The sequence below is a fragment of the Helicoverpa zea genome, chromosome 9, assembly GCF_022581195.2.
Source record: "Helicoverpa zea isolate HzStark_Cry1AcR chromosome 9, ilHelZeax1.1, whole genome shotgun sequence".
NCBI classification, from domain to species: domain Eukaryota; kingdom Metazoa; phylum Arthropoda; class Insecta; order Lepidoptera; family Noctuidae; genus Helicoverpa; species Helicoverpa zea.
Window position 1 is genome coordinate 5,585,494 of NC_061460.1, and position 144,179 is coordinate 5,729,672.

At 35.5% G+C, this 144,179-nt stretch overlaps 4 protein-coding genes across 11 annotated transcripts; 3 read left to right on the forward strand and 1 right to left on the reverse strand.

Annotated features, from left to right (window-relative positions):
• The first annotated feature begins 17,105 nt into the window (after window positions 1-17,105).
• On the forward strand, window positions 17,106-18,042 carry LOC124633577 (actinidain-like). The gene is given in 4 exon segments (XM_047168862.1): window positions 17,106-17,147; window positions 17,287-17,358; window positions 17,360-17,715; window positions 17,919-18,042. Coding segments are annotated over 4 exon segments (555 nt in total). The 3' UTR covers window positions 18,004-18,042.
• Window positions 18,043-27,711: 9,669 nt separating this feature from the next.
• LOC124632915 lies at window positions 27,712-28,473 on the forward strand. The gene is made up of 2 exons (XM_047167926.1): window positions 27,712-28,003; window positions 28,184-28,473. The coding sequence occupies exons 1-2, from the start codon at window positions 27,712-27,714 to the stop codon at window positions 28,471-28,473; spliced, it is 582 nt and encodes a 193-aa protein (XP_047023882.1).
• A 17,422-nt stretch (window positions 28,474-45,895) lies between these two features.
• Window positions 45,896-91,284, forward strand: LOC124633557. Its single transcript, XM_047168834.1, has 6 exons — window positions 45,896-46,208; window positions 75,579-75,745; window positions 79,907-80,090; window positions 83,530-83,669; window positions 89,080-89,302; window positions 90,368-91,284. Exons 1-6 carry the CDS (start codon window positions 46,154-46,156, stop codon window positions 90,451-90,453), a joined length of 855 nt encoding a protein of 284 aa, XP_047024790.1. The 5' UTR covers window positions 45,896-46,153; the 3' UTR covers window positions 90,454-91,284.
• Window positions 91,285-134,697: 43,413 nt separating this feature from the next.
• On the reverse strand, window positions 134,698-139,916 carry LOC124633320. 8 transcript variants are annotated; one of them, XR_006984732.1, is made up of 4 exons: window positions 138,525-139,916; window positions 137,415-137,551; window positions 136,492-136,607; window positions 134,698-135,065 (listed from the first exon to the last, which is right to left on the reverse strand). XR_006984732.1 is itself a non-coding variant. In XM_047168502.1 (4 exons), exons 2-4 carry the CDS (start codon window positions 137,540-137,542, stop codon window positions 134,727-134,729), a joined length of 696 nt encoding a protein of 231 aa, XP_047024458.1. In that variant the 5' UTR covers window positions 137,543-137,551; window positions 138,525-139,916; the 3' UTR covers window positions 134,698-134,726. The 8 variants fall into 8 exon arrangements, 3 of the variants coding, with proteins under 3 accessions (XP_047024458.1, XP_047024460.1, XP_047024461.1); XM_047168502.1 differs by having other exon boundaries at window positions 136,379-136,607; XR_006984731.1 differs by lacking the exon at window positions 136,492-136,607 and having other exon boundaries at window positions 134,698-135,276.
• Window positions 139,917-144,179: the final 4,263 nt, after the last annotated feature.

Here is a 144,179-nt window from a genome sequence, read left to right on the forward strand (position 1 = left end):
ACCGTCTCTGTTACCTCCGCTCGGAACTACTCGTCAATCTTCGGCCGTTTCCGTGAAGTACGTAATGGGTTTACGAAGCATTATTGATGTAAATAGAAGATGCTGCGAACTTAAATTGTGTTTAAAAAAGATGTTTATTTGGTGCTACATACTCCTTATATTTTATATCGGGTGTGTTGTACCTAATCACATTAAATTAAATACGTTAATATACTGACAAATATATGTCGATTAACACAAACAAAAACATAAAATATGTAAAAATAAAAAAAAATGTATTTTTCAAACAAATTAAATAGAATAAAAATGTGTGAAAATTAGAACACCATATAAGAGTCAGTCATTACCAACAACTGAAATTCTCCCTTTAAAACTGACAGCTGTCAACCGGTCGAAAGATTCAATATCTCTGCTTTACACATGATGTTGTAAATTATATAAACGAAAAATGACTCCTGTGGCTAAACCACTGAATGGATTAGGTTATTTTTTTTACAATTCGCCGTAGAATATCATAAAGTATATGTGGTAGGATTTAATGTGATTAGGTACGACACACCCGATTTAGGAAATTGTTTTGCGACTTTAAAATTGCTTTTAGGTATTTCAATAGCAACATCGTTTTTTGTAGTTAAAATCTTAAATGTAATTTAAAGGTATAACAGATTTATAAAGTCACTGACCGCGGCAAACTTAACCTAGATCCATCTAACCATGCGTCTATAACTTACCTAGACAGCTTTTAAAAATAAATAAAAACACTAATTCCAAAAGCACATTAATCAAATTAAAAGAACATTTAAGCCGCATTTCAAGCCACATTATTTCACTCATTGCAATATTACAAGTTGCGTGAGAAGATGAAACGTCGAAGTTGTACGAACACGCAGTAGTATGTTGGTTAAAGTTGCGCTCCGTCTCTTGAAGTGCTCGTCTCATGCTCTGTTTACTTCGAGAAGGATTAAGGCGATACATATGTATGTTTATGACTTGCGGTGAAACAGATAAGTTTTGCAACTTACTACCTACTATGTTCAAATTTGAGACTTGAGCTTTGAATGGTTGGTTTCCTTGTGATTTAATTTGTAGTAGCTATAGTTATGAAGACGTGTACATGAGCCTTGCTTTATTCAGACGTAAGTAAGAGTTTTTTTTTTATAATTAATCCATAAATGGTTTTAAAGTTTTGTTAGTTGTGCCTACTTCAAAACGAGACAATTTTGAAGTACAATTTAATAAGAAACCGATCAAGCTAATTGATCTTGCAACCTTTAATTTAAACTCAAGGAAAATTATATAATATTTCCCTATCATAAGATCATTTGTAAAACTATTGAATAAAATAAATGTACACTTTTGACAAATAGGAAAATTATTATTAATTAATACACGACATGAAATAAAAAAACTAATAAGCATTCATTTAGAGAAAATTAATACATAAAACGCAAACAAAGCGATTCTACAAACAGCAAGCTAGTCACAAGTTTACAGTTTTGTTACGTAACAATAACAAAGTTTGGCAAGTATAGTTTTTCAGTAACAACTGAACGAAGTAAAGCAATCAGAGCAACACAAAACAAACTTACATTTTTAAAATTGCCATTCATATTATATTTGAGGCTACTTCCGAAGTACTGAAGTGCAGTTTTGGTAAAACTGTTGAAACGTGTTTTTGATGTTACGATGTATGTACTTTTAGAGCATACGACTTTTAGTCGGTCGATGTTTTGATCGGGCACTTGATATGTTTTAAAATGAATGGTAGTACATACATACCCTGGACCCTTCCCCACTAGGGGGAGGTATGAGGGGCCTGCCGTAAGGCGGGCAATCGCCGGTGGGGGACTGGATGCCATGGATTCCCAGACCCCCTCCACTCAGGCGAGGTCGGAGTGCCGCTGGGCCTTTTTAGTGGGTATACCGGGAACGTCTTTACCGGGGAGTCCCACATACCCCTCTCCCGTCCCCCGATGGGAAGGGGATGCGTAATAGCATTTTTAGCCCAGCGACAACAAAAAAAAAAAAAAAGTACATACATACCTAAGGTAAGGTATTTAGCTGGTGTCAGACCGTCTGAAAACTTTGATTGAACACAAGATATTCTTAAAAAAAAAATTGCTTACCATCAGGTCAACTGTCGGCCGTCTGTTTATTCTGTAGTGTAAGTACTCTTAATGAAAGCTCTCAGAGAGAGTTAGGGGAGTTTTTTTTTCATGTATTTTCGTCTTCGTTACTGGGTATCATCTTATAAGCAAACTGTATGTCACCTCTAAAATAATAATAATTCTTCCAAACCAAAATTATTTAAGGTCGCTTTATTTTTCATCCATAAAAATACGGTCACTTAGCCGCATTTGCTGAGGTACTCGAAACTTGATATTTAGTTCAAACCCTCGTCTTAGATTTAGTTAGAGCATGAATAAGGATTTTACTTACTTGCCTGTCTCGAAATTCTAGGTAGGTAGAGGAATTTGAGAACCCTATTAAGGTGTTCTCAGGACTGTACATGATGGTGGAAAATTACAAGCAACGACCCTAGATTTTCTTGGAAACATTTACCGTTTTCTGGGAAGATTGTGCACAAACCATTACATGATGCAAGTCTTAAATTCTGTAAATTGAGGTGTAATTGTCTTAACTATGTTTTAGCGATTTAGAATAGTATAAAACCGATAAATAGATATAGATATTGGATAGAGTAGGATATCTAAAAGCGATAGTCGTACATTCATCAATCCAATTTGTAAACACCGAAACAGCAATTACACTACCGAACTTTATTTTAAAAACTTTTGTATTTAAAAAGTTGGACATCCACTAAAAAGACAATGGCCAGCCGGATTAAAAAGCCGGTACATCCCGGAGGACGAGAAGTAGTTTCGAATAAAACCGGACATAAATTTCGGTTGACTTTGATTAATAAAATAAGCGAGCCGGGGTTAGCTCGGCACCTAAGCTTCGGTAAATTTATTACAAGCATCGTGTGACTGTAACATTCGTGTGGATGTTTAAGATAGTTTCGTAGGTGCTTTATAAGTATTTATGTCTAACTGCATTGTAATCAGTATATAGTGAAGAATAGGGCATAGGTTTCTCCTGAAGTTTGTATTTTGCCAACTTACCTTTAGAAACATGTGCAGGGAGTCTTTATACGTGTAGTGCATGTATCTACTACTAGTTATACTTTACGTAGTTATATAATACTTGTTCTAGCTATCTGTCATATCCCCACATAAATGAACCATGAATGGAACATGAAATTTTCTTGGAAACACGTACATATAAATGAAAGAGTGTTCCGTTGGGACTCCGCATTGCCAATAAATAATGAAAAATACAAGCAGACGTATTTGCGATGCAATTATTTAATTACCCTAGAAGCCATTTTCTTTATGAAGAGACGAGGAATATTACGGCGAAGTTTTGTAAAAAAGGTTTTAAACAATAATTACTACTGAACAGCCGCGGGCTAACTTAGGACTTCTTGTTATTTTTTTAATTTATTAATAACAGTGTCACTTTCAACGTCTGCTTTTGATATTTTATTTTCTATATTTTTGAAGTAACTGCATAGTTCGTTAAATGAATGAGTTTATTTTATAAGTAGTTTTCATTTATCATGGTCAAGGTTTCTAATAATTGGCAATTAATTCCATTCAACGTATTTGATGTTTGTTTCCGACATTGCATTTATTTTACCAGGTGTGAACTCCTTCCTTCAATATTGCACCACATGTTCACATAAGCCATTCAGCCATTCAACTTACAAAACATTCAAAATCACCGTAGACCCACACTAGAAACGCATAGCGAATATTCCCAATACTGTAGGCAGTCTTGAAATAGCATTACAATATTAAAAGCGAGAGGAAACCATCTCCCGATGTAGTGTTTGCGCAAAGCGTAAACGGAGCGATCTAATTGCACTCGAGACCAAAGTCTACCATAAATAGATCTGCAAAAGCATAGGTACGATAGTTTGGTCGCACGAAACAACCAACAAAAGGTTTTGAACGAACCGTTTGCCTTGTAAATAAACTTTTTTCAGTTTATTGGTGACCCTTATTCAATGTAGCTGAGTGTATGTCAATATTGGTGTTCCGCTTTGTATGGGTATGCACTGTTTTGGTTCTTTTCAATGCTACGTATTGACGGATTATTAACGCTTTATGATATTTTAAGCATCGGGTTTTGTTTTGATTGGTGATATTACGTTATTAGAGCATCTTGAGCTCTATTCTACTGACAGTTAAAGTTAAACGACTTGTTAAGAAAAGATCTTGAAATTCGATTATCTTGAAACGGGTTAACTTTTGCCCAGTGTGTCCCATGGTCAAATTTGTCCGTATTGACCTATACTATCACCTCATGAAAGGATGCGGTCTACTTACAAGTAACCCTATATAATCATGATGATGATGATTATATACATCTACCATGCGAGAGAAACAGCTGACAAAAACTAGTCTAGAGCCAAACCATGTAGAAATCTCATACGCTTTTAAAAGAAGCAATATTTCAAATCATATAGCCCTCCTAGAAATATGGCCGGAACATGTTTCAGTTTACCAATTTCGTGTCCATATTCTAGGCTCTGAATTCTTCATACAAAGGGGCACAGTCCCGGCTTGGGCCATTAAAAATGGATGTTCGACTTTTGATGCTTCTTCTTGAGATTTATAATTCAGTGTACCGCAGAATGCCTGATTGACAGCCCGAAGAGTATGGCTTGCACAATACTAGTAATTGTGTCGATATTTCCTGGTTTTTGTCCTTTAATAGGTATAATACTATAATTATTTTTCGCCAGTTGTTTTCTCTCAAATAATTAAGCATCTCAATCTACAAACCGACTAGATTAAAAAAAAATATATATAAAAATGAAGGTTTTATTCAATTCATTCGTCATAAGTGTGAAAATGCACGAGGGTGAGTACGGAACGCGTTTCAAAAACGTCAGGATTGCCGCGTATAGTTATTAAATTTCAATTTTAAGCTTTATGCTCCTGCCCGATAAGAGGATTTTGATTCCCGCGTGCCGTTTTTACGAATAAATGCAGGGCTGTTACTCCGTAATGGACTTTTTTTTACCTTTTATTTAAATAAACGAAGTAAGACTTTAAAGTGATACGGCAGTTGTAAATGGAAGTGTACGTATAGAAGGGCGGTGTTTTATGTACGAAATATTGCGATGCACTTCAGAAATTGAAATATTTAAATTTGTAATAAGAAGTGAAAATTGATTATTTATTTTCTTTTAACATCAAATCATTTTTTGTTCCCGTAATTTAACTAGATAACGTGTTTAAATTAGGAACAACATTACCTATCATTTTGAAATACCTACTGGATTTAAAATAACACCGAATCCTTTACTCAAAGCAAGATAAACAATCGCCAGCTATCAGCTGAAATAGTCTCCATATAGTTTCATAATATAGTGGATATCTACTGATTATCTCATTGGTGGTGCTCAGGGGGATAAATTTAAAGCACAATATTGTACACTACCTGGACATCAATTTAAGTTTGAGTACAAAGACCGTAAAAAATATCCGAAAGTAAAAGACTGCTTTTGCTTCGTAGCAAGCTAAAGTTACCACAGTTTATACAAAAGTAATAGTAGTACATTAAACTGATTATGATAAATAACACAAGAAATTCTAGACCCAAACATAAATCAGCTTAAAAACAAAAGGCGAAACACCAAAACCAAAAACACGAACAGCCTAAAAACATTACAAAAAAAAGTGTTAAACACATTACACATAATTTAGCACGTTTTCCGTATTTGTAAACTCCGGAACTTAGTGAGGCACATGTCGTCGTAATATTATAAATTGGTGTCGTAATTTTGAGGCAGCCCTGCGCCGCAGCTGTTCGGCAAAGCGTAAAAACGTTCGTCCTACACCCGGTACGGATTACTGTGTCAATGTAAACAAGATCAGTAGAAATATTTTTCATACGAGCGACGTAAATGGCAGTCGTTCCATCATTTCGCTTCATCTCGTACGATCCTAACATTTATTTTATATCATTGTTTTACTGGTTTGAGTTTCTTTATTTCTGAGTTCTTTGTTTTAAGTCTCTTCAGATTCTCTTGAAGAAACTTTTAAGTTTCGGTGCACTGTGCACACTATAGTTCGATTCACTCAATTAACTTTAACAGCATGTATTCCAAGATTTATGTTACATATTTTTTTCAGTTTTCAGTTATATCGGCACGCTTTTATTATTTATTTTGGATGAGTATTAAAAACAAACAAGTATAAGCCAAAATATTTATTTTTAGGTATGAAAAAAAATACCGAAGTAAGCTCATTAATTGAAACAACAGACGATTGCTTAACGATTAAATCAATCAGTAGCATTTTATTCAATCCCCTACGGAAAGCGTTTGAGCGAACGTTTTAAAAAGGTAATTACTGTTGCCAATTACTGAGCTAATTTTAATTGTGCTGAAGAGGCACTTAATTGATTATTACGAAGCGCCGTTAATTAACATGTCGTCTCCACGTTCAGATTGGCTTGTTTTTAATTACATCACCTTTTTTCGATATTCAGCGTGAACAGCAAAAAATTATGACCTAGTCTGTTTTGTTTCAAAACTGGTGGGAAAATGTGCTTGCTTTGTTGTAGGTATACTTCATAATGAAATGTAATTACTTGCTACTTTTTCTAAGAAATTACATTGTAGTTTTCTTTTCTCGCAACTTTGTACGAGTTTACTATTAAGTATTTTTATTAAATTGAAAGGCATTGGTTTCATTTTTTTCGATTGAATATAAATCTCCAAAATAATAGTAAAAAAATAATATTAATATGTCCCTTAACTAACCTCTTATTATGGTATCAGAACTTATGCTAGTCAAGGGCTGTTATAGAGCGATAACTGTGTTATATCGCCGATACCCAGTAACCAAAACCGCATGGGTCACGTGACCTACATAAGTAGATCTAATTCGGCTTAATGTACTTAGTTGTAAAGTAGCCAAATGCAATTTAGATTAAAGTGGTCAATTTACTTTGTGATACAATGACCGACCATATTAAAATGGTTAAGTATGTACGTCTATCAATCTAGGTATACTCACAACAAGACAATATAGAAGCGTACAATGAGGGGAAAAAAACTAATGTAGAATTGTAATCCATTTAGCGCCTTCTAATCTTTTAATGAACACACGTTGAAATGATGAATAAATACAAAATTCGAAATTCAAATGCAGTAAAGCATAGAACACAGATACCTACACGTGACATTTTTAAAGAGATAGCCATTCAGGTATGAATAACGTTGAGTTTTTATACCTATCTATCTATCTCTTTATCCATTGATTTGCGATTAAGGATTGAATTTTGACATAGATACAGGATAGAGAAAACCTTAGATAATGATGTACCTACGTGAAGATACCGAATTACAGTGTACCTATTTTAAAATTAGATACTGAGTCATGGTGAAGAATTTTAAGCTTAATACTAGCACTATTTTAAGCTACTACTATTACTTCATTATTTCAAATACTATTCATCTTAACCTCATAGGTAAATATGTACTATTATCAATGCTATTTTTCGATTACAACGTTTTGTTGTGAGACATTAACATTTCATACATTTTATTTAAATATACTGATTCATATTTCATGTATTCTTCAATGTTTTATGAAGGCTTAGATATGCTACACGTGTATTATTATCAATACAAATACCATTGCTATCTAAAATTCCCTTTACGTAAGTAGAGATTTTTTTGTTTCAATGGCGGTCCGTAATTAACCTATAAATCAAAATATTTAAAGATCAAGAGAGTGAAACATAAATAAAGAAAAATATATATAAATAAACTGGAATTTTATGTAACCAACGATATCAGGTACTTCTACTAACTTCATGATAAAAAGCGAATAAAAATTCCTAGTTGATAATTTAAATGTGCAAAAACACCACCGCTACTTCAACTTTAATATTACATTTCATAACCATTTCTCATTTTCCAGGACCATAACGAAATATTTTCGCGTCAAAAAATTCTTTAATAAATTAAACCTTTGGTCAGGCTTTGGCCTTACTTTACGGACATCGACAAATTAGATCAACAGTCGGCTTGGTCTCGGGGGTGCAAAAACAACGCGTTCCATCAACCCTGTTACGAGTATTTTCCTTTTTTTTTGCTTACTGTACTGACTCCACAATTTTGCTATGAATACGGCAAGCATTATCTGGGTAACATATGTACATATTCATAGTCTAGATTTTCTTGTAGCCTTTTGAGTATTTCTGACTACATAGGGACCGAGATTTCGGTTTCAATTTAAGGATCACGCTATTTTTATTGGTTCGAAAATGTTCAATCTAGATTCTCAGTATCAGCCCGAAATCTAGATTGGACATTGGACAAATTGATGGCATTGAACCCGCCCACTTTTATGGGCCTCTAACATTTGTAACGAGTGATTTGTCCGTACCATATGTGATTCCCTTTACGTAACTATTGAGTGATATTTTTATATCCTTTTCGATTACAGCCTTTTGTTGTGTGACTGCAATATTCTCGTCAACTTTTGTTCATTAAAGATTAACTTCACCAAGGCTATGGTTTTATGCGCACTACCCGCCTCTGACCTCTTCAACCCTTAGGGAAACCAATTACCACTTTTGTTAGAGCAGAAAGTAGACTTTGTTTAACTTTCCAACGTAATAATATAATGCTGTTATTTTTCTTCACTATTTTCTCTGATCCAATAATTTCATAAGAAGTTATCCTCTTCAGTTTTCAGTACAGCAATTATTTCTGGCCTATCTACAATATTTTCTTGAGACATTTTCAAATTAGTATGGAGATTAATAGCATTTGAAATGGAGCGCGTGTCAAGAGTTTTAAAACAAATTAGATGGCTTCTCATTTTAAGATTTCCTGTGGGAGTGTTATCTCATTATATAACACATTTGTAAATTATGTCTGGAACGTTCAGTTTGAACATTTTTATTCTGTTTATTTGTTACGGTGTGCGTGTATTTGTTTACATGAATTGTGCTTTCCAGCCTTTTTTGTAAAGCCTTTGTACGTTTGTTACAGTTCGCAAAGTAGAACTATCTATCTACTACTACGCTTTTGTGATATGTGTGTACATATACTGTATACATGTACATGTACTGTATACTTATAAGAATAATATTAAAACTAAACTTGAAATCCATGTGCCTCACACGTAACTTGTATTATTATATTATTATCATTATTTTTTGTCTAGTCCGCGAGTAAGTAATACTACTGGGGAAACTCCCTCATGCACAAAACAAATTATGTTGCTCCAACCAAAAATACTTTTAAAGAATATATGAGAAAACTCTACCACAGTCCGTTTATCAAGTTGTCTTCAGACAGAATTTAAGGTGAGGCAAATGAAGAAGTAGCAAACGTACGTGGCTCAAACAATCTCACCTATTTAAAATGTTTATTCAGCGGCAAAACATACCGCCGGTAACACGCCGGGAAAAATAACATCGTTAAAAATGCTACATATTACCATTTTTATTAGAAAATATACTTACGGGGTATATACGAGATAGGATACCGCGAATAAATTGCGCGACTTTCACGACGGCATTTGTCACCCTTAGACCCTTGGCACTTGTGAAATTGTGCTCATATTGTAAGGGCTAATCCTCGACGAGAATTCATCAGCTTCTAACGTTGGCCCTTATCGGGCGGTCCCTCGCTTTCAACATCCATCCACATTATTTTTTGTCACACTATAAGTTTATAACAAAGTTAACGTGTCTCCGGAAAACTGTGTAATAAAATTTCCCTCCTTTGACTATAACTTTTCCTTAAAATATAGACTCGAGCTTTGTGTGCCTTGTTTGTGAATAAAGTCTATGGTGTTTTTGTACTTTGTTTAAGCAGATATTGCGTTGATTATATAAAATAAACTCTTGGAAATGAAGCAGTTTAGTACTGTATTACTATAATCCTAATACATTTGTGTAACGTTTGTCTATATAACAAGACCTCCTCCTATATATATTCCTCAAGATATATTGATGTTTATTCCAAAATTAATAACAAGACTATTGCGCAGGACTAGTCGACTTTAATTTAATTTGATATACATCCAATGTTTGCTGAGGAAATATTGTTTCAAGGTGAGAGCAATTATTGCGCACATTTATATACAAATGTTGGTAAGAAATTGGAGCATTTTCATGGAAATTTTATTTTAGTCTGAGATTTTTAGCTCTGTTTACGGAAAGATAGTGGATAAACTATGAAGAAAATGTATTTCTTTTATTGACAAATAATAAAATTATGCACCTCGACATTATTATCTAGCCTTACTTTTTTCTTTCAAGTTCTTGGTAAGTGTCAAAGTAAATGCAAAGTTTAGGATAAATGACACGCATGTATTTTACTCACGACTACTTAGAAAAGTTGTATTTAAATCACTATAGCCAGAAGCACTTGTAACAAAAATTAAGGAAAATAAATCCCAAGGGTCTAATAATGTAGCATTCATTATCGTATCAGAACATTCTGAAAGCAAGACTAAAATAAAGTGTAGGTACCTAATAGTCGACCTACATTATCAACTGGCCATTCCACGTTTTTAATCAACTCCAAGAATCCGAATCCAAGTTTCTAAATCCTCGTTAATATGCTATCCATTACTTGGTAGCGACTAAAGTTTGCATTAGCATTATCGCGGCTGTGGCCTCGTAAAAAGCAAAGTTATCAAAGGCGAATGCTCTCACTTGGAACTTAATGAGTCGACAGAGCTGTAATGTCAGAACGTAGGCATTTATTTTCATAGAACCTTTTTGTACTTACTTGAGTTTTTGTGTGGCTTGACTCTGTTTTTGGGGTAAAAAGAATTTTGGGTTGGCAACACAATTTAGTAATTAAAACTGTGTAATGTCTAGATTTTGAAATTATGTTTTTGTTGAAAATCTGACAGAATTGTGAGTTACTATTTTTTAGAATGTTGCCATTGTCCTACAATCCTTTACTTAATTCATTTGGGGTAGGTCAGTGCATGAGGTTTTATACACTTCTATTAATCAGCCTATATTCCATTATTTACTCGTTCTCATTTTACTAAAACCATTCATCACTTCTTCGAACCTTCTAGTTCTGAAACCATTCACAATAATACTCAGAACCTTTCTTTCTTGTTCATGAAAACATACAAAAAGCTTTCTGAATACAACACTCCGCTTTCTCTTGCAACCGGCTCGTTATATTTTTATGTAAAGCAGTTCGAACCCAGCCCCACATAATTCCAAAGAACACAGACTGACAATACATTCCATTTCCATAGAATATAGACATATTTATGATGCACTTACAACCGCCGTAAAAACATTCTCACAATTTCCCCGCCATTTTTAACGTAAAAAGATTTCTTTTATGCAAATAAGAAAGGCTAGTTACCCAAGAACGTGTGTAATGTCGTTGTGGTGCTTTATATTATTATTTTCTAAGATGGCGGACATAAAAATGGGCGCGAATAAAGATAAGCTCCGTTAACTGTGTACATTACACGTCTATTAAAATTTAAGTGAGTGTACTCGAATAAAATTATGCTGTATACGGAAATTACTACGCAATGATGTTTGCGTAAGAATAGGAATGGCGCAATTTATTTTGTACGAGAAATTCTTGTCAAAACCTTTTCGGCATTTTTGTTAACGTATTCAACACTCTTTACGTTGTGTGAGACGAATATCTGGCAGAATAGAAAAAATATAGAATAAAGACTAAAACACACGTTAGTTAAAAAATATAAATAAGAAGCAAAAATAACGATGCAAGGCTGGCCGTAAGTAAAAGCATAATAAACTCTATTTTTAGACAACCTTGCTAAAAACTAAAAGCTACGCGTTGGAACTAATAACAACTTGTAAACTGACGTGCTAAAGAAAAACACTGGCCTTTCACACCTAGTTTGGTAGAAAACTGTATGCAGTAGTACCAACCTAACGAGATACGACGCAGCTTTTAGAGATACTTCCAGAGGTTGTAGCGGACTTAAGAAAAGACGTCATTATTTACGTAGATTGCCTTGGTTGTAAAGCGCATTGTCTACAAAGGAAAGCGAAATAAGGTGCAAGTGAATAAAAATGTACTAATATTTTTGCTGTTGCCGTTTTTCTGCTTCGTGTTTTTTGTTCTTTTTTTAAACGGGCAGCTTTGATTCCTGCCGCTTGTTACATCGAGGTTTGAGTTCAAATAATACTCGTTGTTAAAAGGTTCTTTATGTAAGAACAACCTTACCTCAGTTAACCGAATATATTTATTGGCTCGTACAGGTGGCATTAAATCTAGCTTATTTGTTGACTCCTACTAACTTTAAAATTGGTAAGTTTAAGTAGATACTTTAACTTCAAGTAGAAAATGTCTCACAGCCGATCCAATTCTAATCACACCTGCACTTTTTTACAAAACAAACAAATCGTCTCAAGAATTTGATAAACGATTACAACAAAACATTATGTACATGAGCACACCTACCGAAACAAAAGCAAGTCGTTTGTAAGACAGTTCCTAAAATAATTGCATGCTTAGGTACCTAAAACTTCCCGCCACGATTCTTCGAGTACGATTCCCGACAACTTGCGTTGAACAGATGTTTTGCTTTGAATTTATAGCGCAACAGTACGTAATACTAATGTTTATTTTTATAAGTATAGAGGGTACATGCAATTAGGTAATCCGTTACTGTGGTGATTAATAATTAGCTGAAGAACAATTTTAATTTCTGAAGTTTAGTTTACAAATTGTGAGTGTATTACAAAATGATGGTGCTTTTATGATGGAAATAATTTATGAAAGGTAAGTAATTACTTATTCATTTTATTAATTGAATATTTAAAATACATTTATATACAAACTTACTATTCTACTTCTAATACTATATTTATAAACTAAATTATTACGTACAATCAAGAATAAAAATAAAAAAGGGACTACCTAGAAAATAACAAAACAAAACCAAAAACCAGCTGAGGGTTAGGCGTCGAAGTACTCCTCCGCATCGCCGTCCCCCGGAAACGTGCCCAGAAGACTGGCTGCATTGCCACGTTGAATGGCAATGCTAATTCTTTGTCCAAGCAACAAGCCAGCCCTCTGGTCACGCGAAGCGTCGACAAGCCTTTTCGCTATGTCCTTGAGCAGCACCCGAGAACTCGGGCCCCATGGTCCGAGCGTTTCGACCCCAAACGGCTCAAAAGTATAGTTCCCAGTAAGGTTACTATACTTGCGCCGCTTGGTGGTCTCTGCAGAAGCAGCAGCCGCACCAGCATGACCTGCCGAGGTAAGTAATTGTATATATTTTCATGAATAAAAACTTATTTTATTTACTAGGATTTTTCGCAATAATGTTTCAATTCATAATAACTTGTAATACCAATCCAAACATACAAAATACATTCAGAGAAACATCATAAATCAATATGCGAAGTATAAACTTTGATGCGGATGAATATTTTGATACTTAGTTTTAATCCCCCCCCCTTTTATTTTTGTAAATATGTAGGTAAATGTAAATATAATTATAAAATACTAGTTCTTTTTATTGGTACATAAGTGATATTTACAACGTTTAGTTAGTAGGTAAACGTATACCAAGAAGCTTCTACAGACAAAACTTATTTGCTTTCCAGAATTAATCTGAACAATGTATGAACTTCATTTTACATACGAGTAACATCTTGTTGACAGACTTCGATAAATTGTATGCTATTGCGAATTGTAGCTCTTGCAAATTGTGAAAAGCAAATGCACAAATTTTAATATTTTTTGTACGACAAAAACACTTATACTGAAACATGTCGATGTTTTTATTTTTGAGTAACCGTTCCGTGGGAACTACTGCCCGTACCGGGATCGAATATAGCCTATGGTACCCGGGACGAGTGTAGCTCCTTAAGTAAAATAATTTTTGACTAGGTTCAGTAGTTTCGAAGTCTTTCGTTTAGGGTACAAACAAACAAAATAATGTTTCCATTTTATTTTATTAGTGTTGATGAATTAATTCAGTTTAATACTAAACGGGGATATTGTTCTATTCATTCGGCAAACGTGGTCACATACATTATGTTACGGGGGAACAACTTTAAAGTGATCACTCATAATAAAGAGAAATGGATTAATGGATGGATGTTGTCATAATACGTTTCTTTCGCAAAACAACGCAGGTCGTATGTAACGTTCGGTTTTATATTTAGATCGAATTCGGTTAAATGAAATTGAGTCATAATGCAACTGAATACGATAAATGTTAGCGCTTTGTAATGAAAAAAATACCATTATTATTTAAATTTATTTCAATAATATTTTTTAAAATAATAATGTAATATTGTAATATTGTGCGTGTATTTAAAAAAAAATATCCACATAAATGTCTACATAAGTTATGTTTTAATTACACAACGTCATAAAAGGTACATTAAAATAAAATTTATTAAACTAAAATAAAAAGTTCTTCCTCACAGTTAACTAATAACACGAAACATTCTATACGAATCAAAAGATACGAGTAGGTAAGAATCCAATACAAAGTTTCGGAGCCATACCTTCCCGCATCTTTCATGTTCTCGACAAGATAGCAGCTATCGACATCGACGTATCGATAGATTGCGCTCCTTCACCTCTATTGATTTTCGAAACGTACTGATATTTGGCGATCTGGACTTTCAACTGTGTTGGATTGACCAAGTAGCTGTTTGGTAGGTAACTATAGTGAATTTTCTGTTCGAAGTATTTCACTTTCGTCTTTTGTTTTTTGATATCATCGGTATAGACACCACCAGGATGAATCTACTCAAATGTGAATATGACAAATACCAATCGAACCTTTCAGTGTTGTGATAAGTTTGAAAACCTATTGCAGTACAAATTGAGATACGTTGAAATATTTAGATACATGGCAAGTTGTGAATTGTTAAACCAAATTCAAGAATAGCTTCGCGCTAGCGTCTTTATTATGAAAACAGTTTTCCACGTCAGACATATCTCTCATTTTCTTTATTGCAATTTGCTTAATTAAACTACAAAGACTCGTCTTCAAGACACATTCCACGTTTTCTTACACCTATGTTGATGCTTTATTTCTTGCCTTATGAACTCTTGAATTATAAAGGAAAAATATCCTGAAACATTATATTATATGACTTAATTATGCCTTATTTTCCCAAGGCAAAGTTTTCTTAAGAATAATGGTATCGGTTTTCGTTTCGGCCACTGATTTTAATCTCGGCGAAGACCGATCCCTTGAACCTTAGGTAAGACATGTAAGTCGCTTCCCGGGTTACTCCTTAGATAACGAGCGAAGTTCTACCTAAAGATCGTGTAAATGTCCCTTCGCCGCAGCCAGAATTCGTAATTCAACTTCTATTTTGCAAGGACCCATAAAAATAACGTCTTGTACAAGACGGTGATAAGAGTCGACCCCCGCTAAGTTGTTTATTGCTATCAAATTTCGGATTTATTTCAGGTTTCTACTTAGCGTAATTAGAAAATTCAATCTGGTAGATTTTACGGAGTTTTTATTTTTCTGAATGTTGGCTAATGCTTTTATTTTACTAAATTTGGAAAAAAAAATCTGCTAATTTCTTGAACAAAGTACCCGTAGAACCCACCCAGTGTTAAAAACTGAGTGAGCAAGAAACAAATTGCGTCAACGTTCTAGGTAAAGCTACTTTGTATTTTAATTTTAATAAAAGCAGTTCAGCTTCAGAAGTTAATGCATCGATAGCTCTCATTTACCTATAGCGCAAACATTTCAAGCGAACCGTGAATGCAGCCTTCATTAGAATTCAAACAATCTTCCACCTTAACATTCATGTTACATACATTTAAACACGTAGAAGCACAGTCTCCGTATATTTAGTAAAGTCAACAGTTCCTAGCGCTCTGTTAAAAGAGGAGACGTGAGCCAACGTAACGAGGAGTTGAACAGAAAACCGAAAGCTAGGTGTCTCTCTCTCAGGTACAAGAAAAGGGAGGTACACACAGCCCATTAAGTGGTCACCACTCACACTGACCCGCCAAAACTGCACTTACAGAGCTGTTTCAGCGTCTCGTAAAACGTAATGTCTTTCAAACGGTATTTGGCTCCGTATTTTTGGCGATATGCGAATTTGATTGGAACTTTGTTAGAAGGACTTTGGTTGGAAGAATTGTTATTAGGACGATTTTCCGAACATTGCGGCTATTTCAGTAAGATAAGCAGACTTTATGTCGTTAAAATATGTAAAGGATGTCGTTGACAACAACATTGGTGGCATGACCCCAATATAGTAATCTAAAGATGAGAGCAATGCAGATCTATTATAAGTTTTTTCGTGAAAGAATGAAGTTATGAATAAAATTCTTGAAATTCCTAATAACAATGCTATAAATCGTGCGGTTTGAATTTCATATTACACTATTTTCGAGGGCATATTCCGGTCACAGTCGAGTAACTTCAGTCTCTTTACGACGATACATTTATATCCATTTATTTGGCGAATATCCCTCGCTGTGAGCCACCAACGACGGAACAAACGGATGGGTACGTTTCTATTGCCTTTGAGATATTTCATTGACTTTTACAAATGCGAATGCCTGAGTGTCATTGGGATCGAATCTTGGTGTGGAATAAATTGCGTCCATAACATTGAATTCGTCCTTTGTAGGGATATGTTATAGCAATAGAAGTAATGTGCTTGACTGTTCACGACCTCCGCTGTAAAGACATATATGTTTATTTCAGTGTATTTTGTATGAGATTTTTCAACTCCTAACAAGGTTATAAGTATGTAAGTGATTGTATACAAGTGTTTTATAACATTTCATTTTTATAGAAATTTTAAGATCAATGAACTCATTCATGAATGAACACAGATTCATCGCAGAAGTTACAGTATTATTAATCCAAGACAAGGGAAATCGTTCATTTTTTTTTCAAAGCAGCAACGTCATGATCTCAGTAAATGATGAACTAATCTAACATCGACATGAGCCCTTTGAATCTCTATAAATATATTAAAATGCCAAGTAATTCCGGGTTTTTGTGGGCGGGTCCAGGTCGCTGGTCGACCAGCGGCCCCATGACATGGAAAGGGTCGACCTACGAAGCCGAAGGCGTGTTATCATGGTAATTATGACATCCCAAAAGAAACTCCCCACATTCAGCTATAGTTTTTACGACTATCCTAACTCTTTATGATGACATTTGCAGATAAGACCAGTAAATTGAGTTTTTATTGAAATGTCACGCTTACGCTTTGTTTCAGATAACCAATACAGTTTTGATGTAAAAATCAGTGAAGACGGACAAACTATTATTGCTAATGAAGATATTTATTAAGTGCAATGGAGATATATTTTATTCTGGGGCTAGTCATAATTAATTTTAAGCCTATTCATACAGGAACCAACTTTGTATTCCAATTGAAGGATGCGCCCGAACTTTACAAAGATTTCATAAAGAGATATCACAGAACGTTTGACAGTGAATACGATTACAACCAGAGATATATGAACTTTGTGCAAACTCTGAGATATATAAATAGTATAAACGCGCAATCATTTACGCAACAGAAGGTTTTACCAAATCAATATGCTGATTTTTCGGACGAAGAAAGAAGAGCGTATTTAAGGAAAACTGAGAAAAAAATTGATCCCGAACTTAAAATAATATTGAGAATGAAGGATGAGCCCAAGTACGTTACATTTTATTTATATATTTTTTTGCTAAACTAGTTACTTGACTTGTGAAAGATCGTGGTTGAACTATCTATACTTATATATTACAATTATGAAAATGGTTATCCACTATTACCTATGATGTACAAAAAGATGAGATATAATAACCAACTCGTTGTATAACAATTTCACTTAGTAAATTATAATCACAATTTTTCAGACGTCATCGCAAGCCGCTGCGTTCGAAGACTTCAAAAAAGAAACCAACGGGATATGGTATAAGAGACTATGGTCGAAAACGCTAATTTACTGTAACTTATTAAAATTAAAAGGGCGCCAAGCAAGTAATTTTAGTCTGTGTCAACTCCTGGTAGCACTATCCTAAGTTTGAGTATATTAACAAAACTTTGTGTGATCTTAACTGAATTCAATTGTTTTTGATACGCAGTATTTTTGATGTGATTGAATATGTAATCGTGTAAAGTAAACCAAACATGGTCAAGCTACAGCTTCCATCTTTACTCTAAGTTTTTAACATAATTTTCGTATTTCCTAGAACTTCACCATAATGCAAGAAACAGTAGGACTTGAAGCAGCCGAATTATTATATTAGTTACTGGAACTCAGGATGAAACAGAACTGTTCAATTCCTACCAAATTGTTCGGATTTCCGGCTAGATGAGAGTTCTCCCAAAGGGTTAAGCTAGTTTTGAACTTTATGTTTGTATTCAAGCGGGGAAGTTGTCATAAATATTGGAGCCTCTGCTTGTCTAACTGGGGTGAACTACATCAAACTGCTTTGTTGACGCAAAAGTTGGGCAGCTCAATATCCTGCTCCTCGTAAAGTGAGCGATTATGAGCACCAAGTAATTGTTTACGATAATAGCACGTTATTCCTTACCCACCATAACCAACTCCTGATAAATTCATTTCGATCAAAAGAAAAGTCTTTTCATAGATTTTCTTTTGTTTTCTTAAAATATAGTTCATAAACGTCCATCTACGCTATCGGTATCGGAAAGCAAGCAAAGCAAAAATAGATTAAAAATCAAACACGTGATCATAATTTTACGATTCATTCCAATATAAACTTTTGTGAAATCAAAAAGACAATAAATTCGCAGTGTAGGTAGAACATGAGAATTTAATAAAAATATCATTTTCACTATGACGAATGTTCGAATTGATATAATATTGGAAATTGGAAATATCCGAAAGGCGTCAAAACTTCTAAAGCATTCTTTTGTTCTATTGGAAATGGAGAAACATAATCCGCGTACGATGGTTTGTCTGTGGAATGTCTTTGAGAATGGTCACGCCACAGATTTAGCCGACCTAAAGCTGCCCTTCTATACACATAACGTGGAACCTAATACCTATATACTTTTTTATTTCGTCTATTTGTTTATAGGCACATACGTGAGGGTGATATGCCGAAAGCAAATTGTAAACATTGAAAAGTGTCAATTGCTTGTGAATTTTCATTTCTGCATGAGATATTTTTGGCTTCAGCAAGTTGTGTTGAAAAGCCGTGTAAGCGTTCGCGAACAAAGTTACGTTGCATGATACATAGTGTTCGAAATTGTGCACCTACTTTCAAGGAAACCGAGCAATTTGGCGAACACAAAGTATCGAATTCGTGATGCTATGTAACGGTACAGTTAAGTATAGTTATGATGAGTTGTTTCCATTAATGCTATAAGAGTCCGATGCTATCCAAATTCAGAATTATGAAAGATTTTTTAATAACATAAAGCAAGCTATGTAAAATTTTCAAAGTTACACGATCGCCTGATACCTGATTATGGTAGCTAATATGAGTTACGTTAATATTCAAATCTTGAACGTTCCAGTTTTCCAAAGTCTACGTGCCGCAGCTACTCGATAACCGTTCGGTAACCATCACTGTCTATAGAACGTGACTTTTTCCGTACGAAGACAAAAGCAGCCCCCGATGCATTTTTCACCCGAATAGATTTTACGCGAGGAAAAATTGCAAATTTCTGCAGCGCACCGACACGCGGTGGGTACCGGTGACTTGAGAAATATTCCATAGTTGATTGCTTCGCTCATTTTATGGCATGTGAGATTGCGATCGCTTATTGCATTGCTTAAGATTTATATGCAAATATCTGGCTTTTGGTAAATATTTTACATACAGAATATAGATCTCTTGACTGATATGTAGTGAATGTTCAATACGTGTTTCTTTAGGGCACAGGCCTGTAATACGTTGCTTTGAAATCGGCCGGCAATTTCCATACACCGTTTTAACAAAATACTGAAGAAAGTAACTCGCAACATAAATAAGAGAATACTCGGATTTCAAGACGAACAATTTATTGGTAAAACAAGATTATAAAAAAAAATGCTTTAACAGCCGAAAACCGATTACCGAACGACCTACGTTTCTTCGAAGCTCTCGAATATTCTAAGCCTTGACCCAAATGGAAATAAACGCTAAATAAAATTGGTCTAGAATTATCAGGTGATTTTTCCCGCTTGTTTCCCCGGGAACGTGCCAAAGCCAAGATGTTTCTTACAATGTAGACTAATTCAGAGTTCGTACTAAACATGAAGCTACGATATGGATGAAGGGTAAGTAAAATACATTGTATGAATCCAGACAGTCTTCAAATTATAATACGTGAAGTGCATGGCATAATTAATTGTAAGGTAGCTCATGAAATCTTGGTCCGTAGACTGAAGTAGGTACATAGATGGATGGATAGGTACATAGATTGACTTCAAACGTCTATCAGGGTCATAGAGTACTAAAGCTTCATTTAGTACCTAGATGATGTTTCAGTGTGTATTAAGTTAATTCTGTTTGATCAGTTATTGATATGTAATCATTGAACCGTGCATAATATTGCTACCAATTGGTATTTGCTTGCGTGTCGCTATGGATGCGGTTCACCACTGTTAATCAATGTTTATCAAAGTACGTTTATAAGTTTAAATACGAGTGTCATATTCATTTATTTTATTTGTTGTTGGTTACTTTACATTTAAATTAACAGTGGTGTTTTATTTGCTTTTTCATGTGGATATTGCGTAATACCTAGAATATTTTATTTATTAACGAGAACGGTTATTACTGAGATACACTAGTGCTTCTCCGTGCCTTTATTTCCAATGGGAAATTCGTTATATTTTGAGCAATGGACCTAGCCTGTTGCGGGAAAGTAAAACCAATTCATTTGAAAAAGAAACTCGGACGAAAATACCTAATAAATAATTAATTTAATAAATAATTTAGGGCGAATTATATTAGAGGAAAATTTTATTACAAAACGGTTTGGCAGCCCATTGAAGTACTTTAAACAATCAATTAACACGCCATAACACAGCACAGTGCCACAACGACAGCATATCGTTCACGCGATAATTATAATTGAAATTAAATTAATTCCACGGAAACATTTTCCGATAATCTCGCGTTGAACCATAAAACGATTTTAAAGCGCAATTTCAACTCAATTCATTTGCAACGAGTGTTCAGTAAAGTTCAATGTTGTATGAATGAATACGGCATAGTGTATGGTGGTTCACAAAGAGGTATTTCTCTCGTCCACATTAGCGGCGGTTTCCTGGCGCATCGAATAAATGTGGGCAATTTGCGAGAACGTTTATCACCTAAAGAAAAGTTCTGGCGACGTCTGTAACTGCTGTAATTCTGCGCCGAAATTCGAGGGTTAATCACGTTGGCCATACATCAACGCTTTATTTAATACGTGCAACTTTGTTTGGGACTTAGTTCTCACCCGTCCGCCGGCTATTGTGTGATGTTTTTATAGCTGCCAGATATTATTTTGAGATCGCCATTGTTTGGAATAAATTATGGCCACTAGACACACATAAATTTGGTATTTGGAGCGGTCTGTTAATATATTTTGTATTGGATATCGCTCTGTAGTGCATATTTTGATGCATCGCCCAAATAATTATTCCAGGAATGCTCGACTACTGATACTGTCATTATGTGACAATGAACACAGTTTCCGGAATTCTTTAAATAAATTATGAATGTATTAAATTTATGCCAGGGAAAGCTATTACCTACTGTTACAAATATAAGAGAGAATATTGTGTATTGTTTGATGCCAACTTCCAAAAGGACCACAATTTATCAATAACACATGTAAAACATTTACCAAGTAACACTAACCAGTTCCACACCATCTTGACGAACTCTAAATTCAGCTTTGAATTCAAGAGACAAAGCACTTAAGTTGCTTAGTCTCCCGTACTATGTTGCGGCTGGTTGGGTTAAGTATCCTAGGGTTAACTTGGGTTACAAGTTTGAAAGGTGATTAAACAAGAAGCATCAACATGTTTGCTTGGAAACTGTGTACATCTGTCGTTTTTATTACGTAGCGAACGGAGTCGAGCGGTCAAAGTGCTGCCATCTACAGCTTGGCCGAACACTGCTCTTGTTTATGTTAGGGTTCGACTTTTGAGATAGTGGACATTCATGGAGTTACAAACCGCAGGATACGAGAAGTCCGAAAGATGTATAAAGTTCAAATCGTTAAATTTTGAGGGTCGTCTGAATTTATAGCTTTGGTCATCATTCTTTCATTCTGTCAGTGTTAAACTTCGATTCTTCGTCGAGCTACATTGATAACACACATAACATGATTTAGGCCGCTGCCTCGAATTTTGCGGGCAGCGGGGCGGCAGCGGCGGCGGCGCGTTCGGTCACCGTTTTGAATGGAGCTCACCGCTCGTTGCCCGCTCCCGCGCCGCTGTATTCGAGGGCCGGTCCATTTGATTATACGCGTAAGATCCTGCCGCTCCCGCGCCGCCGCCGCTGCCCGCAAAATTCGAGGCAGCGGCCTTATAGTTACTTGGGTCTTTCGATCCAAGTAGGATATGTAGATTCAATTACCTATATGAGAAATGTCTGGTAATGTAACTCTTTCGGTACGATTTAGTCAATTTTTGAAGAAATAGGTAATACCTATACTTCATTCCATCACACTCTAATCCTAATAAATCGCGTTCTTAGTAAATTTTACTCGGCTTATGTACCTCTATAATAGATGGTTATTACGTATTAATAATGTTATAGAACTTCCTTTGTAATTTGTAGTGTTGCCCAAATTCAGTCTTGGTCTTGCAGTCTTGGTCTTGTTCTTGCGTTTTTGCAAGACCAAGACCAAGAACAAGACCGCGTATTTTTAGCAAGACCAAGACCAAGACTGACCGTGCAAGACTTGAGCAAGAACAAGACATAGCCTGCAAGACTCTTGCGTCTTGCAGCTAGGACTTAGCGCTATTTCACTGAGTAGTTAGGTGTAACAGTTCGGTGTATAGGTAGGTACGCTTAGGAATTCTATGAGACGCAAAAAACTGTATCAAAGAATATGAAAAACGACCTATGCGCATTACGACTAATACCATAAACATAGCGAATAAAAAAATATCTATTAAAATCAAACTGAGTGCATGCATAGTTATGTTTTAACCATCGGCACTTTGATAATGCGGCATCAAAGGTTTTGTACTTACTTCTCAAAGAAATTTGCCGCTTTTCGGAAGTACATGGTTATGATACACGCGCCGGCGGCTTCTTTTGAAATCTACAACAATCGTTGCCGCCACGCCGAAATCATAACATTTGACACTATTTGATTGCCGCCATAGGGCGTAGGTATACTCATGCAAAATAATTTCCTAGTAGAGTACCTACATACAGGTGTTCCAAAGAATAAATAATCTTCAGTTATTTATTAATCTGCTTGATCTTTACTATGGCTATGTTAATTCAAGCTCACAATGTTCCAATTCTAATACGTTTTTCTAAGATTTAAAGTAAACTTTAATAAATAGTAATAGACTAATAGGTAATTGCAAGACTTGCAAGACTCTTGCTGCAAGACCAAGACCAAGACCAAGACTGGGAGCGCAAGACCAAGACCAAGACCAAGACCAAGACTGGGAGCGCAAGACCAAGACCAAGACCAAGACCAGGTGTATTGGCGCAAGACCAAGACTGGCTAAGTCTCGTCTTGTTCTTGCATTTGGGCAACACTAGTAATTTGGGGAGGCAAACACTCATGTCTGTTAATGAATTTGTTGCGATACCGTTTCGTGTATTCAGTAACTTGATCTATTGTTCCTGATAATATCCTTATTAGTAAGAAGTTTGAGGCATAACTGAGAATATTCTTTTAGGAGCCTTTTTCCCATCCATGTTGGGGTCGGCTTCCAGTCTAACCGGATTCAGCTGAGTACCAGTGCTTTCAAGGAGCGACTGCCTATCTGACCTCCTCAACCCAGTTACCCGAGCAACCCGATACCCCTTGGTTAGACTGTTAGGAGACAGAGACGCATATAAGAAAATTATTTTATACAAACGCGTATTAGCTATATAACTGACTTAGGATGTCTACTTTTTTTTTTTTGGTCTGTAACTGATGATGACTGCCTTAGGTTTTGAACACTAAAATCTTAGAATGATAAGTTTTAGTATTTCTTACAGCATGCAAGTGTTTTTGACAATAGGTAGGTGAGTTAATGATAGTTAAACATTTAGGTAGAGTGTAGATAAACAAAATTTTAACATTCCTACAAGGCCTTAAAGAGCTTATCCAATTAGTAAGTAAAACCCTTTTTAAAATAAATATCAAGCTATACCCGTAAGTCGTGAGTGAGTCGTAAGTCGTGGTGGTCTAGTGGGCAAAGAACCAACCTCTCAAGTATGAGGGCGTGGGTTCGATTCCAGGTCAGGCAAGTACCAATGCAACTTTTCTAAGTTTGTATAATCTTTCTAAATATATCTTAGACACCAATGACTGTGTTTCGGATGGCACGTTAAACTGTAGGTCCCGGCTGTAATTGAACATCCTTGGTAGTCGTTACGGGTCGTCAGAAGCCAGTAAGTCTGACACCAGTCTAACCAAGCGATATTGGGTTGCCCGGGTAACTGGGTTGAGGAGGTCAGGCAGGGCAGTCGCTTTTTGTAAAGCACTGGTACTCAGCTACATCCGGTTAGACTGGAAGCCGACCCCAACATAGTTGGGAAAAAGGCTCGGAGAATGATCAAGCTATAGGTACCCGTAAATCTTATTCGATATATAAAAGAGCTAAAAATAGGGGTTCACTTATAAAGCTGAGCGACGGCTTTGTGGATAATATCCTAATTAATTGAAACATATTTTCGTAGCCAGTACCAGGTTTTGAACACTTAAATAGGTACTGAAAGTAGTCAGTTTTAACTTTGGTTAGCCATCAATATCCATGGTTTAAACTAAATTTTAATACCGATGGTGAGAGACAAGAGGACGCGATGAGATCAAATGCGAGGTTTTTTGTGTGAAACTTTATACTATCATCGAAATAAAAAGGATTCATGCCATGATGCCAGAAGTAGGTCAGTTATTTATTCTTTGATATTTAACGTCCCGCTGCCGAGCTTAAATCGAGAGGAGAAGTATTTATTACCGAGTCACAAAGTACCTATCCTACCTATACCGTGACGTTTCGCTGACACTGCGTTCATCTTGGCGCAGCTAGAAAATTTACAATATTTCCTCTGGAAAATCAATTTTCGCCGATAGAGTGTTAGCCGTGAGCTCCAGTCTTCTCATCTGTGAAAAAAGTCACGTATTATGTACGTTGAACGGCTTCTAAAAGAATAATAGCATCATAAGATAGGTGATCCCGATCACGTCATGATATTATGTACGCCTTAACGTAAACACGCCATGTTAACGACAGGTAAGAACATACCTATCCAATCGTTATTCCAATCGTTTTCATCCTTCTGTTAATTTGCAGAGATCAAAAATTTTTGATTACCAAACGGATTCTGATTACGGTTGGACATTCGCAATTATAGGCCCAGTTTTGTTAAGCTCAATAATTATGATGACGTCATCCGTTGCGCGATCCCTTTACGAGCTTATTCGATAGCGGTTTCTCATTTGCGTTATAAAATACAGAGATTTATGAGGTGCTATTATTTGGCAATACATTTTTAGGCGTCATATCGTTTTGCGGCGGATACGTGCATCGATATTTCAACAATAAATCATCTATGGTTTGAGTTTGATGGTATTTGGAAAGGGACGTAAACATAACATCTGTCGTATACAAGTTCGGTCGGATGAAAAAATGGAGTCAATACGGGCGTGGACATAACATTGAGCGAAAATATTGATACAAACTTCGGTTGCGATGAACAAGTTTTGTTATCTGATTAGTTGACTATTAGTTGTGACATCGCCTACATTGTCATGTTTGTCCGACAAGTTTTCGACTTGTTTTATTGACAGTTATCTACTGTAATTCAGCTTTTTATTGTTAGTGTGATAAAGTAAATTTTAATGCTGTTTACATCATCTTCACCTACATTAGAAACGTTTATTGTATCGGAAAAGGTATTTGAGTAATATGTTCCATTCAGGTAGATTTATACCGTCGTATATTTCATTGGATACCTCTACCTGTGTTCATGTTTTCAACATGATCGATGTATCGAATGTCGCGTAGGTAATATATTTATTTATTATCTGAATCTATACGATCCATAACTTTACTTTTTTATGAATTGTTCAATTCTGTGGATATAAATTGATGGACTTGAGCGTTTTATTACGTCATTCCTTTAAGTACGTTCGTTAGTTGACGTACAAATTAACGTTACTAAAAGCACCATTAATTTATCAAATTCCATCAACTACGCGGGCCTAACGATGGGAAAATTTTAATCGCAAGGACACGAAGAGATTACCGTTGGGTCTAACGCATTTAAAGTTCGACCCCTGAATATTATATTAGATCAAAGGGCCTAAATTAAATTCGTGCCCTTACTATTGATAGCATAGGTCTTCCTTATGAATATTATGTATGCATAAATTCGATTACACCGGCTTTGATGTCCGTATGCACAATATTGTAACGTGTACCGTTTGGAATTCAGAAGTTTGTTCTTTGATCATTCTATCTACTTCTGTAACTTTGTTTCGAAAATGTGAGAGCTTGGAAGGTAGATAAGTGACGCGTTCTTGTTTCTGGATGAGTAACAGTTGTGCTTATTGATCAAACTCTATAAATTCAACCTTGACGGTTGTCAGTAACAGTATGCTTAGACATTAAGACTACCTATACATTAGGGAACGTCGGTTGTCGTACAATTCTAGTATATACAAAGGTGTAGTCCGGAGTTTGGGAGGTCAGATATCTGTCGGACTGAAATATTGATATTCAACAGCATCTGGCCAGACTGGAGCTAACAGTTACATTTAGATTATGTTCACACTAGAATTCATGCGATTGTACTTTGAATAGAAAGTTCATATTGTTATAAGAGCGTTGCCCTTTTCCAAACATATTTTATACAAAAAGCCGATGCTTCATTGATTTCAGCTCATTGTTTGCGTTTATAATATTATTAAGGTTTGACAGACGAAAAATTCTGATGCTACCAAGAATTCTATTTGTTGTTTATACATAGTTTCCAATGAAATCTTTTTCCAGGAAGGTCGGTGGATCTGTGAAGTCAGTGATAAATAAAGCTGCTGTACCAAATGTTCAATAGGCCCTCTAAGGCCATATTATTTTGCGCCAGCTTCACTGAACCATGATACGATCCCAACGGTTGTAATTTCATGTCTGGGATGTTCCTTTTCTCGTTTTGTTTGTAATGTAAATTTTCCTCATTCTGTTGAGAACTCTCGGAATCTCCTTTTGTATCAATACAATGTCAGATAACAAGAGATTTAATAAAGCCGACTGTTTGCCACTTATAACCGAGTAGAATTTCAATTCGTCTGTGACACGCCTAATTAAATAGCACACACTGAGTTCTGAGCATTGAACATTATTGATTTTTCGGTTAATGAAACGGTTTTTTGTTTTTACAATCAGTTTTAGCTAATATTGTATTGTAAATATTTACACCATTGTTTATCTAATTAGACTAATCGTTTGTTTTGTTAAATTCTAAAGGCTGAATGTAGTTCACTTTAAAATAAATTCGGGAAAGAGTGGATTTCAATAATATGATAGTTTTTATTATAACTGCGTTAATTAAAATAACGCTATTAATAAAGCTTGTGAAATTAGAGGATGACCCCACAGTATTTTTTAATAGATTCAAAAATAATTTTCACCGTGTGTATTTTAATCCCTATAGTGAACAGAAAGGGTATGCCAATTTCCTTAAGAATATGAATGAAGTTAAAAAACTGAATGAGGAACATCCAGGTAGAGTTATTGCTTATCAATTGAACCGGTATGCAGATCTGGATCCAGCTGATATCAAAGAGCATTTTGGGATAGATATTTCACCTTGTAAGTGCTTTTTGATTTGTATTTTTGGCTATTTTTACTATGGATTCCTGGTTCAATTTGATTTCTTTTGATCACATTATGAAATATGCCCTTTTTATAATTTTCTTGAAAGTGTCGTTTATGTGTTAAAGTAATACCATGATAAAATATGTTATTTGAATACATCATTTTCAATTGTAGATGATCACGTAGAGGATGAGAAAGAAGCGATAGCACGAAGAGAAAAGCAACACAAGTTTTTGGAAGAAATGCACCTCTACGACTTGAACGAAGTGGAAGATTTGTACGAAGAGTGGGTCAAAAGATTCGGAAAAGCTAATTTTACCAAAAAGTTGGAACAAACGATCCATTATTATAGGTTTGTGAAAACTGTTGTTGAAACCAATAAGAAGAATTTTGCGGGACAAAATGTAAAACTTGGTGCAGACGCTGATGTTCTTAAGGAACCTGATCAATATTTCTATGGATAACATTTTATTGAATAAAAATTATTAATCGTTTTTATTTTATACCTATCCCACCGTACGATTTAATTCGCTTAAATGCGAATAAACAGACGAGAAGAACGTTAGATTAGTTAAATCTCTCTTCGTGAAACAATCGCGGTAAATACGAAGATGTACGAAGAAGACGATCATTGAAATCTAATAATAGTGGCTTTATTCGCCTTCCACACAATAGTAATCTATTTAGAAGTTAGTATAAACAATCATAAACAATATGATACGTATGAAAGTTTAAATCGTGCCCCAGAATAAAGCATAACAGCACGTTTCACTTTAACCTGTCTCGAATAGAAACAAGGCAGTAACGTACGATATGTCTGCCCCTATTTTCTCAGTCCAAGGATTTAAAGGAGTATGCGAGTGAACACGGGTAGCGTTCTACGGACTTTTTAGAGAAACGACGCCGCGTAAACAAAGATTATATTGTACTGTTTTACTTGCAATTTGTTACTTTAAGTGTTAGTGGTAAGACTAATGTTTTGTGGGTGAAATGTTGTGACGGTTTTATGTTATAGGTCTGATGTTGTGCATGTAATGCTGAGGTATTTGTTGGGAGGGTCGCAGAATTTTACAATGTTTTTGCTTCAAGGGGAATAATATAATGCGCCTCAAATAGAATTTTGAACAACTTACTTATACAAAAATAAGAATTATTATTTATAACACATTCGAAATCAGTGCTTAGCTTTAAAACTATTTAATACACAAAACATAATCTTAGGCTGTTTCCTCACTTTAATACAGAGTCCGATTACCTTATAATTATGCATAAGTAAGTGTATGCTTCTAATTCATACAAGAAATATAAAGATAGGGATAATAATATATAAACTTTTACATTCTCAGCCTTATGAAAACACAAAGGAATGTTCGCATATTACACTAAACTACAGACTACACAACTTTATTATGAAAATTAAGCATAGTTCAGTCAATGCTTAGTAATTTAGCCTGGGAGCGGTAAATCAGAAATCATGCGTGCACAATGTAATAGTGAACTGTGTGTTTCGGTTCATAAAGTCAAACAGGATGAATTACATGCATATTTGGAAGGGCGCTTAGTAGTTTGCAGAGCTCAAGAAGTGGGTTTTGATGGGTAGTGGCGTTATTAGATAAAGTGAGATTCTAAAGTGTTACGCAGTACTCATAGGAAAAGTACTGTTTTAAGTTTAATCTTACTGGTTGTATATAAAATAAAAGTATCTGAAGTTTATATTTTATTAGCTGTCTCCCTCTTTAACACCTGCTTCCCAAAATGTACCGCACGCACTTCGCACCCGAATAAAATGTGGCGTAAGTACCTACGTCTTTTCTCAGACTCTAGAATATGTGAGTACTGCATTCAATTAGGTTCAATATTTTTGACGTGAATCTGTAACAAACAGCCAGCCTGAGTTACTTTGGTATTTATTACATTAATGTGAATTGTTTTTTGGGAGAACTTGTCTTTCTTTTCAAAGAACTCTTTATCTACATAATTTAAGTGAGTTGAGTGAAACTTAGGATCACACAAACTGTTTTTTGGTAAAAGCATCATATAAAAAAGAACACTCACCAACTAAAGCAACAAACTAAAATTTTATAAAAACTAAAAATTGTTGCACTTCTTGTGGACCTTTCGTATTTCACTGTATCGACAAATAAACAAGGCGTGAATTTGAATCGTGAAGCGACGTGAACATTTAAAAACAAAAAATATGAACCACTCGCTACAGCCACGGTTGCGTATTCAGTGTTTCGCATGATAGGAATGGTGATATTATACGGCAGAAGGAGCAATTGACGATAAAAATCTAGGAATATTTCCGGAAAATATTTTCTTCGGCATAATGAAGCGAAAATATGAGAAGCCGCTTACGTGTTTTGCAGTCGCATCGATGCAATCTGAAATTTATCAACAGTTACGATCGTTCCCAATATTATTTTATGAATAATATTTCATCGATCAACGGCTGATAAAAGGTGAAGGAAAACATCTCGAGGAAACCTGGACTATATAGTCTGAAAACACCAACCTGCATTGAGCAAGCGTGGTGATTAACGCTCAATCCTTCTCCGTGTTAGAGGGGCCTGTGCCCAGCAGTGGTACCGTTTCATTTCGATCGTTTGGTAGCCTCCAAACAAGTAATGTCAAATGCTTATTTCTGACAAAATTCAATCTCAAGTATGCAAATCAACAGATATACGTATAAAATATTGGGAATAACTGTTCGAGAAAATATATTATGTAATTTCGTCCCTATTATCTTCTGACGTTTAGTACTGTCAAAATGATAATACTGTCTGCCTAATTTATTTTAAAAATTAGGACTTTTAATGGCCCAGTAAACAAAATGACGAACGTTCCAGATTTACATACAAGAGAACTTAGAAAAGCATATACAGACAGGAGTTATGTTTGATCCCATTCAAGTGGGCTAGGATTGAAAGCTTTACACTGAGCGTTATTCTGCCACTACGGAATTTCTCTTGGGATGAATCTATGTCGAAATAGATGGCTTGAACAACGTACAAACGTCGTTACGATTGCAAGTGTTTTGTTCAGTTCGAAGAAATATGTAGCATTCGTGTTACAGATTCTTATACATGCTGAGTTTTATATGCAGATTTTAAGGGTGATAGGTACTCATAATCTAGCGAGTGTGGGTCGTCATTGATTATGCAAATTATTGTTTGTCAGTCCTGGTTTACATTAACTGATTTTCGTAATGTATGTACACCCAACAAACAAGCTACTCTTATAAAATTATATGTTTAAGGTCTTATTTCTTATAGTTGCTTAAAAATCGCTTTCATTATGTCAATGTTCCTTATTATGGCACAATATAAGAAGATTTGGCTAATATTACCTTTACTCTTATAATTTGGTTGGGTTAACCATAACAAGTCCAAATTACATGATTATAATAAGGATTGAAAATGTGTTATTCTCATAAGCGCATTTACAATGCTTTTAAGCCTTATAATATTCAAAACCCTATAAAAGCTTTTCATTTGGCTAACTGTTCTTATAATAGTAATGCATAAGCTAACTATGATACCTACTTTTAAACTCATAGGAGCATTTCATAAGATGTCTACCCAACAAACAATATTCTGCATTTTATATGGTCTTTACAAGAATGAACGCAATCCATAATCACTTACATAGTCAATAAAATACTTATACTTATATTCATAAACCCGATACCAACAAATCACTCGAGGGTTCCGTCAATGATTTTATGGAAGATGACAATGAAGTACAGGAAATCAGTCAAGAAGAATATAACGGTGGTGGTAGTGAAGAAGACATAAATTTTCAACTAAATTTGAGTTGAATAAGATGGATATCGGTGGTGATGTCAAAAACTGGGCAGTAAAAAATAATATTTCACAATGGCTTTGAGTGATCTATTAAAAATATTACAATCTATTTATTTACACTTTTTTTTTTAATTAGCCTATGCTGTCCCACTGCGTACACTTACCTATTAATAATTATTTTTCATTGCTAGGTATTGAAATTTTTTATTACTATTAAGAAATGTGTAATAAAATTATGGATTACAATATTCACATTCATCTTCAATAAAGATCATAAATCAAATACTCTTTACAATTTTGACAAAACAAGAAAGTGAATAGTAGCAAAACTTCTATTTTTAAACGGTTTTATTTAGCTCACCCCGTTTGTTTTATTCATTCTTGGGTCAAATTTAGTAATTCAAATTTCACCCTCTTCCTGTCAACCGATTAATCTGAAATTTTGTATACACCTTTAATTCCAATGACAATACAATATAGTAATATCAATAACATTGTAAATCCAATATGGCCGCCGGCACAAAATGGCGGATAACGTAGATTTTATCAATCCCATCAATATGGGTATCAAATGAAAGGGCTCAACAAGCAGAATACAATGTACTATAAAAAATTGAAATCCAAGATGGCGGCCGCTACAAAATGGCGGACAACGTAGGTTTTATCAATCCCATCAATATGGGTATCAAATGAAAGTTCTCAACCAGTAGAATACAATGTACTATATAAAATTAAAATCCAAGATGGCGGCCTCTACAAAATGGCGGACAACTTAGGTTTTATAAATCCCATCAACATGGGTATTAAATGAAAGGTCTCAACAAGTAGAATACAATTTACTATGCAAAATTGAAATCTAAGATGGCCGCTGCTACCAAATGCCTGATAACAATTTTTTATCAATCCCACCAATATGGGTATCAAATGAAAGGGCTTCACAAGTAGAAAACTGTCAGTAACTCCAGCGGGCCCAACAGGGCCAAGGCCTGCCTGGGCTGCGAGATTGTTCGAAAGAGTTACCGCGGCCCTGGTACATAAAAGGCCTACGACGGAACAAAACGATTTTTAGTCAAGAGTCTGGCACTCCCTCACCGCTGCTGACCCACAGCAGGAGAGGTCATGTGATGATTTTTGGGGTTGTTACAAAAAAAAGTATCTGGAAGGGCTATGTATTGAGGAATTGGATTGTAATAAATTTTCAGGTAAGAGACCGTGTAATAATGATGCACTAAATGAATTAGATAGAATGAGGAATATTCGGTAGGCATTTTCATTAAATACTAAAAACTAGAAAATAAAAAATCGGTAAAAAAAACTTTTAAGTTAAACGGTTTTATCTTATGTGTACTGAAAACTAGAAAATAAAAAAATAGTTACTTACCTGTCAACCTACGTAGGTGGTCCCGGTCATATTAAACTAAAATAAAAACGTGGGGCCCCTGTGAAATCCTACCTATGGCAAAGCATATCTTTATACTTTGGTAGATCGTGAGCTCGGCGTTCGCTGGTGAAGCCGCTACGGCTGATTATTGATTGTCAAAATCTCCAGTTACGATTATAGTAAGTCGATGCAATCCACACCTATTATACCTCTAGAAGAAAGTACTACAGCAATAGTTAATGGGCCCCACGTTTTTATTTTAGTTTAATATGACCGGGACCACCTACGTAGGTTGACAGGTAAGTAACTATTTTTTTATTTTCTAGTTTTCAGTACACATAAGATAAAACCGTTTAACTTAAAAGTTTTTTTTACCGATTTTTTATTTACGACCAATCACAAAGTGTGAAGGTATGTTTGACAAAGTCTGATATTTGCAATGAAAACATTTTCTTCGTACGATAAAATGTGTCAAATTCCATGGCCATCTCTTGTTTTGGACAGTGAGATCTCCGAAAATACGACCATTGTGCTAATACCTAAAATGTAATATAGCTAATATTAATACAGCTACGGAATGATGAAAGGAACCCTAGCAGTAGATAAAATGGCGATAGCAGATGGAATAAATGTTGCTATTACAGAGCTTATAATCTTATAGATTTCTAATAGACGTTGTGAGAATGCTATTACCCTTGTAAAAGCGTTATAAAAAACATGCCTTAATAATTATTCACATTTTTACGTCAAAACTACTCAAATTCAAGGGCGTGTTGATATAATTACACTTTTTGTACCACATTTTATCATACGTTTGAATTCCCACACAGTTTTCTCAATAAACAAACACAATATACTCTCGGATTCAGGTACACTAAAAAAAAATGAAATTAATAATGGTTCTTGTTTTCTTTAAAATACTCGTTGACGCTGCCAAACTGAAAAATCACTCAACAAAACACTTGTTGCAGAATCTCAAACACTGATTTTAAGGCGAATAGCTTTAAAATAGAATTTGTCTTGCCGCTATAAGTTTTACTCCCTTGTTGCTCGCCATTATAAAACATTTATAAGGTTGGTTGGCTTTTTAAGAGCAAATCCTTTTGCTTTTATTAGTTTGACTCCCTTATCGCTTGCTATAATAAAGTACATATAAGAAAAAGAAGCTGACAATAAAGCAAATATAAGGGGGGTTTGAGGTTATTCTTCTTGTAATTTGTGCCCAAACGCACCCTTATTAGCGTTAATACGGCTCTTATAAGAAATTTATTTTTGGCATTTTTAGCCACTATGAGAGGATTTTTTGTTTGTTGGGCAGTTAGACCTTGTTCAAGTTACTATGTCGGCATAGTAACTTGAACAAGGTCTAACTGTGAAATAACTGGAAATACAATTTATATAAATTCGATCAGCAGCTCGATTTTTTTTTCAAGTATATTTCGCAAGGTTTTCATTATTGAGAGAAATAATTAAGAAACACTTGAAGCGTAAATGTAACTTGATTTCAAAGTATAATAGCATAAATTAATAATGGAAAAAACAAATACTTGGAATAGTTTTATTAATTCAAACATCTAAAATGAAGAGCAAACATTTGACATATTTTAGATATTTACTCTAGATTAACTAAATGTTAATTCAAACAAAACCTGAGAACGTGTCAAAGATTTTATCAACATATGTATTAATGATTCATAAACTGAGTAAGTGTGAATCCACACGACGATCAATAAATATATATTTACTACATAATCTAGACATAGAAAAAAACACACACAGTCTAAGTGGCACTGTAATCATATATTAGATTTTGTGAAGTGTGTCGAATAATGTGCGTGCACGCATGTGTACATACAGTGGTAGGCAATAAAACAACACAGTGCGAAAGGATGCCCGATTTCGATACGTCTAGTTAGGTAAGGTTTAACCCTGGATTTTGGGCTTTACTCGCTCGAATATATACACCAATGACTTTTTTTGTCGAGTTCAAAACAACGAACAGCGCTCTTCCGATAGTGCCCCGAAAAGGAATCTGGTAGAATTCGTAAATCTGGGATTTGGATAGACTACGAGACACGATCACTTTTTAAGGGAATACAAATTTATTGGTCTTCGAATTTTGTCTCACAATTAAAATTAAGGTACCCACCCTATTAAGTTTCATGGGCAACTCAATTTTTGCCAACAATTAACAATAATTTACCTCCAGAAATTAATTTGAATTTCATTTTAAATTACTACCAAAACATTTACCTAAGGGCCCAGACAGTTCGATTTTCACGTTACGAAATTTCCATCAAAATTTGGATTGATAGCAATATGCGTAGGTTCGTCACTAAAGCGGCCTTTGTACAGAATATAATTACGATAGTACGTGCACTTCAACCCAACCCTTCGGAAACCACTTGATAATATCATTAATTTGCGGAGTCTATAATACGTCCGAGTACATTACCCCTACTACGATCGTCTAACGAAATAGAATAGTTACAGTAAGGGTGCGTCTACACGGTGCAAGTAGCTTGCGCCACATGGACTGGTTTCACGCGGGTCGCTTGCGCATATTAACTTGCTCCAGCTACATGAACCGTGTAGACGCACCCTAAGGTACGTTGTTGAAAGTGACATGTGCGGATATTGAAACAAGACTAGTAAAAAATAAGCTGGATACCATTCTAATAGAACCTTCTTTCTAGAAACTGATTCGACTGATTCCTCAACTTAGCACTTTGGCAGTTGATTTTCACTAAGAAGTTTTTAATGAGTGAACTTATAAAGCAAATTAAAACTCACTTTTCAATTAGTTTGCAGTAAAATAGAATTTAAAAAATAACTAAACTTACTCATAAGTAGAGCACTAAGACTTTTTTGTCGCACAGCATCGAATTCACGAAGGCCGGTAGTTTAAAAAAACGCTTTTTAGTTTAAAATTACGAAGCAAGTTTGCTAATGGATGGACGGAGCCAGTCCTTCTCGTTAATCTTTATAAAATGAGTACTATATAGTACTGGCTGGCCATAAAACTTAATTTTAAAATATTATGACTGTGTATTTCCCTTTTATGCCGCATCAGTAAGTACCCCTATAATATTTTATGTACGCCCCAACGCTAAAGCTATATCTTTTGATGATATCGACACTATTCTGTTTGATCTGCAGAAAAGTAATAAGATATGGCTTAAGAAGTAATAACACTTTAGGAAAACATTTCAGGGTTCAAGTTTAGTACTTTTCAAATGTCGGCTTTAAGCTGACTGTTAGTACGAGTATTTAAAAATCATTATAAAATAATTCCAATGAAATGAATACAGAATTTCATAGTAAATGGTCATCAAAGTCGTCACATATTTATTGCCGTTCATGTATAAAGCCGAAATGTTTCTGTTTCCAGGAACTTAATTGCCCATACTATGTGAATTTTGGACAAAGCAGAGGCAGGCCATAGCATGAATAGTGGTAGCAATTCCTAGGAACACCTCTTTTACAAAAAGCTACCTACATACACAGACACACATATTTACTAGATTTAAACACGCAACTTCAAAATTCGTAGAAGACGAATTTTTGGTTACTACGTCAATCATTTACAAAAAAAGGAGAGTTTAAAATAATGTGTGTTTGAACACTAAAATACAAGGACTGTCTCCGAGACCGACGTGGGCAATAATGGGCTAAGCATTTATGCAGCGAGAGTTAGTTAAAATAATACTCCAAATCAAACTTAAAAAAAATGACATTAGCGTACATTTTTACAGTTCTGAAGGTACCCCCAAAACCAAACTAAGGCCTGCATCTTGAGGTCAGAAAAATGATACTTTTTCGGAATACATCAAATTGTCCTCTTAAAACGGAATACCGAAGATAAATAGATTAAATATATACAATTTCAATGAACATTACTTATAGAAGCAATTCGTGTCCAATCCAACCATGGACACGACTTTACGGCATATAAAAAGCGAGTCAGACAGGTGTAATACTGCATGTATCGCCTTCATTTAGACCAGGGCACTTGACGGTTTACGGCCACTAACATTCGAATAAAGTGTGCTCGTATAACCGGACCGTTCTCGCCGAGCGCCGCATCCGGCACGGTTAAATCCAACCCCTTCACGTGGAGTTAGAGGAAACTTTTTCTGATATAGATACAGTGAGTAATATTTTGAAAAGCCTGATAATACAACGGTGTTCCGTCTTTGTATTGTTTTTTATTTTGTGGTGAAATGTGGCATTCGTTCTTATCTCTAGGCAGTTTTGAGTTTTTTCGTTTGGCAATGTCTGATAGCACATATATTTATTTACTCTGCGTAGTGATACCTATTACTAGTATTACTAAGCCTTACTAAAAAAAGTAGAAAGGCATTTACGAAATGTAAAGTTTAATTGCTAAAGCAATGAATTATCAAAATAAATGTATGTAATGAAGAACAGTGCAAGCATACTTCTACTATAATAAATTACCATACAAAGTTAAAAGTAAAAAAATAAAACCTATAGTGCTAATTGAAGAGAGTGTTAACGTCAAACTGAACGTTTCTCTTTCCAATTAGCACAATTTAAACAAAAATAGCTCTTGGTTTTCAGCAAGGCTTTACCGAGCGTAACTGTCAGTAGTCCTGACAGGGCTCCATTGAAGAACTATTCACATTTCCTAGTGATTGACAATCGGCGAACAGCGGCCGGGCCGTTGCACTGACCCAAAGCAAATACCAGATAAAACTGGAATGCAATCGATACAATGGGATTACAGACTTCCATGCGGTTGTTAGGCTGCTATTTACTGTATCAACAATACATTTTGTATCCAATCTCTTTTGTATCATAAATTAATTGAATAAAAAAATCTGCTTCAGTTATAAATTAAATCAATGTTTGATTCCATGTCCAGCGGCATTTTTATTATTTTGAATTCTGCTTTTTAGTAATTACTCTATGGGCAATAAAAATTTACAAACGTGGACGGGTTTTATTTTTAAAATGAAATTATTATCGACAATGTCATCAACAGATGAAAACACTTCCATCTTCCTACAGCCGTTTATGAAGTCATTGCAAACAGTCAGCCAGACACGGTTTAACTTTCTTTCGTTGAAGAAGAAAAATGTTTCGATCACGTACGAATTTATGTACTATTCATCTGATTGCGTTGTTATGCCTAACCACGAAGGCATCAGATAAAAAGAACACAGGCGCAGGCAAGTACATAAAATGTATACAAAATTGAAGTCTACCAATGTTTTGTCACGTAGATAATGCTACTATTACACCGACGCGTTATGTACGCAAACTTTACGAGGGCCCCGGGGCGAAAAATATGACGTACGACGAATAAATTACTTTTTTCTTCTCGTCGAATGTTTGTTCAAAGTTTTCGAACATTTTTTTCATCCTTCCCCGAATTGTTTACTTGGGTGTTGCAAGGAGTTATTGTAGTTTGATAGCTTGCTACTCCCGCGTATTGGAGTTTTTACACACGATTGATATTCAAGTTTTTTGAATATTGTTGTTTCAGAATAATGTACCTATCCGATGTCGTAAATAAAACTGCGTGTATTTTGTCTTGATTTTTTGTATAAGCAAAGTTTTTGCTCATCAATCAACTTATGTAAATGCATATTCGAAAAAAAAGACTTTGATAAGAAATGATTCAATTTTTGTTTAACGATATCAAAATTTAATCAATCAAACATATTTTATTAGTCATCAACTTTTTCATTGGTATCTAATAATATAAGGTAATAATAGCAGCGTTTTACCTGAAATAAAACGCATATTAAATACTTACCTTATTTGAAGCTTACTAGTTTGTTTAGAGATAGGCACCTACGTGTTTTCCGCTTTTATCTCTGTCCTTTTCTACCCCATATCTTGCATCTCTCTCGCACACCGACCAGTTTCACTCCCCACCAGGCAGGAGGCGACGAGTGTTCTCGGCGGCCACAGTTCGTCATTGAGTCGAAAACACCAGGCAGAAATTAAAATGTAAGCTTCAAATAAGGTAAGTATTTAATATGCGTTTTATTTCAGGTAAAACGCTGCTATTAAATTCTTGACCGTTATTTGAAGCTTACTAGTTTGAGACGTGTTTGTTATCGCCTGGTGGAAGTGGACGCCAATGTGAGCAAAAGCACAATGAAATTGTGTATGTAAATAGGTACTTAGGTACACGAGTAATCACATGTAAGTATGTGTATTGCATCCTGGAATACTAATGTAATCAAAGTTAACTGGTACTGGTACTCAGCTACATCCTGTTAGACTGGAAGCCGACCCCAACATAGTTGGGAAGGGGCTCGAAGGATGAGTAATAAAAATTAAAAGAGAGATGCAAGAACAAAAGCAAAAATTGATTTCATTTTCTAATAGTAATTAACAAAAACATTGCGATACTTCTTAATAACAATAGTAACAAAAATATAGACATTAATCAGCTGGATTAATTAAATAATCGAGATAACTTGCTACTTCTATTTAGTGGGTATCTTTCCCTTCTGTAAAAATGGGCAAATGTATTGCCTGATCGCCAATTACCCTTTGCTAATATATCGTCCAAAGGTATATTGTCAACACAGATTTTGACGCTACCGCCGAGTGGAAGCTTCCTGGGGTTGTAGTTATTCCTGCCTCTTTTAACAATGTCTTAATCCACCCGCATCATCGTTCGGGTGCCTGCCTTTGGTTGGCCTCTAACGGATATAAATAAATTTAAGGAATTAGCCGATGTCCGTCTATCTTCTAACAAGGCTTTAGTCTTTCTGACCCAATACACTGGACTTAGATTTATATTTTCCTGATTATCCATCAAACAACAACCCGACTGCCTATGACTAGAACTGTCGGTCTTAGAGCCAAAGACTGGCCATAAGATTAAATTATCTTTGTTGTTTTTGAAATGTTCTGGGTCTATTGCAAGCAAGGAAAGATCATGGACTCGCCTTTCCGAAACAAGCTAGCAAAAGAAAGAGCAGCAGTGTGCCTGGAAGTTGCAAATGGATTATTCTCGTCTACGTTTACTGCACTTAAGTAGGTTACCAATTGGTCAATATTCCAGATGGACGGCTTCCCGGGGAACAGGTTTGCTCAGCGCTATTGATTTTAAAATGTGTCCGACTAGAACGTGTGAACCTAGCTCTAGAGTGGTTTCTGCATTGCATAGTGTAGCTATAACTGACTTGTGTAATAAAATAGTATTGTATGCTAGTTTATTTACTATGTGTAAGTCCGCTAAAAATTGGGTAAGTATAGGTCCAAATAGGGATTCAAGGATTCATAGGATCCAATTTCATACTTTTCGCCCCAATTTAACCATCGACTCCAAGCTGATTGATAAGTGTTGCGTGTGGATTGAAGAAGACTTCAGTCGGAGAGACTCCTTGTCCCGCCCCCCCCCCCCATTTCCTTGACCTTGGCAGGGGGTATCCCCGTTGCTGTGTCTATCGGTTTCTGCTCGAGGTTCATCAATGTGTAGGGTACTGCTAATGATCGGGACTTCAAATCTGCTCGCCAAAATACCTGGTGCCACCGAAGGAACTACTATGAGATTAACTCCCGTTCCTGAATTGAGATGACTGAGGACCTACGGTATAAGGTAAGGTGGCGGTAATACCCATGCTAGCGGGTAAGTCAAAAACTTGAGAAAAATGCATCGTGGAACCCCGCTTTCGGGTCCTTCAGATCTAGGGGCACGTAGTACACAACTATGTGTCCCTGGGCTCGCTTCGAGGCAAATAGGTCCACTGCTCATACAAGATGCCACTCCGGTGGAGGTTTGTGTCGGGAGAGATGGTCTGCCTGACTGTTGAATAGGGCTGGTATATGATTCACGACGTGATAGATTTGATACAGCTCAAGATAACTGAATACTCTGTACGTCAAGTTCGGTAGGCTCCTTGATCGGGTGCCACCTTGATTTCTTAGATATGACACCACAGTCCCATTTCTGCATTGAAAAATGGCTGTTGATCTCTTTAGCAACTTGCCGTGATTTTCCAGTTAATACTGCAAGCATCTCTTTCAGATCGCAGTGAAAGCCTTTTTCTCTCTCGTTCCATGAACCCATTACGGGAGTTCCGTTCAGTTGTGCCCCCATCCTACATCGGAGGCGTCCGTGGTTATAAGGTGACAGGGAAGTGGCGAATGAATATCCAAGGTTTGGTGGCAGCTGACCAGCCACCACTTTAGATCTGCTAAGGTATCTGCTGGTAGGTTCAACATTGCTATACTCCATTCACCGAGCCGTGAGCCCATAATGTAACCAAAGAATGACACTTTTTCAAAATGGTGGGTATAACCCGACCGATGACAAAAACGTCACATTTTTATGTAAAATGTTCTTAGTATCTGTGGTCTTCAATTAAGTAGGGTTCTATGTATGACAGTCAAGACTTCTAGGTTCATTTTACATGTAAACGATTTACTACATATTTCATTAAAATTAAGAAAATAATTTACGGCATTTATTATACATATTTGATTTCAATTAAGTTTGAAAAGATTGCATAAGTTCCACAGACATCGTTCTAAAATATCATTTCTAATGTTGTCAGTATATTACTTTCGTAGTTATTTTTATAAAAATATGATCATTACTTCAATCGTGACTTATAAGAACCCTTTTTATGGTTTGTTCACCGTTTGGCTCACGGTTCCATGAATAGGGTAGGTATAGATTGCTGTTCAACACTGCATTGAGGATAGTGAGGAGAGCCCGGTAATGCAGTCTGCCGTATGGAACAACGAAAACTTGCGAAGTTTAAAAGTCCTATCAAGCTATGCAGGTCTTCTAAGTTTGTCGTGCTGTTTGTCACGTAGTGCGTTTTGTCATTATCTTGTTGATAATGCTTGCGATTTATTCACTTGCCATCCAAAACATGGTGCAAATGATCCCAAAGTAGGCAAATATATCTTGGCGAGCCACCAGAAAATCGAGATACACAATTATAAGTATCCCTTGAGTTTTCAAAGTTTGAGCCACCCAAATTGGTCACTGTGGCGAAGGTCTTGGGTGCCGTGCTTAAGCCAAATGGTAGGCACGTAATCTGAAGCAGTCTTCTTCTGTATACTAGTCGAAGAACATATCTGTGACCTTCGGCTACCGGAAGGTAAGCCTGGGCGAGATCCACTTGCACAGCCATTCGTCTTTCTGAAGAAACTCTAGCACCCGAAAAACATTTATTAAACTGAAGGGTTCCGTAATTATGAACTTGTTGAGAACCTTGAGATTGAGTATTGGACGGTTCTTTCCGTCGCCTTTTGGGCACAAGAAACATATTGGAAAGAAAGCTGGCAGAATTTGCAGCTATATATCAATAGAACTTTTTGTTTTATCATTTGGGATATGACGACATCCATCTCTTTGGACTCTCTGGTCAAATCTGGCATTATCTATCAAAGGTGGCTTTTGGCCAATGGTATGCGATACCCAGTTATTATTTTTAACAAGAAAGGCGGAGCTCCCATTTCTTTCCATTGGTCTTGATATAATGTTAGGCAACCCGCCTGGAAAGTCATAACTTACGTGCCTTGTTGGACGCATCAAAGTCCGCCTGCGGTCCTGGACGCTTTCTGTTTCCTCTGTTGGACATGGTTCCTATTGTAATTTACTCGTGATATCCCAAGGGAGCTTTTAGAGTTTTGCGTCACACGCCATTCAGCGTGAGTGTGATTACCATTTCCCTTCGAGGGAAGGTTATAATGGCGACTCTTCGAAAGTCGATCCAAAAAGCCACCCTGCGAGGGTAGATTGCAATGATGGTACGACCCGCAACATGCATGATTGGTACCCTGCGAGGGTCCGTGATAATGAGCCGACCCCTGCGGGGATGGCTAGTATACTTACTGGTCCCTGCTTTGTAATGATGCTGCTACTCGCAACATGCAAGATTGGTACCCTGCGCGGGTCCGTGATAATGAACCGCCCCCTGCGGGGGGTGGCTAGTATACTTACTGGTCCCTGCTTTGTAATGATGCTGCGACTCGCAAAATGCAAGATTGGTACCCTGCGCGGGTCCGTGATAATGAACCGACCCCTGCGGGGGGTGGCTAGTATACTTACTGGCAGTCCTAGGCGGAGCGTACCAAGTCTTTCAAAGGCCGAAAACCATCACACGCCGTGATAATGAGCCGACCCCTACGGGGGGTGGCTAACAGACTTACTGGCAGTCCGAGGGGAGCGTACCAAGTCTTTCAAGGCCGAAAACCATCACACGCCGTGATAATGAGCCGACCCCCATGGGGGGTGGCTAACAGACTTACTGGCAGTCCGAGGGGAGCGTACCAAGTCTTTCAAGGCCGAAAACCATCACACGCCGTAATAATGAGCCGACCCCCATGGGGGGTGGCTAACAGACTTACTGGCAGTCCGAGGGGAGCGTACCAAGTCTTTCAAGGCCGAAAAGCTTTCTTGACACCACCAGCCCTCTTCAAGTGCGGTAGTGACCAGTCCGAACTAAGGAGATGCTGGTTGGACCGCACCTCACACCATTCTTTTTTGTCAAAAAGTTGAACGCCTTGCAGGATTGAACTAGGGCCACAGGTGCCTTAGGAACTTCGGGCTTGCTTTCTTTTCCATAGTCACGTGCACGGGCTGTGGTAGCTTTATTATTTACCGCATCCGTATTTGCTTTATAAGTCACTCATTCTGAAAACAAATTACTGAAAAAAAAAAAGTACACGGAAGAAACTCGTGACAAAAAAGGGGTAGATGTACAAAATATTAACACTTGATTTCGCAAAATCGAATATCGAACGGTAAAACCGTTAACAAATTGTATAAAATATTATAAACTCACCTGTGTTCTGCGAGAGCACTGAGTTTATTTTTCAACGAAATACTACAGCGGTTGGTTAGATCAACCTTCTCGGGCGGAAAACAAGACGCCAATGACGAACTGTGGCCGCCGAGAACACTCGTCGCCTCCTGCCTGGTGGGGAGTGAAACTGGTCGGTGTGCGAGAGAGATGCAAGATATGGGGTAGAAAAGGACAGAGATAAAAGCGGAAAACACGTAGGTGCCTATCTCTAAACAAACTAGTAAGCTTCAAATAACGGTCAAGAATTTAATAATGACATTTAAAAAATGTCGAACATAACTTATACATGCAAGTTGCTAGGTTAACAAATATTTCAAATACGTATGCAAAAAAAAATATTACTGTGTTCACTAGTCTCATGAGATCGTTCACACTTAATTTTAACGGTCTACCCAATATTAGTTGTGATTGGAGTTTTATACAAAATCTATGCTAACATAAACCCACAAGGATGTAATAACAATATTATAATAGGAATTTCTATAGAAAAATCCAAGTGATAAGGGTTTGACAGTCAAATTTCTATCAGATAATGGCATGAAAAATGTGACAAGGCCAGACGTAGGAAGTAATTATGTGTAGTTTAAAGAAAATGTCGATTTCCAACGTATTGACATCCCTTTGTTATAAGAGTGTTGTGAAAATGCATTAAAAGTTGATCAATTAATAGGCACAATGTGATATTTATGTAAAATACGACATTATGCAATTAAGGACAACTGTTAGCTCTCATTTAAAAACTGTTAGTTCACGTTCAAAGTAAGATTAAGATCGTTTAATAGATTAAAACTCACTATACAACATGATTACCTAGATATTACACATGATCACGATGATTACCCTAGATATCCCATAGGTAACTACATAAAATATTCAAGTTCTCCTTACTACGTGTATGGCCACCAGTACGGAATGCACCATATCCGATGGAACGTGGTTTTGGCGACAAAGAGAGAAACATCCAACTATAGGCTAAGGCTAGCCAATGGGGTTGCAAATGTAAAGGATCTCCATCAACCTAATTGACTATGAATGTAGGACAGAAAATATATTACAAACTGCAAAAATAAATCATGTTTCGGGAATGTATATATTTTTTGAGAATAATTGTGCTGTGCTTATGTTACGTTGTAGTCATGATGGATTTGATTATGACAACCAAAAATAACATTCGTTATTTGAACCTGCATATAATGCTGATATTTGCCGCTTTGAGTTGAAGTGCTCTAATCCATCAGGGTAATAGGTGCACTAAATACCTACCTGTGAGATTTTGTTCGCATTTCAATTTCGATACGAGAACATGATATAAGCTGTCATTATTACCAGCAATCTGCAACGCGCGCATTGCTGAAATTTCACCTCATAAACCAACAATGAACGCTCCCAAGGGTATATTATGGAAACGGTGGGAAATAGAACAATGATACTATTTAGAGAAGCACCCAAACAAACATTTGATTTGTTACATAAAATAACTATTAAGCATTACGAAATAGATAAAATAAATGATTATTATAAATTAACCAAATTAAAATGCTTTTAGCTACCAATAAAAATTATTAACTTTTAAATATTTGATTACTTTCATAAAGTAAACAGTGAAGAGCAGTTCAGAAACAAGGGGTTAACAGCGTAGTAAAATATTCCAGGCACACGGACTTAACAATTTACCAGAATGCATTAATTTATCAAATAAAGACCTGGCATTACAACTTTTCACTTAACGATTTCATCAAAACAAACTGGATCTCATTTTATCAATTGTCAAAGTTTTAAAACTTAATCCACTTAAGGGCCCTTAAAGGGGAGTGCACAGTGCGCATGACGCTGCCCTAGCGGGAAACACCAAGGACATTAGGCGGACAGCCTTCGGACTGGGAGCACGGCTCAGTTGCCCGCGCCACTCAAATATGGAATACGCGCGCGAACGGTGGTGTAAGCCAAGTGTAAACTTACTAAACTAACTCGAAAATTCCCAACATCAACAATTGTGTTTCAAAATTTGTCCAGGATAAAATGGAAAAAGTGCCACTGTGTGTTTGTTGTTTTTAAAGATACGATTAACAGTGTCAATGTATATGATATGATGTGACTGAGTTTTATTTAATTTTATTGTGATTTAGACTATATAAATTATGTAATTATGAGATTTTCTGATTACGTAAAAATGAAGTTTTTGGCGTTCATTGCGTTGTGTGGTGAGTAGAAAAGTGCACATTATTCTAAAATAAGTTAAATGAAATTGTGTTCTGAAACAATGGTGCAAACAATACCATTTGACAGACAGAACAATGAAAAAATAAAGACACAAAATATCTATAAACTTACTAAGTCAAAGCAGTTATTAAAACAAACGGCAAAAGAGGAAATATGACACATAATCCAAACATTACCCGAGATAATGTTGGGTACACATTTTTTCGGGTCCCTAAGATAAACTACCCCTAAGTTATCATAATTATCCACCCACGTAACCCCTAGGCCGTTGCCAATAACGTGGTGTGAGATTTATGATTATACCCACAATAAACGAGCCCAAGTTTTAGTAGGGGTCCCGATAGCCGGGTGCGAACCCGCCGTCAATACTACACATATTTACTATTATAAAATATTTCTAAAATACACCCCTTTTGTGGACGTAAATCAACCAGCGGAATAGTCCGACTAAGGGAACATGAAAGGTTAAAGGTTGGTCTCGTTACAGTGTGTCGTAAAAGGGTACCGTACAGATTTGGGCTTCGAATTCCACGTTTTCGGCCGGAGTTTCAAATCAGTGGTCGTAGTCAAAAGGAGCCACTGAAATTACAGTGCCTTTAAAGTGGTGAACGTTTTGATTTCGTTACGTAGATAGCGTTAATTTACGTTGAGTGTTGAGTTTTCTACACCTACGTTTATGTTTTAGTAGTCTGTGAGGCTATGATTATAGTTTGTTAAGAATTTTCCTTTTATTCACCGATTTCAAAAAGTTAATGGAAAGCGTTATTTTCATGTCATCGGACTCTTCTTAGTATTAGTAGGTTGTATAGATGTTTTGCTATCCTATACTATACTTTAGATAGACTCTAAAGTCTAATTTTATTTTTGAAATAATGGGACATACAAAAGCATGATGATAAGCAAAACAACTGTGAGATTTTGCATAGTTATTTATTTAGGTCTCTCCCTCTATAGAAAATGTTCTAAATCAGTAATAGTTTTCGCATTGATGAAGGGTAACGAAATTTAGGTATTTCATTACGAAAGGATTCAGTATCTAGTATCTCAAGTGGAAATCGATTGTTTGCTTCCCAAGTAAAAAGTTCTTGTTTAATTCGCAAACTTTTTCTTTGAACAAGGGTATTTACCAATTGATCCTAATGCTGGATACCAATACTTCTATATGTATAGGCAGAAACATGTGTCCAATGAAGAAATATTTGATAAACAATAACTCATTGTTACTGTAAGCAATAGATATATCACGTTGTATAGGCATTTAATATCCGGATGAGGAAAAATAAACAAAGAAGGTGACTATATCAAAATATAATCTTAATAAAAATTCCATGAATAAATTAAGTCATTACTCAATATTTATCAAAGTCAAAAAGTACGATGCGCTAGTCAGTAGATAATTAACTGTAGAATGATGAGAATTCACTTTGTCATCGTCCAAGGGGACGAAGTTATGAGATTAAACCATCAAAGTTATACATAATATTGTGTTCCCTAGAGACGATTCTATAGAGCGGCCCTTAGGGGATATCCGTAAATAGATAGTCCGACGTAACAATGTTGAAAAAGTACGAACACGTGTATGTTGTCCCTATAGATTTAGGAAAACTAGTTAGGTAGTTTTATCCTTTTCGTTTCTATAGTACGTCTTTGTATACAATACTATTATACTTTCCTTTAGATTTGTTACATTGTCAATCGGTTTAGAATGTGTAAATACAAAATTCTTTGTAGCCTAACTGAAGTAACTAATACTTTTACAGCATTCAAATAGTCCTATTGAAAACGTTTCTACTATTAGTTAGAAAACTTCGCTTCTTAACTACGAATCTTAAAATAAGTGTCAATTAATTAAAAACAGTTGCAGTTTTTTTCGATTTTGTACCTTAACACAATGTCCGAAGGATTCCGTTTTGTTTACAAAACAGTATTTATGTCTAAAGAGAGGATCTGTTTGTTACATTTTGAAACTTTTCAGAAAAAAGTTAGTATGGGAATAATTGAAATTAAAAACAGTCGAAAATCGCTAAGAAACTTATTTAGAATTTAATTGCTTTGTATGTTTGATATGTACTGGTTTGGAACTTTGAGACCAAGAAAAAACTTGATAATAATATGAAATTTTACGATTATGAAATGAAAAATGAATACTCATTTTCAAATGTTTTGATGTAGAAGAAGCAGTTAGAGAAATTATAATTGGAATATTATGTCAACAACAGGTAATAAGGGTACGAGCATCGTCACAGGGTATTATAATATGCTTAGTTACACCGGCTCATTTGCTTGTCCATCAAAACAATCTCGGTGACATTTACCTAAGGATCAAGGTACATTTTGTTGTTGTTTCGTCATCACCCACATTTTTATATGTATTTTGATATTATGATGCAGTAGGTATACAATATACATATGTATATGTTTGGGAGTATTGTTAGTCAAAAATAATCTTATCAAGTAACCTATATTTAGCGTTTGCGTTTAGTAGCCACATACATTTTGGTTAAATTATCCATGAATTATTTTGTAATATTATAAATATCAAGGCTTGTGTAGACATTTTCACTAACATTACAGGCTTTTATATACAAGTCCTCGCTTTTACTATAAAAACTTGTACAGTATTCATTATTTAATAGCAAAAAAATACCTTTTGTAAAGAACTAAGTTCATAGTACAAAAATACTTTTAGTATTAATATTCTTTAGCATTATTGCGTAAGTCTTTAGACTCGTAGACTGTTTTTATCCAACATTTTCTAGTTCAGCATGAAAATATGCAATGAAGAATGTTACAGAGCGTGTAATAAGGGAAGCTGTATTTTTATGAAGACCCTCCCTGACCTCTGCTTTTAGAATGAAGCCTCATTTTTTTCGGTAAATTTATAAAGCTCTCTTTTAAAACTCACTTTTGTGAACGATGGTTTTACTACGGACGCTTTTACTGTTTCTTTGTGTAATCAGGATTGAGTTATCTATCTAATATCTGCAATCAAAGGCAATGAATGGAGATTGTTTATTCAAAGAATACTTATCATTTATATGGCACAGAGCAATGCTATACTCTTCAATCATTTATGATGCGTTGAATGATGTAAAAGGAAGACTGATAAAATTACTAAAAATAAAACTGATAAAGTAACCCAAAAAATATAATGATAAAGTTACCCAAAAATAAAATGATATAGTCATACTTTAGTACGCGTTCTGGTTAATAAGTACTCAGACATCCGGCATGATATTAAAAATAAAAAAAGTTGATTAAACGCAACTCATCAATTGAATTTTAGTACAACCCCTTGCAACGTTGTACCGGAGCAACCCTAAAGGTAACCTTGATTAATTTTTATAGGGATGGGAATTTTATGACGTCATCTAACACATGTCATGTCTGTTTCTCGGCCCCAATGCAACTGACCCCCGTGTCAGGAAGGGATGCACCTCCCTAATTATAACATGTCTGTGCCATAGTTTTTTTTTAATTTGTTTAATTGAAACGAACGACTAAAATGGTTGCCTTTTTGGATATGTTGGTAAATAGTTATAAAACAAATTATGAGTGCACAAGTTTTTTGTATCAAAAAAGCATAGCTATTATGTTTTGAACCATCTTTTTATTGACCCAATTTTTTAATTATTTAGCCAGTAAATTATGCCTTAACAGTTTAAATATAAGTACTTGCCTAATTACACTGCACGGCCCAGAGATTCACAGTCTCGACATCTGTAAAAGAAGACTTGATTATATTATTAAATTCCTAAAAGACTTGATATTCATAACCGACCAGTTGATTGATATGAAACGATTCAATCAAGCGCGATTTACAACCGCAGAACTTGGTAGCCAGCCAACGCGTTAACTCCTGGGTTTGACTTATCTATCTGTTTGATTGCTTCAAACTACTGGACACTGGATATCAGTCTGTCTAAATTGTATTCGGTTCTTTGAGAAAGCACGATAAAAAAATCTATGTGTATAATGAAGAGGAAATATTTTTTTGTTTGTTTGTGCCTTTAAAAACACTCAAAAACTGCCAAACCGATTTGTAAAATTCTTTCACTGTTGGGAAGCTACATTGTTCTCGAGTAACAAGCTGTATCGAGAATTAGAACGCGAGTGAAACCGCGGGAAAACGGCTAGTTGAACATAAAGTAGAAGCTAATAGCTATACTAAGAAGCCTATATTTCAATATCAAATATAACTTTAGCAATATTCGTAATAAGATAGTTTTTTTGATTATCGTAGGACCTTCAATGTCTTTCAAACTGTTTTTGATATATTATTTTTCTCACGCAAAAATGTCGAACGATGGATATTACTAGAAGACAAATTGGGTGATTTGACGTACTTACATAGATTCGGCTAATATTTTTTTTATTATTTATAATAAAAAATATTGATTCTATTTAAAGGACTTTTAAGTTTTTATTATTATAAATACGCTTATGTTAGCTTCACTTGTAACTAACTATGTATGTAAGAAAATCTTGGAATCGTAATTTGACCCACATTCCGGTCTTTGATTAGGATGACATTTTGGACACGCTCTGATTCCTGATGACAATACATGATTAGCGAAGAAACAAATCCAATATGGCGGCCTCCCCAAGATGGCGGACTTTTAGTTTTTAAAACTGTTTTTGTTTTATATACAAAACTTATCTAATCTATGCACCTGCAAAGAAAAATACTGCGGGCCACATAAACCGCGAGTGTAAATCCTCAACTAATTCAGTCTATTAGTGTTCAAAACCGGATTGATGCGAAGAGTTGTAAAGCGAAACTTTTGCTTAACGAAACAGAACACGGTATGTAAACTCTTGTTTATATTTCAACACTACACGACTAAGCTGAGGGGTAATAGTAAGTTACAACTAAGTTAATTATTAAAGAGCATCACATGAACTCTCGTATGTTCGTATATAGCATATATATAGGTACGAATATATGTATGTACATAAGTCGTAACGGTTGTAACTTTAGTGGAAGCCGACTTCTGTTTTGATGTTTATTGAATTATGTGTGCGCTCTTTTTCCTTATGTGACGTGACTTAAGGGTAGCCTTATATTATGAGGGAAGGATATAAAATACAGGGCTGTGGTCTCTTTCAATGTTCAGATATTTGGTCTAATAACGGTCATATGTTTTTTTCTATTCATAGTTAAGGATTTTTTTAAGAGGGTAATATTCAATGCCGCAAAATTCAAGATCATGTCATTATGGGCTTATTAAGAACTCGTTACCCATGTTAATTAGATGGTCCCTGTACAAGGAGTGTACGGGATTTACTAATAACTATTAGATTTTTTTTTCTGGGCTATTAAAAGAAAATCAATGTTTTCTCTGGTAGTAGGGCCGACTGACGGAATATACCGGATGTCCAATTACCTGCGAAAGTAATATTTAGTATTTTATACAGAAAAAATATGTTTATCAAGCCTCAAAGAATACCCTTATAGGTATTTATTTTTAATGAGGGAATTTTAACCTTTTGGTAAATATAAGCTTGGAAGCACTCATATTTAAGTACTTACCGATTCTCTGTTCAGTTATAAAGTAATTTTCTTTCTAATTATTCTTTTACCTTTTACGGGTTTCAAAGAAAATCGGACCAGCATAACTATATAAGGCTCAGAAACAAAATTACAAAACCTTTTTAGAAAGAAAATGGGCAAAGAGCAAATGTTGCTGCGTACCTCGAGAAGCATAAAAAGGTTTTGCCTTAAAACGAGGCAGCTCTCCGTCCGATATTTGGAGCAGCGTAAAGCTATCGGAAAACTACCGCGGCAAACGTACAATGTGTGTAGATGTGTTGTGTGTACTCCCACATATCAAATTGTGCAGAAAAAACATGCCAAGTCAAGTGTGAAACAACACGAAGCTTACAAAAAAAGAAAAGAGGCGGTATCATTAAAATTAGGCATAATTCATCACGGCTCCGTCTTTTGGGTTTCTAGAGGGATTAAATGTAAGAGGGTTATTGTGGACGTAATTACAAAGGCGTGGTATTTTAATCCCGTCAAAGCCTGGAACTTGAAACAACATCCGCTGACAAGTTCGTTAACGTCTTAAATTAATTTTCATTTAAAATTTGTCAATTGGCGACGAAATTAAACGAAGTTTGTCGTTTCTTGACAACGCGGGATGTCTGGCTCGCGGCCAGCCTCTATTTTATACAGAACTTTATTCTTTGTCTACGTGGACGCAGCAACATGCTTGTGAATGCGAATACAAAGAAAATATCATAAATTTTCAGTTACTGACACACGACCGAAGCATCAAATTCGGGAAAATCCAATTAAAATTCAGACTGAACCCTTATCTTTGAGCAGGAATTAATTAAGAGCTACGATTTATTGCCTGATCATTAAAATTACGTAAAACATCATAATATTAAAAGTAATTATTAACATATATTATTTTATAATTACAAAATATCATATTACGTTTTTCTACCTACATATAAAGTATTAAATGCCGCAATCCTGCAGGTATTTTATGAAGCCTCTCGCGAGCGCGCAAGCAGATTTCGTAAATAAAACATGGTATCTTTTTATAAATAACCGGATACTCATTGACAGCGGGCGGCCGCTACCCGCCGGCGATTGCATGGGAAATTGTTAATTCTATTGGAGCGAAACACATAGGAAGCGTAGCACCGCGCACGCTGCGACTTGGCACCCTTCCAGTCAACGATTGTGCTTTACTATGGCGATTATTTTCACGGGTGCACTATTCAAACTGCTTCGGAATACGACTGAATAGACACGAAAGAATTTTCGTGTGCAACGACCGACTGTAATGACCGTTTATTCTTTGAAACACGCTCGGTGGAAATCCGTAAATAGGTATAAAGTACCGGTGCGACGTTCGAGCCCCTTTTCAAATGTTTACAATTGTTATTTTACGAGCCGTTGAGCGAAAAAAAAATCCAAATTCGACGTCTTCTAAGATTTATTTACGCGAAAATGGAGGATCAAATCTGAATTCGTTTATGTTATTTTTATTTTGTTACTGTAAATAACACAATTTATTTGATTTTCATGACAGTATACGTTAAGCAACTCATAACGAGCTATTTCTATAAATAAGTTGATTGAAATGCGAACTTGGAAACTCAAGTTCAATTCCGTACAAACTATGGCAAAACTGTGTGGTTTGTTCTAGAGTTAAATAAAGTAAGTAATAGCCCGATCGTGTAAGCTATAATCCCACCCAAAACAAAAATGTGAAAGACTGCCAAGTTCGATAATATGGGAATGCTTCGCCTATAAAAGAAGTGAGATCTGAATAAGTACCAAGTTCCATACACATACCTCAGTTAAAAATAGTTACTTTTTTAATGATGTTACTTGGCAAGTTTTCATACACCTTGTTATAAACCTACTAAACGCAATGAATCAAGTATTTAATTTTCTATTAAAACTTGCCAAGTAATCATCATTAAAAAGTAACTATTTTTAACTGAGGTATGTGTATGGAACTTGGTACTTATTCAGATCTCACTTCTTTTATAGGCGAAGCATTCCCATATTATCGAACTTGGCAGTCTTTCACATTTTTGTTTTGGGTGGGATTTCATTTATTTTTGTAAGGTTGTTTATTTTATTTTTTTCTTATGATGAAGTTAGTTAAAGAAATGTCTCATTTATACTATTTTTTAGATTTTTTAATATGCACTATGTTTCTTACAAAGAAATGAACTAGATTAACTAAATGGACTAGATTTACCAACTGACTGACATGACATGTTATCATATATTATGTTCGTGGATCAAAGTTACACATTCGTTATTTTCGAAAGTAATTCACACTTGGCCGTTTTCAGATTTTTACTTTACTTTGACTAAATACAAACCTTTGTACCATTCGAAGATATATTATATAAATATAGATAAATTTAGTTCGTTTTAGTTCCTTAGGGGAATAAATTTACACCGGGTATAAAACACCTTCATTATTTTGAAACCGACTCACACTTGGCCATTTTCAGATTTTTCCCTTTAACTTGACATAAAGACCTACCTCCATGCCAAATTTCAAGTCAATACGACCATTGGAAGTGGTCTAGGTTTTTGATGAGTGAGTCAGTGAATAAGTGAATAAGTGTATAGTAAAAATAGCGATTTTCTGACGTCAATATCTCAAGACCTACAATAGGTATATTAATGAAATTTTGTATTTTAGATAAGTGAGGGGGTCTCAACAGATACTAGAAATTTGATATGCGTAAATAAAATAGATTTTGAGTTACAGGGGGGTCGAATTTGGCCCGAAATGGTTCGTGTAATATAACCCACGGCCGGTGTGTCGCTTTTTTGCTCGAACTTGGCGGACACACTGCCGTGTGTCTAGATAGAGTAGCCAGTGGGTCGGTTCAGCCAAATAACAGCTTGATGCATGTGACTGGGCGGAGCATCGTGCCAAGCGGCTCATTGATGATAAATCCTTGCTAGAAGCCAAATTAGATACCCTCAAACGTGAACGTAAAGTTGGTCGGCGGTATTTTGTGGAGAAATTACGGTGAGCACGTGACATACCCATTATCCCTTTTTCATTATCGGCCATCCATTGTAAAGAGCGGACTCTGCTTTTACTGTAGATTTTTTCTTATAAGATTTATATAGTTGGATTTCTTTTATTCCTTTTATGTAATTTTTCGTACACGGGGAATGTTATTTGCTGACTATTCATAATTCTATTATACTAAAGATTTTTATATAGGTACGGGAAATTATAATCTGGCAAAATCACAATCTTATTTTTCGTAAATCTCGTTGAATTACCCTGTGCTAGATTTGCTATAATATGTTTAACATTAAAACAGTGGGAAAAATGTATGCTTTTTGGTATGCGTGCCTAAACCAACTGTAATTTGTAGTGCCTCGCCCATGTTTCTGACAAAAACAGGCATTGCAATGCATTGCATGTCGAGCACAGCTTGTGTTAAATAAAATTATTGTGCATACAAAACGTTTAACATGTTCAAAGAATAGTTTTTATTCCCTTACGGGCACAAAGTAATAGTTTGTACAGAATAAGAATTTTGATGATATGTTAGAAGTAAGAAAATACTTTGATAAAGACAATAACTATAATGGAATTTTCTACTTAAAAGTAGATTTGGATGAAAAAAGCTATTATTTTCCGTAATTAAGAAAAAAAGAACCTCGTATACAATTGGAAACCCTTACCCTGATTCTTTTGTTTTCCACCATATAAGTTAGCATGTACATAGGTACTCAGCCCATATCGTTATGTCATCACAACAAAGACTCGGATGGTAACTGTGTACAGCTTTGTGGACAAAAACCAACAATGATGGATCGTGTTTGCGACACAATAATCTTATGTATACATACTTTATACATACTTTTGTTGGGCAAAAGTGACATTATTGTATGGTATATGGGAAACGTCGTGCAATGTTCAAGAGACAGGATAAGCTGGGCTTGGAAAAGAAACAATTTGTTACTTTTAGTAAGCTATACCATTGCTTTGGCTTGCAATAGAATCTGTAAGAACGCTCTCCAGTGATCACAATTTTTAATACTTAATGATTGACTAGAACTTGACGCACTAGATATTGGTCATCCGATGTGAAAAAGTAACGAGGTTGTTCCATGCCTATTTTACCGAGTTATTCAAAATATGTACCTACAAATGTAGCTCAACGTCTTCGGTAATCACATAATTTATTACGGTCGTAACAGAAGCTCAAACTAACTTCTAATCGGAGTGCTATTCTTCCAAGTTTTTACTCACCACACCCACACTTATCGACGAGGAATCGGCTTAAATCGGTCGGAAAAAGGTTTAAGTCTTTGGCATAATAAACGACGTCGCATCGCATCTTCCGAGCCGAGCCTGATCCTATCCGTTCGACGGCAAACCAAGACGTAATGATAGTGCTAGAAGTGAACAGTGATGCTAGAAGATGCATCGAACGTCACGTGTAACTAATTAAAATTGGTTCTCTTGAGCGTTTCAAAAAAAGGTTTGAAAGCGGCGTTCGGTTGATTCTAAAGGTTATGGCACATTATAGCAGCACCGCAACAGCACGGCTGCAGCACGGCGTCGCTTCGAATTAAGACTACGGCTAGCTGCCAGCGCGCTAACTACGCGTTGTCCGCAAGGTGCCAGGTCTCCGTCCGCGCGTTGTCCACGCGCCGGCGGCCGCGCGCCGGCAGCGAGGTGTAAGCTTGCTGTCACCGCAAACTCAATATTATTTTAAGACGATTATGATTGATGTTATGATTGAACACGACGCAATGACGTTGTTTCGCTGCCGGCTCGGAGTCGGCGCGTAATTAGCACGCCGTCGGCGCGCTGTACGCATGAGGTCCGCTCGCTTCCAGCACGCGGGCGGCGAGTCGACTTGTGTGGAAGCGGCAAGCGCGCTGACTGCTCACCGTTGGCTTTTTCATATTGACATTACGAAATATATTATAATATACACGATTTAATGCTCTAAATTGAATGACAACTTAAATGCTGGTGTTAAGCCGTGCTGTTGCGGTGCCGCTATACTGTGCCATGTCCCTTAATCTATACTTGGCAATTGAGTACACTCCTTTTTTAGAGTTAGGTATCTTAGGTCTGTTCGTTGGTCGAAATGGTTCGTTGAAATGTTCACAGACGATATGTGTTGCCGCTATAATATTAAAGCCGTCTAGGAGTTCAACTCACATTCGTTTTACTCTGCAAATTTTTACTCTGTAAAAAACACAAACTGCAACAGACTGACCGGCCACCGACGAACGTTGTAACAGCTGTGATGTTCCTCGGTTTGAACATAACATGTGTTACGTATTTCCACCACTATAGGTACATACAATACAATCTAGAATAAACATCCCTATCAAGATTTAAGCTTTAGTTTATAAGCATCTACTTAGTACCCATTCAAAAGGAAATTCACGACTCGACGATTCTCAGCCACAGTTTATTCCAAGAAACGTGACATCTAAGCAGTTTCCAAATTAAACACAGTATCAAGATAAAATATAAATACTAAAGTTCCGAGTTGTTAACTATAAAATTCTGAAGATGAATGTTTCTGCGAATTAATCTTGAAACTATGTTTTGTAGAATAAGGTCTGAAATTAGGTTATAAGATTATTTAAGCATATTATTTGAAATTTACTAAATCTAATTATCCTTAAACAAAATTTCAACAATTCAAAAGATTGCTCAAAATCCTAACCAGAATATTATAATGCTGTCAGGAGTTTCGATAAACTATGACGGCTATTAAAATTGCTTGCAAAACTATGCAAAATATCTTTAGAATTGTCACGCTGACATTAAAATTAAGGGCGCAAGCACAGCTTATTGGCTGTACCCCAAGAGCACTTTTTATGTTGACTATTTGGCAGCCCGACGGCTTTTAATGACCAGTTGATGCCTCACTGGCATGCAAGAATCGCCAGTACCACTGATATGTATTTTTGAAATACAATCATCGACGGAAACTGGTATATTTTTATTTAAAACCTTTGATGTTTTTAGTTTTTTACTTTTTTATGTGCCATTTGAAAAATTTTTAGATTAACTTTAAAAAAAACCGACGCATTTAAGTCGTCATCAAAATTGAATCATACATCGCATCCAAATTTGTTTTTACCTATATACCTATGTATTTGTTATTTGTTTTCAAATTCACACTCTCATATAATATTCTATAATATAAAATTGTATTAAAATATTCTATTCATTATGCCTGTTGCCACCCCAACGCAGATGGCAAACGTGTGTCGTTTATCATGTAGCTCAACCCTGTTTAAGAAGCTCAACAATCCGCCACAATTCAGATATCAGATCTTCAACAAAAAGCCAGGACTCCGAAAAATGCTTAAAAAGAATTGCCTACCAATTGGATTTTTCCTGTATCGTGGGTGCGTTTCCAAACACAAACCTCACAAAATATTCAGGCTTGGAAACACTATCTACGGGCATGCAAATTTTGAGCTCTACGGGAATAAAACTTATGACGTATGACGTCAACAGTAGGGATACTGCACAAACCGTGCAAATATATAGGTACCTATAAATTATTGGATAATTACAATATGGAGGAATAAAACATACTGATCTTTATAGCAAGCGAGTAATTCAAGCGCATTGGTCCACAAGTTTGTGATTCAGACACATTTGTTTATTCTGGCAGTTAACGTAGTTGTCGTTTCTGGTAGAGTCTTACGGCATCCTTTACTTGATTCTAGGGCTATATTATATTAAAATTGGTTCACACAACACATAATAATAAAACTGGCGCACTTCGAACCTACTCATATTTATGTGATCGATTAAAATACGAGTGTATGTGGTCATAAGCGTTCAAGAGGTCGACGTGCCGATATTCAATACACTATAAAATGTTATAGTGGAGTTCCGTTATTCAGAATTTAATACATAGCGTATCCTAGACATAGTTATGCGAGGTTTCTGTTAACATACAGCTTCCGATATTGATATGCGAGCTTTGGCGAGTTTCATTTGTAACCTGAAAACCGCACGTACAATGCGTTTTTGCTGCAAAAACGTGCGCGGTTGAGCACTGACTTTAAAAATGTTAGACAGTTCTAGCACCTTTGTTATTTATATCTAAGTTTAAACTAGTAGGTTTTATTACGAGTTTTTCAAAAGTGGAATAGTTTCTTGCAGTATATGTTTCAGTATAGTTCTTGGAATTTTGAACTCTCGAAACTAGTTTTTATGTGTATAATATACGTACCTAGATATTCTACACTAAAAGAGATACGCTTCTTTGAGCTTATGCTATGCTTCTTTAAATAACTAAGAAAGATAAAAGTAGACCATTCATATAAGAACGTAGGTGCCAAATAAACGGTGAATAATACACCTATTAGGATGATTTCTTGAATCAAAACACCATATCATTCATGTATAACATACTCAATATATTTACGTCGTTCGTGTACCTTATGTTGTCAGCCAATAAATCTCCCCTACATTGTCGTTTGCAAAATAGATAGTTTTCTCATCATATACGTTACTATACAAATAGGTGTATAGTACATACAGAAGGACGTGTTTGGTTGTATACAATAACATGATCCGTTACGTGACAGGAACACACAGTGTGAGAACGTAGGGGAAAACAAGTGACCATACTTGTTACATTAATATGAGGAACACTGAATATTGTTATCCTTAACTAACAATATAAAAGATCAGGCTTTTTTCTGAGGGTTAAATAGATTTGTGCGTAGGTTCATTATCACTCTCGTAAATGTACAAACTTGTATAGCTCAACAATATGTGTAGTTTATAAAAGTAAACAGTAAAATTAAATTTTATCTTCTTTAAATTATTATCTTTTCACACAAATATAATTAGCTTAATTAAACATATCGTTACAAATGATTTACGTATTGTCGTTTGCATTTATCTTATTTATTAAAGTTAGTGACCTCAAACCCAAAACACCCTAAGTAAAACGCCTTTCCAAGTAGCACAGAAAGAGAGAGAGCGTCATTTTTATTTCTCCCATAACACATTTAAATTGAAAACATAACACAACGTTCGTTTCGCTGTTCAATTTTCCATATTGGTTGAATGCTTCCATCATTCCTATTTTAAACTAAGAGAATGCTATTTCAAATACAGAGATATGTTCAACTAAACTGTGGATAGACAGCGTTGAATTTCCATTATTTGAATTCCATATGGAGGCGCCAATGCAAAGTCCGCAAGCGAACAAACGATGTGGTTTATATAGAAATGGTTGGTATAAGAGCTCTGTGCAGAGATGCCTTGAACAACATTATTCAGTTCCTACTTCGTTTTATATGTATAATAGAATGTCAATGCTTGAGCAATGCGGTTGTACGTAGGTACTAAGATCAGTCACATGAATCTCACATTTAAATAACGGAAACTTGATTTTTGTTTAGAGGACATAGGTTGATTGAACCTTAAAAAAAAACTATATTATGATTGTAAAAATATGATATCAAATCAAAAATTTTAATATGTTACCTTTGCTACTGAATAATAAAAATGTATGTTAATGTTTTTGAATAAAAATAATTGTAATACAAACGTCGCGGCCAGAGATTACAGCTCAATTACGCTCTATGGTTGAAAAATATTTTTATACGCATAAAATTCATTCATTCAAAAGCTGAAAATTGTTTTTATGCATTTATTTGGTCTTAATATGATCCATATACAGATTATTATTACTGCGGTAATAATAAGTACCATTATGGCTTTATATTTCATTGGCATTACAGTCATCTTTCACGTTATCCCTTAAAGAAAGAGTCCAAAACACCTTCATACATCAAGAATTATTTTCAAAATCTATTCCTACATAAAGCTATACCTAAAGTGAGCAGGAACAAGACATAATAAGTGGGGTACGATCCCAGCGTAGTAAAAACCTATTAATATTAATGTGCTATCTACGCCAAGGTCCAAAAGTTATCAGCCGGGACGCTTGTAATCACCATTCTAGCTCAATGCTCTGATGATTACCCACATGAGATTTGCCGTGACTCTAATGAGAACAGATTATAATTAAAATAATTTGTCATTTAAAATTCTGTGTCAAGGCGCTATATTTTTTAATTATTAAGAGGTTGATTAGATGAGGTATGTTGAGATGGGGGTGAATAATTAGAATTAGGAGGGGTGAAGATGAGATGTGATTTATGGTGTCCTATAATATTTATAATAATGTGTACCTATTGAACTTGATAGTTTTTAATAACGAGAACAGTATACTCGATTGTGTAAGGCTTCCTTTGAAAAACCTATAATAACGTCTTTTAAACGTAAATTCTCGCTTTGCTGTTGTTATTTATATCTATATTTATTAATGTCAGTTCTTATATCGTAATAGCAGGTACAAATATTAGTGCCTTCCAAGCCTTATATTACCTGTGTTACGATCCAAATTTAAAACGAGTAAGTAAAAAAAATGAAAAGGTTTTTACTCTGTAAAATGTAAAGTCCCTCAAAGTTCCGTCCTACCAGAAAGTTAGGAATGACCGCTATTAATATAATATGATTTATGCTAGACTGAGCTGTATTGAAGCCATACGTACACGTGGAATAGATGTCTAATGTTACTTACATAATAATATGAAGGTTAGAAAGCTAGCATTTCTATGATATGACTTTAATAAATAAACCTAGTTTTGGACTTGATATTGTTTGATACTCGGGAATTACTTGACCTTAATCCTAGCCCGATTAAATACAGCAAACATAGACGCAGGAATAATAATAATTAGCTGGTATAATTGGTAACTGAAATTATTTCTTGCAAGCATTTTTTAATATATCGAGCTTTGTCTGAGTTTCACTAATACTAAAAATTTACTAATTGTAAGTAAAGTTACTATGTTCTTATTTTCATCTATACCTGTAATATAAAATATGACACACATTATGTATTTATTCCGAAGATGTTATGTTGACGGAAAAAAACTTAAGTACCTACCATTTATTTTTCCTTCTCACACAAGTTAACGTAAGTAGGTATTTCGCTTTTCGCAAACTATCCGGTAATATCGTCGGACATCTATGCCGTGTAGCAATATTATGTAATAATTCAGTCCAACGTCTTGTCACAGCGAGTGTGCTATTCCGAGATAAAACAGTGTGACAGCCAGACATTCAGGTAATTTCATAAGTGTTTCTGCGAACACTACTTTTTTGGGACAATACAGTGAAAATAGGACACTATCGGATAGAGACACAATGGGAAGCCACCGTTTTATATTTTTAAAACAAAAGGCAATCCAACTAACAAGATGACATAGTTTTTAGTTCTATTGTTATGTAGTTGCTCTAAATTTAGGTTGTGTAGAGATAAGTGGGATGCGGGCATTTATCCTGCAGCCCCCGGGGGTAGGCAGGGAGTGTGTTTTACTGATTTGTGACCTACTAGATATGTACGTGTTTTCAAAATAGTATGATGTGTTTTCGAAATATTTGTTTTGTTAATGTGTTGTTGAACCTCAGAAAAAAAAGGTTATATTATATAATTATATTGTAGGTACGTTCTGGGACATGTATAGATATTTAATTCTTTTATCGCGTTGTGCATAAATTAATTATGAAAATTCACTACGATTTATAGGATTATTCTTAAATCAGCTCTATATCAACACAATTTAGTCGACAAATTAATTTTGATTGAAACCATACATGATTAATTAATAGATACGTAATACGTCATCTAATATGTCTTTGAATTAATACCGTGGCAGTAATTTGGTTGCTAAACTATGGATACTGCAAATATTTTAATTGACCAATTAATTAATAAAGCTAACATTGTACAATAATTAATATATCAATACTACCTAAATACAAAAGCGTTATCTAGAAGGTCATTCAAAGTCAACAACGTCATAATTCACCACACTTTATCTTAAACCTATAAACCCTGGAATTAGGGTCAGACGATAGCTCCAACCACGGAGTAAGCAAAGATGAGCGGATATGCCATAATACAGGTAGGTCAGGCGCCTTCTTCTAGATCAATTCATACGGTTGGCATGATCAAAACGATCATTTGAGAGTAAACTAACGAGGCGTTAGGGTTCTTTGATCCATTTGTCCACGATTTTTAGTATTACAAAAATATTCGGGTCCAAATAAGGCGTATAAGGGAGAAAACATTAACGTTCCTCGTCCCCCGCTAACCCGCATTTGTTCTCCATGGTTCCAACAAACGACGCAGGCTCAGGAATAGCCTTCACAAGGGTAAGGCCAGTCTACACCCATGCCTATTCAACTCGTACAAAGATTAATTAAACTATTAATCCCGGAAAGTGTAGCTTACGCCTTAATCGGTAGCCAATGGAACCGCCGAATTCTTTAGCTGCCGTAGTTCGGATACGTCGATTCATTACCATTTACCCTTCGAGATCTTTCCGTCCATTACCTACGTAGTAGTAATTACTTGGGTCCGTGTGAAATACGTTGAAATTCATTTGACAAGTCCGCTCATATAGGTATCGGCAATTTTAACTAATGGAATCGTAAATGCATAGGTGAAGTATCAATTTTATTTTTGTTTTCATTTGAAGAGTGGCTTACATATACAGGTAGTATGTGTTAGCCACTCTTCAAATATATCTGTTAATAGGTAGGTACACAGTAATTTCACAGATTATGGGTAAATCGTTAGGTAAGATAAGGTAAAAAACACTCATATACTCTATAAGAAGGTATTTGTAACGGAATAATATTTGTGATATTAAAAACAGTATTTGCTTCGATTACTTAATTAAGCTTTTCATTATTGCCAGCTAATTAAACACATATTTTTTCACTTAAGCAAAAATTTCAACTGATTAAAACACACTCCTCGATATTTCGCTTCCAAACATTTTATTTCACTATTTCATTTTCGAATCTCCACTCGGCAATTTACTGTTGAATGTACTTAAACAGAACGAATTTGTGTAATGAGTCCAATATAATAATTAATGCAGTTCACCATTAATCTACCGTTTTCAGATAAAACATAAGCCATCATACGTTGTATGATGCATTCTCATATTATTATTTTACTAGCTTTTGCCCGCGACTTCGCTGAATAGTGACTTCCGGCAGATTTTTGGTTTGACCAATAGATGGCGCTATATTTACGGAATACATTTTATTTTTAAACGGTTTTATTTAGCTTACCCCGTTTGTTTTTTATTTTTTTGTAATAAAAACTATCCTATGTCCTTTCTCAAGTTCCAAACTATGTCTGTGCTAAATTTCACACAAATCGGCTTAGTGGTTTAGGCGTGAACAAAAGACAGACAACCAGACAGACAGACAGACAGAGTTACTTTCACATAATATTAGTTAGGATATAAGGATTTTGAAAAAAGGTTACCAATCATTGAAAATATCGAACACGGTTTTCAGAAGTGAGCAGACAAGCCATCGAATGAAACTACTCACAGAAATGGAGAACGGAATGCTTTTCAGGTAGCTTCAAAATGTATTGTTATTGCAAGATGTTCGAGAAAAGAGAAAAGTTCTTATTCTGGTCCCTAACAGGAAATATTTTTACAGAATACTAAAAACTTATTTAAGGGCTTTATATTTACCTCCACGTTCAATAAACACACTATATATGGTGCTAACGTTGCTTAAAGGGTCTTTATTTCACGTACAAATCACATCTAGCAGCTCTAGAAATTCCCTATTAGATCCCTAATATATTTTTTGCTTACTAGCACAAAAACGAGGTAATTGGAAACGGAAAGGTACCTAGGCGTCTAAAGATGCCTACATCTCAATTTCACACCTAACCGGCGCGATTAATTGTGTAACGGATCATTGGACGCAGCATCTCGATATATGGACCCAACGGACTCGGACGTCCCGCCTTAAATCGATTCAAGCAGCCTCTCGGACTCGACTGAAATCGAGACGTTTGAAAGCACTCTTAGCCGTAGATGCTGCATTATTTATTTCTACTGAGCTTAAATGTAGGTGTACTGAGACGTCTTGGTTTATTTTCGTTCTTAAATATATTTCTGCGTTGGGGAAATAAGTCTTCACGTAATGTTTCGGCAAAATAATTAGCGTAATCGCAATAATAGAAGAGACATCATTAACTATTTGTCTCCGTCGTCCTTGGTTCCACGAAGGGTGAAATACAAGGACAATATGAGCGTAATGATATGACAGTTAGACGCTGGCTGAATGCCAAAGCCAGCGACAATACTCCTATATTTCCCCTGTCGATAACACTAGATGTAACCGTTATTTTTTTAACATGGAACGATATCGCTTGGCATAGAATCTGGTTGCGGAGTGACGATGATCCGTTTTTTTTTCGTTTTATTTTCAATGCATTTCATATTGTTTTGTAGAACACAATTTTTTAGTTTTGAATGGAAAATATTTTTGTTGTTTGCCTTTTTGCGTGAATCCTCTAGCTGCCACATGTAAATATTTTATCTAAATTTGAATTTATATTACAGCACTTGAAAAATAAATCTGACTTAAGGCTCTTCATAAAAAGTTTCCTTATAGCAAAACCCAAGTGGGAAAATCCACCAAGTATATTTCCATAGTCTCTAAGGCTCTGTAAACAGAACACTAACAAGGTAAAACAAAAGAGATTAGAACATATTCCTGTAACAAGATTAGAAGAGCTACATTTCTAGAAGCGTCATCCTGCATTGGCTTCTCGGGTACGAATGCAGGGGAAGCAATAGAAGTGCATTAGCCTGCTTATCTTATTGCACGTAAGTTGTGTAAGTAAGTGGGTCAGTGCCGATAGTGGACGGGTGCAACGTGGCGTTATAGATACTCTAATGACGATGTATCAAACGATTTAGAATCAATTCAACGGAAGGTTTTCAGGATGTTTGACGGATTGTGATTGTTATTTAAAATTAGCAGAACTCCCAACTAATTAACAACATTTCGAAACATATCTGTTTTTTGAGGTATACGCCCATTAGTGGCTGTTGTCTGCAGTCTGATCCACGTCTCGTATAAAATGTAGCTTAGAGACTTTTCCTTTAAACGGACCATCTAAAACTGAGACATTTTTTCCAAGAATCAAACGAAACAAATAAACAAACTCTTCAGCTTTATGATATTAGTATAGATTCCACTCGTCTTACCCTGGCCAGACATAAACGTGCCTTGCTGAAACGTGTTTTCGTTTCAGTGCTGCTGTAGTAATTTGACAGTTGCGCGACAATCTTATATTTAGCTTAGCTTATAACTTACAAACGTTATGTCATAGAAAAGTTCTTCATGTTTCTCCACAAGTTAATCCAATGTGTGAGGGTTTTTCCTTCACAACTGATGAAGGAGTCTTAAACTAATATAATGATTTTATACCTGGGTAGGCACATCGTTAAAGGTCGGAATTTTGCAGTATAACCAATTACTACACCGAAACAATAGAATAGAATAATTTGGTACCGTAACTTCAAATCAATTAATTGGTTTATGCAAATTGATATGATATCGGTATACACAAGTTTCTGTATATGAGTATAGTATAATTTTCGATGCAAATATGTGTGTTCTGATTTAGTACAGGTAACTGAAATAGTAGTAAATTACGCTTGCTTTTGCTTTATGAGATTTGCTACGCTCGCTAATTCTTCGGCAGTCTTGTTCTTCAATGCCCTCCTGGCTCTTTGATAGACCCACATGTATACACATGTAAGTGCTTGGAATAATAGTTGCCTTGGAAGACGAAGAGCTCTAGAAGGAACATGGGTTTCGGTGACGTTCTTCACGTGTTTTACAAATATTGTGTGCATAAATAAGACATTTGTTATAAGTGTTTAATACTCCCTCCCGTTAAACCTACTAGGGATGACCCCTTCATTTGATGATTCTACCTATCAAAGAAAGGTATATAACTGAGTATGCATGTAAAAATATTCTCCACGAAGTTTATTTAACAAAACAGCTGGGTTGGTCTATTGGTTCTCATTTTATATTCAACAGAATTGGAGCTTACAAAGCAAATATTCGGCAGCGTGAACAATCATTGAATAATAAATCAGACTAGCAGCTGAAGTGACAATTAAGTTATCACTTAGTCTTCTAGGATTTGCTGCATTGAATGATAATGAATTTCGAATACTACGAATTTCAAAGTACATTTTTAATGAAAACAAAACCTGCGAAATACTTATCGCTTATTGAAATAATTTGTATTTCAAGATAATTTTGTACACGTTACCTATACATTGTACTGTTTTTGCTTATTTTGTTCGCCAAGCCTACTTTTTCAAGAGCATTTTCTGCCATTGCCTTTCACTTCTGTAAGTTTAAAGTTATATACGGACTTTTATGTAGGTATCATAGAAGCAGGACCATAAAGCGCAAACTTTTTCAAAACGAGTCGAATCTTTCAGAGGTATTTTTTTTATCTTTGAAAACCAGAACGAAACGCCGAACCATTTGAATGTGACCATTAATATTTCAACGTAAAATAAAATAAAAATTTGTCGTTGGATTCGTGACACAATGTCGGAGTTTTTAACGTTTTACATACTTCGTTTGTGGCCAGTTTGTAACATTTAAAATTTTAATCAACGCCAAAGTAGTTAGTTTTGGTAGCTGAATCTGTGTTTTTATATTTTTAATACTGTTTTATGTACTCTTATTTTGAATGTATGTTATAAACCGATTATAAACTGTATTATAACTGTAAACCTAGCCCGAACAATAATTTTATTAATTACATCGAAGGTTGTGAACGAACACCATCACCAAGTTTGTTTGTTACGCTTTTATAAGAAATCAGATAAACCGATTGATGAAACCTTGGATATAGAAGTATATGATTCTCCAGAGACGGTAAAGATTCTTATCTAAGCGTTCCAAGAATTCCCTCAGGACGGGGTGTAGCACCACGCCAATACTATACAATATACATATAGGTAACACATATGTTGTAAAAAGTACTACACGAAACCGCACCTTCAATTCCATTACCATTAAACTCTATTAAACTTCGCACATGACACCCCAATACAATATTAATCAACTGCAAAACCGACAAATAAATAAAGGCTAATATAAAAACTAATTAGGTTAATACCGAAGCGTTATTGGTATGTACGTTCTAGTTGTTGCGAAATTAGTTTATCAGGGTCCCAGAGGATGCTGACACGAGTGTTTACACGCGAAGAGGACGCTGACTTTTCCTGGTAACTTAAACGCGCCTCTGTTACGTCATTCGAACGTGTGGGCCGTATTTTTTAATGAAAAGTAATATTTATTTGGTTGATTTAACCTTCTACGAAGGGAGACGTAAATGTTGTATAAACTCGTGCGGAATCAAGAATTATTTCAAAAAGCACTTTTGTGTAAAAATGTTACCTGCTTGCTGACAACGAATGGATATTTAAAATTTTCAGCTTTCTTTTTTGTCAATGTATTTTTGTAAAAACTTCATCACTTTTAAATTCACAAAATACTAAGGCTTAGAAATTGCTGAATATTTTTTTGCCTTTAAAATTGCGGTACCCAAGTATTTTTAAGAATGTCTGACCTCTTCGATATAAAATAAAAAAATGCCAACCTATCACAAAATATTTTATCACGCGTCATTTCTTTTAACAATCCCCAAAAAAATTCAATCGTCATCACCCGCAAAATCGATTTATTCTTTTGACAACTTCATCTCGCTAATGTGAAAATAAAATTTGTCACAGGCCTTAAGGGAATTACCTATGTTTCAACACAAATTCAAAGCGACGCGTCGACATTAATAATAATACAAATGGCTTTATTAATTATTGTCTCAGTGGATTAATAAAAACGTTAGTTGAACTAATGAAACAATTACAACAATGAATATTCAGTAGGAGCGAGTTCACTGGAAACTTTTGATATTTTGAGCGCGAGCGTCGCGACAGTAAGGTCGATAGGACGAGGCGCACAGCAAAGCAACTTAAGCAAATTACTTAGTTCGAACCCTCCGCCATAATTATTATTCAACCTTTATCCGACGCAAATCGAGTAAATTTGTTCCGAAATTACTTTTATTAAAAGCATTTCTTTCCCTTCGACGAACCAAAGTGCTAAAGTAGAGTAAATGGACTGGAATTTCCGTTTTGGGAATAAATTATATGAGAATATTATAGTAAATAACTCTTTTAAGACGATGATAAATGAATATCCGGGGGAGCCACTAATATTTTTCGGCAAACAAAAGTGTTTTGGCCACAAAAGAGCCATAAAGCTAAGAATTATAATTTAAATATCCCTGTCATGAACTTGGGAGAGTATCAATATTGAATATCAAAAATATGCTCCAGGTCCAAAAATTAAATGATATTATTTTATGTAATAGTTCCTAATCAACAAAACATTATGTAACTATTGTAAATGCAAATATTGCATTTTCGTATTGATTGTGATTAAACTATGCAGCTTTACGCTTTATTTAATGTTTCTAAATATCTGGTTGTTTGAGTTCGTTCTAACTAGTAAACACAAATAATAACTTACATATATATTCACTGGAAATGTAATTAAAATGATTGAGAATAATTCTATTTAACTTTGGTTTCCATGTCAAACTATGCTGAGTCTAAACTTTAACACCATTCATTCACATTGAGAGAGACGTGATATTTTCCTAAACTCTGTTAACCTTAAACATTTACTTAGCGAAAAAACATTTTATTCGAATTTCATTTTAGTTCAGAGAAAATTAAATTTATAAGATCGAATCGAAAAAATCTAATAGAAACTTCGCTGACAATTTATTTAAAATGTTAGTGAACATTAGTTTTTTCGTACGAACATCGAACTTTATTTGGGATTTCTCGTCACGTTTACGTAAAAATTGCTTACATACATAAATCGATGTAAGCGCTGTGGAGCGCTTTACTTAATAACACACGCTACATTAAGCAAGGTCGTCATGCTTAACGCGAGAGGCTTCATCAACAGAATATCTTTAAGCTTACGTCGTAATCGGCAGCGTTAGGAAAGGCTTGTTATTACCTAAATTTATAAAGGTATCACAGCTAATGTATCGAGGATGAGCTGCAGTTGATATAGTTATGTTCGTGGTTCCTTTCATTTGTTTTAATTTTATTCGAGTGGCATTAAAAGCCAGGAAGTTTGGTGACTGTTGCACTATTTTAGATGATACCGGTAGTCGACATTACAAAATGAATTTTCTACTGATACCTAGCTCATCTCACAGCTCACCTCCATTGATAAATATAGATTTTAAACTAATTACAGCCATCAGCATAATCAGCCATTTTCCAATTCACAGTTTTTCTTCTACAATTTTCATGTGTTAAAAAGAAAGAAAATTCTACAGTATCTGTACCCGACAACAGTAAATCCTTTCACATAAAGTTGTATCGCAGAACTTGGGTCAAGCTTTTTACAACGTGAGCAAAAAAAACTGGCAAAGGGCAATGGACAATCTCCACATGCTGACTTTATAGAATTACGTTTTTTTTTCGGCTTCCTCGTCCAGCCATCTGTAGGCCGTCCAATTCAATTTACAACCGATGTTGATAGAGTTTAGAGGATTTTTCCGTACAAAATTAAATAAACAACAACCTGTAAATAATGCTTTTATCCAGAGTGACATTTAGTAATGTAACATCACGTTTGTTTTGTTTGAAAGGTCATGAAAATGGTAAAATATGTATCCACCTACATTGACATTTGAACAGTCATGTTTGAGTAGGTACTTTGTAATAGAAAGACAGGTTATTGCCCTTGGGCACTATATCTTTACTAAAGTTTAATGAAAAGCTCATCTATTTCACTGTTGATCTATTCAATTTTGAACTGGCACAATCACCACCGCTATATCTTTGAATACCAATATGTTTCTCATATTTATTGCCATATCAAGCAATACGTGTTTATAAAGCAGTACTCACACATCCATATCACTGAGTATAAGATAACCGCGTTTAATCTACTTGTAGTTGCAAGTACAAGCTCTTGGAGTAAACTGCTTCTTGCGCCACCGTAAGCACCGCTCAAGTTTAACCTCTTAAGGCAACTAAGTCATGACGTCACAATGTCACAACAGATGAACGACATAGAATATAATGGCCTTACTACAAAAACTTTAACCCCTGTTTTACACTTGTCTAATAAAATTTTGGCTGCAAAATGAACCGTATGACAACGTCATAATTTGTCATTTTTTTAGACAAGGCATAAACTGACGTTTAAAAGTTTTTGTGGTAAGACGGTAAATGTCTAGTTATATTATAGCACACTAATAAGGATTTTGAACAGGTATAATTTTACAATAGGTTTTGTGTTTGAATCGACAAAGTGGTATAATGTGTAGTAGTGGATAAAATTCCTGCATAAATCAAACATTTGTGTGTATGAACATTAGTATTTTGACTCGTTCAGGGTCTTTAGTAAATATATGTTATGGACCAAGTGATAAATTGAGCAGTATACATAATGCCCGGTCATTATGAAAAATGCCCAATATGAGAGCGCAATTTGATAATAATTATTCAAATAATCAAATTGACCGGGCACTATACATATTGCCCGTGACCTTTTGGGCAAAGTAATACAAGCAAAGTAATAACATATTTATATTCATTTTTTTCTTGTTATTGCCATTTAATTTAAAATAAACTAAATATTAAACCACTTAAATAATCAGCCTCATGATTTGGATTAATTATGAAGGACTTCTGCCTTAAAAATCCACTAGTTTTTGCATTTAAAAGTTAAGGAAAGTCATATTTAAAGGGTGCTTATTAAACAGGCTCCTTTTTAATATAATTATTCGCCCCGAATAATGTATGTTGCCTTCTAAATTACTAAGTCAGCCACAATTAACGAGCATCTAAATAATACTATCTCAGCCACTCGTTATCTTCTAAGTAAACCGCTCTAAATACAACTCCGCATGATGGTTATTTTTTAGCATCTAAATTTGTAGCATGCGTTCTAACAGTAAACTTCTAAAATACTATTAAATGACATCATAAAATTTATTTATTTAGCTTCTAATTTTTTAACTCAGTACGTTTAAAATGTAAGCAAGCAACATGCAGCAAGCATGGCTTCTGTCACGGCTCCGGTGCTGCGGGGCTCCGGCGGTCCCATGCGAGCTTATCGTCGCAGATGGTTTTCACGCTCACCGCCGCAGCTTCGGCTTGCTGGCCGGCTCGGCCGGCCAGCCTCAGCCGCGTCGGCGAGCGTTAAAACTACCTGCGCCTCAGCTCGCAGGCCGCCTCGCCCCTCCACACTTACGCGGTTGTGAATTGCACTCTAGGGGTAAGACAGACAAGACTACGTGGAGTCGGTTTTGCAGCGATACGTTTTCGTCACATCATCCTCCGAGCCTTTTTCCCAAACTATGTTGGGGTCGGCTTCCAGTCTAACCGGATGTAACTGAGTACCAGTGCTTTACAAGGAGCGACTGCCCTATCTGACCTCCTCAACCCAGTTACCCGGGCAACCGTTACGTGGGATACGTTTTCGTCACTAACTTCAATTTTTTGCTTTATTATCAAATTGCCCAACTGTCATGTAGCAATATAATAATGCCCGTGCAATGTGATAAATAATGAAGTTAAGATAGTTATTAATCACTTGGCCCGATAAAGCTAGACATTATTCATAATGCTCGGGCATTATTAATAATGCCCGAATTAATCACATGGTCCATAACATATATACTGTTAACAATTGTCTCGTGAACATGATACAGCATAGTACCCATAGTACTCCGTATAGTTTGGGATTAGATAATCACCAGAGGAATGTTACATTTTATTATATTTTCGATATTTATCTCAAAAACCGTTGTTGTTTTAGGGAATCTGAAAAAGCGTATGTAGTTACACTAAAACATTCTCAAATTAAAAAAAAAAAAACAATATTAAAATAACGCAAACTTACACCATACTCCCAAATTTATTTTTACACGGGCTATTTTCATCCGTCATGAAAATTAAATAAGGTGACATTAGAAACAGCCGGGTATCTTTGCTCGGCTGTTGGGAGGCTAAAATAACATTTTTAAAAGAGCTCAAACTTTTCTGGCGTTGCGTCGGCTTTCACACAAATTATACGCAGCTGTATGTTTGCAGGGTAGCCTCTCAAACGGTCGCCCTTGGGCATACCATGTTTGCCTCGCTTTCTACATTTTGTGAACATTTTATGATGTCACTTTCCTTCTTGGTTATGGAGTTAGGAAAATTTGGTGGTATCGAATGAAACTTAGGTGTGAGTAAGACGATAGTAATGACAATACTATTATGATATGAAAAAGATTGTCTTTTAAAAAATATAAAAGAAAAAACAACGAACGAAACATAACTTTTCCAACACAAATCAGAATGTTACTGAAGAGCAGTTTAACTCTAATTAAGGGCAACGATCTGTCAAAAATCCTATCATAATAACGAGAAATAGGTTGACAAATTAATTTTTAATTAACACAGTAATACTTAATAGATTTAGACTTAGACATTATAGTAATACTTAATAGACTGACTTTTAATATCTTTTAAAATGACATACGTTACAGTACAGAGAATGTTATATTCCACTAAATTAATAACCTACTTTATATCACCAACAATAAGTTCCTGAAACAATGATTCTTGTTTGTATTTTCTATAAAAAATAACATTAGCTTTCACAGTAATTAATTAATTTGTTCCATCGTGTTAGCTTCGTAGTCGTCTACGGCGTAGCGCGTAGCACGTAATCGTAGTCATTTCTACGAATTATCCGGGCGAATAAATAAATTGTCACGCCCGTATCGTCAGACTTCATATTATTTAATTACAGCACTCATTTGCATTTATACTCGCAGTCTCTGATTATTTGCCTCACAATATTATTATTTTAACATCATTGAATGGAAAACCATGTTATGAAATACCTACATTAAAGAAATAAAGGATACATTTTTGAATATTATTATGTTTCAACGAGTAAAAATCATATTGGTATCGTTTTGTTTTAATTCTTGCATAATATTGCAGTTTACTATTGATTTTCAGCCGCAAATACCCTCATGGAAAGCCTAGTTGTTAAAACTATTGGTGAGAATTTCAGTAAATATTCCATGTGCCTTTAATTTTTAACCTGAAATAATATTGAAGTATTTAAAATAAGCACTTATTGATACTATACGATTGGTACTAAATGTAAAGATATATAGCTCGACATTGAGATATTAAATAGGTAGGTACTAAAGGGCCTCTTTATTCATTTTGTTACTTATCACGTATACATTTTGTCATTATTTCCGCACACGGATAACATTTTTTTTACATCGGCTATCTGCCAGTGAAAGTCCTGTCAAATTTTCTTTATATATTTTTGTTCACCATGATGCTTACTATAAAACTGTTATTTTTGAAATATTGTTTCTATTTAAATACAATGCAATGTATTCGATAATATTTCTGAGTATCTTTTAATAATAAAGTGAACAAAGCTTTGTTCATTGAAAGAGTTCTACGAAAATTGTAACAAACTGAAGCTAATGAATAATTTTACTATTACTTACATATGGCAATTTAACTTTGTCCGTCTGAACTGATTTACGTACGCAGATATCTAGAGAGCCTGTAAAAAGGCAGAGATTTCTTTTTATAATATGAATTTTACTACTACATGCTTACTACTTGACATTTTTACCGTAGACCACAAATGTTTGTAGAAACATTTGAATTATAAAGTTATTTACGTTTATGGTGACCGAACGCTAGAAAAGCGTGTCCCATACGTACTCAATAGCTTACCAGACGACATCAGGGACGAAAAAAAGAAAAATAAATTTAAGCATAATCTAAAAAAATACCTACTTAGTACACTGCCTTAACGTTTTATTGTATTAAATATCCTACTAACTACTACTAATACTGCACCTACCGACTACTTTTCTTACTTAAGCTATATCTATACTAATTTTACTATATAATTTTCGACTTTCATACTTACGTACTTAATATTATAACCTTCTAATACTACTTATATACATAACATTATATAATACCTACAAATATATTATATTTAGAAATAATAAATAAAATTATCAACATAGTACTAATACTACATGTAATTAATTTTAAACTTAATAGCTATAGTAAATACCAATGTACCTAAGTCAATAGTTTTAAAAGTCTGATCCAACAGACAAACTGTTGTATACAGTTTTGTTGGACATTTTGTACCTTTTAAAATATATTATGTACCTTGTAAGCAATAATAAATAAAAATAAAAAATTTATTCTGTCGACTAGGTAGTAAAGGTGAATCCAAACATACCCGTATTCGTTCACAAAACGACAGAGTTTTTTATTTCAGGCTACGTAGGTTGTATTTACAGTCACTATTCCTGTTGACCACTCTATCGAAAGTAAATATTATGAGTGTTGGGAAAAGAGGTTAATCGAAATCGCTATAGATAGGGTTTAGAAAAGAAAATGTGTCTGGTTAATCGTTTACGAGAATGTTAAGCTAACACCGTCTTGATAAAGTATTTTCATCTAGAAATATAGGTAGAAATTCTATAAGTAGTATTTTTTGACGGGAAGCATTAATTGCTGGTACTTATGTACGATTTAACGGCAATCATTGATATCTTTAAAAAGCTATAGGTATGAAAGTAGTACCTGAAACGACAAAAAGTAGGTCCTGAAACGAAGCGTATTACGTATTTTTGTACAAGTCACACTAGGTATAGGCAGTCGGGGCCATTACAGCGGTTACTATGCCATGTGATTGAATATCAAAGACAACTTTTTAAGTTAACTAAGTTTTTTTAACTTTGTTAAGACGTAGATGTACGTAATATGTGTGTCGATCATAATGCAAAAGTATGTTTTCTTTCTTCCCCAGCAATAACATCAGCACATGATATATCGCAGCTAAAGGTGCCATTGTACGCCGACCCCCGTCGCGCTGCGGAACTCAGCTGCCACTTCAAGATGGATGAACAGAAACTCCATTCTGTCAAGTGGTACCGCGACACTAACGAGATATTCAGATATAATCCAACACAGCAGGTGCGTTTGTTCCACTCTCTTTACTCGTTTTGTACACGATGATACAGTTTTGTTTTAAAGTTACGTACCGTTTTTGCGAAATGGCGTCGCTCGTTTAGTTTTTGCGAGAATTTTCTTCGTGTTCTGTGGTCGCAGTTTTGGTAACGATTTTTGTTTAATGTATTCGTCGTTATAAATTCATAAAGCCGTTTTCGGGTTGAGTTAGTTTTGGTAATGTTTTTAATATTAATTCCTATTTGAAAAACTCTGCCAAAATCGAACCCAATTCAGCGGTGAGTGTTGCTGTTAATCAGAAATATAAAGTTTTATTTATCATTTGCGTCACTCAACCATCATTAATAAAAGCAATGTATTATTAAAGTTATTTCCTACCAATTTGCTCTCGGATAAATTAACACCTGGTTTTATTCTACTCATTTATTCAATACTGTTTCACAAAAAGCCAATGGACTGTATTAATCATTATTTCATTTTGTTACGTTTGACTACTAATTATGATCGTAATTAATTGAAACTATAATGGCTTTGCAACCCAATTACTTGCTTCATACTTATATCTATAGCCTATGAAACCATGTACATCTACATTATTCAAAAACAGCATAACACGGCAAAAATCATGTAAAGGTTCAGTAAAAAGAATTTTATTATCTTTCTAAGCAAAATTGAATTTTCTGGGCACTGAAATAAAGGATGGTTGTGATGTGCGAGTACTGTTCTGGCAGGCAGTAAAAGAAACTACATACTGTAGGAGTTTATATACTAACTCATACTTATGTACAACCCTCCGTTCGCTCCAGGCGGACTATTATTAAACCGTTACTGCCAAATATTGGATATTATAGTAATAAAAAACAAAAGTAAACAAAGATAATTCCGCTTCCAAAGTGTTCTCACTGATACGGAGTAAGACACTTTACTTCCACAGTTTATATGGAAAAAATATATATAAAAGCTGTTTACTGTGCCGTAAAATACGTTTTATTATTCCATACCAGTCGTTTATTTATCCCCAGAAGATACTAAACGTATTTTGATTTCCCACGGCAATCTTAAACTGGCGCATGTCCCTTGCAAAGTAAACAGGAACTTTGGAAGGTATTTCTTCCCATCTTATTTCGCTTTGGAGAATTTATTTTGTTTAAACGCAAGTACCCCACCTACGTGGCACCTTATCTATGTAGATTTTGGGAAATTGCACAAACTTCGCGTTTTATTGGCGGCCTGGCCTACACAGTAAAGGTATGTTCAAATGTGGTGGGAGTAAAATACAGAATATTTAAGATGAAGTAATAGAACACTGTTTGACGTCACAATAAAGCACTTATTGTGTTGTCACGGCGTGGAAATAAGTAAGGTAAATACTCAGTTGCTTGGTTCGAAAGTTAATTCGCATTTATAACTGTTACTTACATACTTGTAACTCAGTTATAAGATAGTAGTCACTCGTAACATAATCTTTGCTTGTCAAGGTGTTTAAATTATAGTGCCACTACATACAATCTCGTTTTGTTTTCAAAATTTTATTTTATTTATCCTAGTATTTTTTTGCACATTGCTGAAATATTATCTAACCGGTATTTTTGTCGGAATATCGAAAAAATCTGCATTTATTTCCAAACCAAATTTTATTTTATAATGATGAGCACATATTATATACATAGTCAAAAAATATTATTGAGTAAGTTATAGAGTTGTCTGCTTGAAACCAATCAATTCAACCTATCAAAGTTCATTACAATTCCGAGCATAAGCATCTCTGAAGTTAGTAACTTAGTTCTGAATTTAGTTAAGATATCCATCGTCGGTTTAGTTAGATAAATCCCTGTTCGTATTAATAAGACTATTCATACGACCTTCCAACATATTTTGGGATTCTTCGTAAATAAGTAGATGTAAGAAAGATATCTGTACTTTTTAAATCTTCATTGGATAGAAGGATTTATCTGAACTTACTATTAGGATTACTTATTATATTTTTTCGCTAACCGAAGAACTTTTTTCGAAAATATGATGAGATTTCTCAAAACTTTCGATTTATTATCGAACCTATGCCTTTTTTCAAGAGAGGCACAGATTTTGGTACCTTTTCGTTCTGTGACTCATTATTTTGAAGCCTGCGAGTTTCATAGGTCCGCCTAATGGTGCGAGAAACATCGTTCTATATGCATAGGGTTGTCAAAACCAGTCAAAAGTGTGTGTGACTGGATTTCGACAGAAACAAAAGTGAGTCGTAAAAACTCGAGAATACGAGATCTATAGCTGTACAGATATATCGCTAGAACGAGTTTATATGAAAAAAAAAATGATTTGATATATTTAACCTTTAAAGTAGGTACTACTTTTTCAGTAAGTTTTTTAAACTGCCGTCGTTAACAGAAGTTTCATTTCAAATCGTCAACGTTCGATACAGATATGACCCTATTTCGACTGGTCGTTTCTATCGCGTTCTACATTCAATATGAAATGCGTTGTTATCACCAGATGTTGCAGTTATCGATACAATCTGTTTTCGAGGATAATGGAAGTCGATCCGATAGAAAACAGAAACAGAAACGCGCTGTACATGAAAATGGACGAAGCTTTTGAATAGGTCAAATGGTGAATGTCTGTAGGTTGACGTTTTTGATGGGTAACGATGTGGACGATAAATCTCTTCTTTTGGTGTATGGTCAACCATACACATACAAGTTTTAACATTTTTGTTACTATAAACCTATCGGCTATCATGTAAATAATTATTTAATGAAGAAATTAAATATCCCTCTAAACTGTACTAAACCAAAACCTGAATGTCAAAATTACTACCAACTAGAAAATTGTAACAGTGGTGTGATTCTGTAAGACTTCATTCTTAACTACGCATCTGAATCCGCCGTGAGTTTCGTGATTGGCATTCTCAAACTACACTAGCGCTACTCTTGCGAGCGTGTTTGCGAGTTGAACTAAATTAAACTCGAGATTTTGACAGATAAAGTATGAGATGACTTTTAGAACGTTTTGAACCGAATGCGAAGTGAGAGTGAACAGCGAAGTGAAATGCGAGTTGTTGTCTGAATTTTATAGAATCGACGTACTGTTATTAGAATGCCACACTTATAGATTAGATTAGATTAGATTAGATTATTCTTTATTGTACACCAAGACACAACACAGGACATCACAACATACAAAAACACAGTACAATCGGCGGTCTTATTGCTAAATAGCAATTTCTTCCAGACAACCTTTGGATGGAGTTTATCTGTAGAATACAGTGAAAAACGGGCAGTTTGGGGTGTACATACATATAGGTTATATATAATTGACAAATACCAAAGATATAAACAAAAAGAAAGAATAAAAAAAAAAAAAAAAAAAATAAATAAACATAAATAATAGTCAATAAACGGAAAGTAAAGATAGAAGAGTAAAGATAAAAGAATAACAATACAGCGATAGTAGTCAATGAGCCAAGTAGTGATCCTTGACCATTTTTTTAAATACTGCAATCGACTGCGCTCGCCTTATTGCCACTGGCAGTGCATTCCACAGACGAGTGGCCTGTACAACAAACGATTTATCATAAAATGATGTGGAATGCACTGGCATCTTAAGTTTTAGGTTTTCTGATGACCTGAGTGATCTTGAATGCGTATCACAAACAAACTCAAAACGACTCTTAAGATAAGAAGGGGAAGTAGGGTGAAAAAGAATACTATATAGCAAGGAGAGTATGTGAGCGTTCCGACGAAGTCTTATTGGAAGCCACTTGAGCTTAACACGAAATTCTGACACATGATCATATTTGCGTAATCCAAATATGAATCTTATACAAACATTCTGAAGGCGCTCAAGTTTATTTAGCTGGTCCTCTCTGAGATCAAGATAGCTGGCGTCAGCATAGTCAAGAATAGGAAGAAGAAGAGACTGTGCAAGCGCAATTTTTGTGGCAATGGGTAAGAAATTTCGCAGCCGTCTTAAGGATCCTGCAGATGCAAATAACCGTCGACTGGTTTCCTGAATCTGCGGCTCCCAGGACATTCGGCTATCAAAGTATACACCCAAGTTCTTAACCTTAGTGCTAAAGGGAATTTGGATTTATATATACTGGAGATTTCTTTGTATGTCCTTCCTGTATGTAGATACCAAATGTCTAACATCATAATATTTCCCCAACAGCCTTCAATCCGTCTCTTCAACATATCAGACGTGATGGTGCAAGGCGGCGAATGTCAACCAGACTACTGCGTGGTGAGGGTTATGCCCCCTCCCATTTCTACCAGGGCAGCATACACCTGTGAGGTGTCGACAGAGGGCCCGAGGTTCCAGATAGCGAGGAAGACGAAACATATGACTGTTGTTGGTGAGATTAGAACTGTTTTTGTGTATGATACACTGTTAATGGAGCACGTTGGTCACTAGATACTGAAAGATGAAAAAAGAACTAAAAAAAAACTCTTTTGAACTGTCAAGCTAGTTGCACTTATATCTAAACTATATACGATTACTTCGGTGTTAGGTTCATATTTAATTTGCAATTTAGCAATCTCCTATAGTCACTATGCGCAGTAGTGATAGTAAAATTGTTTGTATGACTTTGAGGCAGACGCCCTAACTGAAACGGTCAGGTTATCATCATCAATCATGTTAAAATTTGCATGTTTTGATTCGAGAAGCTTGCATATGCATGGCCCATTCTTACCTTCATGGTGCCTGAATTGTAGCTCAGGTTTCAATTCCTTCTCCAAACTGAACTTCAAATTCCTTTTTAATTCCTACGTCGATATACCTTCCCTTTAATGGAAGTAGGTATGAAGCTTTAAACCTGGTAACCAAATATTCCATTAATGTAGCTTGATAATGACGGAGTTAATTCACTTTGTCAAACACATATACGCTTAAAAATGTAAACCTTTATATTAATAAGTAAATCTTTATCGCGATTGGTACAATTTGCGATTACCTTTTATCATAATAGTTGAAGAATTCTGTTAGTTTCTGGCAATAATTGTCAAATCAAATGAACTATGCATTATCGTTGACCGAGAGTATCTGTTTAAGAGCAGATCAAGACAATGTTTTAAGAAGGGTAACCAAGCTCATCATGTAACAATATAATCAGAAGTTACTCAATTTATCACAACGTGCTCCGTTAAAGTGGATCATACTTACGTAACTAAACGAAAATAGACCTTATTATATTATTTACGGTATTAATTAGGCACAAAAGGTGGTGTAGCGGTATTTACTTCTATTTTAATGTCACATGTCCACCGCCATAAGCCACAATTTGTGACAAGGGGAACGTGTATGTCCTTTTAATGTTTTATTAATTTTTCTTGTTTGTGTCGACAACCGTATGCTTACTTAATATAAAGTCCTAAATTCAACTCTTGTATCAAATATTATGGTTTTGAGATGTCGGATTTTTATGTACATAGATGGGTATTTGGATGGCAGTGAGTACCTATGAGCTCTCCTTTAGTTTAAGAATTACTAGCTAGTAGTTCCCCGCGATTGGATCAGCATCCCGGGGAATCTACTCCTCGCACCCAGACAAAATAAGCCTAGTTACTTGGAGATGGTCTAGCTTCCCAACAGTTAAAGAATGTTTTAAAATCGATCCAATAGTTTCGGAGCCTTTAGGGTTCAAAGAAACAAAAAATATTTACTCTTATATTGTGATTATTTGCTTACATTTTCATTTGTACACGCATGGTGTTAGACGTCCCTTTCATTTCTATTTACCTACCCATAGACATAGTTCCCCATACCATTCAAACATTCCATCATAACAGGAGCAAGTAAGCGTATCACATGACCTCCTTTAAGCCCACAAGGCATTAGGTATCCAGGTTGCGCATAAGGCTCTGTAACCAGATCCAATAGCCACAGACTGGCAGAGTCAATCAAACGTGCCTTGAGTACGTTATAGTAATTAGTACGCGAACGGAGGCTGACATCAGACGGTTACTAAGGCAATGTATGGCAAAATTGTAAGAAAATATAGATCTGAGCGTTTATTTTAACCCAATTGTTAAATGTAGAAACTACAATGTTTTTTTTATATGTATGTGCTATAGAAATAATGACTATTTATTCAATGGACTTTTAAATGATAACGCACTTATAGTAACTCCACGTAAAACTGATAGGTAGTAATTAGATAGAAGTTCTGACCCTTAAACAAGTCTTGCTTCTTATGATTAGGTTAATAATATCATTTTTGTTAATCATCAAAAGTTTTAGTTCTCCCTTTATTAATAAGTCTGATATTATGCTATCTGCAAAAGCACAAAATTAAAAAGGGCAGAAATTCCATGACTTAATTAATGCATCGGTCCCAATGAAGTCTACCGTATGATTGCAGCTCAAAAGAACGAAAAGAGCAGAGAAAAAGTATGTCGGTTCTCAAAATAGCGTACAAACGGATAAATTACACGCAGATGGGACGTCCCAATACTACGAAGTGTTTCGGCATTCCATTTGTAAATGCGAAACTCTAAAAATATTATTTAACACCCAAATAATTAATGTCCCATCCATTTAACTGTCAAATAAAAATATTATTCGGTGCTATGCTAATGATGATGAACGATTTATTTACTCCGTGTTATTTTTGCAAAAACAAAATACAGGGAATGACGTTGGAGAGAAACCAAAAGCAAGTTTTCCTTCAAAAAGTAACTGAGCGTTTTTTTCCCTTTGCGGCGGGCTTTTCTGTGTTCCGATTCGTGCGAGCTAACTAAAGTTTGGTAATTGAGTTCACTTGCAAGAAACTGACATGGAGAAAAGGACTCTTTTTTAAATAATATTCAAAGTAATTTTCGACAAAAATAGTTATGGTTTTTTATGACATAGAAAGTGCGTTTATCGAATTCAAAACAGCAACTCTGATGAATCATCCCCGTTTCTTCTAGATTATTCTTCAACTAATTATGTTAACGAATAAATTGTTCAGAAATATCTGAAAATTATTAGTAGTGAGCTGGCTTTAATTAATAGAAATAGACTAACCGTAATAACAGGCGTCGCGCTTATTTTTTGCGAAAATTTTAGGAAAAGAATTTGAATTTTACTATACGGATGAAAAAATAACTATCACTTTTAGTGTCGCCGTATAATCAAATAAATCCTGACCATTTTACGTTAACTTGTTACTAAAATAAATGACGAAAACGTTTACTTTATTTAGAAGCACATACTCGTATTGTACTAGTTTATTACCGTCAAGTGGCTTACTCGACGAGTACTCAAATACCCGCCCACTTCATTCCACACAAAGGGAAGGGCTTTGATTAGCTTTGTGATTTACGCTACCAACTATAACAAATACATTCACAATGATAGAAACCACAAAGGTATCTATCACGATGACTTTTATCTTCATTAGCACAGGACTTGGTTAACTGTTTCACAGCACTCCTAAATGTGTATTGTAAAATAGCTCGCTTTTAGGTAGAGAGCACATCGATGACATTAATAGCGTCTAGCTCGAGCTTCCGTTAATAGTCGTACCACGCTCGCCTCTAAAACCACAAGTTTTATCGGAGCAATTATCTGAACAGCACAAACCGCCAGCCGCCGACATCAATATGGCCTCAGCCTAACAATAGCGTAACTCGACAATTTGAATTTAAGGCTTTTAATTAAGTTCAGCATCCAAGTCTGCGATTGCAAAGGACTTTGTGATATCCGATTCCCCTTGGCGATCGCCGTATTTGGTTAGTGTAAGTTTGTAACGAAGTTATGACACCTAGATGTTGGCTTGTGCGATGTATTCAAATCAATTTTGTGTTCAGCTATGCCACAGGCGGATCCCGTGATAATCGGAGCGCCGAAAGTGTTGAAACCTGGGGAGCAAGTGTTCCTGAACTGCACGTCCGATTTCTCCTTGCCACCCTCAGATATTAATTGGTACATCGACGAGGAGCTACAAAAGGTTTGTACAACAACAGACATAGCTATCGATTTGCTTAATTTGTTCGAGATTGGGTTTACGGGCAGAATTCCAGTCATAAAGGGAGATAGCGATTGCAATGCGATTTTAGATTCATTAATAGTTTCGTCGAACCAAGCCCGAAATCGGCTCTAAGCCAATGGTGTTTCGATCGCTTTCTATAACTTAGATTGCACAGGCGAATTCATTTGCTTTGCCTGTTTTGGTATGTTCTTATTAATGAATTTGCATTTGGTATTGTTCGACCAATTGACATCTAGACACACAAATTATATCACTAACAATTTATTTATTTAGATAAGGCCGATAATTCGATTGAGTTCGAGCTGTCAGATACCATTACATTCACTTTCTATTCAAATTACATATTTAGCACAATAAGTCTATACTAAAACTTTACAAGCTATACACCTATTCCACGTATCCATTATAGTGTCATATATTTGACATAATTCTGACACGAAAATGAATTTTACATTGTACAATATCTCTATTGTTATGTAACAATACTCTACAGTCCGAAGTGAATAGGTATGTTCGTTCTCATGTCACACCGGAATCCAATTTGAAAGGATTATGTTTCTCAACTTGAGGTTCAGAATAATAAAATAAAAGACCTCCCAACTTTGTACAGGTACCTACTTAATAACTAAATAAAAGTTTTATTTACTGAAATAGATTTATTTCCATACTTAATTGGCATTCGTTGTGCAAGTTATTTTATTTTGTCAGATGTAACTTAACGTTCTCACAAGAATAAACAGGATTTTTAGTTTTTTCTAAAAAAATCTAGACAAGTTTTTCCGCACAAGGCATGGCCATAGCATAGTTAAGAAACTTCGAGAAAATGAAAATAAGGCAGTATCACAAAATATGTTTATGATTAGGCTGAGACTTTTTCACTATTATTAAGTTTCGCAAAATGGACCCCGGATTTAATTCAGCGAACGACCTATTTTCATTTTCTACCTTAGCAGAAATGTCTTGATTTGTAAATAGTCTATATTTCTGGTTCACGTAGGCTGAGAGAAGATTACTTTTAATATGAAATCGTGGATTTATAAGAAATCTTATAATGCAAACTATTTGTTGTGATTACTTTTATATCGGGTTTCTTCGAAATTATATATAATCAACATTGATTGAATTCTGTGTTTTTGAGGGATTTAAATCTTTTTGAATTTCATGCTGTATTATTGAATATTAGTGAGCTTCATGATGTGAATATTAATTAATTTTATCTCTCAAATTAGTCTGAATGTAGGAGAAGTTTTATAAAGTTGCTAGTTTAAGGTATTTTTTTTTTGGAACCAGGAAATTCAAGGTCATGAAAAAACTTTTTTACAAAAAAATTAAACCGACTTCGAAAAACACTAGAAAGCAAAAAAAAAAACTAATTTTAGGTGCATCGGCCTAGAAGTCGGTGTCTAATGGATGTTACTAAGTTAATTTTGCCACCGACTTCTAGGCCGATTCTAGTGTTTTTGGAATTCGGTTTAATTTTTTTGTAAAAAAAGTTTTTTATTTATAGCTTTTCAGTGATACGAATAGTTGTCACTACCAATATAAGTGGAAAGTTCCCATCAATACAAAGAATAAAAGCCCAAATACGAGGTATTTTATATATTCAGATGTCGAGTTCCCTCGACCTTCTCTGGTCTCCATCATCAGGTCAGCTCCAAACCTTCACTGTTGCAAAGGTATCGTCAATACAAATAATATAAGCCCAAACACGAGGTAGAATAAATATTCAGTTGTCGAGTTCCCTCGACCCTCTCTGGTCTCCACCATCAGGTCAGCTCCAAACCTTCACTGTTGAATAGTGCTTTCAGGCATACACCTTAGTGTCAAGTTTATACCCTATGCCTACAACTTTCGAAGGTTGCCTTCGATTTCTCAGGGTTTCCATTATCAGATCCTGACGTGATGACTATGGGACCAACTGGTAGCTATTCCGCGTCGAACAAAAAATGAATCACGTAAATCAGTCTGTAAACCTCGGAGTAATCGATGTACATACATAGAAAAAAAAAAAACATACCGGCCGAATTGAGCACCTCCTCCTTTTTGGGAAGTCGGTTAAATAGGTAATTCTTCATTTAGTAGTTAATTATAACATGAAAGCATATGCGAAACTATGATATGTAGAGTGATTTTATTGTCGCGTTCATGTTTATTCTGATTGATGAATTAACATTTCAGTGCTAATTACCATAACAGCAATTGCCAACTTCTTCGCTTAAGCTCAGTACTCAAATCTTGTTCACAGTACTTAAACTCCATAATCCTGAAATCAACTGTGAAAGTCATTACAAAAGCAATATATTACAAGATTATTACCTCTTAAGCTCTAAATACGGCAATAATATAATAATGCAGGTGGTTTATCCTTGCATATTATTATGACTTCCCACTTTACGTTCTCCTTTGTATGAAGTGGACCTGCATTGTTTGCCATTACGTTGGCTCATTGTTAAGCGACTCTAAGCAGCCGAGGTACTCTTTAAATCTTCGCTAATGGCCTTTTAAAACGGCCAGTATATTTCGCCGAAATGCTCTTCCTTTATTCCCAGCAATAAAACCTTAAAATGTTTATAATTAGATTTCGGAAAATTTAAGGATGCTGGCTGTTCGATTCTGTTTTTGTGTTGCCATAAAATGTGTAATTCTTTTTTTGAAACAAAGCACTTTTTTGCTCGCTTTTTTATTTATGAAAGTGATCAGTCTGAGAACAAGTAAAACATTTTAATTAAATAAATGTTTTATAACTTACATTAAGTAACAAAATACGCCACATATATTAAACAACCAGAAAACCTTATAAATAAATGTTTTTTGCACATTTTTCGATTTTTCATAAAATATGAACGAAATTAAACGTAAACTCGGTGTGGCGTCGTTTCCAGGTTCTAATTAAAAAGCTATGAATCAATTAACTTGAAAACCTGGTTCATTATTCCGAGAAGAAAATAGCAAACTTATATTAGTGATCGTTATTTTTCTGTTTTTTGCTGCTGTCAATAATCACATCGTTGTTAATGGGAACGACAACATTTTTTAGTCATGCTTTAATAGTCATTTGTATGTCGAAAATATAATATTAATGAATTAGGTACGTGCCAATACGAAAATAACATATTTGAGAATCGTTCGGTACAAATGAAGTAGTTTATTTTTTGTTCGTTAAATATCTCTGGTACATAGCTTGTCTGTGATTGAACTGTGAACATTCCAGACACCGGCTTCTATTTGATACGGAACCAATTACAGTCTTGGAGCGTTTCTCCGAGGATATGCATGGCTGTTATATTTTAGCTTCAGTACTCGCAATTTACAATGAGAAAATGGTTTGCAAACACACCACTATGTTTGCAATTACATACGTACAATTACATAGGTACTCGTAACTGCCACTGTCATTTACCGAATTGAAATATGAAAAAAATCGTTTCAAAGGTTTATTTTTATATTGAAGAATGTATTAACTTTAGTGTTTTATGATTCTTTTATATTGCAATTACGAATATTTCAATAAGGATCATATATCAAAATTCTAGTATCATTTTAGAAAAACACGCAATAGTTACATAAGCATTGAACGGTATCAATATTCATGAATGATAATTATTCTGAATCTGATCTCGTTATGAATATGTCAATCAAACTTCTCATACATTTTCATGTCTATTATCCATTTTTTTTCCAATAATTCTGTCTCGGTAATCGAAAATATTGTTTCGTGGATTCGTTTACAAACAAGCATTAGAGTAAAGTTCAAAATTACGAGTTAAAACTTTGTCTTAATATAAATAATTTGTATCTTGTAGTAGAGATACCACTTTTCTAGTTTGCTTTAATTGTTTTTTCAATCATTCCCATATTCCATCGTCTTCCCCATTATGATCCTTTACACGTCCACTTTTAGGTACTATCCCTTAAAGGTTCCATAAATGAAAAGCAGTAACTATTTATTCTGATTGTCCCCGACGTTGATTCGTGGTATATGAACGTCGAACATTAAAATAACTACGGGTAAAATGCCAGCGTTCAAAACATCGAATATTTAAATATTCAATGGCCTTTTAACCGAAAATTTTAATGTTCCAAGTTTATAATGTCGAATGAGACCTGCGCCCGATATATCTACACTGAAGTACCTAAATATTGAAAGTACAGACTAGAGTACAAATTCGAAAAAAAAAATGCTCCGTAGAGCAAAATGCTTTAACAGTGTTCCTATTCGGTAGTTCTATGTAAACATATTTATTCATGATAATTATTGCCTCGTTAACAACTCCTTGTAATTAAGTAACATAATTATTTATATTTGCAACAATAAATTCAGAATTTGTTTTAATGTAGTCCGTATATTAAATTGAGTAAACATTCTGTTAACATTGTTTGTGCCACGATAATTGCTCGTCAAGTTTTATTTTTATAACACGTAATTAAACCGTTTATTTACGAAAATAATTATAAGTAGCTTACATCCCTTCGTTTATTGCAGGTAGGTAATATTCATTGAACTTGTTTTCTTTTAAAGAAACATATAAATAGAATTATATCAGACGCTGATTATATCATGTAATGTTGTGACGTTATGGATAAGAGACACTTTTTTCCAAAAATAATTAATCAACAGCTAACCAACTATCCAAAAATGACCATATACTGCTAATAGACATGTATGTATGTATCACATGTATCAAATCAAATTATTGTTAAAATATAGTAACATAACTTTGTCATTAGCAAAATATCCGTTCACTATATTAAATTTGGAACATCCATCGCTTCAATTTAATTATAATCTGGCGTATGGTAGGCGAATAGATTGCACTACGGTATTATTTCATTAGTTTAATAATGGCCGTGTCCACTGCTCTAGGATAATCCATTAGAGGTCTAATCGACTTAAAAGCGACTTATCTGCGATAACAATATTGTTGTTTATAATGCATAACTAGGAAAAGGGTTTATTGGCATTCATATTTTCTATAAATAAGCTTCATATATATTCACATAAATTCGCCTTTTCCAATTAGGTAAGGCAATTATTAGGTGTGTTTGTTGTTTATAAAGCGTCAATGTATAAAACATGTTGCATAATAGACAACAATGACGTTTTAGAAGCATACAGGACCTACAACTTCAAGTTACTTATTTAGATCTCATACTAAATAATTTTGAAACTTCTGTGTTATGAGTAGAACTTCCTTACAATTGATGGAATGAAGGTGAAAATGAAACAGTAGAACATCAACAATCTTGGCGAAAATACGTATTACTCCAAAACTCTTCAAGAGTTAATCATATACCCAATAAGATTGCCAAATTACTCCATCTTCGACTACATCAATACGAAATATCTAACAATATTCTATGCTTGCAGCCCGAAGCATGGCAGAAGACTGAAGTGACGGGCCACCAGCCTGGCGGGCTGCGGCGCTCATGGCGCGTATTACGCGTGCGCGTACCCCCCACCGCGAGTGGGTCGATGCGCGTGCGATGCGAGTCCATACTCCTAGTGGAACCGCCCGTGGTGAAGGATACGAGCACCGTCATCACTATACACTCGCTCACGCAGCTCTCTAAATATGTGTCTAATAATAGTGGTAAGTGAAGTACAGTTTCTTTTTGCCCCTCCACGATTAAAACGTTTTTTTACTCTAGATATTTTTATAAACTAAGGTTCTGGTGAATGATGGATGAAGTAGGTTCCCTTTTTGAACTACAGACTTCGTTATAGAATTGTTTTACGATAAGCTCTGGACCAAGGTAAACAAATGTTGTTTTATTAGGCTGAAGCTTTTTTTGTACAAAGTTACGTATAGGATTTAACTGATTGTAGTATGATTATAGGGTATTAACAAAATGATTTCAAAATCGTGGGCTGCTGAAATGTTCAGTCAGCTTATATCTGCTTATGGCTACATTCAGCTGTGTCAGTTTACACCACAAGGGATTAAAGTGGGAAAAAGCGATAAGCGCTTTAACGATATAATTTTATTTAGGTCATTTAACATTTACGCGGAAATAATGCAATTAAGTAAATGATTTAAGCTGAGCTCTCACAGTGCAGTTATTGGAAGCCGAAATGTACATTGAAAACACATTGAACATTGAAATTTGCCAAACAATTATTCTGGAAAGCACTTTGAGCATAGAAGTGTTAAAATTCCTCTATACGTAATTGCTAGATTCACGCTTTTAATTATTAATGCAATATTGAATTTGAAATAAGAGCAATTCTTCAACTAAGTTTATGAATATATCTCAGAGACATTGTCTAAATGTCCATATAAAAGTTCATAGCCTTTCCCAAACTAGGTTAGGTCGGATTCCGGTTTGAGTGGAAACTGAATATCGATATTTTAAATGGAGTGTCTGCCATCTGACCTCTACTCAAATACCGAGTACTCTACGATTATGCCGTAGTGGCGTAGTAGATATTCCTAGAAATGAAAACATATCGACCTTTGATTTGTGTTCAAGCAGGAGTTTTCAAGTTTGGATGTTATTTTCGAGATGTTGTCTTATATAGATCAGATGGTGTATGTTTGATTCGATTCTTGCACGATACAACAAAAATTTGTGTACACCTCTTTCATACTGGCAGGATTTCAGCTTTATATGTTTAATATACTGATGTTTATTTGTTTATTTTTCATTTGTTTCAGGTACAAAACTAGTCAATCCAGGCGTGTTAATAGCGACAGTTATATTATTGACTTACATTGAAATATCAAGATTGACGAGCTTATGAGATTCGGTGTGAAATATTGTTTGGTGATATTAGTTTTAAGTGTAGATAAATATTTGGAACGGCCTGTATAAACATACAAAAAATGTAACTATGTATACATAACATGCGGAAACAGGTTTGGTTTGCTCCTTAACACAGAAAACTCCATCATTAAGATGAATTAAGAAAACCATGAAAATCATTAATTGATATGATGATAGAAATTCATTACTTTTTTGTACCAGACTGAATTTGATTCATTATAATCTTTAACTAAGTTGCCTAAGTTATTAAAAAATATGTAAAATAACTTACTTTTTTTTGTAATTTGGTTATTGTCATATAAAACAGTGTCATTGTATATACCTATAGACAATTTTACACCTGTATTATAACTTTTGTAAAGTGAATACAAAAACAATATTGTATCTATAATTTAGGAGAAATAATATAAAATTAATATTATGTTGACGTTTAAACATCACAGTTATAAAAGCCATAAAATGTACGAAATATGTTTGTATCATAAACACGTTCCGAAACAAAAATAATCTACTAAAAGGCTTTCGACTAAAAAACTGAAGAAAGATGTCGCTAAGATGGCTAGAATAAGTCAGTAGAAAAATCTAAAAAGAAATAAAAAGTAAATAATAAATATACCCATAGACCTCATTCATGATGTATCGCGAAAAAAATAATTATTTTTTGTACGTTTCTGAAACGTTAATGAAATCATTAAAAATGTATAAAGTGAATTTGTTGATAAGTTGATAGATACCTAAATATTAAAATAAAGATAAGTTATTTAAAACAGATGTTGTTTTGAAATAATAGTTATTTATTTAAAATGAAAAGAAAAATGACGATTTATCTATATGTTATGGACCATGTGATTAATTCGGGCATTATTTATAATGCCCGAGCATTATGAATAATGTCTAGCTTTATCGGGCCAAGTGATTAATAACTATCTTAACTTCATTATTTATCACATTGCACGGGCATTATTATATTGCTACATGACAGTTGGGCAATTTGATAATAAAGCTATATTTTATGCGGTGCGAGGGTGGCAGTTGTTCTAAAAAATAAATCCTGTTACTTGCTACATATTTTATGATTATTGTTTTAAATTATATGTTCTATTTTAATGGGAAATTATAAGTCTAGGCACAAAACTATTAATTGGACAATTGTCATCTAATTTACTAACTCGGCCTCGTTTTTCTTGATCGCATTTTTCTTGGCTCGTTTTTTTATGGTAGAATTTAATTTGGATTCAAAACATTGTATTAAAAACTGAACTTAGTGACGAAAACGAATCGCTGCAAAACCGACTCCACGTAGTCTTGTCTGCCCTACCCCTAGAGTGCAATTCAAAACCGCGTAGGCACGGAGGGGCGAGGCGGCCTGCGAGCTGAGGCGCAGGTAGTTGGAGCGCTCGCCGCCGCGGCTGAGGCTGGCCGGGAGCCGGCCAGCAAGCCGAAGCTGCGGTGGTGAGCGTGAAAACCATCTGCGACGATAAGCTCGCATGGGACCGCCGGAGCCCCGCAGCGCCGGAGCCGTGACAGAAGCCATGCTTGCTGCATGTTGCATGCCTACTTCTATACTCTGTCAATTGATATGGGATGTGTTATATTTAGTTTATTTTAAGTGAAATGTCTATAACAATAAAAAAATGAAATTAAATATGTTTGTATTACTTTGCCCAAAAGGTCACGGGCAATATGTATAGTGCCCGGTCAATTTGATTGTTTGAATAATTATTATCAAATTGCACTCTCATATTGGGCATTATTCATAATGACCGGGCATTATGTATACTGCCCAATTTATCACTTGGTCCATAACATATACATATAATAAATCTGTAAAAAAACTGTGTCTGTACATTGAATATATTAAAAAAATAATAATTGGGTGGGGTTTAGAAACAGTAATGGAGCACAAATCCAAAAAAAAAATTCTGTCTGTTTGTCTGTATGTCTGTATGTCTGTATGTCTGTATGTCTGTTTGTTTGTACACGCTAATCTTCCGAACTACTGAACGGATTTCAATGATTTTTTCTTTGTTGTATCAGTATTAGGCCTGGTCAACATATAGGCTATAATTTATCTTCGAAACTTGAAGACCTGATGCAGAACTCCAACAGACCAATAAAACTATAAGAGATACAAATATGGTGCCGTGGCAAAAATTGTTTCATTTGATGAGCATTTTCAGCTGAGATTATAAATTTTAAGATCTGGAACACCTGATGTGGAACCCCAAGAGCCCAGCTTCTCTGTACCATATACAGGTATGCCGTTTTAGCAAAAGTTGTTCAATTTGATAAGCACTTTCTATTGACTTATACAAATTGAAGATCTAAAACACCTGATGTGGAACTCCAGGGGCCCAGCTAGACTATAGCATATAGAGGTATGACGTTTTAGCAAAAGTTGTTCAATCTGATAAGCACTCTCTGTTGACTTATAAAAATTGAAGATGTAAAACACCTAATGTGGAAACCCAGGAGCCCAGCTAGACTATAGCTTATAAAGATATGACGTTTTAGCAAAAGTGGTTCAATCTGATAAGCACTCTCTATTGACGTGTAAACATCGAAGATCTGGAACACCTGATGTGGAACTTCAAGAGCAATACTACACTTGAAATGTATAGAAATGAATGTTATGAAATAGGTATAGTGAATCAAAATAAGTAATTAGTCCGTCTTTTAGATAACCCTAAAATAATGGACACGCATTTTTCTTTTCTCTCTCTCACAAACAAATAATAACGAAGATACAACAACGCTTGAATTTCGTGTTAAGTCACTGCTTAGTACAAATTTTACATACCTAGACGTGGCGCCACGAGCCTCCACTCTCTAACTTTGTTGCGTTTTATCTTCATTATTATTTTGTATATCTCTTCCAGACCTCGGGACTACAGAGTTCCAAATTTTTGGGAGGCAAACGTGGGGTCGAAGTCAACACGCTGAAGCCCTTTTGAGACAACTTTAATGAAATGGTGACACAAAACCGACGATTATCCCTTTATACACTATAGAAATGAACCCAAGGACAATCCCCGGTGGACGTCGTTAAAAAAAAGACAATCCCCGGTTCTGTGCTAAACTATTGCTAACTATGGAGGAAAACTACTTGGGCTATTTTGATGGGATGTTAGTGGATGACAATGTATTAGGTACATGTAAAAACGGCAGGTGGAGACTCGCCACCTCACTTACTGTAACCAGTCACTGAATAGCAACAAGAGGGCAATAGGGACATGAGCGGCTGAAGGGTGAGGATACCTCGGCGGACTTTAAACGCGGATTACGCGCTCCCTGTGCTTACCATGAGGCACCTACCCTCCGAGCAATGCCACTAATCCTGCTCTAGCGACTCCACTCTGGACGGCCAAGCCAAGCCAGAGGCGTGAGACCTACCCCCGTCATGGTTCACTCCGACCGGCCGGAGATGGGGGACAGTATACTCTCCCTGGAGAACTCAGTATATATAGCCCCGCGGGGTCGCTACTCCCCGTCATCAGCCTCAGATGTCTTGCGGTGCCTATATCTCATTTTTATTGTCGTTATTATCTCAAGAGCCTTTGTCCCAATTATGTTAGGGTCGACTTCCAGTCACGATGCAACTGAGTACCAGTGTTTTACAAGGAGCGACTGCCTATCTGACCTCCACAACCCGGTTACCCCTTGGTAAGACTTACTGGCTTCTGACTACCCATAACGACTGCCAAGAATGTTCAATGACAGTCGGAACCTACAGTTTAACATCCCCTCCAAATAACGGTCATTGGTATCCAAAATATACGTAGAAAGTACATACGAACTTAGAAAAGTTGCATTGGCAGGCACTTGCTAGACCTGGAATCAAAGACGCACGCTCATACTTGAGAGATTGGTTCTCTACCCACTAAACCACCACGAATTCCACTAAGTCACCACGACTTTGTCATCTATTTAATGTTTTTTTACGAAATAATACCTACGTGTAATATTTTTGCCACACACAACTTAAATGCGGTCTAATTAGAATCACTACTTTTATCCCTATGGTCACGTCTATTGCGACTATTCAGATCTTTGATTTTGCTGACCCCATAGTCGCTGGCATAAGGGACAGGATCCGCGTACGAAGTCGCGGGCAGAAGCTAGTTTAAAATATAATGTAAGTGGCTCAGGAGTTCTTACGAAATATTATTAGATAGTACGAAAAGGCATTTTTGTTTCGAAAGTAATCAAAATAATTTGAAAGTTGAGTGACCCTTTTGAGTGAGTGACCTAAGAGCTTCAGTACAGCAGTTTTCAATACTGAAAAACATAATAAAACATGTTCTTTTGAACCCCTTCTTAAAATATTAATGAAGCTTTTTTTTCAAGTCTCGCACCTTATCATTTTGTATGGCCTTACACTTTCAAAATTATTCATGAGTTAATTAGTTTTACATTAAAAAAGTAAAATTAATAGTTTTAATAAATAGTCGTTAATCTATGGCTGTGTTTTCACTTAAGGTAACGTCAATTCTTTGCACTACATCATCTTTTTAAATATAAATGTACAGTGACACGAATTGTTGTTTTCATTTTAAGTTTGGTATAATTTTTATTATCATTGTATTAATGTAAATTTTAACTGGGATACGTAAATAAAGTTATGATACAAATTGTATTTGCATTTTTTTTCTTTATTCTTCAAAGTTACAATCATATTATTTCTTACGCACTTAAATTAGCAGCAGTATGTAGGTACAAATAATGATGCAAGTACAGCAATAAAAACGGAATAGAAGTGTACAATTTAGAAATGTCAGTCCTTTAATTCCCACGACAATATGCAGTCAGAAGTAATTGCCCCTGGCTATAACTATCTACTCTTACCATTTTATAGTAGGTAACCCAGAAAGAGTAAACAGAGCGCTGAAGTGCTAAAACAAGTTAATAACTCTTGGGACAGTTAACTAACCTGTTAACAAACGTTCCAACTTGTCCGTAGCTATGTAAATTCGTTTACAATTTTAAACTATTTGATGTATAAATAAGTATTCGTGTACCACTGTCTCTTGGGTTTTAGTGTCCATGAAATTATGAATCGAAACAATCATTGTGTGTAGGTAGCTCTTTTTAGTGTCTCACTGGCCTCTTCACATCACAGAGTGGGAATAAGTGTTAATCACCGCTCTTTCTCAAAACGAATTGGTTATTTTAGACTTTAAATCCAGCTTTCGTTAAGATATTTTCCTTGACGTTTAGTTACTCTTTCTTTCATGCTCAAGATAGGCTAAGAAGCATGTAGCTTAGATTAGTTTTTGCTGACTTGAAGTCGAATCGGCACACTCATACTTGACAGGTGGATGTTTTTAGCCACCACGACTAATAAAATATTCTGTATAAACTACGATCTATTAAATATGATTCTATATTCGTAGCTATGAAAGCTGTGATTTCAGTCTAGACACCTATTTTGCTAATTGATTTTGTTATGGATTGCTTCGCTAGAATGCAGCAATTTATTTAAGTGCCAGTTAATTCTGCAGGTTTTGGTCGAATTAAAACATATTCGTTTTTCAAACACTTGGAAAAAACTACGTGCATTTAAAATTCAATCGCGTCTGGACGTTAGTGCAATGCTTACATTCATTTTTAAAAACATCACGTAGTTTATTGAAAAAGATTGTTTTAATTTCAAATTTTGTTGGAATGCATAATTTCGTTGGAATTTTTGCATAAAATATTACAGTTCTCTCAAATGTCTTTTTATATGGAAATAATAAGTACGAATTACTATTTAATATAATTTAAATAAATTTTCTCCAAAATTATCTGTATCAGTATTTCGAGAAATTACTTCACAATGCACTTCTATGAACGTTACCCTTTTTACTTTAGCCCTCATTGATATTGCGCACAGACCAAGTAAAGCCGATCAAGGTGCCACTTAGAATTAAAAGCTAGAATCTTGAAAACTTTGCAAACTAGTATAGTAACACTGATTTATGTTTTCCACATTTTGAGCTGCTTGAGATGCTCTTTATTCTAACTACAAACGCCAATTAAAACATCACACCTTGGTATGAGATTCCTCCAACAAACGCTGTTCGCGTACACTTTTTCGTACATATTGTACATAGGTTTATACGTAGCCTTCCTGAAGATACTCTACATCAATAGGAGATAATAAAATTTAATATCATGAAAATGTAGAAAAAATTTGAACCTCAAACACCATTTTAATAGAATATTATTCGTATTTCATTGTTTACTAAAACAATTTCCCATGCATCGATTCGGATGCTATCAGTATAACACATGGATTGCAATCGTACCACTCTCATGGGACGTTAATCCACGCCATCCAATTATCACGTCGTATCCCCAATAGGCTATAAGGCATAGATACTGTTATCTATAGTTTGATATAATTTATTCAATTTTTATGACGACTCGTCATGTATCGTTAAACGTGGTGTTTAAGAATGTCAACTCTAAATAATGAAAATAGAATAGAAAGATAAACATTTTTTTTCGCATTTTAATCTCCGCTTGAGAAAAAGCAGTTATGTACAGTGCACTACTTAACATATACAGTGTTAAGTGCGATTGAATTGCAGCAAGAAAGCATAAAAGCTACGCTTCTTTTAGGTACCAAACATTATTATTTTTAGATATTCTAAAGCTAGAAAATTTTAAAAGAAAAACTACTAAAAATATTCTATACATTAATTTAATTTTTAGGCCACAGCAAAAAGCCTGATTCACAAAAAGGCAACTTGACATCTTTTACATTTTCCGACGTTTCAGTTTATGCTGAAAATAAAACTGAAAGTAAGTACCCACAGCAATATAAAGAAACTGTAATGAATTGAGTTGTTTTACTGGTTAATGTTCTTTTTAAAAGCTATCCTTATTTAATGGAGATATAGGAACCTGTAATGTTTTATTCTACCAAATCGGTAAGTCCAGAAATTATTGATTTAAAATCGAGTTGTTTCAGAAATTTACTATTCATTAATAGTAGTGAATGATAGCAATATTAAACTGACATATTGTCTACTGTAGCTTTTGTACGTAAAAATACTTCACTAAAACAAGATAGAAAAATCCGTCCAAAGAGAATATTGCACAAAAATAAAGACGGTATCGTAGCAAATTGACCTTTCAGTCGCCGATAACATTATCGAGCTCCTAAAAACCGAGTTTCAGAAGTAAGATAGAATTATCAGCATCGCTCAATATAGTTTGCTATCTCATTGTTCATCCATCGAGGATATTATGTCCGAGCGAACAAAGTTAGTCCACGTTCCACTTTCGTTCACACCAACAAAATTTCCTCGCAGGTACATAGAATAGTTTCGTTTTTGTTTTGCTCCTATTTTGTTTTCCTAGTATAAAAGTTTTGTTTTTGTATTATTTGCAAAACTATTGGAATCATATTTGAATATACTGTGTGTTTAGAAAGAAGTTCGTGGCTAAGTAACAGATGCATGCATGGATCGATAGATCAATTAAGTTAAGCAACGCTTGATGCGGCTTGAGGATGGGTGAAGGCCGATGAGATGACTTTATATTCGGAGCAATTTGAGAACTTTATAATAAAGGTAGATAAAACAGCACTATACGACTATTATGTTTAATTTAATTTATTTTAAAACCGAGAACAAATAATCAAAAAAGTTCAAGTTTAAAAAATCAAACATTTAAGTTTAAACAAAAAAAACAAGTTTAAACAATCAACATCACCATTATAATCTTGCTCTAAACCGGGAATGATAAAAGCATTACGGTGAAATCAAATAGTCGAAACATACTGATTACGGGACGGAAGCCTCCGAAATCAATTGCAGCTTAGTTAATCCTAGCTGTAATTACTACTCGCAGCCAGTAATCCCTACGAACGGTTCTACCCTGCGTTATTTATGATGACCCGGCGTTGTTCATTGTCATTTTGTGACATTAGATTCAACATAGCTTATATTATAGTTTTTAACAGTGAATGGGAACTTAAGAGTAGCTACATACTGGAGACTAAACAGTCGGCTATACTCTTGGCCCTGTGGTTGGGATATTTTTTTTTGGAAATTCGATATCAAAGTTTTGACTCAGTCTGTCACCGTCATCGGATAAATACTGCATTTGAAAGTGGCAGCGGTAACCGAAAATCTATGTTGTGGAAACCGGCTGTCATGGTATAGGCATGTGATGCGGAGAAATGAAGACCATGTTGTGAGGAAGGGAACGACATGACTAGATAGAACGTTACTTGTGAGATGACGGCAGACAGAAGAGTATGGAAGAAGAAAACAAGCTTCTCTGACCCCAAATAAAAATTGGGGTAACAGCAGGAGGATGATGATACTGGATAAATGCCTGATCGTTATTACGTGTGTAGGTAATTGTGTATTTCCATTCATCTTCATTCTGATTTATGAGTTCAAACCAACAATGCCGACTAAAAGATTGTAGTGTCCGCGAAGTCTTGGTGACCTAAGAATCAACATAGCTTAGTTTATAACATTGAATGGGAACTTAAGAGGTATCGCTATGGTGTTTGCCTAGATTATGAAATTGAATAGATTGCGTTCATTTTCAAGCTAGTACGAAAGCCAATATGGTAAGTCATAATAGGCATGATGACAAATTTTTAAATTCCTTTGTATGATGTAGGTATACGTCTATTTTATACGGAAAATCATTAATTTAAAAAAAATGCGAAGTTTTTTTGTCAAATAATTGCATTTTTCTCTGTCCACTTTGAATCCGGCGCGAAAACGCTTGTCAGTGTCATGCCGTCACTTGTGACGTCACGCCTTGGGTTGACAAGATGCAAGTAAACAACGCTCGTTCAATAATTAAGTTTTTTTGTATTATTAAATATGAATTCGAAAGTGTATAAGTGGTGTGGGGTCCCCCAGTGTAAGAACACATCCATAACAACTCATTTTAAGTTATTTGTGTACGTTTCTCTGGTTTCTCACCTTAAAAAATACGAAAAAAGTGGCTTAAACTTGCAAGGCGAGATTCAAAACCAATATTGCCCAGTATTTTTTACCCACACCATTATTTTTGTGAAGATCACTTTGATGTAAGTTTTTACATAGTTTTCTAGATTCTAGTATAATATAGGTTTTGTACGAGGTCTAAATGGTAAAAAACCAGCCAAGTGCCACTCGGACTTACCCACGAAGGGTTCCGTACCATAAAAAAAATCACGTTTGTTGTATGGGAGCCACCCAAATTATTTATTTTATTCAAATTTTCAGTATTTGTTGTTATAACGGCAACAGAAATATATCATCTGTGAAAAATCCAACATGGACGGACGGACGGACGGACGGATGGACGGACGGACAGAGGAGCGAAAACAATAGGGTCCCGTTTTAACTTTTGGGTACGGAACCCTAAAAAGGTGCACAACTGTCTGTTACTTTTAGTTTACACATAGACATAATACATCTTTTTTGCATCCTAAAGATATCTTTATTTGATGCCAAAAACTCTCCTAGCATATATCGATTCTAGGCAAATTAGCGTTGTTTGCCTAATCAATCCTTGCTTCATGATTCGTGTTATTTTATATTCGATTTTAATAACATTTACATTCAAATAGTACTCGTTATAAACAATTAATTAATGAAAACACAGAGATTCGCAGAGGAAGTTTACAATACGAAATGTGACGTTTGTGCGAGTTTTTAATGCGTCGACCAAAAGGTGACGTCACGCGCTCTGATTGGTGTTCAAGATATCATGGCGGATTGCCTTATTTCGTAGTTTTATTTTATAAAAATAAATATTAATCACATTATTAAAAAAGAAAACAATGCGCGTTTTATATTCCAAGCTTCAACTTTAATTTAATAAGTATAACATTTTAATGATTTTTAATTACTGTCATCATGCCTATAGAATTAAAGGCGATTGAATTCCATTGATGTTGGATTGCAGAAGTTAGGGTAGTGGAATATAGTGCTAGTATACAAAGGATTATGTCATAAGATCGGTTTGTATGGTTTTGTCCCTGTTACATGATATAGTTTAAACAAAAAAAAACTCTATTCCTAATTCTAGTCTTATTAGACTGCAGTTAGGTTGAACATCTTCGTAGATAATTTAGTATTCTGTGCATTTAAATGGACGTTCATTCCAACTTAAAACAAAAAAAAAAATATTCAGTTTGATTATTTTAAGTAAGTATATGAATACTTTTTGAGTTTTTCAGCGGAATTGAACATGTGACATTAATTACTTCGTGGTATTACACAAAACATTCGAAATAATTAATTCCTGAAAGCGCTTATATATGTATATTTCTAGATTATTGCGTGACATGAAATAAAGATGATAATTATGATAAAGCTCAAATTAATGTAATTGTTACAATACCATGAAATGTGTCCTTATGTATACATACATATTTTGTGATGGCGTAAGAAGCCTTGGCAATTAATCATGTAATATTAATTTATCACACATTTGAACAGTATGTATGATATATATTATGTAGGTACTGTATTTGAAATACACTGCTGATAGGTATACTAAAAGTAATCTTCAGAAGGATTTCCCATAAAAACTTACTTTTTATTTTTGATTGTTACGCCTTTATAGACTGGCAAAATCCTGCTTGCATCAGGACATATTAATCCTTTTAATTTTACCCCTAAAATTAATAAACAGTTACAGTAGCCATACTCAACCAGTAAGTAGTAGGTACAAAGCCCATCTCAAAATCCATTCACCCATTTCAAAAATGTTTCACAAAACCCTATTACTTCCTTAATCCCCGCTCACCAACAATTGCTTAATCTGCAAACTACAGAACATTACTCCGCCAAGAAATCTTCTAAACGGCCTATACGTTACGGAATCAAATTAAGTGTACATCTCGCTACAGTTTGTCGGCTATCTGGATAAGGAAGCGGTCCCTAGTGTAACAGTGTTGTGCGGATTCCGTTGTGCCTTCTCTTAGAACGCACACTTAAAATTTTTAGTCGGCCGATAGTTGTTCGGGCTTGTAAATCAGTATGAAGATGAATGGAAGTACGCACGTAACAACGATCAGGTATTCGCTCGGTATCAGACCGACTTATTTGATTTATTTATTTATTTTCACATAAGTTAATAATATATTCTATTTATACACACATATAAACATATCCTATCCAATCTACATATGTATTTACAAAAACAAGAAAAACAACAACATTGTTTGAATTCACGATTTTCTAAAGAAGAATTCTTTTTCCTACCGACCGGGCTGATAGTCGGCCGACTAAAAGTTTGTAGTGTACGCGCACTCTTAACATAGTACTTGCTGTTTCTTGGCTGAAATTCCCTGTTTTGTTTTAATGTAGCTGTTTCTTGTGGCTTAAGACGAAGTACTTTTCGCGGATAAAAAGACCTTGTTTCTATCAACACGTTTTGATCTGCATTTGGACGATGTTATCTAACCGTGGATTTCTATAATATAGTGTATTTATATTATATTTTCATGGTAACTAGACGTATAATTTTGACTAGCTAGACTAGAGTTTGATAAGCTCTATGTAGGCTAGAAATGTCAAATTTCTACCTTGCAAATTGACAGGCAGATAAGTATAATATTGAAACCCGAAGTTAATTGGTTTATCTATTCTATTTTGAAAGAGCCACAGAAATTGATATTTTCGAGTGGACTATAAAGTCTCTGCCTTCCTACCTTTAGAAGGAATTGAAGTGACATTATTTATTTAGGTTTTTATTCCGGGCTCAGGTGAATTGGTCCTAAAAGTTATTAAGATAGGAATAAACTCGTAATCCAAGCAATATTATAAATGCGAAAGTTTGTAATATGTATGGATATAGCTTACCTACTTTAGATATACTTGGACACTAGTCTTTTCTCCTTCGTGCTTGGACATATTATTAAGCAATTTGTACAAATAATATTCACCTGTATAAATATTGAAAATTAACATGACTTAAGGGTTGTCTGAATTCAATCACAAAACTCTTTACCTAAAAGTCCAAAATGCTTTAATTTGCTTCAAGCTCTTTTAATTCCCAATTTTACATTTAAATTACGTAGCTGTATGATCGATGTCAAAACATTGAAATCAATCACTCTGAATTATAGCTATATCCGTATATCGGGCCAACTCAATGCGAGAAAAGATAAAACAGATACGCGATAATCGAACAGCAGTCGCAAATAAAAATAAAAGTCAAAACGTATCGTACAAAATAATACAACACGAATCGGCCATAAAGATAATTTATTCATACTGTGTAATTATTTTTCCGAAATACCGTAGCTTTATGTTTACAGAGGAACTAAAGGCTTTCGCGAAGGCTCGTAATAACGCAAACGACTAACTCTCAAGGGGCGTCGAGTAATTTAGTCGTCGCCTCTCGGATCATATTATCCGTATTTCTAATACAAATGATCCGCAGTTCCGTCGGGACGTGCCAAAATGGGTAAATTAAAACGAAGTATACTTCGCGCAGGAAATTTGGTGCGTGTATAAAAAACTGCATCGTGGTATGGTCTGGCGCGCCTCCAGGCTGGCGGCTTGTCAACGAACCCACACGATAGATTTTTATCAACTCCTTGTTACAGCGGCGAAATAAAAGGGTCGTATTCGCCGCAGGGGAGACTGAAATTTCGCCTAATTTAGGTGCGCGGGTAAATGTGCACGTCATAAAGGGAACAAACGAGTTAACGTGTAACATTTATGCGAATGTAATGCGATGCTAATGTCGCCCCCGACAGGTGTTTGTAACTTATGACAGGTTTTACAAAGAAATTGTTTTAGCAGTTCGTTATTTTGACACGTGTTTCAAACATTCAAATCATTTGCTTGGAAAGTATTTGTGGGTGAAGGAAACGTAATTCTTTGACACCTTTTTTGTAAGTAATAAGAAAGTTACAATTTTTATTACTCAAATGAATGTAGAATTTGTGATAATTCAGCGTAAATTATCCTTAGGTTAGATGTTGAAGTATACATATAGTGCTTGAATTAAGTTTATGTTCTTAAACTGGATATAAATAAGTTGAAACTATTATTAGGTCGATAAATTAAAATTATATTAATCGAAATATTTTATATAATTTTAATATAATTAAAACCGTCATAAAAGGCTCTATTTCTATTATAATATTGCCTGAGCTAAACAACCCACAATACAAACGAAATCAAATTTCCGACTTATCCGGTGAATTATAAAAAAAAGGATCTCAAACAAGCTCTTTCCTTACAAATACGGACAGAAGAAGATTGTCCAAATCGGTCGAGTCTTTCTCAAGCGATTATCCTTTGCACATCCCAAAATTGATTTTGTTTATTTGGGTTACTCCATTACAAAAATCCTTGACATAAATTCATATAAACAAACGGAATTTGACAAATTATGTTCCGCTCATTCAAATTTAATAACATTATATATTATGATTATTACATGCTTTTTCCTTAATCTATTAATGCTACCTTCTTGTCTTTAAGGAAATGAAAACAAATTGTTATGAAAATATATGAAATGTAAAGATTTGTTTTTTTTTTTGGTTAAATTTAGCGCTAAAACACGAATAAACACTGTTTGAGAATACATAAAAATTAATGACCATCTATACATATAATAAATCTGTAAAAAAACTGTGTCTGCACATTGAATATATTAAAAAAATAATAATTGGGTGGGGTTTAGAAACAGTAATGGAGCACAAATCCAAAAAAAAAATTCTGTCTGTATGTCTGTATGTCTGTTTGTTTGTACACGCTAATCTTCCGAACTACTGAACGGATTTCAATGATTTTTTCTTTGTTGTATTAGTATTAAGCCTGGTCAACATATAGGCTATAATTTATCTTCGAAACTTGAAGACCTGATGCAGAACTCCAACAGACCAATAAAACTATAAGAGATACAAATATGGTGCCGTGGCAAAAATTGTTTCATTTGATGAGCATTTTCAGCTGAGATAATAATTTTTAAGATCTGGAACACCTGATGTGGAACCCCAAGAGCCCAGCTTCTCTGTACCATATACAGGTATGACGTTTTAGCAAAAATTGTTCAATTTGATAAGCACTTTCTATTGACTTATACAAATTGAAGATCTAAAACATCTGATGTGGAACTCCAGGGGCCCAGCCAGACTATAGCATATAGAGGTATGACGTTTTAGCAAAAGTTGTTCAATCTGATAAGCACTCTCTGTTGACTTATAAAAATTGAAGATGTAAAACACCTGATGTGGAACTCCAGGAGCCCTGCTAGACTATATGAAGCATATGAAGATATGACGTTTTAGCAAAAGTGGTTCAATCTGATAAGCACTCTCTATTGACGCATTTTTCTTTTCTCTCTCACACAAACAAATAATAACGAAGATACAACAACGCTTGATTTTCGTGTTAGGTCACTGCTTAGTACAAATTTTACATACCTAGACGAGCCCCCACTCTCTAACTTTGTTGCGTTATATCTCATTATTATTTTGTATGTCTCTTCCAGACCTCGGGACTACAGAGTTCCGAATTTTTGGGAGGCAAACGTGGGGCCGAAGCCAACACGCTGAAGTCCTTTTGAGACAACTTTAATGAAATGGTGACACAAAACCGACGATTATCCCTTTATACACTATAGAAATGAATCCAAGGACAATCCCCGGTGGACGTCGTTAAAAAAAGACAATCCCCGGTTCTGTGCTAAAATATTGCTAACTATGGGGGAAAACTACTTGGGCTATTGTGATGGGATGTTAGTGGATGACAATGTATAAGGTACATGTAAAAACGGCAGGTGGAGACTCGCCACCTCACTTACTGGGCCCCCGGGAACCAGTCACTGAATAACAACAAGAGGGCAACAGCGCTCCCTGTGCTTACCATGAGGCACCTACCCTCCGAGCAGGGCTACTAATCCTGCTCTAGCGACTCCACTCTGGACGGCCAAGCCAAGCCAGAGGCGTGAGACCTACCCCCGTCATGGTTCACTCCGACCGGCCGGAGATGGGGGACAGTATACACTCCCTGGAGAACTCAGTATATATAGCCCCGCGGGGTCGCTACTCCCCGTCATCAGCCTCAGATGTCCTGCGGTGCCTATATCTCATTATTATTGTCGCTATTATCTCAAGAGCCTTTGTCCCAATTATGTTAGGGTCGACTTCCAGTCACGATGCAACTGAGTACCAGTGTTTTACAAGGAGCGACTGCCTATCTGACCTCCACAACCCGGTTACCCGCTCAACCCAACACCCCTTGGTAAGACTTACTGGCTTCTGACTACCCATAACGACTGCCAAGAATGGAATGTTCAATGACAGTCGGAACCTACAGTTTAACATCCCCTCCAAATAGCGGTCATTGGTATCCAAAATATACGTAGAAAGTACATACGAACTTAGAAAAGTTGCATTGGCAGGCACTTGCCAGACCTGGAATTAAAGACGCACGCTCATACTTAAGAGATTGGTTCTCTACCCACTAAACCACCACGAATTCCACTAAGTCACCACGACTTTGTCATCTATTTAATGTTTTTTTACGTAATATTTTTGCCACACACAACTTAAATGCGGACTAATTAGAATCACTACTTTTTTCCCTATGTTCACGTCTATTGCGACTATTCAGATCTTTGATTTTGCTGACCCCGTAGTCGCTGGCATAAGGGACAGGATCCGCGTACGAAGTCGCGGGCAGAAGCTGGTTCCGAATATCTTATCATTGAAATAATAGATAATTTTAATAATGACACATCACGAGATTATTGGTCAAAATGTCATTTTTTTACAAAATCGACTTACATAATTAAACTAGTACGACAAACTAGGGTTTATTCAGAACAAAAGGTACAGCCGATAACAAAAGTATTGTTTTCATTCACAACTTCACCCCTGTTTTCCGTGACGAGGCGGGTGCGTACCTCAAGTGCATACTTTTTAACACTAATTGCTTTCACTGGTAATAAAAAACTGTTTTCATAATTGAAATTAAGAGCAACACTATTTTCATAAGTTAACGATAGCAGAATGCTATTGCATCACAAAATCCATGTATTGTTCTGCGATTGGGGATTGAATTTATACTTTAGCTTTAAATAAACTATGTCATAAGCCAATCTCGTATCTAAAAGCAACGGATGGATCAATTATTGTAATCCGCAGTACGAGTACATACATTTTTAAATGATACCTTTTGGTCAAAGTGACAAAAATTATGGTTATCTAAAACAAGAAATCATTCTCCTTGAAAACAAATCCCGCTCCAAGTTTAAAACTTTTTAATTCTGACATTTCATGCTCTAGTTTTTTACTGCAAGATTGTTTTAAGATAAGCAGAACTCCAAGCGAATTCACAACTAGTTTGTCAGCAAATGTTGAGCTTAAAGACCTCAGTGGGCCACGAGAGGAGGCAGTTTGTTAATCTATTGCCACACAGTCACCTACTGACCTACTTGCTGCAGACTCTCACTTGTGCCCGATGATAAGCTGCTCTATTTCTCATTCTAGATTAGCACGCTAATATTAACGTTTGTTGAGTGGCTCCAGCTTCTACTTTGAAGGGAAAAGTTTGATGATCGAATCGAAATTTCATGCTACATTTTGTAAATATACCTATTCGTTCCAATAGGGACAATTGGTATCCCAAATGGTGATAATCGTAACTGAAATTAAACAGGTCACTGACTACCTATTGCATTTTCAACCCGACTGTTCACAATGCATGCCTCACTAACAGACCACATCCATTTTTAAACATGAACATTTTAACGCTACTATATTTCCTAACTGAGAATTACAAATGAATAATTAAAATGACAGTTGCGTGGTTATTCGCTGGCATGCTTCGCAAGAATAGCATCGCGGTCCCGCGAAACATACGAATATGAGTTCTACTGCGACAACGATAAACGCCATAGTCCACTATTCACAAAATGCGTCGAATAATATCCAAGGTTTTTATGCACGTTCCATTTTAAATTGGAATAAGCGAGATGAAAAGGAGAAAAAACATCGCGAAAGCAAATTACAGGAAGCGAAAGAAACTAAAATGCGGGACGGCTCGCTCGGGCTTGAACTATAAAATATTTGCATCCAAACGAGGCCAGAGCAACAATAAGATGGAAATGCAAAATCCTGGTACGATGCGATGCATACTGTCCGCTCACGGCTAATAGCCAACCGTATTTTACTTGAAACTGAGTCTTGGCTTAAAATTAGCTGTATTATGGTATGTAATTTAAATTATGCTCATTACACAGCATATAAAATGATATACGACGAACATTGTACAACGCTACTACTAGTATAGTTCCTGTAAGCTGAGACTTCAAGACTTTTTGGACGTGTTCCATTTTGGCCCGGCTTGTGTTCCGATACGGCAAACTCATTTTTTATTGCTTTAAAAAATAAGTTACTCTTTGAATTACGCTTTGTGTTTTATGAAGATATAACGAGGTTAACCTACTGGTGTTTTCCTTGTATCGACACAAATTATTGGATTAAATAATGGCTTAGAAAAATTGCTATTTCATAACTGTCTTATATATCCAACTTGATAGAATATGAAACGTTAGGTAAATTTAATTTAATTTCAACTACATAGGTACTTAATAACAATTTGCATGAGATAGCTCAGTATCTAAACTAGCGGTATGCAATTTTGCACAGTGTAAACTTCCCTTTACTGCGAAGATATCACGCCGTTCTAAAATCTTGAAAAGTATCCGAATGAAAGACAGAAGAATAGCCGAATTTAATAGAAGCTGCGTCCCAAGAGGTGCAAGCCTCAGACTGATATTGTAAAACTTTTCTTCGACGCAATCTACATAAAAAATGAGCCAAGGGTTCGCGGTGACCCACTGGTAAATGAGAGCCTTTTGAACTGTTAATTTTGTTTGCATACGAAATGAAATCTGACATGTTATTCGCGCCTTGATCTTAACTGGGTACTATGTTTTGATGATAAACATTTATGTGTTTATTTTGCTTTGTTGTTTATTCCATAATCTGTTTTTGTTGAACTATATTTGCTTTGTCTGAATGAGGGGGGTTCATCAAGTCGTTTGTGTTTTTGTTGGCGTTTGTAAATGTTCAGTAGCAGGCAATTTCGGTTTAATAAAATTTATCGAATGTGATTATGTAGTTGTGAATGGATTTTAAGTGTAAATCTCTATATTTTGTTATTATTAAAAAATGTTGGAATATTAATGAAAAATTAAGCAAGTATTAGGTCGTAGTACTTTAGGTCATAGTACTTTAGGTCGATGACAATTTTGGAAATGATTTTTCCTTCTTTTATATCAACTAATATAAATAATGTAATATTGAATGTTAGCCTTCCTCTGTCGAATAAAATCCAACATACTTCAATCACTCACCAAACAAATATATTATTTTCTTTTTCCCGGATACAATCAAGATGAAAATAATAAGACATAATATAACGTCCCACCAACCTATATTTCTTTTTCTACAAAAAAATACCGAGGTCATTGCTTTGAGTTTATGTAAACAAGAAAATACGTAATATATGTTTATATAAGCTATGAACCTTGACTTTAATATTAATTTGACTCCCTACAAATTACACGAGACTCTCAGTCTTAAATTAGCATAAAAATAACGAGTTTGTTATTAAAAAGGATATTAGGTTTGAATTTATTCATGAGTCGGTTTTTAGAGACACTTCTCGCGACATAAATTTATTTATTCTCGTTTTCATGTAGAAAGTTAAAGACACACTGATTGAAGTTGTTAGGTACACAGATTTCTTTTTTTTTTCAATACGACTTTCTCTTAATAAGAGGAAATATGTAGGTAGGTATTTCTGAGAAGCTTTTAAAATAAATAAGACTTGGTTGTATACATACTACCACACCCTCAAACAGTGAACAACACTACGCCATAAAACGTACCCCCTTCCTTCTAAAACATTGACACTAATTTCTGTGCATAAAAGTTACGTGCAAACAGGCGTTTCTGCACTTAATAGGTATGAGCAAGTTCGGAATAAGGCTCAAAAGTTAAGGCTGCTAAAGTGGCGGTTACCCGGCTTGTTGTTAACAAAGTAATTCCAACTAACGGTATATGTCCGAAGTAAAGTTATGGCCAAGTTAGCGAGCGTAAACGTGTCCAGGCGACAGGTAATTGGACTATTACGTTAGCTGCAGATGTTTCAATAAAGAGACGAAGAAATTTGGCAATTTACGTCCATACAAGAAAGATAAAAATCATTTTTCCGAACAGTTGAAAAATATTTTGGCACATATAAAAACAGACATGCCATCTAAAACCATGTATTCATAACATTACAATGTCATTTTTTGTGTGAATCGGTGAAAAGCGACAAGCTAACTTCCCGGAACATCGCATATGACAAAAATAAAATATTCAATGTGAATCAAAACAACAAACACACGACTATATTCTAACACACACAAGAGCAAAACAAAACCAATGTGAGCCCACCCTAACCAATTTACAAGGCAAAGAAAACTTTGTACTTGAAGTTAACTGTGTTCACATTAAGGCTGAGTAGCAAGCGGAGTAAATTCTTGGTAATTAACAAATGCACGTACTCACGGATTGTACTACTAATTCACTGCAATGTGTAGTGAATCTTTTATTCCTGTTATGAGCGCAGTTTGTACCTAATTAAGTACTGTTAAGGGAAATGCTGTTTAAAATGAGCGTTATGTTGCTATGGGATTTAATGTACATTTGCTTTTTCATTTATTTGTTGGCTTATCTACTGGCTTATTAGTGGTTCTTTTGTTTTTTAATGTTGGAACACGGATGTTTAAATTGTTGTGATATTTTTTTAATTTTTGTCATAATAATTCTTCGTAGCGTGTTTGCTTTTTGATAAGTTGTTAAAAAAAATCTCATCTTTTAAAGAAATTAGCATTGCTATAGAGAGAGTACCTATTCAATACATATTTAAGCAATTATTTAAACTTATTTTAAAGAGGTTCCTAGTGGTCTTTATTTAACGTACAGATATTTATAATTAATTTTCTTGCAAATTATTTTCTAAAATCCATATTTAGTTCCCAATAGATCAAATAAAACAAACAGTTTTCTGATACTCAAGAAAGTCCTCCATAACCCAATTTAACTTGAACATTGCATATGACATATGAAAGAAAACTTGACAAGTGGAGTCGGATTCAACTTTCAACTTATTAAAAATTTTGCTGCAGGATTTAAAATAATTGCATGAGGATTCATATATTAGGTCTTTACCTATGAAATTGCCGTTTTGCGGTAATGGCCATTTCAAACCATAATATTTTTTGTTTGGCTAAGAATTGTAATTTCAAATTAATTTTATTAAAAAACATGGAATTCATCTTCCAAAAGGAGTCATTAGTTTATTGATTAGTGCTACATTGTCATCGCATTTAAATCTTTTTCTTCATCATGCATGAAAAAATCAAGTTATTATGGAATATGAGTACCGTGGTGCAGCAACGCGGCACAAGCGGCACGTAGCATCAACGACGTTTACGGAGCTAACATTGCTAACTAACGCACCACCTGTTATTGGTGTGCTCGCTTCCGTTTTGGAAATTTCGACCTGAAAGTTGAACCGAAGACTTTGGTCGACAACGATGAATTAAAGGCAATTGTGGAAGCTGTTGATACACAATCTACGGCTAAAGCTTTCGACGTTAGCGTCAAAACAATATTGATCCATTTCCGTCAAATTGGCAAGGTAAAAAAGCTTAACAAATGGGTGTCCCACGAACTCAATGAACGCTAGCGCGAAGTACGCGTCGAGTCGTACCTTGCACTGCTCAACAGACACACAAATGAATGATTTTTTCCTTCGTCCGTCCGTCAGTCACCAGACCTTGCGCCCACACACTACAACTTTTTCCAGAATTTGGATAAGTTTTTGTCGGGTAAAAATTCAGTACCCGAGAGGCAGTAAAAAATGCCTTTGAACAAATGGTTGCCTCCCGTCCAGCTAATTTCTTTAAGAAGGGCATCAATTCACTGCCACTGCGCAATTTATTATTTATTTATTTATTTAATTACTTTGATAAATACAAATAAAAAATACATGAAAAAAAAAAAACGTTTAAATGTTTTCATACAAAACGGCAATTTCATAGGTAAAGACCTATTATTATTAACTAACAATTTTGTTTTCCCTTCGAACTAACAGACTTGACAAAGGCTAATTGTGTTAAGAAATGTTTTACGACATAAGTAGAAATCTAAATGAAAAACCCTACTCATTATCATTCCTATCAGATTCGATTTTAATCTAAGGAAACGCATTAGTATCCTAATAGCGAATAGAAAATGCTCCCCATTGAATAGGACTACACCCAATAAATAAAACGAAACCAATTCCTCCATTTTACGACTCCACTCGTCGACGACACAGTAAAAGCCGAAACCAACAACCGCGGACTTAATACAATTAGTCAGAACAAGAAGGTTGGTCACTAACATTAGGGTGACCACGCTCCAAGGGAAAAACGGTCGGATACGAATCATGGGCACGAAGGAGGTCGCATTCAATTCAAAACATAGGCCGAATACCGAAACTATTTCAGTCGGCCTTTACGATGGAACTATCCGGTTTGCGGGTGCGAACGCTTCCTAATCTAAGCTATTTGTGTGTAAACTTGAAAAGCTTAACGCCCTTCGGTATTCTTTTACTAGGGTTTAAAGTGTTCATGAATAAAGGGAGCAACTGTTTTTGTGGAATACGAAAATATTTGAATGAGGACCTAGAAATTTGAAGATAGTTTTACTCCGGCCTGTGAATACAGAAATATTGAAGTTAGGATTTTTACAAAAAACATTACTTTCGTATTTCAGCCTAGGCTATGTTTAAAGTTTCTACCAAGATGCATAGGCTAAAACAGGGTCCTCGTTTATTTTGATTATAAATCTTAGTAGTCTGAAATTAGAAACTCTGAAAGCAGTGGTTAATTCTACATTTTAATTAAGCTACCTCAAAATATTAAAGGATGATAAAATTAAGTCAGAACAAAGGTTTAATATTAATAAGGTGAGTTTGAGTCATGTGTATTTAGCATTCATGCTGTAATGATGACATTTAAATTAATGAATACTATACATTATGGTTACTAAAAGGTTTTTGAATCATTAACATAGATTTGTGATTTGACGTTAACAAACCCTGAATTCACGGCTCGAAGTTTTAAAACTGAAAAACAACACCTAATCAAAAAATTGCTCATAGCAGAAAACTGTTCATAACGAATGAAACAGTCAGTTATAAATTGGAGTTGCACCAATTTCTAACTGACTATTTCATACATATCTGTTCTCATAAAAAGTTTAGGCCACCAGTTAATATGTGTATTCCGCTTGCCGCTCTATAGGGGCAATAAAAAAGTTTTATTTATATGTGCTGTAGTTCCAAATTCGATTCTAACACACGCAGGGAACTGTGGGTTGTACCTAACTAATTCTATAGTTTTATAGACACCCGTAGTCCCAAAGGTGCGGGTTTATTTCTATAATATACGGACGGTTATGCTCGACAATGCTTCGTTTAACGAGGACTACATTGTGCATAATATTTGTATGAATTGTGGGGTTATGCTGACTCGCAAATGTTTGCTTCAAGATGAAATTGTGAAAATGAATTGATGAAAAATGTGCAAGATGAATGAAGTAGTTGTAAAAAAATGCTAGCGTTCTTTTTATTTAATGGTTAAGATTTATAACTCTGTTCAGTTATCAAGTACCTAATTTATTTGAGCAGTTTCTCAAGTTAGACAACGTCATTTAAATTGAAAAGCATTTTACCTCTATCCATGCTGGAAAAAACCTGAATATATAGGTATAAAAGATACGCTGATATTATATATTAAGCTATTAGTTAGAAGACAGTTCGGAAATCCCAATAGCTGCCATGCTCTTCGCTCCAGTCATTGGTCATTAATATATACTTTATCTCAAAAGACTGTATTGATTGGGTCCAGTAGACCGCGAACAACTATTGTGTCCTTCACAAGACAACTTTAATGAGGTCGAAAGACAAACAGATATTGTTTTATTACATTCTGATTCTGCCTCGAATTGGAAAAGATCAAAGAAATACTTCTTATTAGTTGTGTTTTTCTTTTGTTTGTGTGACTTGCGGTTCATTGATTGTTTGAGATATTATGCTGACTGGGGGTATAAGTCAGTCAGTAAATATTGCCAAAGTTACTTAATATAACTGTGGTGATAAAATAGATATTTGATATATATTGAACTTAACAAGTTTGTAGTTTTTCTTAATGACGAATATTTGCAAAGATTGGCGATAAGTAAGATCTATAAAAACTGAAGGAGATGTGATGATGATGATGTGACGCAGAAGCTTTTACATAAACAAATAACTAAATTACCATGAGATAGAGGTAAATAATAGTTTGTTTCAAAACATAAATTCGCCTAAAATAGAATATAATTTTGAAGTAGGCACTCCATTACATTCGCAAAGTACATAATTCCATTAAGAGCTGCTACCACTAAAATTTACATGTAGATAATCCCGACGAGTACTTGACAGGTATGTGGAGAAATAATTACGCGAAGTGATCCAGTAATGGCGTTGAACTGGCAAACGCGTATGAAATCATAACAATGCCGCAACTCCAATGATCTCGAGTGGCCGCCCATTCAATTGCTCCATTCACTAAAATTAGATTTCACCGTTTGAAGGTAGTGTTTCCTCTCCAAACAAAGGGCTGTTACGGACGATACGATTAAATAAACATTCCTTTTGTTTCTGTAGTAGCGATATTAAAAGCTGCATGACGTTTTGTCTAGCTTATGTTTATGCAAAGTTTACTTAGAATTTCAATGTTCCTGGAAATTGTTGGCGGATTGGACGGGCGGGTCAACTGCACTGAAGCTGAGATCGTATTGTCTCAAATGTGTAACGTAAGCAAACTGTATATTACTGTTACTGTACCTGGTTGCAGGAATTTGTTAGAATGATTAACAATGTCTATTTTGAGAATATTCAGAATAGGTATTCTCAAAGACTATTTACCTAATTTATTTTTATGTGATAAAACTAAAACATGATAACAAGTCTAAAAGTACAGATAACCCAAAAGTCAAACGTAAAAGTTTCCAAAGTAGATCAGCCATTTGTAATCCCAGCATTACATCAATCAAATTAAGAAACATAATTACCAAAGCCATGAAGTACATTTAACTAATTGAGAAACTCATTTCTGAAATCATTTTACTTTCCCGAAGTCTTAATCGAGGAGCAGTCTGAGCAATTTCATAAAGTAATTTTGATAAAGCTAAAAAATGTTGAACGAAAACAGTTGAACACGAGAAAGTCAGAGTCGACGAGATAGCTCGGTTTATTCCAGTTGTTTTACAAACTTTTAATTCATGAAAATAGCTCAGAAATATGATAATGTAATAACACTGCAATACAAGAGCTTTGGAGGGCTTATTAAATAACTCTCTTTGCCTTTTTAAACTAGTTTATGTAAGATTCTTTGGTACGTATTTTTTTCAATTCAATTCCTTTTCGAACACAGTCAGGTTCTCTAATGTATACTTACACAAGACAGCTTTATATAAATGAGGCACACAAAATACAAACTACAACGTTTAATGTATAAAATACGAAGCTAAATACCAGCTTATCTAACTGCCAATTGTATCCAACTCCAACTGAGACAGTCTTTTAGCAATTCGAAGTAAAACCTAATACTTACTTACCTACATTTCTATACGAGCTTACGTAACGCAAGCCGTATTAGAAGATTGACTTATACCTACAGACTCCTTTTCAAACATTGTAAAAGAAGATCAGTTTTCAACTCAGTGTTAATAGACTGTAAATAACGTATGAGGTTTAGTACTACTTCGTAGGTAGAATTTAGAATTTACTTTACAATCCCCAGAACAAACATGGCGGAGATTACATAATAAGGTCACACAGTTTCAGTTATATTCTCTTGTAAACAGTTGTGAAGCTACGTACCAACGTTCGTCACAATGTCACTCACACACGCATGTGCTCGATGCACGACACTCAGTACTGACACCACCGGCAGCGCCGGCAAAATCTCGTCGAAGCACGTGCGTGTGTGAGTAATTTTTTTACGAACGTTAGTAGGTACCTTCACAGCTGTATATCTTTATTCTGTGGTAAGGTTGAGTTAGGTAAGATTTTAAATTGTTATTAACGTTTTCTCGGAATACTACTTCTTAGGTTTCTAATTTTGATGTTTGCTTATACTTACATGAGCTAACTTTAATGTTTTGAGTAATAGATTACGTAAATTATTTTGTAATTACTTCAAGATTGAAAGATTAAGTAATTATAATTTTCAATCACATTATTTAAATTACTGTCGCAGCAAGTTGAAAGTAAATTGATTTTAAATTGTTTTTGCAGTTTGATTTGTCTTATCAAAATAATACAATGGAGGAGCAATTTGCAGTAGCTTTCACAATTTATAACTATATTAATAGGGGTTTTAGTTTGATTGCATGAATGGGCTTATCTCAGAAAGGACAATGCCAGGGTCTGGGCTCAAAGTTTGCCCAGCAGTGGGAGTAGTTCCAGCTGGTTCCATAGTGCACTCTGAACACGAAATCCAAATATTTTTGAAATCGGTCCCAGAGGTCCCGAAAAAAACCGGTTCAAATGTTCTCCATAGATAGTCACTTAACAAAGCCTGAGCCATTTGCCCAGTAGTGAAAGTGGTCGAAATAGGTTCTTTACTGCACTATTAACACGAAATCCAAATATTTTGGAAATCGGTACTAGAGGTCCCGAAAAAAACCGGTTCTAATGTTAAACTTGAACAGTCACTTTATGAAGCCCCAGCCATGTGCCCAGAAGTGGGAATGCTTAGGATAGGTTTTTTACTTCACTGTTAACACGAAATCTAAATATTTTGGAAATCGGTCCCAGAGGTCCCGATAAAAACCGGTTCTTATGTTAAACTTGAACAGTCACTTTATAAAGCCCAAGCCATTTGCCCAGAAGTGGGAATTATTAAAATTGGTTCCTTACTTTACTCTTAACACGAAATCTAAATATTTTGGAAATCGGTCCCAGAGGTCCCGAGAAAAACCGGTTCTTATATTAAACTTGAACAGTCACTTTATAAAGCCCAAAGCATTTGCCCAGTAGTGGGAATGGTTAGAATAGGTTCTTTACTTCACTGTTATCACGAAATCCAAATATTTTGGAAATCGGTCCCAGAGGTCCCGAGAAAAACTGGTTCTAATGTCAAACTTGAACAGTCACTTTATAAAGCCCAAGCCATTTGCCCAGTAGTGGGAATGGTTAGAATAGATTCTTTTCTTCACTGTTAATACGAAATCCCGGTCCCAGAGGTCCCGAGAAAAGCCGGTTCTAATGTTAAACTTAAACAGTCACTTTATGAACCCCGAGCCATGTGCCCAGAAGTGGGAATGGTTAGAATAGGTTTTTTACTTCACTCTTAAGACGGAATCCAAATATTTTGGAAATCGGTCTCAGAGATCCCGAGAAAAACCGGTTCTAATGTTCAACTTGAACAGTCACTTTATAAAGCCCAAGCCATTTGCCCAGAAGTGGGAATAGTTAAAATAGGTTCTTTACTTCACTCTTAAGACGGAATCCAAATATTTTTGAAATTGGTCCCAGAGGTCCCGAGAAAAACCGGTTCTAATGTTAGGCAGCCATTGTTAGCAAGCCATTGTAAGCAGCCACAAACCTAACAACCTCTTTTCTTGAAAAAACATTCAGATAGTGGTTTCACTGTTAACAGGATAAAAAAAAAAACAGAAATAGACGTTTAAAGGTAATTGTTGTTTCTCTTGCTTTTCAGTCTCTATCTACCACAATCAGTTCTAAGTTCGTGTAGCGTCATGCAATTAATATCCGTAATGGCAATGGAAAAATCTTATCAAGACGAATAAAATAAGCTCGAACACGAGGTAGTAAATAAATACCGTTGAGGAGTTCCCCTGTCTCACTGTCATCTCCATCGTCGGGTCAGGTCTTAACCTCCACTGTTTTGTGGTGTCGGAGACATATTCCCGAATGACAAGTTTTTATTCGATATGTGCTTACAATTTCCGAGAGTTCCCTATTGTTTTAAGGTTTCTATCACCAGACCCTGGACCGAATAACAAAGGAACCATTTGGAAAGTAAATTCTTTCAAACAATAAAATGATTGTTTGAATCGGTTGGTAAACGACGGAGTTATGCACGTACTTACGTAAAAAGAATACAAACAAACTGAGAAACTCCTCCATTTTTTGAAGTCGGTAAAAAAAAATTCTCGTTCAATACCTCGTATTTGTCGATTAATATTATAATGCATATCAATTAAGGTAATAAAAGTGGAATCGTTAAGAGTTCGTATGCATATTTTTCGTAATATTGAATAAGAGTCAAACCAGTTTTTCTCAGGACTCCTGGGATAGATTTCGAAATATTTCGGTCTGGGACCTATTATACGCCTATGGAACATAATACACTATGCAGTTACTGTGGGCAACTCTTGAGCCCAACTTCCATACAAAGAATAGCATTGTCCTTTAAGGTCTAAATTGAATGTTTTTTCAGGGTTACGCAGCTTATTTATAAAGAAAGGCTTCTTTTTAGCTAGCTGCGCAAAACGAGACAACAAAAACCATGGGGAGAAGTTCCAGTTACATAAAATCACAGATAATACCTATAACCTAACGAGTTCAGAAAGAAATATGACTGGAATACTGAAAAATCACCCACAATCAAGGAATTTAAATCCAGATATAAAACCCAGTTGGAAGTAGTAGCTCCGACATAATAAGTGGGTCAATACTACTCAGTTGTTAAGCGATAGGTCAATCAAGCTCGAATTTTAATTGAAATCAGCACGACAACTCTTAGCCTGATAAGAGGCAGGGCTCTTTAAAATTGTTTAAGTCAATTTGCATAAAAAGTAAGTAATTGCATGAAACACTTCATTGGTTGAAGTTTATCAACAAAGGTAACGTTTTGCTTAAGTGATTAAATGGTGTTACGATTTCAAGAAGAAGTTTGAAGCTGGTACTGGGAACAGAGAAGCTGCGTGGAAACCGGTTAGAAGAGGAATGAGGACTATGTTGGGAGGAAGGTGTTCAGCATGAATGTGGATAGGCCCAGAGGAGAAGGATGACCAAATAAGCATAAGATGGATTGTGTGAAAGAAGGTTTAGAACAGTGGTTCTTAACCTTTTTGACATGAGGGACCACTTTAACTAAAGTTTGTCTCGCCGCGGACTACCCCATCGGTTTACCTAAATTGAGAGTTCTTTGATAAAGAATACAAGCATACTTTATAATTAGCACTCATTTCTTTATTATCTAGCACAAAACGAAAAGTTACAGATTTAAACTTAATGAGATTTTTGTGACTGCATTCTTTTTACTAATTTCTGAATTTTTCGTTCAGTACTACTCAAAGTAAAACGCATGTCGGCAGTTGTAGGTAAGCAAATGCAAAGAAATATAAACGTATGCCTATGTAGTTTCATGAAGCAAGCGCGAAATTTTTATCGGACTTAACCAAATATTACGTAGAATTTAGCCCAAACGTACTTAACTTTTTGATTGTTGTCAAATGCAAAAATAATGGCATATAGTTTCTGAATACGCGAGCGAAGCGAGCGCGAAATTTTAATTATTTTTTAAGACTCAAAACCAAAATTACGTAAAATGTTGCGAAAACCCGCGCGCGCATTGATAAGTCGATAAAAATAAAGTTAGATAACGTATATAGCAACGTCGAGAAGCAAAGCTTCGCGGACTACTTGTCCACTGGTCCTGGGACCACCAGTGGTCCGCGGACCACCGGTTAAGAACCACTGGTTTAGGAGGTAATAATGGCATTAGTAAGATAGAAATATAGAGAAAGACTTTGATGTGCCAACGAACATAGAAATTGGGATCAGGAAAGGGGAATGATGATTGCGAAGGCGTTTTTCTCACTCATTCTTGTTGTAAACTATTGTCATTCTTCAAATTCCATTATTTATGTGAAACATTCATCATTAATTTAAGAGCCCAGCTCTTGTCGGGGCAGCTCCTTCCACCTATCTACATTTACACCTATCTAGCGCCAACTCCTGAACTTCCTTATAAGTACGTCACAACCTTTACCTTTTCTTTAATTTGTTTGATGTAGCTATACCTTAGACGACCCCTTCCTCTCTTTCCTTCGACCTTCTCTTCCACGATGTTTTTGATAAAATCGTCATGACGTATAAGGTCCCATCATTTTTCCCCTCCTATTCTCTATGTGAAACAATAGACTTAGTTACATTGAATACAATATTTATGTAAAACAAAACGTTTAGAAATACCTACTGAATATTTAAATGTTCGGAAATCCATTACCGTAGTATTCAAATAATTGATCCATCCATATTGGTTAACAGAGCTGTCAAATTATTTCTGTCTATTTTGGAGCAAACATAACTATAGCTATATTTTCCCAAATAGCATTTTGTTCCATTTAAGAGTACACATTTGGTTCCAAGGTGAACTTAAAGCATTACTACAGTTCACTCGTGATGTATTAGCTGCATTATTGCAATTAATTACACCTGTCCAAGGGACTTACAGGAGTGTAGAGTAATACTTTTATACGGCTAGGGGTGTTATAATACTCTAACAACTATCCTTTAGTCAGCTTTCTGACTAAGAGCATTATAGGAGGGTAGAGATATGGCAACCGCTGTCTAACGGCCTCCTTGTCCGATGTTATAGAGCTAGCATTTTAATAGAACACTTCTGGTAATGTTTACTCGTTTTAGACTGTTATACAGCCAGTAGCTGTATTAGGACTTGTTTGTGATACCTAAAATAACCTTATTTTACTATCTGTACAGAAGAGTTTAAATGATTCACATGTAGACTGTAGGCTGTTAGAAGGACTATATAACAGTTCACATAGCCGTATTTCATTTCCACCATTTTGTTCTACGTAACCTAAAATATTTACCAAATAAATCTACAAGATTTATGCAGATTTATCTCAAAATACGCAGATAGAGCGAATGAGTTTTGGTTTCATGTTAAAATTAATTACCGTAGTATAATTATAATGCCAATAAAATATCAAAAACTGAAAATGAAAATTTTCCTCTCAGCCAGTTTTAAATATTACAAAATGAATAAAGCGTTTTTACAGAGGCGCGTGAAAATTTTAGTTGTCAATATGTATACATTTCACGATAAAGTTGCATTCCCATGGCATTAACATGATATAGTACATAAAACAGGTACTACCGCGTGTTATATTATAATAATAATTATCCGTCGGAGTTAGTTTGCCCCGAATCCGTGCACTCCGTACAATTGTCAAACTAATATATTAAATTGTAGAAATAATTTAGGACACAAGTGAATTTAAGGTAGCTTACTGGAGTACTTTTGTCCGATTTTAACTGTGAAGGCTGTGTATTTAGCCAGTTATTACTCTTTATTACACTCATGTACGTTGTATGGTTCACACTGCGTTCCATATAGTGCCGTAAGTCAGCCTTAAGTCCGATGTTACTACTTAAACTGCTATTATAATGCTATTAAACTTCTAATGTACAGCCATAGTGAACTTAAGGCTGTCTAATTTGTGCCCAAACTGGTTCAATAAAAGCATTATAGCAAGCTATACAGCTCATATACAGCTGACATACACAGCTTGAAGAGTACATGTGAGCGACTAGACATCTTATATAGAACCCCGAATGCTACTTGAGTTGTTTGTACCCTGATTTAATAGTTTAGCGTTATCATAATGTGAAGTGACACCTTTTTTATTTATATTTCAGTAGAAATATATTTTCTGTAAATATATGTTTATTTGTATTCAGGGCAAAGCTGTGAAAAAGGTAAAACATTGTCAGGCTTAAGTGACAAATTCCACTTGGTCACCCAGGAATTCGACACTCTCTGTTCCGTCAGTCGAAAATAGTTGAGCATTTCTCTGTGTGTAATCTTTTACGAAAAAAGATAAAATAAAAGTTCTTTTCTCTCTGTACCTACCTACACATTATTCTGTTGACACCATACAACTTTAATAATAATAAATCATTTATTTCAGGCCTTTACACCCATATAAATTACAAACAATACAAATGAATGAATTAAACTTATCATAATAAAAATCAACTTTGCCTAGCTATTTTTACTTAGTTTTCCATCACCAGAATTGAAACTTAGATTTGACAGCTAAGGTATACTCAATCTTGTACTGTTTTTATTTCTGTTATAGAAAAATGCTTCTATTGAGGTAAAGGTCAAAACATTAAGCTGCGCTCTCGTCACAGTCGTTAAAAACAAAATTAACCTATCACAGTCAAACGACCTTTCAAAAGGCCACGGGATCGAAGTCTTGATTAAAAACTTATTTAAAACGCTCTTTGCCAACTGCATAATCTATTTATTGATTCAAAGGCAATTTGAATCTACGACCGTACGGTAGATATCGGAAAACGACCAGTATAAGAGGTTTAAGATGCAGTTCCCCAAGAATTTTATGCAAAATTGCCGTTTATAACCGATTGCCCAGTTTTCAATGCGTCGCTTTCTGCAAGGTAACCGGAGTAGAAAGAACTTTGAATATCTAATTTCATTCAAAACTGCCTTTTTGACTGCCTTTTCATCTTAACTTTACGCTGCTGAAATGGAGTGGAATCGCGGAGAAGCCTGTCTAATGGTTGGGTTACATAACCTTTGCTTGGCCTTTATGCAATCGGGATACGATATCGACTAAATGATCAATATGCAATGTCAGTGCACCTTCTCAAATAGACCACTCTTATTACGAAATCTATTTTTCTAATTTACATAAAGTTTTTACTCGGCTTTGGATTCCATTGAAGAACTCATAATTCATGAGCTTAACTAATTTTAAAATATCGAAGTCAAACTCAGCAGTAGCGTTTTTTAACATCTAAGCCAAAGTTAGTGGAAAGTCCTCTTTTTAATTCACGACTACGTACGCCTTTCTTTCCTTCGAACTCTTACTACTTTTCGCTCATAAGTTACTTACTATTTCATATAAACTTAAAAAAAAACAAGTGGAATTCGAATATCAACGTCTAATACACTGCCAGTAAAGAGGATCAGTCTTTTCTGTGAGTTACAAAAATGTAGGTACAAGATCAATGTATGGAGTGCCAACACCGTGGTTCTAACAGCTGAACACGCGCTGAGCACGAACCTAATATTTCTACCAACCACGATATTGCCTCGCATAGCTGGGAGCAATACACATCATATTGGAAACGCTAGAAATTCCTTAATGCACTACACACATTAAATTCTAAAATGTATCGGAAATTATGCTTTATCTGTTTACATTTCCGTATAACTTGAAGAGGTATTTTCCTGTAATTCTTGCATGTTCTTGGCCACACGCCAGGACCCCTTTTCGGCTCAGATTTAGAGTGGCTGTCTACAAAAGGAGACGAGCGGAACGAAAGAGAACGAAGGTACATACATCCGAAGTCACTAAGAATTTCTACATTTTGAAATGTTATCTATATTTTCTATGGTCGCTGACCTATTTTCGGAGTTATTTGCAAACGCTTTAAACTGACAAACTGACACTTCAACCCTCAAAAACAGATCGCTTTTTGTGATTTTAAACTTCAAATCCAGCGTAGACATGCTTAAACACGGACCTTAAGTAAATAAACGGAAATCTTTTCAGCGATTTCTTAAGTGACAAGAGAAAATAAATAAATCGTATTATTACAACAACTGGAATTTGCTTTGTTGTCTGCGGAGATGAACGCTATAGCTATAAGAAAGCGTTTGTTTGCTTTTTTTGTTTTTATTTTCTAGGTCATTGGGAACTCAAACGGCGAATATTTTACAGTTTATATTATTTAATTCGTGTTAAGGTTAAAGTACAACAGTATACTATTGCAATACGGTAAATTCGTAGGCAGATATGTAAATCGTTTACATAAAAATAAATGTTCAAATTATTGATGCTGACAAAAATTGGCCCAACATATGAGATTCATCCATACCAGAAAATAGTTTACCCGACGACCTTATTCTAAATTCGACGGCACTTAAACTGACCCATTTACGGACCATTTTAATTAGAACACCAATCGGAATCGATTGGATCAGTAAGAAAAATAATTCGCTTTATTAACCGTGGTCCCGATAACAGAAGGTTTTAAATTGCATTTCCTCGATGATATACGACATTTCTTAGTGCAATGTGGTAACAATTCTTTTTCAGCAACAAAGGGCGAAGAAAATGGAACGCTTATTTTACGTCGTCCACCGTCCGACCCGCTGGTCAGATACAGTTTGGTTTTAAATGACTTTTAGAAGAATGTAGTTGTGTTCCGTTCTGTATTTGTTATGTGCTATTGCCAGCTGTAATTTATCTTTTAGATTCTCGTAAAGAATAACGTTGTTTATGGTGTGTTTGAGCTGTGATTATGTTACCTGTTTTGTTATCGATGTGTTGGTGATTACGGACATATGTTCGTTGAGCAATGTGCATAAGTACGCAGTGTAACTTGCACGTATGGGAAAGTTGAGAAACGAAAAAACTCCACAGAAAAATAAAGTTGACAATATATTTCTGATCTTTGACTTTAAATCAAAGTAACTAAATAAGTATAATAATATACCCATATTAAATATTAGTAGTAAAAGTAGGTCGTCTAACTTCTTCTTCTTCTTTCTCCTGCCCTGTTCCCAAATATTACTTGGGGTCGGCGCAATATGTCATTTTCTTCCATTTTCCCCTGACACTCGTCATACTGACACTCACTCCCTTCCTATTCATATCATCTTTCAGGCAATCCATCCATCTTTTCTTAGGTCTTCCTCTTCCTCTGTAGGAATTTAGTAGGTCGTCTAACTTAAGCCTTAAAATTAGTACGTTGAAATCAATACAAAGCTTCTAGTCCAATAAAACAAATTCAACCAGAACGTAAATCATCCTTTTTTTCGGAGAGTATTTTCCTTGATATCGTCACCCGAGTCCCGAAATTAAATTCCTATTTTTCTTTTCTCACAATTAGTCTTTGTCAGTCAGGATCCGAAACGCCTTGGAGTGTCGCTGTCATGTATCTAACATTTGTACAATGTACACATTGAGATGCTTTTATTATGTTTCTACTCATTTCTTGGTAGAATGTGTGTTCCATAATGCCACAGAGAAAGGTTAGGAATAGTAAATATTGTGTCAGATCCTGGAGGATAATACACCTACACACATATAGCTCTATACAAATATTTGTCTCGATACGAGTTTTGTCAACTTGGACTGACTTGTGTTTGTCTAACAAAGCTTTTCGGTGACAACGAGTCTTCAAGACGTGACGTCAACGGGAATTTGTGTTGTGTCACGAAAATAACTACAGTTGAAATAGAAGTTATACAATAAAGTGTGAGTAACCTTTGTAAATCTTGTAAATATAGATATTTATAACGAGCGACATTTATTTTGGAACACGTAACAAGGAATGTCTTAAATTATGACTGACTCGAGTGAGGTTTCTGAATTATATTTAGATTGTGTTACCAATTATTTTTCTCGGATACAAAACGATGAGTCTCGTGGTCAATATCTTAAAGTATGTCTGTCGCGCTTTCATGCAAAGTGAGAGGTCACACAGATAGTCTAGGGCCTGAGAAAAGATGTAGGCCACTTTTTACGCGGTAGCGGAAAGCCGGTTTCCTGGAATGTGAGTTCTTTATACATATATCGTCGAGTGGTATTTGACGAGTCTCTTATAGAATTAATTTCAACCTCAACACCTCTGACAGAGGTTTCCCCACGCGATCGTAGAAAGTTAGTAATTACATCTTTTCCATTAGCACCCGTGTTAGGGTGAGATCACGAGATGTATGGCTGTGCCTTGTTTGGCACCAAATGTGGTTCGTTTGTTAATTACCAGGTACCTACTTATAAAAAAATTGTTTTTGCAATCTTTAGTCAATTTATTAAGTTCAATTGGAGAATTTTGTAATCATCAGGTAGACAGATAGTTAAGAACTTGAGAAAGGACATAAGCTACTTTTTATTCAGCTACTGAAAGTGGTTCTCTCAGGACGTGAGTAAAACCGCGTGAATTACTTTATTATGAAAATAATCAATTTCAAGTAACTCCGAAACAAAATCCTAACTTAACAATAATAAAATAACTTTTGCAATAACATTAAAGTTGAAGCCCGTAAGTGCGTTGTAATAAACGAAGAATACAATCATGATATCGGTCAAATAGAAGCTAAGTTAACTTCGCAGACTTACGCACGCTACCTTTGCACTTTCAGTAATAAGTTTTAACTGACTTTCAAAAAAGAGAAGGTTTTGTAAGTTATTTGAAAGATAATTTCTCGAAATCCCTCCCATCTTGCAATTAGTTTTTTATATCAAAATAATGAATAGTGAACAATATTATGTATCGATTGAGCATTATGAGCTCAGATCATGATCTGAGATTATGAGACTAAAACATATCCATTTTAATACTTATTCAGAAAAACAATACCCAAAAATAAGGCAGGCAGTTCTAAGCTAACTACATAGATTTAATATAACTGACTTTTTAAGATAACTTCGTGAGTACAGTCACGAGTAGAAGGACTATTTACTTCGATAAACATATTTGCCAGGAAATTTAATGAATAACATTTACGAAATACTTTACCGAGATTAGAAAAAATAAAAATTTTGAATCAAATCCCCTGTGAATTACATAAAATATGAAGTACTTGTTTTGTAAGTAAGCAATACATAAAATACATGTGGGTATTTGGACAAACAAAGAAGTTTCTTTTGTTATTGTGTTTGTTACTATACAAAAGAAATTAACCTTGACCTGTTTCTATAACGTGGGTAATCGTTCAATTTCTGTCAGTAAATATAGAAAATTATAAGTAGGTTGATGTATTTATTTTTACTTAACCAGAGACCTTATGATAAAAATAAATATTAATTATACAAGGCTTACCAAGGCTTTGTTCTAATATACAGAGTAAACACAGGTGAAATATTTATTATTTTAAAATATTATAGAGGCCATTGCTCTCTAGTGGGGATGACTGATATTTAATTTATAAATTCAAATCAATCTTCTACATATAAATGAAAAAGTTGTCATTTGGGAAAATCTTATTACGATTTTAAATGACTTCTGCATAAATAAAATATAATAAAAACCCCAAGGTATTCATATATATCAGCAGTAGCCGCATACATTACTTATTCATTTGTTTTACTTTTAGACTTTTTCAATTCAGGCATAGCACCTGCGTTTCTAGACTATGTGACAATGGAATATATAGTTATCGGCACGAGTTTTGAGCTCTGACCTTCACCTGCGCAGAAGTTATTTATTGGGTCCCTTTTGTGGTATGAAGTGAGGCGCGGGGGCGGGCTAAAGCGGTGATTGGCCCACAGTGCATCGCATCATAGCCGTCACTCGGGATTGGTTCTTTTCTAATAAATCACTTCTGCGCAGATGTAGGTCAGAGCTAGTCAGAGTTATGATGTTCTTGCTTGAGTCTTGAGATGATAGGGCACGCCACCATCGTGGCGGTAAGTCCCCTCTTTGAGGAGTGGCTCGGGAGGAGTCACGGCGCCCTCACGTACCGCATGACGCAGGTCCTCACCAGACACGGTTGTTTCGGGAGGTACCTGCACCGAATCGGTCGTGAGGAGGCGCCCGGGTGTCACCATTGTGCGGACAGCCCCGAGGACACGGTGGACCACACAGTCCAGGTGTGCCCCGCATGGGAGGGGCACACCGCGGCGACCTCTCGCGTCCGGCCCTGGTTCAGGCCATGGTCCGGGGCGAGAGGGAATGGGATGCCGTCGCCTCCTTCTGCGAAGCGGTCATGCTCGAGAAGGAGGAGGCGGAACGCCAGAGAGTTCGCACCTCTCATCCCGGCCGCCGCGCTGGACCAGGTAGACACCATGGGCGCCGGGTGTCGCGAGATGACTCCCGGCCACCGTAGGCGTGGGTCTGTGGGCGGTGAGTTCGGGTGGCTCATCGCTCCTCTGTCTACTTAGACGACAGACCCGTGTCGACGGCGCGCGTTGTTCCACGCGCTCCTCAAAGAGATGCCAGCAACCCCAGCGGGGCCCAGCAGGGCCAAGGCCTGCCGGGGCTGCGGGTTGTTCGAAAGAGATACCGCGGCCCTGGTACACAAAAGGACGACGGAACACGACGGTTTTTAGTCAGTAAGAGTCTGACACTCCCTCGCCGCTGCTAACCCACAGCGGGAGGGGTCATTTGATGATTTTTGACGTCGTTAAAAAAAAAGTCTTGAGATGATCGATTGATCGACAGGTGGCGCTTGAATTCACGATTTTCTTCAAAAAATATTGTTTTCCTACCTTCAGGCCAACTTTTAGCCGACTGTTTAGCTGTGCGGGTACTCTTAATAGGTTGCAAAATGTAGTTCCTATGGGATGCAGACAAAGTCGCAGGTGAAATATTCCCATATTTTTATCCTGTATTTACCCTGCTTACCAAACGACCATAATCATTCACATTACAGATTAATTCGGCGAATCCATCAAGTGATTGATTCCCTAAGAACGTTAATGGAGCAGAAAGATGTGGCACAATTAGCGAAGAGTCCCTGAATCATCAAAACAATTCGTCAGATGTTGCTGCCTTTGAGTTGGTTCGATGGCAAATATTACCGTCCTTTGTATACAAGTTATGGCGCTATAGATTAAACTGACGAACTGTACTACAAAGGTGTTCAGCAGTTTTGAAAATTTCGATTGTATGATGGATTAATTAATAGAACTCAAATTTTTATTTCATGTGAAAATTCGGCCTTTTTGAAGACATAGAAATACACTTTGCTGTCATGTACATAAATCGATTTATATGTTTTTCTTGGATATATCATTATTATCGAGTATAGACAGCATAATAATATTGGTAGCTCACTTATAACCTCCGAGCCTTTTTTCCCAATTATTTTGGGGTCGGCTTCCAATCTAACCGGATGTAGCTGAGTACTAGTGCTTTACAAGCTCTTCAATTGTCTTCAACATTAAAAATACAAGCAACAAAAAATACAGTCTTCAAATTATTTTATGGTCTGAAAAATATAATATAATGCATGACAGTATCGTTAAAGCCGTTTACTCATCTCCTTAACATAATGTTTATTTGCATTATCCTCGTAAAGAATCGCGGATGAGAAATGTTAAAAATAATGTTCTGGGTATGTTTCATTCTTTTGTGTTTTCATAGCCCTATGGTGTCATCTTAATTTATTTATTTACTGGAATAATTTGCAGTAAAGTGTTGCCATAATGAATTGTTTAGATAAATCTAGTGAATTGCTTTAGTCAAAATGGGGTGCAAAATATTATTTATTGCGAATATGACAGCCTTTTTTTCTCTTGCCAACAAAAAAGGTTTAAGTTAGTTAAACTAAAATATATCTTTTAGATAGATTTAGCCCGTGGCTTGTTATAAATATGAATATAAATATTTTTAATACATACTTTTCTACTTTAACCTACTACAGCAAGGGTGAATCTACGAACCATAGAGAGAGGATAGTATGAATACTTTTTGTAGTTCACAAAGTAAGTTCCCCCAGGACTTAGTTGTAGCAGCAAGAAACAACTACTATGTAGAAGCGGCGAGTATTTGGCCTAGCCATCACATTAAGCAACTATTAATTTGTAGCCCGAGTGCTGCTAACACTAACTTGGAGCGCGCTAACAAAGCAAATTAACAGTTAACAGTCAAGTTCCCTAATTATATTACTAAGCGGGGTTTTACTGTGTGGAGTATATACTACTGAGTAGCCCTTATTATTGTAGATATTCTCTTTTATTGTTCTTTAATCTGACTGACTTCTATGTTCATTATTTTCGAGCAACTGACCTGTGCAGCTGTTACTTAGCCACGACTTCATAATCATCTGCTTTTCCTTTTCCCAAATTATATTTGGGGTCGGCTTCAGTCTTAAGCATATTTCGCCATGTACCAGAGTTTTACATGAAGTGACTGCCCATCTGATCTTCTCAACCGAGCTACTCGGTAAACTCAATACCCCTCAGTATTACAGGTTGTCAGACTTTCTGATTACCCGTAACGACAAACTGTCAAACAAATGACCAATGATGATCCACCAGTTTAACGTGTCTTCCGAAGCACTTAGAAAATCATTCAAATAATAATCAAAACCTTTAACAAGAATAGTCACAACAACGCAACTGATGGATTAGCTATATTCAGGTTTCTTTCGCTGCAAATGCGATTAAAATAGTCGATTTTTATTTTTCATTAAGATCAATAAAAACTCGGCCAGCGGAAGCGGAAAATAGATTACCTACTTTCCTAGAAATTGATGAAGAAGATATTAAATGAGGCGTTCGCTCGATCACTAATCCGATTCTAATACGATTCATTCTAGCAGTCTACAATTATCTAGTAGAAAAGGTATTATCTTCTCTATTTATATTATTAATAAAAATAAGTTTGTGTTAATAACTTGTACATTGTTTACTGGTTGCGACGGATTTTTAATAAAACATAAGAAACCTGTGCAAGCCACATTTAGTAAACTCTCATAATCTTTTAATTCTATCTTCCTTTTCCACCCAAATACCTTTTAGCAGCGACTTCATTAATTTAAAAGTTATATCTCAGTTTAATTTATTTGAGATTTCAAAGAAATTGCAACTTTACTTCCCGAAAATTTCATTTCGAAACGTCGCAAGTTTCGTTCACTAACAAAACTAACGAATGTTTTATTTAAAAACATTACAACCGGTAAGTTGGTTCTTTAAAGCTTGTAATTAACACAGCAGTAAGAATAGGTTTTTGTATTTAGAAACTTGAACATCGCAACATATGATATTATGTCCATGTGAGTAGGTACTTCGTTTTCGATTTGACCCAAAAAGCACTTTTTACACTCTATATTATGATATGACAATGATTTCGTATAAGACGGTTATCGAACATTTTCGCACGCAATATCCATAATTCTGTCCTACATTGCCGTAAGTACCACGCTTGGTCCGACATGATGTGGTAACACTCTCATTTTCATCGAATGTTGCCCTATCGAGCAAAAAATACGACCACTATAATAGCAACTCATTTTTCTGCGTTCAACAGAATATAAGGCGAAGTACTTCCTTTGTTAATACTAGCACTTTTAATTTTAAAAGATTTTTCGGAAAGGCTGCTTTATGAGGAAAAAACGGCAAAAATAATTAACAAACTGATGCTTTCAGTTGTTTTAACTTTAACAGTTTTTTTCGTCGTGAAGCTTTTCCTTTCCTTGTGCAAAGAGAGGAGGCGTCGTTTAAAAGGCGTATTTAAGCTCATAATTACCAGGAAGGGTAACTTCGTTCAGAATTGTGTATTGTCCAATGCTCGACATAACAGTTTGAGACTTTAGGGAAGGGATTCGAAGGATAAAACTGTCAAATCAAACAGCAATCAGGAGGAGATAACCCAAGAACAAGAACAGTTGAGTATCATGATAAAAATATAATGACCACCGAAAAACCTTTCCTATTTCTTACGTATTCGCAGACTTAGATACCTGTGCACACATGTTGATGTCAGGGTTTAAATTTGGAATCTGCAACGCTTGGCCAAGGAATCGTCGTTCCACCTCTTTGCCAAGTATCGTCAGTATTGCATTGTGCTCGCTAATATTTAGTGTTGGCTACTAATTTAGCACAGCGACACGTAACAATGCGCTTTAAGAGGACGCCTGACACATTTATCTGTCGCTACTATTTACCTAGCCGACCAAGTTTTTGTAACGGATTGGTTTAATTCAACATTCCAGTTCGTCCCCTCCCTCGTTAGGGATGTCAAATACCGCATTTGTAGTGACGGTGTTGTAGTTTTTTCTTTGGTGCGGTTGAAAAGTTGCTTTGTGCAATGTTGTGTTATTTTTTTCAGGATCGTTATAGCTACCGTTACTGGATAATACATAGGGTGTATAATAACAAGTGATTCTTAAATATCAGTACTATCAGAATCATTAATTATATTCTCAACTATGTTGGGGACATTTTTCCCGCATTTGAAAAATTGCATACACAGCGACACTTCTTAAGATAGAGAACCTTAACGTAACTTTTACTACGTACCTGCAACATTTACCCGTTCAACAGAATTAAAAAAGCAACCAACCTCCAAGAAAACAACAGAACTTGCACTCCACAAAAAAGGAAAAAAAAAACAGCTACATTTAATCGAATTCCGAGTGACAGCCCTACTTCGTTCCCGCGCCTCGGTTCGTTAATTGTGCGGTGGCTCTCATTACATTAACACAACTATTGTCTTGATTATTCTTGTTGACGAGCATCCTGCCTATATATAAGTACCCACACTGTATATTGTGTATAGGTATGTATAGGCGTTTTATACAGCGGCGGGTTAATTTGGCAATCTTTTTTGTGTGAAGCAGAGTAAGCGTAGTCTTCTAGAATGTGGTTCGTTTTGCTGGTTTTTGAAGGGTTCGGATGAATATTTTTAGTGTGTTCAGAATTTTTATTTTTTTATGTCTAAGCTCTTACAAAGACGGAACGACGAGTACTTTGGAGTAATACAACAAGGTTAATGTATAGTGAGCGATTTTTTAAAGCAATGTGTTACGCACTTTGGTGAGTTATGCAACTAGCCCACTTAGAGGCGTAATTAGATTATCTACCTACTAATGCCTACTACCTATACTGCACAACGTAAGATACCTTACAAAGTGCATAACTAGATTACATTCTTTACCAAGAAGCATAGCAAGCCATACTTATTTATACATCCTTTCTAACAAAAAAGGTCCTACAATATTAAAATATACATCGTCACAACAGAAAATTAATTAGCATCGGCAACAATACAAAACTAATCACCAAACAGGCGAACAGACGACCACTCATGTTTTACTTTTAATTAAATCTAGTTTGCTTATCCGTGGCAGATGGCAAAATTAACCAACTTTATTTTAATTAAACACTCCGAGTTCCCTGTTATACCTTATAATAAAGTTTAATTGGAATACAATTCGCCGATCATGGTAAACTTCGCGTTTCTTCCGACAAACCCTTTATCCTTGGGAAATGTTTGTTTCCAATTATTATTGTCAACTTCTTCATACACAATTTTCTGTCCCGCGGCTAATTCTGATGTATTTTTTTGGGGAATTTCCTTATCTCGTTCCACGAATCGACTTCATCTTCTTATCTGTCCTGGTCAGGTCTTCAATTTACGGTGTATTCATTTGTTATGCCGTCCAAGAAATGAAAGAAATTCTATGGAAAGTAAATTATAAGGTCAATTCTATTGATGGGAAATCGTGGAAATGGAAGGAAAATATTGAGTTAAATAAACCTTTTCTTGTCCTGATAAAATATCAGTAATCTATTTTTATTCATAATATAGTACTATTTTCTTAAAGGGAATGTGTACAATCACTGACATACATAGAATATGTTGATAGTATGCACACAACTATGTATTTATCAAGTTAACCTACTACGTCGTAGCTGTGGTTGATAGCTACGCCAGCTACGCCTCAGCATGTCTGCTTCTATTCTGTACAAAATTTTCTTACGCAAGATTGATTTGCGCATAGATCAAACATGAAATGAGTAAGATTACACATAAAAAAATGTAGATTTTTTCATTTTCAATCTGGAACAAATCACGAATGCATTCTATATGGTAAGTCAACTGTCTCGTGGCCGACATGTTTGACAGGTTAGCTTAGGACTGACGCACGACACGAAGGGACAAAGGAATATTGATATAGAGAGAATAAAGAATGAGGTTATGGTTCCTTGTCTGATATAATACGTGAAAGGTCGTATATTGGATATCATAACAAAAATGGATATCATGTAGCAAATAGATGTAAAGTAAATTGAAGATAATGGTACGTACTTGTTAATAGCAGATACAATAGTCGTATTTACGATGGAACATTTAGTATTAGATTCATTTTTAAATTATTTGAGAACTCCATAAATATGTAATATTTGAAGTTGCTTTGCGATCAACACTAAAGTTTATCAAATTATTATAAGAACAGAAGTTCAGACTTTGAGAATGAGTGCACAAATGCGCACTAGTTATATCTAAGTTTACCTATATTAGCGCTTTTTAGGTAACTGTAAATACCGTTTTTCAGTGAACCGAAATAAAAAATCCTAGAAAATCAATTTGCCTGAACTAAAATTGACAATCAGACTATTACCAACACAAATTGCTACACAAATTATTTACAACACACAACAAATACCAACCGAACTATTTGATTGGCTACCAGAATCAGAAGTCGTTAATATTTGATTTTCAATTGTAGCTTTGTTTACCAATATATCTGTTTGTCAATGATACAAATGCATTGCTGGTCTGTTTTGTGCATGGAGAACAAAATGACTAGCGGAGGTGCCATAACTTAAAATCTCCTTAGAAAGTAGCGCGTCTAAATACGGGTGTGCGGGGGACGAGTAATGGGAGTGTGTTCGCCCTTGAACGCCTTCTTTGGATCCGATCTTTTTTTGTAATACCAAAAATCATTGACATATCCCAAAGAACCCGAATTCCTTATTTGTTCACTCATAATTGATCGTTTTGGTCATACCCGCCATACTTATTTGACTTAATAGAAGGCGCTTGACCTATCTAAATTAAGACATCTCTGCTCATATTTCCTAATCCGTGGTGTTGTCTATGAACACAAACCGCGATAAAACGGTCACGATATCAATTGCGTTTGAAATTTCATTGCTTAATTTCGTTCAGAATTTCGGTGCGGATTCAAAAACGGTATTGTCGGTTTATCTCGAAACCGATGATTGCGTATTACGTGGGATTTGGTTCGGCCATATTTTGTTGCTATGACAAAAATATATCGGCTTTGGGACCGTCTTGTCAATCTTTTTTTCCTTTTATAATTTTATGGGATTTAAAATAGATTGGTTTGACATTGGATGGAAGAGTATCAGTTTTATAATGTATTTTGGTAGTACGATTTACTGATTATGTTTAATTCATACAGATTTAACTTTACGGTCGGGTAAAAAGTATCCTGGTACAGATATCGGCACGAATCTTGAGCTCTGACCTACATCTGCGCAGAAGTGATTTATTAGCAAAGAACCAATCCCGAGTGACGCGATGACGCGATGCACTGCCGGCCAATCACCGCTTTAGCCGCCCCCGCGCCTCACTTCATACCACAAAAGGGACCTGTAACGACGATAGCTCAGCAGGTGGAGTAAATAATACTAGTGGACTGTATAACATGTAAATACGTATAATGACTTTAAATATAACAATATAGTACAATTAAGCAAATAAGAATTAAAGTAGTAAGAACGCGTGGGCGCGGCCGGTGCGCATAAGCAAGATTTGACCTCTGGTCTCGGCGCATACGCGGCGAGCTGTTGTGCCACGACGTCACAGTCGCCCCCACTTGTCGTGGACGCGGTTGAAGCGAGTGGGACGACTCAACATACTCCCCCCGTTGAAGTGTCTTCAACAGCAGTGGCGACGGGTAACGGGCAAATAGTGTTGAACGCTCGCCGAATGACACCCTTACGTGTGCGGATGTCGGCGACTCGTGCAATGCCGTCTCTACCAGGAAGCACCTTAACGATCCGTCCTAAAAGCCATAACAGAGGAGGTGAGCTTTTATCCTTAATGACGACAAGGGTTCCTTCTGTAAGTTCCCCTGACGATCGGAGCCATTTCGTTCATTCGGTTCGTTGTTGGAGCCACAAAATGTACTCATGTGAGAAGCGTGACCAGAAATGTTGCTTTAAACATTCGATGCGACGGAACCGCTGCAAGTTGTTCACGTGAGCGTTCTGGACCTGTGGGTGAGGCAACAAGATGAGCGATCGTCCAATAAGGAAATGGGCAGGCGTCAAGGGAATAAGGTCGGAAAGGTCATCGGAAAGTGGAGTTAAGGGCCTGGAATTTAAGATAGCTTCTACTTGAATTAAACATGTTGCCATCTCTTCAAACGTTAAATTCGTTAAGCCAAGGATGCGTCTGAGATGGTCTTTGGTTGACTTAACCGCGGACAATGCTAGACATGAGAAAATGTTGCTTGGCTTCCCCCTACGAGCAATAAAGCGGTTCATGGCAGCCAGAAAAGCCGGATAAAGGTTCAAGATGGACGGCCCTTGTGGCCAAACACACAAACACACATGTAAAGCACTTGATAAGTCCCAACGGTCAGCTATCATGATGGGTGAATGGTGACGAAGTTTTATAAGAAGCAATTGGGGTAAAAGATGTAAAAGTCGTAGGTGATACATGTCAAATAAGAATTTACAAATAATATGTTTAGTTGCTTAAAGAATAGTGTTTAATATATTGTAATCATAAAAGGAATTGTTACAACTCCAACACGAAGGAAATGACTCCTGTTGGCAAAATCTTAATACATATAATGTGTAATGCACTATTCAACTCTTTAGATGTAAGTGGACCAGGACAAACTGTTTGTTTTTTAATTTTAATGTTAATGAAAAGTAAGTATGCGGTAAAACGTTGTATTTTATTAAATGTTGTAAATAATTTAGAAATGATATTGTCGTTATGATTGAAGGTATGAAAAGAAGAAAAGAAGAAGTTACTGTTTCTGGTAGATTTTGAGTGGGTTGATGCGATTCAGGAAATTGAGGCCAAGTAGATGAATCCTTGAATAAAAATTGTGGTCCCGACCACCATAGCGAAGAAGAAAGTAGCTTATCTGCTCTGAGTCCACGCGAAGCGAGGTCTGCGGGGTTTTTTTGGTGACGGAACGTAACGCCAAGTTCTACCCTCCGCAGTTTCCTGAATTTCAGAGACACGATGGCGAACGAAGGTCTTAAGTTGCGTGGGTGAGGCGGACAACCAACCCAAGACTATGGTGGAATCACACCAGAAATAGACGCCGTCAATATGTAGTGTAAGTGACTGACGTACCTTTACGTATAATCTTGAACTCAACAACGCAGCACAAAGTTCGAGTCGGGGGATGGTCGTTGACTTGACCGGCGCTAATTTGCTTGTAGCAGTAAGGTGTATATGAACCTCACCACTAAGCGATACGCTGCGGACATGCAAACAAGCACCATACGCCCTTTCAGATGCGTCGGTAAACACCTGCAACTGCACAGAAGATGATGATTCACACGTGATCCACCGACGCATCCTAAAATCATTTAAAAAAGGTAAGCTATTTTGAAAGCTGTCCCGTGGATGCTGAATATGTTCGGGAACTGGCTCATCCCAGGAACACTTTATCAGCCACAGTTGCTGCATGATTATCTTGGCTTCCACTATGCAAGGAACGACCAAGCCAATAGAATCAAAGATCTGACATGGAGAAAGAAAATGTATGTGATGAGCACCTCCAGTTCAGCCCTAATGTGTAGGGTAATGCTAAGCGGCGCTTAGCCATGTTATAGGAATCACCCAATATGTCAGGAGATTCCTTAAGTGGTATGCTAATTACGAAGCGTCCATCCGCATCACGGTAAGTGGACTTCAAAGATAATTCCTCACAAGAACGCTCTTCGCGCGTGAGATGTTTTGCTGAAACTGAGTCTGGCTTAGAAAAACGGTTTAAGTCTGCCTGCAAAGTATCAGCCAGCAAACATAAATGAGAAGAAGAATTTGATTGCTTGATGACTCCTGATAACAGCCATCCCAATTTGGACTCAAATAAAGTAGGCATGGATTTACCTAAGTCTATACGGCTAGTACCTTAAACGTTCCAAAAGACTTCAGCACCTACAAGAATATCTATAGAAGATGGAACGTAAAACTGAGGGTCAGCCAGGACTATATTGGTAGGTATATTTATATTGTGCACATCGATATATGTATTTGGTACACACGATGAAATTTTGGACACGACATAGCAATCAATATCGATGTCATATTCACTATTGACTGACTTTAATGAAATCGAACAACCTTGTGTACAATAAGAGGATTGATCATTAATGCCTGTTACCTTAGACTCGACTGTATAGGTGGAAATGTTAAGTTTACGAGCCAACTCCTGTGACATAAGGTTAGTCGTACTCCCGTTATCCAGCAGGGTTCGTGCAGTATGAACGTTGCCTTTAGCATCCGACACATTCACCAGCGCTGTGGAAAGTAAGACAACTCGAGATGTAGAAAGGTGATTGACAGACGCTAAAGTACTAGTCGGTTGGTTAGGAACAACGGTATCGCGATCAAAGTGCAACAATGTATTGTGCTTCTCACGACAATACTTACAGTGACCCAATTTACATTTATAAATATTATGACCTGGTCGAAGACAATTTAAACATACATTGGAAATTTGAGCTTTACTGATACGTGATTGTACAGGCAAGCTTTTGAATTTATCGCATTGAAAAATGAAGTGATCTTTTTGACACATTGGACATGATAAAGGACTGCGAGAAGTTTCACTAGAACCCGAAGAATGTTTACTTTGTTTAATATTGTTGACATGTACACCTTCGCCTTTAGTAAACAATGACTTGGATTCCTCAAGCGTTTCTAATAAATCAGCCCTGTTACGAATGAATTCAATAAATACAGCCAATGTTGGAGGTTCTGACAATGAGTTCCTATGCTCCTCCCACTCTCGGTTTGTCACCTGGTCAAGTTTACATGTCATTATATAAATGATCAGTGTGTCCCAGTACTCAACAGGTTGACCCAGTGTAGATAACGCTCTTAAATTTTTATTTGTGGTGTCAACAATATGTCTTAGTGACTTACTTGATTCCTTGCTGATGGACTGCACATTAAAAAGTGATTGAACGTGGTTATTAACTAATAACCTTTTATTATCATACCTATCACAGAGCAACTTCCAGGCAGCGTCGTAGTTATCTGATCTAAAGTCAAGATTGTCAATAATCAAGGAAGCACTACCCTTTAAGGAAGCGCGAAGACAATGTAATTTATTTATGTTATCTATGCTGTCGTTATCGTGTATTATAGAAATGAAAGTGTCTCTAAACTCTAACCAATCATGATAGCTGCCGGAAAACTTAGGAAGGTCAATTTTAGGCAAACGGATAGAATTATGTTTGTGTGTGTGCTTAGAACAAGAAACATCAACCTCGGCTATGGAGTTCCCTGAAGCTTGCTTGCGAGCATTGCTGATCAGCTGACGTGCTGCAGCCACCAAGCTGTAGTACTGCTTTTCGAACTCCTCACGCTCCGCATATTGCTCGCTAAGGTCGTCCACCATCTCTTCCATGTCGGCCTGTAACACGTCGTATTTATCATATAGATTTTCGATAGTATTAAGTCTATACTCAACCTCAACAATCTGAACTTCGCTCAACTGTTCACATGACTTGGAAATGTTCAAGTATGAAGAAAATTGCGTAAGCTTTGCTTTAATTGAAGCACGTTTCTTAATAAGGCTTTTAATGTCAGACATTTTAAGAGAAGGCGATAGATTTTGGTAATAAAGCACTAAGGAAATATATAAACTAACAGCAAGTTAACACTTCCAATAAAACGATAGCAACGAGTTGCAAGATAAAGTGCACGAGCAAGATTGTAGCAGAATGCGTATTGCTATTTAAAAATGCAAGGCGTTTGTGCACTGATAATCGCTGTGTAATGTTAACGTTATAAGATAATAATATTCGATTTTGGTTGAAATATAAAACGACACTGTAATGGATATGATTAACTTATAGTGAAATGAATGAATGAAGAGATGAAACAGTTGAAATAAATGGTAAAATGGGATGAAATATGATGAAATAATGTGGAGATGACTTGCAAAAAATGTAACACCGTTCTTTAATTATTATGAGGTAAAAAATGAATGAAATGCAGGATATGGATGATAATGAATATGATTATGATGATGAGATGATTAAATAAGGAATTGGAACGAGCTCACTGTTTTCCGGTGCAAACCACTGATGATGACTGTGCCGAGGAGTATTCTTGTCAGATATCTCAATGCACGACGACAATCCGAACACGTGTATTTGCTGTCCGTTATGATGACGAATGATGAGTAGCCCAAATTCCGTTTCTTCTCGTGTCAGTTGGGTGACGTCAGCTAAGACGGCCGAAAAGTCTCAAGCCGTGCCGATATATCACGACGTAACAATGTTCACAGCGAAGAAACTTGATAATAATCACTGAGTCACTCGGTGACGTGTACGATGTCCTCCAAAGTCCTTTGTCTTCTTTGTCCAGTTCAATTTTTCTTGGGAGAAGGACCATATGTAACGACGATAGCTCAGCAGGTGGAGTAAATAATACTAGTGGACTGTATAACATGTAAATACGTATAATGACTTTAAATATAACAATATAGTACAATTAAGCAAATAAGAATTAAAGTAGTAAGAACGCGTGGGCGCGGCCGGTGCGCATAAGCAAGATTTGACCTCTGGTCTCGGCGCATACGCGGCGAGCTGTTGTGCCACGACGTCACAGTCGCCCCCACTTGTCGTGGACGCGGTTGAAGCGAGTGGGACGACTCAACAGGACCCAATAAATTACTTCCACGCAAGTCAGAGCTCAAGATTCGTGCCGATAACTATATTAAAAGTAAAATAATAAAAAAAAAAACGATTTTCAAAACTGGTCCCAAAAACTGACGAGAAAATTCACGAAGGGAAAGCGATGTAGTTTTATCCATCCCTTCCGATTTATTCTGTAAGCGAACGTAGGTTTTTGTATTTTTTCACTGACAGATACGTTAACGTTCCGTTTTTGAAATCTAGATTTTTCGGTTTTTTGTCTAACGATCCGACGCGTTTGTTCTAGCAAAAATCTGGTTGAATTTATTTTTGCTTTTATTATATTTATAACTAAGTAACAGCATAGTAACAGCCACGCGGGTCGATCAAAGCTAAATAATGGTTAAGTCAAGATTGGTATGGTCGTTGGATTTCAGAAACTATGAAAAATCATTCCAACAGATTTTGAAAAAGCATATGGAAAAAGAGGACTTAAGGAGGACTCACCTGTCCTCCTTAAGTCCTCTTTTTCTATATGCACATTGGTCACGTCTAAAACTACGTCTAGACACGTTAAAAATACCATGATGTTCTTTATTATAATGCACTTATACTGATATAATATTAATTTATTATGAAAATATTAAAGAAAACCTTAATTAATCCATCAGCAAATAATAATTATTTACTGAGAATTTACTTTTTAATAATTCGTAGAATTTTAATTTTAAATTAAGGTAATTTTGTACTCATATTAACTGAGTATATGAGAAGGTTCATCGGCTTGTTAAAAACAAAGAAACCATAAATAAGTCTTGCATCAAAAAGTCTGGATTAAAAAAAGGATGGCCTCTTTTACTGGACCAGAAATTAGGTGTCTGTGCCAAAGTTCCGAAATTGGGCTTTTCATGTTAGATACCGGGAGGTTTTTACGAGTTTATTTGACCTTATCTGTATTATGAGTGAATTCGCCCGAATCTAATGGTAGCCACATCTCTGAGCTAACAATTTTAATAAAAAAAAACGTTTCTTAATTCTGTTGGTTGGTACCATAGATATAATATTACTAAACAAGATTGCGCACGCTCAAAATATATATTTACGAAAATGAACTCTATTCTAACGCAATAAGGTACTAAATTGGTTGTATAATACACAGAGGCAAATCCGAGCCGAGAGGGATAGTTCGAACGGAGGCTGTTTGTCTCTTTCTAACACCTTGCCAGCATAAAAAAATGTTGTGATCAAAAGTTTTGTCTTCCCAAAAACAATTGAATCACTTATATTTTTATCTTATTTTAACAATTGTAAGTCAACAAATTAATAACAATCGCATTAATTTATTCGTATTTATTATTAAAACATAAACAACATAAATTTTTATTTTGCTTTTTTTTATTTTCTAGCGGTAACCCAGAACATTCTTGGCGCGTAATCAGCATTTAAAATTTTGTTTATATTTTTTTGTATTAAATCAATTTAAACTATTAAAATGGTGAAAAAGTGTTGCGTTTCTACTTGCAAAAGTGAATCCTATGGTGGTTGCAATATATCGTTCCACAGGTTAGCTAATAATAACATTTTCGTAAACCAAACAACTAGGGTGCCCATGAATTCTTGTAACGAGTCAAAATATGGGTGATGGATTTTAAAACTGTTGTACTATTGTTATAGCTTCCCAAAAAATGAAGAAAGGCGACATAAATGGCTCAGCAGTCTATATATGAAGTAGAAATACAAAAAAAACAGTCTTCACTTCGAATCTTCCTGCTTTTATACTGCTAATTTCCGCTAATTATTAAAAGCCTTTATTAGTATCTTAAGGTCACAAACTGCGTAAGTTAAAACTTCAATACTAATCTGTGTTTAATAATCTTAGCAAATTCGGATTTGTCTCACATAGCTTAATCTCATAGTCACCCTATTAGAAAGGGACAGACAGCCTCCGTACTAACTGTTTCACTCGGCTCGTTTTTTGGGTTTATATGCGCAGTCCTGTTTACTAATATTATGTCTATGGTTGGTACCTACTGAGAAACATAGAATACTGCGCCGAATATTTTAAATATAGAACGTTTCTCTTTTGTTTTCTATCGTAACTCGTAAGCGCATTCTTATTACATGGGCATGGGTACGCCATTTTAATATATAATATACCTAGATAAGTACATATAAATGTTTGCTGCATTTCTACAAAATAAATAGAACATTTTTTAGTTTTGTTTATTGCCTGCAGTATTTGCTAGCGTGCTGAATGATGTAGCTGTGTAGACACCAGTATATTTGTTTTTACCGTGATTTTACCTCATTAAAATAGAGTTTAACTATGTGGATTTATTTGGGAATACACTGTAGAAATTGTAATGTTAATAGTATATTTGCTTCTCTAAATATACGCTTGTTTCATTATATTCCCTTAGGAAAACCGAGTATGGAACTGTATGCCTTGCTTCTAAATTCAAAACAGCTTTGACATAACACTGGAATTTAATAACCACCAAAAACATAGAACAAAACCATTGCAAAACTTTAAAGAGACAAAAAAATTGGTGACAATTATTTTTCTTCCCTATTGTTTTCTGCTGAGTCAGATTTCGTTCGGAATGCGGCTGGTTATAAATACATACCTACCTATATAAATCATGCATCGCTGTACCATGACTATATTGAAATTTTGATGTAAAAAATAAAAATTCAAACTGCCTCGTTGGTCTAGTTGTCGCAAGTGTGGCTGCTGAGCACGAGGTCTCGGGTTCGATTCCCGAGTCGGGCCGAAATCGCTTTGTGGGTTTTAGAAGACTTTCACAAAGCAGCCCGAAGCCTGGAAGTAGGTGATTGATTCACCCGTGCATCGTGTCGGATTGCCGTCCCATCGGGCTATGAGAGTGAAGGAATAGGGAGTGCACCTGTGTCTGCGCAAATGCCTGTGCACTATAATATGTCCTGCGCAGTTGGCTAATCTCCTTACATGAGAACAGCCGCCGTAGCCGATAATCGGCTAGGAGGACATCATCATATTGAAATTTTGATGTAAGGACCAAAGCTGATGAAAAATCATGCAGATTTTACAAAAAAACAAGTACATAAGAAAAACTATTAGTAAATCGAAAATAAGGACCAAAAAAAACATTCCCCCAAAAAGCACGAACGAAAAATAAATTCTTTAATCAAAAAACGTTGTGTGAATCAAATGTTTTTTTACGAAAATCTTTATTTTATCCTCTCGACCATATTGTTTTCGGTACAGATAGGGACTGACGGGCTGCGACTGACGAGATTGCAATTACATTTAGCTGAATTGGCGTTTCAAGTGCCGCTAACTTTATATACAACATGTTCGTAGCTACGGATATCTCTTTGACGAATCAGGATTAATTTGACGATAATATTTTTACTGGAAACCGAATCCTCTATTAGTATGGAATCACTAGTTTTTGGAATCGATACTCATGAAAGAGTAAAAAGAAAATAAAAATGGAGAGAAATATGTATGACATTTAATGTTTTTAGGGTTCCTGGATGGATTAATGAAAAAAAACCCTTTTGCTGCTATTCACAAAATTGAAGTTAAAGCAATATACCTACTGTACTTATTACGATTACAAAGCAGATATAATTATATATGAGATATAATGCTAGGAAATTAAGCCGCGCTTTTTATCGATACGAGGACAGGTTGATTTTATTCGTCCGTACAGTTCACCTTCATCTTTCGTAATATTTGTAGGTACGGAACTCTCGGAACGCAACAGTGCTTAACTTGACCGGTTTTTCATTAAAGTTTCAGTTTAGCTTCAAAATAACGTTGCAATTCAACAAAAGGATTATGAAATAGCGTTCCTTTTGCACGATGATAAAAACTTACCTTTTCTCTGTAATAAAAAGCGAAACTGTAATTATATTTCCCTGAATTGGCACTTTTTACGCCCCTGTAGTGAACACATTTGTAGCGGGAGACATTCCTTTGATGGCACAGACAAATTTTATGAGATCAATTTATCAAATAGTCGATTGTGAGTAGCAAATTGTCCTCGGAACGATCTTGTTCTGGCGACCGCTTTATGTACTATTTACTAACGCAGAATAGTTTTTATGTTAGAGTAAACAGTGTTATTGTGGTTACGTAACAAAGCAACTTAAATGATTTACGTATATAATTTGTTGTTTTATTTCTAAAGAGTACATTTTAAGGGCTGCCTCTTGAATTAAAGCTTCAACTCGAAATAAAACCTAACTTGATTTAAGTTGTATTATATACGGACACATATTTCAAGATAGTG

What these genes read in the sequence shown, in the direction of transcription:
- LOC124633320 (XM_047168502.1), bottom strand. Translation starts at nt 137,542, where the DNA reads ATGTGTCGGATGCTAAAGGCAACGTTCATACTGCACGAACCCTGCTGG. An exon ending in CCTATACAGTCGAGTCTAAG is followed by an intron (nt 136,608 to 137,414) that starts GTAACAGGCATT and finishes AAATGATTTTAG; the next exon opens with GATGCGTCGGTGGATCACGT. An exon ending in GTTCAAGATTATACGTAAAG is followed by an intron (nt 135,066 to 136,378) that starts GTACGTCAGTCA and finishes TATGGCTTTTAG; the next exon opens with GACGGATCGTTAAGGTGCTT.
- LOC124632915 (XM_047167926.1), top strand. Translation starts at nt 27,712, where the DNA reads ATGATAGTTTTTATTATAACTGCGTTAATTAAAATAACGCTATTAATA. An exon ending in TGGGATAGATATTTCACCTT is followed by an intron (nt 28,004 to 28,183) that starts GTAAGTGCTTTT and finishes TTTCAATTGTAG; the next exon opens with ATGATCACGTAGAGGATGAG.
- LOC124633557 (XM_047168834.1), top strand. Translation starts at nt 46,154, where the DNA reads ATGAGATTTTCTGATTACGTAAAAATGAAGTTTTTGGCGTTCATTGCG. An exon ending in TCGACGAGGAGCTACAAAAG is followed by an intron (nt 83,670 to 89,079) that starts GTTTGTACAACA and finishes CTATGCTTGCAG; the next exon opens with CCCGAAGCATGGCAGAAGAC. An exon ending in ATATGTGTCTAATAATAGTG is followed by an intron (nt 89,303 to 90,367) that starts GTAAGTGAAGTA and finishes CATTTGTTTCAG; the next exon opens with GTACAAAACTAGTCAATCCA.